This window comes from Salvelinus alpinus, chromosome 36, assembly GCF_045679555.1.
Source record: "Salvelinus alpinus chromosome 36, SLU_Salpinus.1, whole genome shotgun sequence".
NCBI lineage: Eukaryota > Metazoa > Chordata > Actinopteri > Salmoniformes > Salmonidae > Salvelinus > Salvelinus alpinus.
The window spans coordinates 4,081,583-4,225,525 of NC_092121.1; the positions used below are offsets into that span (position 1 = coordinate 4,081,583).

Sequence of the window (143,943 nt, forward strand, 5' to 3'; positions counted from 1 at the left end):
GGTAGGTCCTACTCTGTCTGGGGTGGAAAGGTAGTCCTACTCTGTCTGGGGCGGAAAGGTAGGCCTACTCTGTCTGGGGTGGAAAGGTAGGTCTACTCTGTCTGGGTGGAAAGGTAGGCCTACTCTGTCTGGGGTGGAAAGGTAGGTCCTACTGTGTCTGGGGTGGAAAGGTAGGTCTACTCTGTCTGGGGTGGAAAGGTAGGCCTACTCTGTCTGGGGTGGAAAGGTAGATCCTACCCTGTCTGGGGTGGAAAGGTAGGGGCCTACCCTGTCTGGGGTGGAAAGGTAGGCCTACTCTGTCTGGGGTGGAAGGTTAGCCTACTCTGTCTGGGGTGGAAAGGTAGGCCTCCTCTGTCTGGGGCGGAAAGGTAGGCCTCCTCTGTCTGGGGCGGAAAGGTAGGCCTCCTCTGTCTGGGGCGGAAAGGTAGGCCTCCTCTGTCTGGGGCGGAAAGGTAGGCCTACTCTGTCTGGGGTGGAAAGGTAGGTCTACTCTGTCTGGGTGGAAAGGTAGGCCTACTCTGTCTGGGGTGGAAAGGTAGGCCTACTGTGTCTGGGGTGGAAAGGTAGGTCTACTCTGTCTGGGGTGGAATGGTAGGCCTACTCTGTCTGGGGTGGAAAGGTAGGTCCTACCCTGTCTGGGGTGGAAAGGTAGGCCTACTCTGTCTGGGGTGGAAAGGTAGGCCTACTCTGTCTGGGGTGGAAAGGTAGGTCCTACTCTGTCTGGGGTGGAAAGGTAGGTCCTACTCTGTCTGGGGTGGAAAGGTAGGTCCTACTCTGTCTGGGGTGGAAAGGTAGGTCCTACTGTGTCTGGGGTGGAAAGGTAGGCCTACTGTGTCTGGGGTGGAAAGGTAGGTCTACTCTGTCTGGGGTGGAATGGTAGGCCTACTCTGTCTGGGGTGGAATGGTAGGCCTACTGTGTCTGGGGTGGAAAGGTAGGCCTACTCTGTCTGGGGTGGAATGGTAGGCCTACTGTGTCTGGGGTGGAAAGGTAGGCCTACTCTGTCTGGGGTGGAATGGTAGGCCTACTGTGTCTGGGGTGGAAAGGTATAGGCGTAACTTTTTAAAGTTCCATGCTCATATTCCTAATGACGTCTCAGATTAAATTATTTGCAAACAGTGACAGTTTTGTCGCAAATAAAACACACTGATTTGGCGTTGGAGAAATATGATACAATGAACATATAGGCCTTATCCCTCTAATTTGTGTGGTCTTAAAAAAAGATTCCGCTAATATGTTAAATAACGTATAATTGCATGAAATGTTTATAAAATGCCCTTTTTTCTTGTACCTGCAAATACGATTAGCGATACTTTAAAGGAGATCTTTCCAGCCCTACTCGTGCAAACCCTTCCTGCGAACCCTTCCTGCGTTGCCATGTAATGCTTACAGGACAAATAACAGTTTGTAAAACTGCATATCTAAGGCTCTGGTCTGTCCAAGAAGTGAAGGTAAATGGTAGTAGACATGTTCTCTTTGATTTAATTATTATTTTGGGTATAGGGGAATAAAAAAGAAATGGAAGTGTTCAGGGAGGGTTTAGGTCAAATATATTTTGCTGAAGGGTGGGCCATCCGTTTTCATTTCAGAGAGGTCCTATTTTCTCTATGTAACTCTTATTATCTCCCTTATGACATTTTCATCCATGACATTTTTCTGCTCATTTTTAGACAAACTTCAGAACCCTGTACCTTCACAGGGAAAGTGTACTTGCAGCATATCCTTGTGATCATCAAAGGTAGATCTTTACTGCACCGACCATTTGTCTCTAGCACAAAAGTCAAGGTTGAAGGTCAAGGTCCAGGTCAAATTGACTTCAGGTCAGTGTTGCTCAGCCTCCACTCCTGTGCAGAAAGCCATGAGGTTCTAGGACAAACCGTTAAAAAAAGTTGTTTAAACCATTTGCTGGTTCGAATACCTGTGCCAACAAGGTGAAAAATCTGTTGATGTGCCCTCGAGCAAGGCAGTTAACCCTCATTTTCTCCAGGGGTGCCGTACTAGTATGGCTGACCCTGTCAAACTCCTTCCACAGAGGGCTGAGTATCTGTGGGCTTTCCCTCCTCATCTCCTGTAGTTGATTGATGAAATAAGGTCACTAATTAGTAAGGAACCCCCCTCACCTGGTTGTCTATGTCTTAATTAAAAAGAAAAACCAAAAACCTGCGGACACTAAGCCCTCCATCACAGGAGGTTGGTGGCACCTTAATTGGGGAGGACGGGCTTGAATGGTTTCCATGTGGTTCCACATGGTTTCCATGTGTTTGATTCCATCCCATTAACTCTGTTCCCGCCATTATTATGAGCCATCTTCCCCTCAGCAGCCTCCACTGCCCTCCATGTAATTAGTTTAACACCCCTGCTGTAAAACAACACATTTCACTACAATAAAACCTTTTTTCCCCCAAATACTTTCTCAACTTTGTATTTGTCGTCAACTTCGTTCTGAAGTATCAGTAACCACAGTCAGACAGATACACTAAACTATGTTTAGCGGAGATCTTCTGTGAATAAAGTGGCTAAAAAGCATCTGACGGTGCACTTCGGCTGCTCTACTAGGGGTCTTTTTTATCCGTCTTTTGTCATAGAGGGAGGTCCTATTACAAATGCCTCGTTTGCCTGCCTCATTGGAGAACAACCCTTTCCACTGTGCCAAACCCAGTGTGGCACTAAGTAATAGAAGAAAACATAATCACCCCCAAGGGTAAATGTTTTTTTTAGCTGAATCATTGAAGCATCCTAATCCCAGGTTATCTAGGTTAAACAGCTGGGTGGTCTAGGGAGGGGTTTGACAGACGTCTCAGGGTGTGTGTCTATGGTGTCTCACTGTATTGTGTCTCACTGGGGCAAGGTGAAGCCCCTGTTCTGACTGAATATTTCTTTGTGGAAAGACTGATTCAGAATGGCTAAGAACAGCCGGCCAAATATACCTGGCAACAGTACAACAATAACCTCCAAGCTCCGCCATACCACAGCTATCCTCTATTAGTCAGACAATATCACAAGAAAAGAGAAAAAATGGAATGAGGGCTGGAGAGAGAAAGGAGAGGGGACTGGATTGTACACTTTAAAATAAAAAGTGATAGTTAGTACCAAAAATGTGTTTTAGCATTTTGTCCCTGTAGGGGAACACTTTTTTGGGCTGTGAATAACTTTTTTTTTTAATCGGTTCTTTGAATAACCCTTTGTATAAATGTTTTTATGGTTCTTGATTACACTGTTCCAACCAGAGGGTTCTTCATTTCATTGTAAAAATATCCCCAGCTACTGGTTGCAGTGAAAACACGGTAAATCTATTAAAGGTTACTGTATTTCTAGAGCTGGATTAAGGTATTATTGATGTAAGGGACAGTATGTTGCTGTACTCTGATCACTTACAGTGCAATCGAAATGTATTCAGACCCCTTGACTTTTTCCACATTTTGTTACTTTACAGTTTTATTCTAAAATGGATTAAATTGTTTTTCCCCCCTAATCAATCTACACACAATATCTCATAATGACAAAGCAAAAACTGGTTGTTAGAAATGAAAACCTGCTTCAGAAATATTAGCAAATGTATAAAATAAAAAAAACAGAAATTCCTTATTTACAAAAGTATTCAGACCCATTGCAATGACACTTGAAATTGAGCTCAGGTGCATCCTGTTTCCATTGATCCTGGGGCGGCACGTAGCCTCGTGGTTAGAGGGTTGGGCCAGTAACCGAAAGGTTGCTGGATCGAATCCCCGAGTTGACAAAGTAAAAATCTGTCGTTCTGCCCCTGAACAAGGCAGTTCCCCGGTAATTGTAAATAAGAATTTGTTCTTAACTGACTTGCCTAGTTAAATAAAGGATAAAATAAAATAAATCCTCCTTGAGATGTTTCTACACCTGTAGTAGATTCAATTGATTGGACATGATTTGGAAAGGCACAAACCTGTCTAAGTGCAAAAACCAAGCCATGAGGTCGAAATAATTGTCCGTAGAGCTCTGAGACAGGCTTGAGTCAACGCACAGATCTGGGGAAGGGCACCAAAACATTTCTGCAGCATTGAAGGTCCCCAAGGACAGGGTTGCCTCCATCATTCTTAAATGGAAGAAGTTTGGAACCACCAAGACTCTTCCTAGAGATGGCCGTCTGGCCAAACTGAGCAATTGGGGTAGAAGGGCCTTGGTCAGGGAGGTCACTCTGACAGAGCTCCACCTAAAGGACTCTGACCATGAGAAACAAAATTCTCTGGTCTGATTAAACCAAGATTGAACTCTTTGGCCTGAATGCCAAGCGTCATGTCTGGAGGAAACCTGGCACCATCCCTACGGTGAAGCATGGTGGTGGCAGCATCATGCTGTGGGGATGTTTTTCAGCAGCAGGGACTGGGAGACTAGTCAGGATCGAGGGAAAGATGAACGGAGCAAAGTACAATGAGATCCTTGATAAAAACCTGCTCCAGAGCGCCCAGGACCTTAGACTGGGGTGAAGGTTCGTTGTCCTTCCAACAGGACAACGACCCTAAGCACAGAGCCAAGACAACGCAGGAGTACTTTTACAAGGATTGTAGAACTAACAGTGTTAAGAGGTGCTCAACCTTTGACAACATAACCATCAACCACTTAAACTGGTACAAGACTTTCATTGACTTTTGGCACAAATACACAGAATTCTGTACTTTCACTGAAACCAGCAGCTTGTAGTTTACCGTAAAAATACAGGAACTTTGTATTTTGTTGTATTTCAAGGCATAAAGGACAACATGGTGGAGAGGGAAAGAACTGGAGGGGTCTTCACAACCATCACAACAGTAAAGAACCCTTCCTGACATGCCCAAAAAAAGATTCTACATATCAACCTTAACCCTGACAAAGAACCCCTTAAGAACCTTTTATGTGTAGGAGAGCGAGAGGAGGAGCAGTGGGAGCAGAGAGTGAGAGTGAGAGAGAGGAGGAGCGGTAAGGGCAGAGAGAGAGAGGAGGAGCGGTAAGGGCAGAGAGAGAGAGAGAGAGAGAGGAAGAGCGGTAAGGGCAGAGAGAGAGAGGAGGAGCGGTGAGAGCAGAGAGAGAGAGAGGAGGAGCGGTGAGAGCAGAGAGAGAGAGAGACAGGAGGAGCGGTGAGAGCAGAGAGAGAGAGAGGAGGAGCAGTGGGAGCAGAGAGTGAGAGTAAGAGAGAGGAGGAGCGGTAAGGGCAGAGAGAGAGAGGAGGAGCGGTAAGGGCAGAGAGAGAGAGAGAGAGGAAGAGCGGTAAGGGCAGAGAGAGAGAGGAGGAGCGGTGAGAGCAGAGAGAGAGAGAGGAGGAGCGGTGAGAGCAGAGAGAGAGAGAGACAGGAGGAGTGGTGAGAGCAGAGAGACAGAGACAGGAGGAGCGGTGAGAGCAGAGAGAGAGACAGTAGGAGCGGTGAGAGCAGAGAGAGAGAGAGACAGGAGGAGCGGTGAGAGCAGAGAGAGAGAGAGGAGGAGCGGTGAGAGCAGAGAGAGAGACAGTAGGAGCGGTGAGAGCAGAGAGAGAAAGAGACAGGAGGAGCGGTGAGAGCAGAGAGAGAGAGGAGTAGCGGTGAGAGCAGAGAGAGAGAGAGGAGGAGTGGTGAGAGCAGAGAGAGAGAGAGGAGGAGCGGTGAGAGCAGAGAGAAAGAGGAAGAGCAGTGAGAGCATTAAAAAAAGAGAGAGGAGGAGCGGTGAGAGCAGCGAGAAAAAAGAGGTAGTCTGGCAGGACTGGCTACTGTTTAACACTATCATCCAACATCCCACCATTATTCTCAGTTACACACTAAACAAAGAGGGAAAGGAAAAGAGGAAAGAATTGAGAGAGCAAATTAGATTTTTTTGTACACCCATTCCTCCAGAAAGTCTCTCTTTCTGAAACAGAATACTGAGCAAAACATGATTAGTTAGTTAGTTAGTTAGATAGTTAGAGAGAGAGAGAGAGAGAGAGAGAGAGAGAGAGAGAGAGAGAGAGAGAGAGAGAGAGAGAGAGAGAGAGAGAGAGAGAGAGAGAGAGAGAGAGAGAGAGAGAGAGAGAGAGAGAGAGAGAGAGAGAGAGAGAGAGAGAGAGAGAGAGAGAGAGAGAGAGAGAGAGAGAGAGAGAGAGAGAGAGAGAGAGAGAGAGAGAGAGAGAGAGAGAGAGAGAGGTGGTTAGAGCATTGATAAAAAAGAGAGAGGAGGAGCAGTGTGAGCGGTGAAAAGACAACTGGCCACCTTTCTAAAGAAACCTTCACCATCTCATTACCATTCTATTAAACACACACTTTCATAAAATAGTCTGACAGGCAATGGAGAGTGGGAGAGAAATGTCGAGAAAGAGGTAGTCTGGCAGGACTGGCTACTGTTTAACACTATCATCCAACATCCCACCATTATTCTCAGTTACACACTAAACAAAGAGGGAAAGGAAAAGAGGAAAGAATTGAGAGAGCAAATTAGATTTTTTTGTACACCCATTCCTCCAGAAAGTCTCTCTTTCTGAAACAGAATACTGAGCAAAACATGAGTAGTTAGTTAGTTAGTTAGTTAGAGAGAGAGAGAGAGAGAGAGAGAGAGAGAGAGAGAGAGAGAGAGAGAGAGAGAGAGAGAGAGAGAGAGAGAGAGAGAGAGAGAGAGAGAGAGAGAGAGAGAGAGAGAGAGAGAGAGAGAGAGAGAGAGAGAGAGAGAGGTGGTTAGAGCATTGATAAAAAAGAGAGAGGAGGAGCAGTGTGAGCGGTGAAAAGACAACTGGCCACCTTTCTAAAGAAACCTTCACCATCTCATTACCATTCTATTAAACACACACTTTCATAAAATAGTCTGACAGGCAATGGAGAGTGGGAGAGAAATGTCGAGAAAGAGGTAGTCTGGCAGGACTGGCTACTGTTTAACAATATCATCCAACATCCCACCATCATTCTCAGTTACACACTAAACAAAGAGGGAAAGGAAAGGAGGAATGAATTGAGAGAGCACATTATTTTATTTTTTTACACCCACTCCTCCAGAAAGTCTCTCTTTCTGAAACAGAATACTGAGCAAAACATGATTAGTTTAACAGAGAGAGAGAGAGAATCTCGGAGAATAAGCTTTGACTATGTACAGACTCAGTGAGCATAGCCTTGCTATTGAGAAAGGCCGCCGTAGGCAGGCATGGCTCTCAAGAGAAGACAGGCTATGTGCACACTGCCCACAAAATGAGGTGGAAACTGAGCTGCACTTCCTAACCTCCTGCCCAATGTATGACCATATTAGAGAGACATATTTCCCTCAGATTACACAGATCCACAAAGAATTTGAAAACAAATCCAATTTTGATAAACTCCCATATCTACTGGGAGAAATTCCACAGTGTGCCATCACAGCAGCAAGATTTGTGACCTGTTGCCACAAGAAAAGGGCAACCAGTGAAGAACAAACACCATTGTAAATACAACCCATATTTATGCTTATTTATTTTAACTTGTGTGCTTTAACCATTTGTACATTGTTACAACACTGTATATATATAATATAACATTTGTAATGTCTTTATTGTTTTGAAACTTCTGTATGTGTAATGTTTACTGTTAATTTGTATTGTTTATTTCACTTTTGTATAATATCTACCTCACTTGCTTTGGCAATGTTAACACATGTTTCCCATGCCAATAAAGCCCCTTGAATTGAATTTAATTGAATTGAGAGAGATGACTGGTTTAATACAAATTGTAAAATGATAAGGAAAAAACTTCAAACCAAAAGCACAGAGACCCAAATAATGGTGAATTACACCTTAATTACTTTGAGACTTTAAAGCTATAAACGTACACTCAGGGGCCTCCCGAGTGACGCAGCGGTCTAAGGCACTGCATCACTACAGACCCGGGTTCGATCCCAGGGTCGTGTTTCGGAGGACGCATGGCTCTCGACCTTCGCCTCGCCTCTCGAGTCCGTAGGGGAGTCGCAGCGATGGGACAAGACTGTACCTACCAATTGGATATCTCGAAATAGGGGTAATGTTTTTTTAAAGAACATACAAATAAGCACAGTACAACAGCAAGCAGCTGACACTAATTGAGGAGTCCATAAACACAAACAACTTCTAGCAAAATTAGAAAAACCTAAAAAAAAAAAAAAATATTGTGATACAAAATTGTGACATATTGACAACCCATTTTAAAACACTCTACAACACCGTTCAAATGGATGCAAATGCAGAATAATGGCAAATTCATGAGAAGTTGAACGGATTCTAAAAAAGCTATAAAAAGACAGTCAAAATCCATTGTACTCCCGAATGACTGATCAGGAGCTCTATAAGAACCTTCAGGCACTCAAATTTAAAAAAGCATGCGGTATTGATGGCATCCTAAACGAGATGCTCGTATTCACTAGTGCAACATTTGAAATGGCTATATTAAAACTGTTTAAATTGATACTGAGTGTAGTTTATTTCCCTGAACATCTGGAATCAATGTTTAAGGACAGAGACACATTTTACCCGAACAATTACAGAGGCATTTGTGTGAACAGTAACCCGGGGAAGGTTTTCTTTAGTATTATAAATGTAAGACTTCTAAACTTCCTTACCCTTGTGTAGTCTTAACATTCTGTATACTCCCCTTTGGTAAAAAATGACCCGCCTTCACGAAACCCATAAAATAAAGCAGCTTCATTTCATTTTAAACCCCCAAAAAGAAGCAACCTGTCGTTCATCACAAACTTTGTGAATATCTGGGTTTTCCCTCTTCACAACGCAGAAAGACTGCATTTAATCAGTGGACACCACTCGTTTTTATGACAACACACCTGTCATATTTATTTTTCTTTACTAAAGTAGAGGTTTATTCGTATTATTATTGTTGCTAAAGCTACTTTATAGGTGTAAACCTACATTTTTTTTGCAAGAGATAGCACTTGTATAGTCCAAGAAAGTAGCAGAAATGTGCAGAAAGTTGTTTTGCATTGAAGAGAAATAGTAACAGTCTTGAACATTTTGGGCAACGTAGTGATATACAAAATACTAGTCTTCTCCCATTTTTTTTTAACCATTGCCCCCACCCACAAGTGTATAAACAACAACAATACATAATCATTAAATAAGATAATAGAAACAAAACAAAAATGTGAATCAAATCAAATCAACGTTTACTTGTCACGTGCGCCGAATACAACAGGTGTAGACCTTACAGTGAAATGCAGGCTTACAGGCTCTAACCAGTAGTGCAAAAAAGGTATTAGAAAATCATAAATCAACATAAATCAATCAACTCTAATTAGCACATGTAGGACAGTATGCAAGTGTGTGTGCATGGACTTTGCAGATGTATTTCTCACATGTGCAGCACGTAGTATTTGTTTTTACAGTCCTTCTTTGGGGGGGGGGGGGGCAGAATTGACATCTCCTTCTCTTGCCTGCCCCAGCTGCAGCCTCAGGTGGATCAGGACAAGATTCAGCCCCCTGAACAGCTTTCGCAAGCGTTGCAGAGGCTGCTGTGCGTGGGAGGCTCTCCCTTCTTTGAATGTGTGAGGTTACAAGTGCCTTTCCCAGCTGCTCCAGGAACACCCTCCTCTTGTTCCGCTTATCAGGCATCCAGGTAGGGTTGATCTTGTTTCATATCACAAAGGCATTGTATGAGGCCACATCAATGATGTTATGGAAGATGACCAGGGGCCAGCGGGCAGTCATTCTCCTGCAGCTTCCAATCACCTTGTCCAGGTTGTCCACGCCTCGTTTGTTGTGGTTGTAGTCCAGGATGATGGCTGGCTTCCTGTCCTTATGATCGCTGATCTCTGCCGTTTTGTGCAGTGTGCTCAGGAGGACCACATTCTTGTTCCTCTTTGGGAGATAAGAAACTAGAGTGGTGGTGGGGATGAAGGCAAACTTTGATGAGAAGGCCTCTCTCCCCCTTGTTGCGAGGAGTGCAGGGAGCTCAGGCTTGTTCTTTCTAACTGTGCCAACCATGGTGATCTTCCTCTTCAAGAGCTGCTGGCTGAGTTCAATCAGTAGCACATATAATCTACATTTCTCATTGTGTGTGTGTGTGTGTGTGTGTGTGTGTGTGTGTGTGTGTGTGTGTGTGTGTGTGTGTGTGTGTGTGTGTGTGTGTGTGTGTGTATGTATGTATGTATGTATGTATGTATGTATGTATGTATATGTATGTATATATATATATGTATGTATATATATATATATATATATATATATATATATATATATATATACCAGGGCAAAAACAATATTTGTACCCTGGTGGTGTACAGCTTTCATTGAAATATGAACAAAGGCAACGTTTCACTTTTACTAATGTTGGGGTCACTCTAGGAAAAGTCTTAAAATTTTGGGGTTTTCTCTGCAGTTAAACATAGTGGCGGGTATTATTATATTTTTAACCCATAAGACAAAACAAGGGTTAATAAGCACAATGTCTTGAGTAAAAGCCAAATTGGGTTTATACCACAACGTCACACGACCGATCATATTTACACCATACACACCCTGATAGATAACATGTCCACCAAAATAATACCAAAATGTACACTTACTTTATCGACTTCCAAAAAGTATTTGATTGTATTTGGCATACAGGACTCTTCTACAAAGTTAATTAAAGTGATGTCGGGGGTAAAACATATGACATAATTAAATCAATGTACACTGGCAATACGTGCAGCATCAAAATTTGCAAGGAAATAACATCATTCTTTAACAAGGGACAGGGCCTTCGCCAGGGTTGCAATCTGAGCCCTACACTCTTAAATATTTCCATAAATTAATTGGCCACTAATCTAGAAAAATCCTCAGCCCCTGGTGTTAGTCTCCACAATTCAGAGGTTAAATGCCTGCTCTTCGCAGATGACCTGTGCCTGCTGTCACCCACAGCACATGGCCTACAGCAGAGCCTGGACCTTCTAGAACAGTACTGCCAGACCTTGGCCTTGTCAGTAAACCCCAAAAATATTTTAAAGAATATGATTTTCCGGAGGAGATCAAGATCTCAGGGAATTAAACCAAAATTCTCAATTGATACAAAATATATAGAGTACTGCACACAAGAGCGTCGTTACGGGGGGAAAACATTAATGATTCATGGGGCCCTCGCCTGGTAGGGGCCCCTAAATGTTTCGAAAAACATTTGTTTATCATTTAAAAAATGATAGAAAAAAAAATCTGTGATGAAAATTAAAACGTACAACCATAATCAGATCAGGCATCGAAAACTCCAACTAATTAGCTATTATTTAGATTCTAACTGTATTCCCCAATTTTTGTGGGATATTTGTTAGCGGGCTAGACTAAAATTAAAACCTAACATGTAGCCTAACTACCTATACTGTAGATGCTACTACTACTACTGCTGTAGGCAAAGATCCCAACGTGTGTCTAGTACATGAAGCGGACCTTGGAGGTGAGGCAGTTGTTTTACAGCAGCAGCTGCATAACTAGACCATTTTTTAATTGTAAAGAAAGGCACATGATGATTTAGACACACTTAAATACATTTTCTATTTGATATGTATACCATTAAAACGTTTTTTTCTTTCCGTAGTAGATGTTTAGTATGGTAACCTTTTGTAGGAGCGAACATTAAACCTAAAATCCCCTTGTTTACTCGCTTCCTAGTGCCTAGAGATCCCTAGGTTGACAGAATCTCAGCAGAAAGCTGTCAGACAGACTCTGATGCAGAGGAGAGAGGAGAGCAGGGAGGAGGAAGAGGAGTTGAAGAGTAGCAGCTGTGCCAGTGAAGGAGTGACAGAAGAGATTGAACAAGCCAGTAATGAGGGAAAGGAAGAGTATGGACAGATTTGAAGTGAGGAAGATGAGATTTTAGGTGATCCAGCACTGTGGCCAGAGAAGGCAATCTTCCTGCTCACTTTCTGGGTAAACGTTTTGCAGTGTATTGAGAATAGAAGCCTAATTCTTCAGTCAGGAAATATTTCTCTGGACACTGCAGCAGCTCACATTAAGGCACGACAGGAATAAATGAAATGGGTGTTACTATTCAGTTTCACAGTGAACAGAGGAGCCGCCAGAAAAAAAGAAAACGTTTCCCGGATGAGACTGAAGATGACATAGCAGATGAACAGAAGTCAGACACTGGATTTCGCAAAACACAGTGTTTTATGTGGCTCTGGATAGTGTAATCAGTCATTTGGACAAGAGGTTCCACACGATTGCAGCTACATGCGAGGAGTTTCCACCAATACTTACATTTAGGAAAATGACTGAAAACCAAATTCGTGTATCTTGCCACAAATTGAGAAACAAGTACTCCAAGGATCTCACAGATGGATTTGAAAATGTGCGACATCTAAAGCCGATATATGGTGCCACTTTTTCAGATGGTCTTTCTCCTGTAGAGATCCTAAATGCCATCCACAAGATGCAGCTACAGAGCATTTTTGGAGAGGTGTCCATTGCACTGCGAATCTTCTGTACAATGCCTGTAACAGTTGCTGGAGGTGAACGTGCCTTCAGTAAGCTGACACTTATAAAGAACTATCTAAGATCGACAGTGTGCCAAGACGGGTTGAACAGCCTTGCCATCCTTTCAATTGAAAACCAGTTAGCTAGAAAATTAGACTTTGAAAGACATTATAAATTAGTTTGCTCACAAGAAGGCTCGACGCTGGGCTCTTGGTGCAGTGTAACCTCTGAGTTTTGTTTATCCAAGCCTGTCCAGGGATGGGCAAAATACTGTTTCAGAGTATTTTCTGCTATTGTTTATCTCCTGTTGAACGTACTCAGGAATGTCCACATGATGTCTTGACACTACAGTTGCAGTTTCACAGATGCTTGTTCTCTGTAGGTGCCACATATATGCCTGCAGTCAGGAACACTTTTTATTTGGGTATGTTATTCAGGCATATATTTATGAATTGCGCATAGGGCAGAAGGGGTTAGCCTTGTTTATAAGAGTTGGTAATACATGATTTAATCTGAAACATGGATCATTGGTAGTTTCTTCATAAAACTGACTACAATACCGTATGTTAAAAAACCAAGTCACCAATTGTGTAGTTGTTGATATTAAAGCATCATAAAAATCTCATGACAAAGACAGCTTTTGTTATTAACATTAGGAACCAAAAATGTTTGCAATACTGTTAATATAGGCAAAGGATGAAGTTGGAAACTAGAATCTGCACAATTGTAGTATAGAGCAGCAGAAGCTTATAGTTAGTACATTTAGTAACACATAGGGTTCAGTACATTATTTTAATCTGAAACATTCTATTTTAGGGGCACGATAGTTTTTATTTTCATGGGGCCCCAAATTTCTGGCAACGCCCCCGACTGCACACACTACAATTACTTAGGTTTATAAATAAGTTGAACTGGACACCTTTAATGAGGCAGTAAATGAACTGAGAGAGAAAGCACGCCATTAAAAAACGAATGAAAATTGAAATACCTATTAAAAAAATCGGATAAAACAAATTTTATGTGTCATTGAACCAATTGCACTTTGTGGCAGCGAGGTGTGGGGGTCCACTTGCAAAACTAAATTTCACCCAAGGGACAAACACTGCATTGAAACACTGCATGCAGAGTTCTGTAAGATTCTCCTACTGTACATGTCCAGAGGAAAACTACAAACAATGCATGCAGGGCAGAATTAGGCCAATATACACTAATAATAAAAACTAAAAAACAAGAAATTAGGTTTTGGAAACAACTAAAATACAGTGATCCCCTCTCATATCATTACCAAACACTGCAATGCCAAGAGCTGAGCAAAGAAAAGTGACCCCTCATCCAGCTGGTCCTGGGGCTGAGTTCACAAACCTGTTCTACCAACACACTGAAGCCTCAGGACCAGAGCATCCAATCAATCAGAATAAACCAAATTACACAGTGAAAACAAAACTACATTACTTATTGGGAAGCACAAGCACAAAGTAAAATTCAGTGCTATCTGGCCCGAAATCAACAGTACACCGTGGCAAACTATTTGACCGTGGTTGCTGATCAAAACCTTAGAAAAACCTTGACAAAGTACTGGCCTTGCCATTGAGAAGGGTAGACACAGGAAAATCTGGCTTCCTGTAGGGGAAAGGCTGTGCAACCACTCTACCACAGTAGAACCTGAGAAAGAGCTGCATTTCCTAATAAAATGTCAAAAATATGAAACAATTAGAAAGTGTCATTTCCCCAAATTCAAAACCCTTATTCAAGGTTACAAAGACCTCTCTGATGAGAATAGGCATCCGTCCTGTCGGGGGAGGACACAGATAGCTCTGGCAGCGCACTACATTGCTGCCTGCCATAAGATGAGGGACAGTCAATATTGACTATTATTATTTTCATGATGTTAATATTGTAAATCTCCAAAGTAAGCTTTGGCAATATGTACATTGTTACGTCATGCCAATAAAGCAAATGGAATTGAATTGAAAATTGAGGGAGAGAGACTGACTGACTGACTAATGCAATGAAACAGGAAATGATCACCTCATATTAGCCAATGAGTCTTCCTTCCACCATGTCTGTCTAGCCTGAGAATGCCAGGCTTGTGATCAGGACCTCATGCTGGAAAGACATGTCCGGTTGGTGCTGTGGGACAAGCTGTGAGAGCCAGCCAATAGGAGAAGAGCTGACTGAAGCCCTTCCAGGGAAAACAAAGGGGCCTGCTCTGCAACCCTAGAACAATATACACTTAATCACAAGCAGACATCCTTAAAACACGCGCACACACTCACAGTCAACAGGGGAGACTGTCAACACAAGAGACAAGGTAAATAGCACAGATGAGTATTTTCAATAGTCATACACACTCCAGATATTGATCTCAAATTGTTCTGAATGAAGATAAGCCCAGACTCAGGCTTTCCACTTGGACAACTATGTGAGTGTGTGTGGAAGGACAAATGGGGAATACAAGTGATAGCAGAGAGGGAAGAGAAGGGATTCCAAAAAGGCGGAGGCATGAATTCAAAGACGTCAGCTAGAGGGAATGGTAAAGTGCTCCAGGTATGAGTGTTACCTGCACCCCCTGCCATGTTGTTACCTATACAGTATATCTCCTCTAGATAGTCGTCTACAAAGGCAAGAGGCTGTGACCTTCAGCCAGCAAAGGCTGTACCTCATAGCAGTCTGTCAGCCCACCTACTCCGCCTCACTCTTCTCTCCGAACGTTATTCAACTTTTCCTACAGTATATCAATGGTAGGAATAGGAGATTGAAGGAGCAACAGCTCACTGTGGAATGCAAAGGATATCACAATGATGATCTCATGATTTATGATACAGATAATGTGGCATTTTTCTATCCCTGAAAGGCCACTCTGTGCTCATTTCACACATTTTCTATATTGTACCAAAAGATCAACTGAAATCAGTGAGTAATCTTACTCCTTACTATATCTCTATCGACATAGCACCTTTTTTTTTTCTCTAAGAGTGTATCTAAAACCCAAAAGGTTTCTTCAGCTGTCCCCATAGGATACGCCTTTGAATAACCCTTTTGGGTTCCATGTAGAACCCTTTCCACAGATGGTTCTACCTGGAACCAGAAAGGGTTCTACCTGGAACCAAATAGGGTTCTCCTATGGGAACAGCCAAAAAACACTTTTGGAACCCTTTTTTTCTAAGAGTGGACTAACATCTAGAACACAGTAATAGCCGAGCATAAACTGGACACACAATCAATTTAAGATGACAAGACTAGCCATTCTAGTGCTTCCACGTTTCCCTATCACAGCAGTAGATTATATTACATTAGAAGTATCGTCTCCCCCTAGAAGGGCCTCCGTCTCTCCCTTCTCATCTGGGCTTGCTGGAGCATGTGGCATTATTTACGTGTATAGCAGTCCGGGCTGCTCAGCCAGTATTACAAACAGCTGAGCCCAATGGTAGTACGCTTCATTGCGAGTGCAGGGAGAGCCAGTCCCCTTGGTCTGACTGCCCACTGCAGCTATGGAGAACTCCTCTGGACTACAGACAGTAAAGAGAGCCATATTGAAACCAGGAGGAGTCAGTCCACTTCGGGAGGACGTCAGAGCTTTCTTCTAAACAACGCTGTCGTGTTGCCTCTCTTGTTGGGGGCAGAGTTGGTGGTGAAAAAGAGGCAGAATAGAGAGACAGGGAGTGAGTGAGTGAGTGTGTACTGTAGGGGAGGGGGGACAGTAAATAGATCTGAACAGCCAGTCTGGTTCTACTTCCTCTAGAGTAGAGAGCTCGGCTCAGTGTCTGTGTAACTCTAAGTCATTCAACCTTTACACAATAGTAACTAAATCAAATCAAATTGTATTACTCACATGCATTTATTTATAAAGCCCTTCTTACATCAGCTGATGTCACAAAGTGCTGTACAGAAACCCAGCCTAAAACCCCAAACAGCAAGCAATGCAGGTGTAGAAGCACGGTGGCTAGGAAAAACTCCCTAGAAAGGCCAGAACCTAGAAAGAAACCTAGAAAGGAACCAGGCTATGAGGAGTGGCCAGTCCTCTTCTGGCTGTGCCGGGTGGAGATTATAACAGAACATAGCCAAGATGTTCAAATGTTCATAGATGAGCAGTAGGGTCAAATAATAATAAGCACAGTGGTTGTAGAGGGTGCAACAGGTCAGCACCTCAGGAGTAAATGTCAGTTGGCTTTTCATAGCCGATCATTCAGAGTATCTCTACCGCTCCTGATGTCTCTAGAGAGTTGAAAACAGCAGGTCTGGGACAGGTAGCACGTCCGGTGAACAGGTCAGGGTTCCATAGCCACAGGCAGAACAGTTGAAACTGGAGCAGCAGCACAACCAGGTGGACTGGGAGCAGCAAGCAGTCATCAGGCCAGGTAGTCCTGAGGCATGGTCCTAGGGCTCAGGTCCTCCGAGAGAGAGAAAGAAAGAAAGAAAGAGAGAAAGAGAAAAAGAGAGAGAGAATTAGAAAGAGAGAGAGAATTAGAGAGAGCATATTTAAATTCACACAGGACACCGGATAAGACAGGAGAAATACTCCAGATATAACAGACTGACCCTAGCCCACCGACACATTAACTATTGCAGCATAAATACTGGAGGCTGAGACAGGAGGGGTCGGGAGACACTGTGGCCCCGTCCGACGATATCACCGGACAGGGCCAAACAGGCAGGATATAACCCCACCCACTTTGCCAACACTACTAGAGGGATATCTCCAACCACCAACTTACCATCCTGAGACAAGGCCGAGTATAGCCCACGAAGATCTCCCCCACGGCACAACCCACTATGCATAAATAATAACAGGGAGTAGCAGCTGCGTAAAAGAGGGGGGGTGGCAATGCAAATAGTCTGGGTAGCCATTTGACTAGATGTTCAGGAGTATTATGGCTTGGGGGTAGAAGCTGTTTAGAAGCCTCTTGGACCTAGACTTGGTGATCCGGTACCACTTGCCGTGTGGTAGCAGAGAGAACAGTCTATGACTAGGGTGGCTGGAGAATTTTGACAATTTTATGGGCCTTCCTCTGACACCGCCTGGTATAGAGGTCCTGGATGGCAGGAAGCTTGGCCCCAGTGATGTACTAGGCCGTTCGCACTACCCTCTGTAGTACCTTGCGGTCGGAGGCAGAGCAGTTGCCATACCAGGAAGTGATGCAACCAGTCAGGATGCTCTCGATGGTGCAGCTGTAGAACTTTTTGAGGATCTGAGGAGAGATGCCAAATCTTTTCAGTCTCCTGAGGGGGAATAGTTTTTGTCTTTCCTGCTTTATGACTGTCATGATGTGCTTGGACCATGTTAGTTTGTTGGTGCTGTGGACACCAAGGAACTTGAAGCTCTCAACTTGCTCCATTGCAGCCCCGTTGATGAGAATGGGGGTGTGCTCGGTCCTCCTTTTCCTGTAGTCCACAATCATCTCCTTTGTCTTGATCACATTGAGGGAGAGGTTGTTGTCCTGGCACCACACGACCACGTCTATGACCCTCTCCCTATATGCTGTCTTGTTGTTGTCGGTGATCAGGCCTACAACTGTTGTGTCATCTGCAAATTTAATGATGGTGTTGGAGTCGTGTCTGGCCGTGCAGTCATGAGTGAACAGGGAGTACAGGAGGGGGCTGAGCACGCACCCATGAGGGGCCCCTGTGTTGAGGATCAGCGTGGTGGATGTGTTGTTACCTTCCCTTACCACCTGGGGGCGGGCCGTCAGGAAGTCCAGGATCCATTTGCAGCGGGAGGTGTTTAGTCCCAGGGTCCTTAGTTTATTGATGAGCTTTGAGGGCACTATGGTGTTGAACGCTGAGCTGTAGTCAATGAATAACATTTTCATGTAGGTGTTCCTTTTGTCCAGGTAGGAAAGGGCAGTGTGGAGTGAAATAGAGACTGCATCATCTGTGGATCTGTTGGGGCGGTATGCAAATTAGAGTGGGTCTAGGGTTTCTGGGATGATGGTGTTGACATGAGCCATGACCAGCCTTTCAAAGCACTTCATGGTTACAGACGTGAGTGCTACGGGTCGGTAGTCATTTAGGCGGGTTACCTTAGTGTTGTTGGGCACAGGCACTATGGTTGTCTGCTTAAAAACATGTTGGTATTACAGACTCGGACAGGGAGAGGTTAAAAATGTCAGTGAAGACACTTGCCAGTTGGTCAGTGCATGCTCACAGTACACGGCCTGGTAACCCGTCTGTCCCTGCGACCTTGTGAATGTTGACCTGTCTAAAGGTCTTACTCACATCGGCTGCGGAGAGCGTGATCACACAGTTTTTCGGTACAGCTGGTGCTCTCATGCATGTTTCAGTGTTATTTGCCTCGAAGCGAGCATAGATGTAGTTTAGCTCGTCCGGTAGGCTCGTGTCACTGGGCAGCCCTCGGCTGTGCTTCCCTTTGTAGTCTGCAATGGTTTGCAAGCCATGCCACATCCGACGAGCGTCAGAGCCGGTGTAGTACGACTTGATCTTAGTCCTGTATTGACGCTTTGCCTGTTTGATGGTTCGTCGGAGGGCATAGCGGGATTTCTTATAAGCTTCCGGGTTAGAGTCCCGCTCCTTGAAAGCGGCAGCTCTAGCCTTTAGCTCAGTGCGGATGCTGCCTGTAAACCATGGCTTCTGGTTGGGGTATGTACATACGGTGACTGTGGGGACAACGTCATCGATGCACTTATTCATGAAGCCAATGACTGATGTGGTGTACTCCTCAATGCCATCGGAAGAATCCCGGAACATATTCCAGTCTGTGCTAGCAGTCCTGTAGCTTAGCATCTGCTTCATCTGACCACTTTTTATTGATCTAGTCACTGGTGCTTCCTGCTTTAATTTTTGCTTGTAAGCAGGAATCAGGAAGATGGAATTATGGTCAGATTTGCCAAATGGAGGGGGAGGGAGAGCTTTATATGCATCTCTGTGTGTGGAGTATAGGTGGCCCAGAGTTATTTTCCCTCTGGTTGCAAATTTAACATGCTGATAGAAATTTGGTAAAACAGATTTAAGTTTCCCTGCATTTAAGTCCCCGACCACTAGGAGCACCGCCTCTGGATGAGCGTTTTTCTGTTTGCTTATGGCGGAATACAGCTCATTGAGTGTGGTCTTAGTGATAGCATCGGTCCGCGGTGGTATGTAGACAGCTATGAAAAATACAGATGAAAACTCTCTAGGTAGATAGTGTGGTCTACAGCTTATCATGAGATACTCTACCTCAGGCAAGCAAAACCTCAAGACTTCCTTAGATATCGTGCACCAGCTGTTGTTTACATATATGCATAGTCCGCCACCCCTTGTCTTACCAGACGCCGCTGTTCAATCCTGCCGATACAGCGTATAACCAGCCAGCTGTATGTTGATAATGTCGTCGTTCAGCCACGACTCTGTGAAGCATAAGATAATACAGTTTTTTTTTTTCAATTTAAAGTTTTATTAAGTTTTCAAACAACCAACCAAACACATTCCACATTCACAGATGTGACAGACTTAAAAAAAAAAATAATAATAATAATAAAAAATAAAAAAATGTTATATATATATATATACATATATACATACCTACATATACATACATACACACATACACACAAATAATAATTATAACAAAATTTAAAATGTAGAACTTGCAGCAGCACTATCAAGGTTCTTATTTGCTATTTCCAGCCTTAGCTGAGATGACGAGCCAATGATTAGTTTTTAGATTTTACAGCACCTTACACAACACGCATCTGCTCACCTCCCCGATCCCCCCATTCACTCTGTCCAATTTGAGATATAGTGGAGTAGTGGAGACCAGAGTCTATCAAACTTGGGCTGTCTCTTGTGGAGGTCATAAGTGAGCTTTTCAAGAGGGAGAAAGTCAACAATCTGGTCAATCCACATTTTAAATGTAGGAGAGGTACTAGAGGCCCACAATAGAAGGATACATTTCTTAGCAAAGTATGTAATGGTCATGAGCAAATTTTCTCTGTCAGGATCAAGAACAAAGTCCTGCTGGGCATTAAGAAGATAGAGACATGGGGTCATATCAAACTGTACATCTAGTATTTTCTGTGCAGCAGTATGTATAGATTGCCAAAATCTGGCAATCTCTCTACAGCTCCAAAATACATGCATATAGGTTCCACTTTCAGAGGTACATCTTTTACAGTTAGGAGAAATGTCTGTTTTCATTTTATGGAGTCTCAAGGGAGTGTAATAAAATTTGTAAAAAAAATTGTAATTCGATTCTTTCATTTTTACATTAGTAGAGGAGCAGTATACCCTGTCGCAAACCTCCGCCCATAACTCATCACTGATAGTCAGACCAAGGTCCTTTTCCCAGATTATTTTCAAAGGAGTAAAGGAGGAGCCTCCTTTCTCAGAAAGGAGTCTATAGATATAGGATATTTTGCCTTTAATGGATTGTGCTGTGACAAGAAGGGTTTCAACTTCGTTCAACTGAGTTCTAAACCTCCTCTTGGAAGTAAATGAGGAGATGACATGTCTAATTTGAAGATATTTTTAAAAAATGGGATCTTGGCACATTGAATTCACTGCAGAGCTCTTGAAAGGATTTCAGTGTAGTGGTCTTCTGATGAAATAGGTCTGAAAAGGTCCTGATTCCTAGAGTATGCCAAAGATTAAAGTTGGCATCCCTCAGGGCTTTTGGCAAGTCTGGGTTGCCTACTATAGGCGAGTGAGAGCATATTTGGGAGGAGATGCCCAGGTATTTCTTACAGTCCCTCCACGCTAGTAGGGTGCTGTAAATCACAAATGTTTTGGCTATGTTGCCCACTTCACTAAAGTTATTAATGAATATAGTTGAGCTTAGTGGCAATGAACCACAGGATTGGGCTTCTATCTGGATCCACGTTGACTCTTGTCTGTTTGTGATCCATGTTAGCATGTTGCGGATTTGGGCAGACCAGTAGTACAATTGAAGGGAGGGAAGGGCAAGACCGCCCTTAGATTCAGGTTTCGATAGAGTGGAGAGCTTGATCCTAGGTTTTTTATTGCCCCATATAAATTTGGTGATGCTTTGGTTAATTGTTTTGAAAAAGGAAGCTGGGAGATAGCATGGGAGCATCTGAAATAAATAGTTCAGTCTAGGGAGGATGTTCATACGGATTACATTAATTCTTCCTACTAAGCTAATTGGGAGGGAGATCCAGGTTTGGAGGTTGTTTTTGATTCGATCCAGGAGTGGAAGATAATTCTCCTTGAAAAGCCTATTCAGATCTGGTGTTATGAATATCCCAAGGTATTGAAACCCCTGTGTCTTCCATTGGAATGGGCATAGTGTCTTCATAGAACTGGTGAGTGTAATATTGAGAGGGCAGACAGTGGATTTGTTAAAATTTATCTTATAACCTGAAAACGTGCCATACTGAGCAATTGTGTCTAAAATGGGAGGAAGGGATTTCTCAGGGTTGGATATGTAGAGCAAGACATCATCCGCGTAAAGCGAAATCTTGTGCTGCAGGCCGCCTGCAGGAACACCTGTAATACTTGAATTGCTCCTTATCAACTCTGCCAGAGGCTCCGCCCCCAACAAGTAGAGCAGGGGGGATAGCGAGCACCCTTGTCTTGTGCCCCGTCCCAAAGGGAGATAATACAGTTTTTAATGTCCCGTTGGTAGTTTAATCTTACTCGTAGGTTGTCGATTTTATTTTCCAATGATTGCACGTTAGTTAGTAGAACGGAAGGCTTCGATCGCCTACAAATTCTCAGAAAGCAGCCCGACCTTCTCCTCTTTTTCTCCGTCGTCTCTTCACGCAAATGACGGGGATTTGGGCCTGTTCCCTGGAAAGCAGTATGTCTTTCACGTCGGGCTCGTCGGACTCGTTAAAGGGAAAAAAAAGCTTCTGCCAGTTTGTGGTGAATAATCGCTGTTCTGATGTCCAGAAGCTCTTTTCGGTCATAAGAGACGGTAGCAGCAACATTATGTACAAAACAAGTTACAAACAATGCAAAAAAAACGATGGCCTAATTCTCTCTCATTAGTTCACACTGTGTCCTAACACATTGTCATAACATAGAACCATAATATACAGTACTTTCAGTGTTCAGTTATGGTAATAACACCTCCATAATCATTTCAGTAGTCAAACATTTCCACCACAATCTTCATCACCCACTCAAACAATTGAACTAATGCAGGTTTCTTCAAGGCACACTCAATGATAGATATGGTTATCAGGGAAGCTCACCTTTACAACTCTAAGGAAAGTCCACGTGTGAGTTGAACCTGAGCCCTTGTCTCTCTCCGGGCTGGGGTTGGGTTGATTGGCCTTCGGCTGACATCTTGGCAGCTACGCTGCAGCTGGGAGTCTTGTCAGAGCAGAGCCAGAGTCAGGCCAGCCAGAGGAGCCCAGAGCTCACCTTGGAAAGACTGACAAAGACCCCCTCTTCCTCCTGCCGCTCTCCCAGGCTCACATGTCAGTCTGAGCAAACCTAGGTTGTGTTCAGTAGAAGGAAAGGTTTTGAAACACACTGCAACGGGGAGGTATTTGATCGTGTCCAGTAAGAAATGTATGATTTTGTTTCACACCTTGAGTCAAAAAGAAAGCCAGGTAGGAGTCAAACTCCAGCGTCGTATTGGTCCGAAAAGGAGTAGGATACAAATACTAACCCTAAACCTAGTCTTGGCATAACCTTAATCTTGGCATAACCCTAACCCTAGCCTTATGTTCAACCTTGGCTCAACCCTTACCCTAAACCCCTCCAAATAGGGCTACCCCACCTTTGAATTCCTAGTTCAACCATGGGTGTGTCCTACTGAACATGGCTATGTATATTTCCAGAATCACAAATACTAAACAAATTCCTGTTATCAACCTATCCATGGCAGTATTCTTCTGTCTCCTCAACGCTACTCTGCACATTAATCAACATTTGTCAAGAACACACTAGTGATATTACTGTAACATTTTCACTCTTTCAACATCCAACATTTCCCTCAGAGGAGAAAGCTTCTCTGAATCACAGCAGTCTGTCTGTGAGCGTAATAATGGGATAATGTCTTTATACTATGTATAGCCAGCCAGGGCTAAGTGAGGACAGGGTAATTGTACGTTTGTGTGTGTGTGTGTGTGTGTGTGTGTGTGTGTGTGTGTGTGTGTGTGTGTGTGTGTGTGTGTGTGTGTGTGTGTGTGTGTGTGTGTGTGTGTGTGTGTGTGTGTGTGTGTGTGTGTGTGTGTGTGTGTGTGTGTGTGTGTGTGTGTGTGTGTGTGTGTGTGTGTGTGTGTGTGTGTGTGTGTGTTGGTTGGTTGTCTGGGCACAATGCTAGTTCCAGTATAATTGACTGCTCTCACTGCCAGTGTTGGTTAGTCCGCTTACACCCACACACCGTGATTCACCGGCCATGCTCTCTATTCTGTGACTGGCTGGAGTTCCCTAGGGAGAGGTCGGCTGCTCACTGACTACAAGGGATCATACAGTCATGCACACTGTATGTCATACACGTGTGTGTGCGTCCGAGCCCACATTATTATTTACAGTATTTATGATAAATATATCTCACTGCTCATCCTGCTTCTGCAAACAATTCCACTATGATACTTGCCCATGTGACTTAGGGAATAATGCCGACCAGTTTGAGTTGATAGCTCACCTTGGATAAATAAAAGGGAATGGATTAATAAACTCCTCCAGAAAAAGAGCAACTGTTTAAAAGTTCTGTTCAGGAACAGCGAAACATCCTTTTTAAATCCATCATCTCTGCCATCTTAAAGGGTGGGAAACCATTCATGTTGCCATTGTGGGAAAAGTACACACAATAAACTATTTTTGACCCGTTATTATGTCTGCCTCTGGGCCTTTAGATACATGTCCTGCCTTCTTTACTCCTTGGCACGTCATCTACTCACTTCAAAGACTATAGCGGTCTACCAAGGTTTCTTCTCCGGAAGGAACAATGGGCTTTGTAAAAATACTGACGGCACAGGCACATCACATGGGATCCACACCATATGAAATGTTTACACCTATGTCAATGATGTGAATTTTCTGTCATGATATCTTGCAGACCAGCGGCCAAGAGTGCAAAGGACGCCGAACAAAGTAAGCCATTTTACAGTAAGCCATCAGCAGATAGAGATTGAGCACACAAGACAGAGAGAGAGAGATGGAGAGTAACGGAAAGAGAGGAGGAGTAGGTGAGCTGCCGCTAGACTATACTACCTCTGACTCCCCAACCCGTTTCTCACAAAGAGGGCTTTATTCTCACTCTGGGCCCAGTCAATCTGTTCCGTGTTTCCTTAGGAAATGTCCACTTAGTCCTGGGAAGTCAGTGGCTTCCCACTGCACCTTTGATTCAGGCCTTGTCCAAATAGTTGCCAGGGCGATTACACGGGTCAGGGTGACCCGGGGGACGCTGGTAAATAAACACGCAGGGGCGAAGACAAAATTCTAATGAGGAAGCCTTCAGACACCTCCAAAGATAACCTGTTTTCATGTCCAAGTGTTAGCCTTGTAACCGCTCACTTTCGCCACTTTACATTTCCCATCTTTCATTAAGAGGCCTACTGTACCTAATGCTGTGAACTTGAGAGGTAAAAACGATATTTCTATAGGGTTGTATGAGGGCATTAGCCAGTAGCCACCTACTTGGTGAATATTGATTGGCCATTCCATAGTCTTATCATATAATGACAACAGAGCTTGTTACAGAACATGAGACAGAGTGTCGGCAGATGGTCTGGCGGAGTGTGTGTGTGTGTGTGTGTGTTTGTCCTTTTACCTCGCAGCGTAGCAGAAGGCATCAGCTCACTCGGCATCAAATCCTGTTTTGTGCACAAAATGCAGATGCATTATGTAGGTCGACGTACCTGTAGAATAAAGATAATACAGAATTGTTTTGGAGGAATTACACTCTTACAATACATCTCTACTTCAATCCTAGCTACAGAGCTAAGGAGACACAGAGACACTCATAAACAGATCTGTCATTCCATTGCCGCCACTAACACAGAACACATAACACAGAAGACACCCATTTTTTTCCGTCAATATTTTTGCCAAGACGAATCTAAGGCTGCAGGCAAGCACGCGCTTGACTCATTTTGTTTTCTCCTTGACAACTTGAAGCTCTTCAGTTACAATAGCTAACGGATTGTAACCCGTGTGATATCACCAGGGAAGAGGAGGAGAGATGAACCTGCTGTGTGAACAGTATGCCAATGTGTCCATACGTGTTGAAAGTATGAATGTTGATACATGACCACAGTATATATTACTCATCTATTTAGACAGGGGTGTCCCATTGAGACCAAGGTCTCTTTTACAAGGGAGCCCTGCATGACAAAGCCAAACACAATCAAGGCAGGAGCATAAGACACAAAAAGAACATTAAAAAAAGCACAATCATACAAAAATACACATACATATTTCAAACCCTTAAACCGCTGTGTGTGTCAGGTTCTACAGTGCATACCCATAGGGTTTGCCCTGGAGCCTGTGCTGTGGCAGGAAATGTATGAAGGGGGATTGAAGAGTATCCTACTGTGAGACCACTCCGTGACACCATATGTGCATGAGCTAAAGCAAAGATTATCACTTTTTTTCTGGGAGCCCTCAGCAGATTCATGCTTTAGATCCCGCTCCAAGTCCACTTTACACATAATATAGGATCAACTGATGCTTAGTGCCCGCTAAACACTTCACCTAATTGTTCCCTTGTAACTTCCTTCTTGGGAGGAACTGGTGTCAGCAACTCTATACAATTCATTTTCTGTGATGTAGGCCACTTGATGTGGCTATGAAAGTTATGATACAAGCTGCAACAGGGGCTTGTTGTTTCTTGTTCACATGCATTCAATTGCACTTCCATTGTGTCCTCTAGTGAGGTCTCAGAAGATACCCTCTCAGCATTTGCTTCGCATTATTTTCCTCTATGTCCCAAATGGCACCCTATTCCCTATGTAGCCCAACACTTGTGACCAGAGACCTCAAAAGTAGTGCAGTATAAAGGGAATAGGGTGCCATTTGGGATGCAAGCCCTGTCTACCAGCCCAGCTTTGGAAAGACTAAACAGGGGGGATGTCTCTGCAAGCTATGAGGCTGTTTGACCAGCTTGACCTGCAGAGGGAGCTCCAGACCTGTTAGTCACCACCATCACTGCCCAGACAACCGTCCAACACACACACACGCACACACGCGCGCGCATGCACGCACGCACGCACGCACACACACACACACACACACACACACACACACACACACACACACACACACACACACACACACACACACACACACACACACACACACACACACACACACACACACACACACACACACACACACACAGCAACGTACAATTACCCTGTCCTCACTTAGCCCTGGCTGGCTATACATAGTATAAAGACATTATCCCATTATTACGCTCACAGACAGACTGCTGTGATTCAGAGAAGCTTTCTCCTCTGAGGGAAATGTTGGATGTTGAAAGAGTGAAAATGTTACAGGAATAACACTAGTGTGTTTTTGACAAATGTTGATTACTGTAGCAGTGTTGTGAATGAAGGTTCAAGGAGGTTGTCTCTCCCAGTCACAGGTCTGCCACATACACAGATCTGCAGTTCCCATGCAGTAGGATAGAAAGTGTTTCCAGAGCAGCCACAAGCCAACAGACACACATGCACACACGCTCGCTCGCTCATATGCCTGCTCACATACACCCATGCACCAATCACTTACGCACGCACGCACGCTCACACACACAACATACACGATTTCAAAATCTCTGGGATAAAATAATAAAAGCATCAAAAACTGATGTAGTTCATATGAGAGGCTTTCAGAAATCATGTTAGATTATGTCCCTAATATTTGCATTTTTCCATTTTAAGCAATCTGGAACCATACAGCACCAATAGAGTCCGTCATGGCTGGAAGCTTACCATTGAAAATGTGGTCAACAGTACCACCTAGTGTTGGTTCCATGTAACGTCAAGTGGAGCCAGACGTTCCGTTCACGTGGGTGTTCTTGAAAAAACAGGTCGCGAGGTGGCACGATTCCCACTTTACAAACAACTGCATATGTTCCTTAGTCATCCTATTTCAATGGGAGCTTCAGACACAAACGACAAACAAACGTGCCGTTAGGCTGACCGCAATGGAAAATCATGTTCCTACAGCAATGAGCGCTGATGAATTGTACACTTACATTTTGGTCACTTAGCAGATACTCTTACCCACAGCGATTTACAGTCAGCGCATGCAACCAAGGTAGGTAAAACATCTGCATGTCATGGTTAATATTCAAATGAAGACAGGGACAAAGGGATGATTCGACACACTTTTTCTCGGGAACGTTTGCATGTGGGAAGGGTAGTACAGTATTTACTGTGAGAGTGAGGGGGAGAGGGTTGATCCTGTCCACGATTAGATTAGGGGCTGATTAGGAATCAAGGAATGAATTAATCAGATCAGATTAAGTGGTTTAGTACGACCAATAGAGCAGATGCCTTCTAGTCTCTCAATATTAACGTTGAACACTCGTTAAATCCTGGGGACTATGTTCAAAGATACGTATGGGCAAGAAAGCATGATAGAGAGGGAGCGCGAGAGAGACACGCCCATACAAAACCATGTGCACACGTCGCGCACGCACACACACACACAAACACACACACACAAAAACACAAACGCAGACACCCACTACTGACCTGCCCGCACGGCCACATTCCATAGCTTATCTCGCTGTATCTATGCAATGCGGTTCCATGTATACGGCATGATCTCATTGTATCTATAGACACTGAGTATACAAAACATTAAGAATACCTGCTCTTTCCATGACATAGACTGACCAGGCGAATCCAGGTCAAAGCTATGCTCCCTTTATTGATGTCACTTGTTAAATCCACTTCAATCGGTGTAGATGAAATGGAGGAGACAGGTTAAAGAAGGATTTTTAAGCCTCGAGACAATTGAGACATGGATTGTGTATGTGTGCCATTCAGAGACTGAATGGTCAAGACAAAATATTTAAGTACCTTTGAATGGGGTATGGTAGTAGGTACCAGGCGCATCGGTTTGTGTCAAGAACTGGAACGCTGCTGGGTTTTTCTGCGTTCAACAGTTTCCCGTGTGTATCAAGAACGATCCACCCCCCCCCAAAGGACACCCAGACAACTTGCCACAACTGTGGGAAGCATTGGAGTCAACATGGGCCAGCATCCCTGTGGAACGCTTTCGACACCTTGTAAAGTCCATGCCCTGACGAATTGAGGTTGTTCAGAGGGCAAAATGGGGGTGCAACTCAATATTAGGAAGGTGTTCCTAATGTTTGATGCACCTTCAGAAAGTATTCACACCCCTTGACTTTATCCACATTTTGTTGTGTTACAGCCTAAATATAAAATGGATTAAATGTAGATTTTTTTGTCACTGGCCTACACACTAATACCCTATAATGTCAACATGGAATTCTGTTTTTTTTCTTTATTTTTACAAATTTGTTGAAAAGCTGAAATGTCTTGAGTCAATAAGCATTCAATCAGTGGAGGCTCCTCACAGGAGGAAGGGGAGGACCATCCTCCTCAGTGAAATTTCATAAAAATAGTGAAACATTAAAAATGTTTTCCTTTTTAGATAAAACTTTACTAAATATCCTCTGGCTACATTGTCTTCAATACAAAACCTAGGAGGCTGGTAGGCCTCACCCCCTTCCATAAACATACATGGTAATTATGACCACTTCCGGAGGACGTCCTCCAACCAACCAAAGCTTTTGCTGTATGACCTGACGTGTTGTCCATCCAATCATAGATGTAGGATCAGAGAATTAACCTAGTGTGTTGTATTGGGATTGTGCCACAGAGCATTATGGGGGTTCTATGTGTTGAAGAACCCCTTTCATTCTCTGGGATACACGGAAAAAGTGCAAATTAAAAGCGAGGGTCGACCTCTGCCTGAGATCAGTTTCATGAAGAAGGATGAAAAAGTGAGAGCGTTCAATACCAACTGGTATCAAATGTATAGCTGGTTAACAGGGAGCCAATCATCAAGCCGCCTGTAATTGCACGATACGATGCTTTACATGCCGAACATCTTTTCTGGGATGTTCGAAAACAATTCAGAATGATTTGATAGCTTCCATCACATCATCGATTAAACGTTGGATTAGAGAGGTTGACGCAGCACACAAAGTAAGCTTTGCACGTTCCTCCGGTATTTATTTAGCAACGACGATAACACGTAATCACCCGGACAGACACAAGCAAAAACTCATGACATAAATGTTGCAGCAGCCGAGCCTACACCAAAACATTAGAGATCTGACATGCTGTATATGGGATGAAAACGAGACAATTTTCCCGTCTGATCAACTGTAGGCTACTAATAAGAGCAGCTGCATACAGCCTATGAGCATCTGGTCAGGGTAAACTAATTGGTAACATTATGTATTTATAGTCCATTTGTGTGTCAGGAGAAAATGTGAATGTGATCAAATGTAGAATATATGCCACATTTGGCTGGCTAGGCTGCCTATACGTTTCTAAACCAAAATGATTACCTGGAATTAATCAATCAAAATAATAGTGATGGCAGATGTGAGTCCTTTTTTTTTTTTTACAAGGCCTACAGTTGCATAGACCTGCATGATGCAAACATGCATAAAGCAAGCTCAGCCCTGTGAGTTCTATTGTTCGTCAGTTGTAGTCTACTGTACCTGCTATTTGTACTTACAGCTAAGTCCCCTCCTGTTCCCTGATTAAGAGGTTATGACTACTCCGCTCCACTACCTTTGTCAACTTTCTCCTGATATGAACTGAAGCCATGACGTCTCATGTGCCCGCTCATCCACTGGCACATTGAATGTTTCCCTTCCAAGCACTGTGAGTGCCCCTATCAATTTTCTCTCATTACTGTATGTAGAGTCAATCACATACACAAACACATTATTACACATCAACGACTTTTACTCCTTGCTTGGACTAACTCATTCTTAGCTCTTTTGTCTAACTATGTCGTGTGTTGTGTTGTTGTTTTTTGTCTTCCCAGTCAAATCCTGTCCTGCACTGGTCAAGCTTCTGAACGTCTCAACTCCTGCCTCATACCCTCATCCAATCACTGCTGTGGTCCCTTTCCAACACTGTGTATTTAGCCCTCTCCTTCCCCTTCCCCATAATATTGTACTATACATGTCTTTACTAAATGCTTCAGGTTAAAACAATTAGTCTTTGATGATTTTTGAAAGACAGCGGCACCTGAGACAGCGTTTTCCACCACCATCAACAAAACACCAAATTGAGGAATTTATTGTGGACGAGTGGTGTCACATCCCTCTGATAGAGGGAGGGTGGCCCAACACCCTATTAATTAAGACACTTTATGTTGGTGTTTATTTTTTACCTGTATATATTTCCTTTCTCTAATCACCATGACTATTATTCATTTTTTTTTTACTGTTATTGTTGTCACTATCTCACTTTGATTTAGCAACAGTAGTTTTGCCATTCATGCAGAACGAGAGAGAGAGACCACTTATTTGGATAGTCCCAAGTAGATGGTTTGTGGTTAACTTCCAACAACAATGACTTTCAACAACATTTCAACTAACTATATACTAACCTTAACCCTTACCCTAACCTCAACCCTTACCCTTATTCTAACCCTAACCTCAGCAAGCTGCTGCACATCAAGAGATAGTTTGTCGACAGTTTGCCCATCTGTATGGGACTATTCAAATAAAGTCTGACCGAAAAATAAATGTGAGTTTGAATTCTTACAATTCATCGTTCTAGTTCAATGGGACTGTATCCGTTCACAGTGACATATACCATACATCAGCCCACCTTCTGATTAAAATGCTGATTTCTAAAACATACATTACAACTTGATTGAATCAAGGGATACGTGCAGCATGAGACGATCCATGTTCATATGAGGTGCAAAACACAGAGAGAAGTAACAGAGAGAACCAAGAGACGTCAAAGAAACTGCTGTCCTGGATACACTTTATTTACAAGCCAAACAAAACCAGGTCAGTAGTGGGTGCACTTGGAACATGCCGGAGCCTGTTTGGAAGCTCTAGAACCGCCAGAGATAACTGACAGGTGAGGAGGCTAGGGTAGGGTCATAGATCGTCAAAGAGAAAGGAAGGACACCATCGTAACCAAGTGATCCCTCCTATCCCCTGAACCGTCCCCGGATAAATCTCCTCCTCAGCTCCAAGTGACCTGAGGTGACCTTTGTGTAGCCCAGTCAGTGTGCAAAGTTGTGTTGTCCAAAACGGTCTAACCTAGTGGAAGTCTCTAGTGCTGTAGTCACATGGGAACACATGGCTAACTTAATGCAGCTATGTACCACTCTTTACAGTGCTGAAAAGGCTGAAACTGACAAATAAATCTGATGTTTTTCCCTGTGTCCCACCTGGGGCTGTTTGTCCCCAGGCGAGCTAGGTGATCATGCAGCCTCCCTTCTCAGGCTTGTAGGGGTTCTTATCATCTGGTACTCCTGTTATCAGGAGGTCGGTGCCCGACGCAGCCTCACACCACTCCATGATGTCCTTGGATGTCTTGGACACCTAAGAGAAACAGAGAGGGGTCAATAGAAGTTTGGATTCTTTCAATGCAGCATTCTAATTCAGTTGAATGGGACTGTATCAGTTTGCAGGGATGCCTTTGTAATACTCTCATATAGCTTCTCTATATGGACCCTTTGAAGGTACTTACAGGCTCCCTGGGTGTTGAGACCTCTTTCTTCAGCTGTTCCAGCTCCATCTTAAGGATGTCAATGTCTGACATATCCCGAGCCATCTTTCCCTGAGAAGGAAGGAGGGGAGAGGACCCATGAGAGAGGGCACACAAAATAAACGACAAACATTCCCCACGCTATAACAAGTACCTCTTATCTTGTTGCTTGTCAATATTGATCACAATTCATCCAAATCCACGTGAGGCTCTTTGGGATTTGTGAATGAATTCACTAATTGAACAGGTTGGCATGCTCGTTTGAAATTCTTATATCTGTCTTCAACAAAGCGATTTAATGGGTAAGCCCATGAACCCGGGTCTTAATCTTCACCTTTCAAATCCATGTAATTCCTCTTTCTTAGGAATCTCATGCTGGGATGACCGGTCCAAGGCACCCTGGCCTGTTTTCTATTGCATGTGTGGTCAAATAAACCTATGATGTCACAACAAGCTAAAGAAGGTTGCAGAACAGGATTATCCAATAAGAACGCACCCTATACATTGTCTAACTTTGTGTGGCTAGTTGCCAGGAATTCTACTCTAATAGCCAGGAATTCTACTCGAATTCTACTCTATCTTGTTTTTAAGTAGAGTTGATCTCTATGGGAGTGCACTGACACAGTAAAAGATATCTTAGGTCAGGGATGGGCAATTTTGATGGGGTAGGCGCCACAAAAAAATGTGAACTGATGGTTCACAGTGGCTTGCTGGTCTCTTGACAGTGGGTCTCTTGACAGCAGAGACACATTTTTTAGAGTTGTAGAGTTAATTTCCTGCAATTCTAAACATTTTGCCATGGGGAGGTGAGAATACACCGACTTGAGTTCTAAAATATATACAGTATATATTATATTTTTGGGGGGAGGGAAATTCATCCGCTGGCCTACAAAAGGGGAGCCTTAGATATCTGACTGTATGAACAAACCAATGAACTTTTGATATATCTGTAGTCCTTGTTGACTCTTCCCTATCCTGAAAGAATCTATCATACAACTGAACTTTTGAAAGACGTGAAGCCTATGTGGTTGGTGTTCTTTGTCGGGTCCTACTTCAATCCTACCCTCTACCAACACACTGTGCCAACATAATCAGGCAACCAACCAAACCTAAAACGAGCAATTCCATGTCACATGAACAATTACAGCAGGTAAGGGAGCCACTGTGACAGTGGGTGGTGCAGACAACAGCTTTATTACATTGTGACTTCTAGCCACGCTGAGCAAACACACACTGCATTCATCCATTCATTTCTGTCCCAAACAAGGCCATTGTTTGGGACGGAAATAGAAGAGTACAGACAGAAATTCAGTCCCCCCCAAAAACAAAAAGACCTCAGACATAACTCAATCTAAAAAAAAAAAGAGACCTCCGAGTTATGTCTAACAACAGTGAAAACAACTCGAAGCGCGTCAATTATACAAATAATTGATTGTATTAGAAATGTGATACTACATAGAATGTAGTAGTATGGCTTGTTGATTCCGGTCAATTTAAAAAATCCATCCCTCAATAAAAAATCTAAAATCCGTTCTAAATGCATACTATTTAATTCAATGAATTGCTCAGATGAGCTAGAATCTCCCTGAACACTGGTCCAGGCTAATGGCCAAGACCGTAGTTAGTCGCTACATCTTCTCCTCAGGCCGACACTCACCTATTGGTTGTGGGGACAGTCGATGAAGGGAAATTGTAGTCTCTCGCCCTCTATGGAACCGCTGCGATCGGGTTGTCTCCCTCCTGAGTCCAACTGGCTTACCCTGTCCCTCACCTCTCCTCTTCAGGGCGTTCTCCAGATGGCACGATGCCAGATTGGGAGGAGACTATTGCACAACTCCCCCCCCCCCCCCGTTCCTAATCAGATTAGTCTATAATAATTAGCTGCGCCAAATGTCAACCTCAAATCACATATGACCTTTGAGTGTCACAGGAGGACAGAGAGAGAGTATCAGCTTCAGACAAATGCTCACAATGCCAATCCTGACCTCTATCACGGGGTTTCAAAGTTTAAACTGGCCCCAGATCTGTGCTTGTTGTGAGAAACTTCCACTTTCACCTGGGTCACTCTCAGAGGTCAAAAACGGGAAGGAAAAAAGTTTGAAATGGAACACGAATATGATCATTCTAATTGACCAGGAAATCATTTTAAAACAGACTGGCCCGCTTATAGACCTTCATTCACACACTGTCTCAGCGCCAAACTCAGGCCCCCAATTCAGTCAACTGATTTGGAAAGGAAAACTGCACTGCACTGGGTTCACTCAGAATGTTAACTCTGTATTGTAAGGACAGGTGAGGATTGTGATGGATTTCATTGGGGGGGTTAGAGTTAAGATAAAATTAGAGAAGGGATGATAATAAGTACATGCACAGTATAAGACCTATTGGCGAAAAGCTTAAATTCTTGTTCATCTAACTGCACTGTCCAATTTACAGTAGCTATTACAGTGAAAGAATACCAGGCTATTGTTCGAGGAGAGTGCACAATTTTGAACATGAAAAGTTATTAATAAACAAATACACAGTCGTGATACAACATTTTGAACCGGAATGCAATGGTTCATTGGATCAGTCTAAAACGGTGCGCATACACTGCTGCCATCTAGTGGCCAAAATCAAAATTGCACCTGGGCTAGAATAATACATTATGGCGGCAGGTAGTTACTAGCGTAGTAACTGAAAGGTTGCAAGATCGAATCCCCGAGCTGACAAGGTAAAAAAATATGTCATTCTGCCCCTGAACAAGGCAGTTAACCCACTGTTCCTTCATTGAAAATAAGAATTTGTTCTTAACTGACTTGCCTAGTTTAATAAAGGTAAAATACAATTTAAAAAATAATACATTATGGCCTTTCTCTTGCAGTTCAAAGATGACGGTTGGTTTTTTCTTTGTCTTAGCTTTGACCAGATCAGATTATCTTTGACCAGATCTATTGTGTTATATTCTCCAGAGGGTGGTGCGGTTTGTACAACGTGGTCTGCACAACACATCACTGGGGGCAAACTACCTGCCCTCCATGACACCTACAGCACCCGATGTCACAGGAAGACCAAAAAGATCATCAAGGACAACAACCACCCGAGCCACTGCCTGTTCACACTGCTATCATCCAGAAGGCGAGGTCAGTACAGGTGCATCAAAGCTTGTACCGAGAGATTGAGAAACAGCTTCTATCTCAAGGCCATCAGACTGCTAACTCAGAGAATGGATCACTAGTCACTTTAAACAATGCCACTCTAAATAATGCCACTTTTATAATGTCTTCATATCTTACATTACTCATATCACATGTATATACTGTATTGAGACCCAATCACTGGACACATTAATAAATGGATCACCAGTCACTGTAAACAATGACACTTTAAATATTGCCACTATTTGTTAGATATTACTGCGCTGCTGCAACTAGAAGCACAAGCATTGCACTACACTCGCATTAACCTCTGCTAACCATGTGTATGTGACCAATACAATTTGATTTGATTTGATTCCTTTCACATTTCCACAAACTTCAAAGTGTTACCTTTCAAATGGTATCAAGAATATGCATATCTTTGGGTATGTCATTTTAGGCGAAAATTGGGGGGGAAAAGGGGCGGATCCTTAAGGGCAAGCCCCATTCAAACCTTTCTAGATCCTTCTGGACTTCACTTGCACGAACAATTCCAATCCCTCATCCCTGTTTTTCCACTTAACAGTGACCTTCCTGGTTGTCTGCTTCTGTCCCATCTGAACCTGAGGCCTGGCACATTTGGTATCTGGCCCCATGTCACCTCTTATTAAAGGAGCAATCTGGTACAGATACAGATGTAGGATCTTAATTTGATCAGTCTTTTGTTGTTGAGAATTTTCCCACACAGCCGGTATATGCAAACTTATAGTGTATTCAATGTTTAAAAAGGCTTCTAAAGTTTTGTAATTTTCACTTTAAAATGTCAGACTTGATTTGCCCTAATGAAAAGTGTATCAACCCCTCTTATGTTCCTGCTGTAGCAAACTGGCTCAAATTAAGATCCTCCATCTGTAGGGCTGGAGAAATTAAACACTGTCATATGTATAGGCGGTCAGTTCTTGCATCCATAGCCTATCTATGAGATCAAAATGATAGTTTTAACCATGTTTTGAACCGTTACACTGATGGTTTGCAATCACATTATTTACAAATAATTTAGTTCAACAATCTAATATTTTGGATTGTGATGGAGAAAGACCACTGAACTCATTTCATGAGGCATTTATTATTGATATTCTTCAAAAATCAATGGCTATATTTCATCAATCCAAAATGATGTATCAATCCCAGATTGTCCCTTTAAAGGACACATCCTGAATGACCAACCCCTTTAGCCCAAAGACAAATTGCTTCCTGAGTCAAATCCTCCCAATCCCATTTCAGAGTCTTGTCTGTCTTAATCCATTAGATTAATGACTGAACCCTGCAACTTATTTGTGTATGTGTGGGAGAGGGGGGTAATCTAAAATAGAATATTGTGTGACCACTGTGTTACAATGCACATTGCAGCTGACACACACACACAAAAATACACTGGACCCACACATACACACACACAGTTTAATTTTTGTGAAATGTCAGGACTTTTAACCTAACCCTAACCTTACTATTCCCAAACTGGGGTGCAATGCCATCGGTGGTATGCCAAATAAAAATGTGATTCAAATTTTCAAACAGTTTCACTGCCAAAAAGAAAATGAAACCATCTAGTGTTCAGTGAAATAACAACACAATGTCAAATACAGGTAGCCTAGTCAAATAATTAACATCCAATCACATTAACCATTACTCTCTTGCGGGAATTCCACTAATGGTCCGTATGTAGCCAAGCGTAGCTGCTGCTCATTCCGTTTGCTCGAAAATTGATAAATGGTTAAAAAAAAGTAAGACCCTCGTCCATAGAGACACATACCAGCTCTACTGGTAGTACTGTAATAAGAAGGGGCTAGAAGCGTCTTACATGGTGAGCTACCAAGTGGCTCGGACAGGCAAGTCCCATACTATTGTGGAGGACTTAATTCTTCCTGCTGCCGCGGATATGGCTGGGAATATGCTGTGGGATAAGACCAAAAAAACTATACAGACAATGCCTTCATCAAACAACACTGTTTCACAGCGCATCAGAGACATGGTAGGAGATGTTTTGAAACAATTACTGCTTTGCAAGCAGTTGCTCCAGACGCCACTTGGGTACGTTGCAGCATCCACCGAGAGGCTCTTGCTGCCAAGGGACTACCTGACAGCTTGAAATAGCCACAATTTGTAAGTCGCTCTGGATAAGAGCGTCTGCTAATTGACTTAAATGTATATGTAAATACGTTTTGGACACTACAGTGAAAATGGTTAACTTTGCATTATGCAATGATATGGTCAGCGACCATGTAACACTTTTACAACATACAGAATTGCGCTGGTCATCAAGTGGCAAACTATTGACACATTTTTTTATTGAGAGACGAGCTTAAAGTTTTCACTTGTCTGAACGCTTGCATGATGACGAGTTTTTCACATGACTGGCCTGTCTGGTTGATGTTTCTTCTCGCCTGAATGATCTGAATCTAGGATTACAGGGACTCTCCGCAACTATATTCAACGTGTGGGACAAAATTGAGGCTATGATTAAGAGGTTGGAGCTCTTCTCTGTCTGCATTAACAAGGACAACACACGTCTTTCATTCATTGTGTGCAAATGAACTCAAGCTTATGGACAATGTCAAATGTGATATAGTGAAGCACCTGAGTGAGCTGGGTGCGCAATTACGCAGGTACTTTCTCGAAACGGACGATACAAAATAGTGGATTTGTTATCCCTTTCATACCCTGCCTCCAGTCCTTTTACCGATATCTGAAAAAGAGAGCCTCATCGAAATTGCAACAAGCGGATCTGTGAAAATGTAATTTAATTAGAAGCCACTGCCAGATTTCCGGATAGGGCTGCGCTCAGAGTAATTGCGCTGTTAAGACACTGATGCTCTTTGCATCCACGTACCTATGTGAGAGTGGATTCTCGGCCCTCACTAGTATGAATACAGACACAGACTGTGTGTGGAAAAGGATTTCAGACTGAGACTCTCTCCATTACAACCCAACATTGCAGAGTTATGTGCATCCTTTCAAGCACACCCTTCTCATTAACCTGTTTTGAGTTATTCACCATTTTTGATGAACAAATAAGGTTTTACATGTAAGATAGCTAAATAAAGAGCAAAATTATTGATAATTATGATATTATTATTTGTGCCTTGGTCCTCTAACCAAGCCGGGTTGTGACAACAACTCACACTCATTCTTATGTTTAATAAATGTATCGTATAGTGTGCGTGTAGCAGGCTTACAATGATGGCAAAAAACAACATTTGAGAGTGCGCTGACCCTGGTGTTAGAGGGGGTACGCAGCTGGTGGTTGAATGTTTGAAGGGGTACGGGACTATAAAAAGTTTGGGAACCACTACCTTAACCTAACCCTTACCCTAACCTTAACCTGTGTGGGTCTTGGTTGCATGGGGAGGTGTCAGGTTAAAAGCTGTGGGTTTACAAGCAGAGGAAAATACTTCTTTCTAAGAAGAAATACATTTAAAAACAGTCTTTACACCTAAAATAATAATTATACATAAACATTTATTTTGTTTTAAATTGTAGTTTTATATAATAATAGTAATATGTATGATTTATACAAAGGTTTATTAAAAAAACATTAGGGTTATAGTTTAATATTGCATGGTAAACTTAATTTAATAAAAATTATTTTATTATGTATGCATTTCTGTACTAGTTTTTGAAGAAAAGAAAATGTTTGAAAGAAAATCTAATTAATTAAATAGTTCTTCCTCTGGACCTCTGTCTCTCCCCCCTATGGGTGTGTGTGTGTGTGTGTGTGTGTGTGTGTGTGTGTGTGTGTGTGTGTGTGTGTGTGTGTGTGTGTGTGTGTGTGTGTGTGTATGTGGCTTGTAACCTGACACCTCCTCATGCAACACACACACACACACACACACACACACACACACACACACACACACACACACACACACACACACACACACACACACACACACACACACACACACACACACACACACAGAGAACCAAGCCTTCTCGGAAAGGGGTTTGGTTGTCCTTCTCTCGGACTTGAGTGTAAGGCTCTGATTGTCCACAAGAGGTCAAGATGTCCTTCTTCTTAGTTGCCCGTGGCTTCAATGACATGTCATGTAGTCTGGAGCAGAACTAAAAGGTGGTGTTCCCTCCCACTCGTTTTGGAAGAGTGGTCCTCTGAAGACAGGCTAATCAGACGTGTGGATGATCCCCAGTGGGATGATGAGAGCAGCTTGGTAGACGATGGTCTGAAGAGAGGAATAGGACGGTCCTACTTGAATTCACTTGTCCTCGATACCGTACTTAGGACAGCTAATCAGCTGTAGCGGTGATTGTCCGAGGTGAGATTCTCGCCTCTTCCTCCTCGTGTTGGTCTTCAGGATGCGAACCATGATGGACATGAGCTGCAGCTCTTTGTCTCTCTGGTCTAAAGGAAGGTGAGTTTCTTTCTTCACCTCGTGTGTGGAGGTGTCAAAACCCCAACACCAGTTCTATCTTCCCCTCTGCGGGTGGGAGAAGGGCTGGTTATTGTCTGCAATTGCCAAGCTCATCTGACCCATTGTGATACTCACCGGACAGTCATGACATGTGTTAGATTGTGTCCATCTGTGTTAACTTCATGTAATCGATTCACTCACTCACTCACTCTCTCTCACTCTCACGCTATATAAAAGACAAATGACATGACATTGACTCCTGAGTGTTGAACTTTTGCCCACTCTATAGCCACCCTGGTTATTATCTGACCCTTCTGGTCATCTATGAACGTTGGAACATCATGAATAAAAAAACAAGGGGCACATGTACTCTTAATGCACTCAGCACAGCCCTGGGAGCATGGTTCCGCTCTAGTTTTAATCCTAGGTTTATGACTTCTAGGGAGCGTTTCCTAGATGCTGTGCTTCGACATATGCATTGATTGGTCTTAGATTTTTAGACTGGGTATCTGTAAAACAATTTGTGACAACTGCTGATGCAAAAATAGTTTTTAAGAAATAAATTTGGTTGATTGACAGATTTAAATTATTATAAAATAATATCACAATATTATTATAATCATTCTTATTATTATGTTACAGGTGAGACATACCCAAAAATGTGAAGTATCAAATCAACAGAAAAAGTATTGAATCAACAATGACATAATATGCAATTAACTATTTACTTTTTTTTCATTTGTAAATCATTATTATAACAACTATGAAACCTAGAGTTCAGTTTATATAACAATGGGGTGAATGAAAAAGGTTGTATATGTATTAGGTTGATAGCTTACATGTAAAAAACAACTCAACGCGTAACTAAATCCACATTTGTATTTGTATTATAACCCCTGAAAAACATGTCTACAACTCACAAGTACTACTAAAAATGTGTAACAAATTGAAAGACATAATAATATATATGTACCACATCTCAACATTCACAAGAGACATATTCTAAACTTTTAAACAAAATTGTAAAATTCTTTACACATACTTACTGTCACGCTCTGACCTTAGTTATCTATCTTTTCTGTATTATTTTGGTCAGGTCAGGGTGTGACGAGGGTGGGTATGCTTGTTTGTTTTGTCTAGGGTTTTTGTATGTCTAGGGGTGTTTGTTAGTCTAGGCATATTGTAGGTCTATGGTGGCCTGAATTGGTTCCCAAAAAAAGACAGCTTTTTTTTCTGATTGGGGATCCTATTTAGGTTGCCATTTGCCATTTTGGTTTCGTGGGTTCTTGTCTATGTGTAGTTGCATGTCAGCACTCGTGTTATATAGCTTCACGGTCGTTTTGTTACTTTGTTAGTTTGTTTAGTGTTTTTTCTTCATTAAAAGAAGAATGTATTCATATCACGCGGCGCCTTGGTCTCCTCAATACGACGAACGTGACACTTACGCTACTTTCACATAACAAAATGCAATGTCAGTGTCAGCGTATGCGTCCTTAGATGATGTGGGGAATGTGTTATAGTGTGCACATGTTCCCCTTGTAGATATTCCTTAACATCTTAGATACTAGTACAATAGTAGTACGTAACAGTGTAATAGTACAGTACTACAGTACGGACCTGTCTTGACAGTCTCGTTTGAAACTTTAAAGCTTCTTGTTTATTGTCAGAACGAGCCTCGATATGTGTAGTACTGTATATAAAACATCAGTGACTCCTTGATTCACCAGAGGTTCTTGTTCTCTCCAGTTTAACATGAACAATATTTCCCTCCCCTCTAAAAACATACTTTTGGATTATAAACATGTAAATAAAACTAAAATAGCCAATGTATCTTGTCATATACATCATAACCCAAGGGAGGTCGAAATTGTTGTTTAAATGTTGCATATACATTTTTAAGTACATAGGCATTGCGTTATATGTTAGAATGTCTAATAAACAACTATATTCCCTAGAAAGGAGAAATTCGTGAACCTTCCCTATATTTATCCCTAAACTACCAACAATAACTTTTGTCTATTGTTTTTCTCAATGACCTTACTGCCAATATGAAAGTTTTATACCTAGCTAAATACAATGTTGGAGCCAGTTTTCATATCTTTGGATAGGCAAACAATTATTAGTGTCACGCCCTGATCTGTTTGACCTGTCCTTGTGATTGTCTCCACTCCCTTCCAGGTGTCGCCCATCTTCCCCATTATCCCCTGTGTATTTATACCTGTGTTCTCTGTTTATCTGTTGCCAGTTCGTCTCATTTGTCAAGTCAACCAGCGTTTTTCTCAGCTCCTACTTTCCCCCAGTCTCTCTTTTTCTCCCCCTCCTGGTTTTGACCCTTGCCTGTCCGGACTCTGAGCCCGCCTGCCTGACCTGACCCTGACTGCCGTCCTGTACCGTTGCCTCTACTCTGGATTACTGACCTCTGCCTGACCGGACCCTGAGCCTGCCTGCTGTCCTGTACCTTTGCCCCACTACTCTGGATTATTGACCCCTGCCTGCCTTGACCTGTCGTTTGCCTGCCCCTGTAGATGTAATAAACATTGTTACTTCAGCAGAGTCTGCACTTGGGTCTTACCTGAAACGTTATTATAAGATTATATTTCTCATGAAGAATAATGTTGTTTTAATTCTATAAGGGTCACGCCTTGCTTTGGTCATGTGTTCTCTTATGGGTCAATGATTTTAATTACAACATAGCAATTATGTTCTCGCCTCAATTACTTAGAAGTGCATGTGGTCCCACCCCTCCCATGTGTGCCCAGGTGCATAAGTCCATGTAGTCAGGATGTAAGGCTTACTAGTTATGGCAAATGTTAGGAAGACCTGGTTGTTGTAAAAAAAAATATAGAACAAAAATAATAGCAAATCTTTACTTTGACCACATTTTTTCATATACTTTTTATTTGGGTCTTTTTCATTTACCACGTTGATCGTCTCCAGCCAATGGAAGCTCAGTGCATGTACCAATAAAAATAATGCAAGTCAAACCATTGATGGATGGTGATGAAAGTAATGACATTGCCAGTAGTCATGTTAAGGTTTTCAATGTTTTATTGGTGGAGTTTATTGATTTGCATGTGACTGTGACTGTGCATTATATGATGCCTGAATAGGAATAGGTTCAAGCCTACTGGTATTCCTGATCAATTCTTGATTCAAAAAGACACACCACTGTTTTGGGGTTAATTCCACATCTGCTAGCATTGCTTGGTAGTGTGTTAGCATGGTATGAGACAACATAAATAATACAATTTAAGTAAAATAAAAATAAACAGTATTATCCTAAATTGAGATGTGCATAAAAATTGTGTTCTCACAACAAAATCTTTTAGAATGTACCTGTTTTCAGTAGAGAACTTTTTGTGTTTTGTCTTATTGGTTGTTCTTTAGTAAATAAGAAACTCAACAGTGTGTTAGTCCGAGAAACATTAATTAGACAGTTGTTTTATGTTTGTGAAACCTTGAAATGTACACAATGAGAAGTGTAACAACATTTTTGAATGGGTAATTGTATCAAATATATATCATTGTATGTTTGAATTAGTGCTCATATAAACTGTTTTCATTACTGTCCTGTAAACCAATTCTTGTAAGTTGGAGCTACTGTACATGATTGTCTGGGGCTGCTGTACAGAGAAATCATAGAGCATCTATTTATTTATTTTTATATATCACTGGTCAGCTTCTCCAAGCTCATATAGTCTTTTTGGGGGTTTATCCATAAGGCCCGGGTTTGAGCACTTGACAAGACGTTGACATTTATGGGTATGTCTCACCTGTAACATAATATTAATGTTATATTATTTTATTATAGTACACATCTGTCAATCAACCAAATGTATTTCTTAAAACCCCTTTTTGCATCAGCAGTTGTCACAAAGTGTTATAAAGATAACCAGTCTATAACCAGAGTCGGGACTCTGACTCTCTATTGGTTACACTGACTTTTGGCCTCCTCCTATTCTAACCACCTCCACCAGCTTTGTATTTATGTTACCTGATGAAATGGCTGTACAATATGATCTTGTTGCCATCTAATGCTCTCCCCGTCCTCTGCCGTGCCTTGATTGTATTACCGCTGATGATATCTGTAAATGTGCACGTACACCCTGTCCCATCTACTGTTGATAGCCCCAATTCTGACTTGCGCTCGGATATCTACTTCTCTGATTTCTGCTCTCGTAAAAGCCTGGGTTTTCTGCACGTTAACAGTAGAAGCGTATTACCTAAAATGGTTCAATTGAAAGTGTGGGTTCACAACTCTAATCCAGATGTGTTGATCATTACTGAGACGTGGTTAAGGAAGAATGTTTTGAATACTGATGTTACCCTTTCTGGTTATAACCTTTATCGGCAAGACAGATCTTCCAAAGTTGGGGGAGTGGCCATCCTTACCAAGGTTCACCTTCAGTGCTCGGGTTGTCTCCAAGTCTGTCCCCAAACGATTTGATTTGCTGGTTTTAAGCATTAAACTTTCAAATAGCCCTTTGTTGACTGTTGCTGATTGCTATCGTCCTCCATCAGCACCGGCCTGTACCCTACCTGCCCTAAGCTCTCTCCTGGCCCCTTGCACTATGCCTGAATTTGTCCTGCCAAGTGACCTAAACTGGGACATGCTTAAACCACCTGAAAGGCTACTCTCCTCGATGTTATCCTCACAAATAATCCTGATAGGTATCAGTCTGGTGTGTCCTGTAATGACCTTAGTGATCACTGTTTTACAGCCTGTGTTCGTAATAGCTGCTCAGTGAAACGACCGGTCCTGATTTGTCATAGACGCTTGCTAAAAATACTTTAATGAGCAAGCCTTCCTTCATGAACTGGCCTCTTCTGTAAAATAGTATAGAATCAGCTTGATCCCCTCTGTCAAAGACACTTGGACCTTCTTTTTTATATTTTCAGTGGTATTGTGAACAAACATGACCCCATAAAGAAAATAGGAATTTAAAAAACAGGTTCAGCCCTGGTTCGAATGTGATCTTGCAGAGTTACTCCACCTCAATAATTGCATTTGGTGAAAGGCTCGGCTGACTTGGTGAAATACCAAGTCAGCTGATTTGGTGAAATACTCAGGCTGACTGGCTCTCGTTCAGGCAAATGAGATATAAGGCTATCCGGAAGGCCAAAGTTAGTTAGCAGTTCTCTCTTTGTGGGTATAACACCAAGAAGTTCTGGAAAATAAACCCTCCTCACATCTGCCCATATCCCTTAATGTTGATACTGACTAGAAGCACATGGCTGAGCTCTTTAATCACCACTTCATTAAGTCAGGATTCCTATTTGACTCAGCCATGCCTCTTTGCCCGTCCAACATTTCCTAATCTCCCACCACTTCTAATGCGATTAGCCAGATGCTTCTCCCTCTTTTTCCCCTGCAGGCAGTCACTGAGTCCGAGGTGATAAAGGAGCTCCTGAAACTTGACCCCAAAAAACATCTGGGTCAGATGGTTTAGACCGTTTCTTCTTTAAGGTTGCTGCCCCTATCATCGCCAACCTTATCTCAGAAATGTTTAACCTGTCTCTCCATTATGGGGAGTATCCCATTGCTTGGAAGGCAGCCACAGTTCGTCCTTTTTTAAACTGTTATAAGCCTATATCTATTTTGCCCTGTTTACCAAAATGGTTGGAAAAACTTTTCAATAATCAACTGACTGGCTTTCTTGATCTCTATAGTATTCTCTCTGGTACGCAATCTGGTTTCCGCTCAGGTTATGGATGTGTCACTGCAACCGTAAAAGGTCATCAACGATGTCACCATTGCCCTTGATTCTAAGCAATGTTCTGCTGCTATTTCTATCGACTTGGCCAAAGCTTTAGACATGGTAGACCATTCCATTTTTGTGGGCCGGCTAAGGAGCATTGATGTCTCTGAGGGGTCTTTGTCCTGATTTGCTAACTACCTATCTCAAAGACTGCAGTGTATAAAGTCAGAACATCTGCTGTCTCAGCCACTGCCTGTCACCAAGGGAATACCCCAAGGGTCAATCCTAGGCCCCACGCTCTTCTCAATTTACATCAACAACATAGCTAAGAAGGAAGTTCTCTTAGCCATTTATATGCAAATACAGTCTTATACTCAGCTGGCACCTCCTCGGATTTTGTGTTAAACACTCTACAACAAGCTTTCTCTACCCTTAACCTTGTTCTGAACACCACAAAACAAAAGGTAATGTGGTTTGGTAAGAATGACCCTCTCCCCACAGGTGTGATCAGTACCTCTGAGGGTTTAGAGCTTGAGGTAGTCACCTCATATAAGTACTTGTGAGAATGGCTAGATGGTACACTGTCCTTCTCTCAGCACATATCAAAGCTGCAGGCTAAAGTTAAATCTAGACTTGGTTTCCTCTATCGTAAACGCTCCTCTTTCACCCCAGCTGCCAAACTAACCCTGATTCAGATGACCATCTTACCCATGCCAGATTACGGAGACATAATTCATAGAGTGGCAGGTAAGGGTGCCTGCCACACACACACACACACACACACACCTTTGGGGGCGGTGGAGAGATAGAGGTCCAGAGGAAGAGCTATTTAATCCCTGGGCATGTTCGATCTGACATAGAGCAAGTCTTATCTTAAGCCATTCTCTCATGCGAAACACAGGAGGAAAAACTCCAGTTTGTTGGCTAAAAAAGGGTGTTGAGGCAGCTGTGTGTGAAAATCTTCACTGATGAATCTTTCGGTTGGAAAATGTAACCCATATGGCCTTCACTCATATCAAATCACACCATTAAAACAATCCGGTGCATCACAAAGAATGGCATCGATGGTTTTGTCATCGTGGCCCAAACATGAAGGTCACAATACACCAAGAATTTCTGTCGTTTCTCTCTCTCGAGGTTTCTTGTCGCTCGTAGTGTTCACAGGACAAGTCTAACACTTACTTCTACTCAGGCAGACCTACCTAGAAATGACTTTTTCCACTCTACAAAGGGTCACAAGCTCACTACGGAGCAGCTCCATAAGTTCACTACAAAAATTCCCAACTGTTTCAAATGGTCAAACACATTTTCTTTAAGTTCAACAAGGTCACTTCACCACACATCAATCACCAGTCCATTACTTTTGATTTCAAACATGTGCTTTACTTCAGACAGGTCAATTTACACAATTTACACAAGCACACCCGAAATAGCGAGAACATCTGGGCAGGATATCCTTAAAAATGGCATAAACACAGGACACAGAAATAACTCATAAATCACTTTTTGACCGCAACCGTCTACTATACTCTTTATCACTCGTGAGCACAGAACTCAGTAGAGCAGAAAGTACCTAGAGCGACAGTTCAGACCGTTTTAAATGTGACTCTGTAAAACCTTTATTTTTTTTCACAAACAGTCAACAAAAAGATACTGGTGTCGTCACCTCGTACTCATTTGCTTCCTGTACATTTTTTGAAGAGAACTGCACCACTACAGACGGGATGCCGCGATTACACATTTGGAATAGTGCACCTCACTATTGCACCACTATTTTCACCGTTTAATTCTTTGTAAACTATCCATAACAGATACATTTCAGGTGGTTCTTGAAGAAGTGGTGGGCTAGTTTCTCTTCCACATCTCTTGATTGTTGATGTCGGAACGACGAGTACTTTGCGTTTTCAATTTTGGGTTGGTGGCCGACGCCGACATGACTACAGCTGGCAACCAGCAAACTGCCCAACCCATCCATGAAGAACTCTGAAACGGACGTGTGGACAGGGAAAATGGAATGGAGAAAAGATGAATTACCAAAGACAGCAGTGCCTTAAGCGTAAGAACAGCAACTTGGGTTAAAAAAAAAGCAACATGTTCATAATCATCTATAGAAACAATTGACTTTTCCCAAACTTACCACACGTAACCCAACACTGAAACGGAACATCACTCTCGAATTTGTCCATCTGTCTTTCTTATTGACACAGCTTTCCAGATTTCCTATTGACATGGTTTACAGACTTGCTGCAATCTGTCGATGTGCCGTTGAGCAAGGCACTTAACCTAATTGTTCCAGCAAGTCACTCTGGTTAGAGTGTCTGCTAAATTACTCAGATGTAAATGTAAAATGTGTGCAACGGTTTTTAACGGGGATTTAACGGCCGCCTTAGCATAGGATAAACTTTAATGACACTGGTGGGAAAATTGTCTTAGACACACAGTACTGCTATAAACAATACCAACAGACTGAAAAATACACACTCAACATTATACGATACCGCCGCCACACACAGTGCACGTCTCATATTGTATATCTACATACAGATGAAGTAGGAAGTTTACATACACTTAGGTTGGAGTCATTAAAACTATTTTTTCAACCACTCCAAAAATTTCATGTTCAAACTATAGTTTTGGCAAGTCGATTAGGACATCTACTTTGTGCATGACAAGTCATATTTCCAACAATTGTTTACAGACAGATTATTTCACTTATAATTAACTGTATCTCAATTCCAGTGGGTCAGAAGTTTACATGAACTAAGTTGACTGTGCCTTTAAACAGCTTGGTAAATTCCAGAAAATGCTGTCATGGCTTTAGAAGCTTCTGACACAGTGCCTCTTTGCTTGACATCATGGGAAAGTCAAGAAATCAGCCAAGACCTCAGAAACAAATCATTGTAGACCTCCACAAGTCTGGTTCATCTTTGGGAGCAATTTCCAAACGCCTGAAGGTACCACATTCATCTGGTCAAACAATAGTACGCAAGTATAAACACCATGGGACCACGCAGCCATCATACCGCTCAGGAAGGAGACGCGTTCGGTCTCCTAGAGATGAACATACTTTGGTGCGAAAAGTGCAAATCAATCCCAGAACAACAGCAAAGGACCTTGTGAAGATGCTGGAAGAAACAGGTAGAAAAGTATCTATATCCACAGTAAAACGAGTCCTATATCGAAGAAGCCACTGCTCCAAAACCACCATAAAAAGCCAGACTACGGTTTGCAACTGCACATGGGGAGAAATGTCCTCTGGTCTGATGAAACAAAAATAGAACTGTTTGGCCATAAAGACCATCGTTATGATGGGAGGAAAAAGGGTGATGCTTGCAAGCCGAAGAACACCATCCCAACCGTGAAGCACGGGGGTGACAGCATCATGTTGTGGGGGTGCTTTGCTGCAGGAGGGACTGGTGCACTTCACAAAATAGATGGCATCATGAGGTAGGAAAATTATGTGGATATATTGATGCAACATCTCAAGACATCAGTCATAAAGTTAAAGCTTGGTCGCAAATGGGTCTTCCAAATGGACAATGACCCTAAGCATACTTCCAAAGTTGTGGCAAAATTGCTTAAGGACAACAATGTAAAGGTATTGGAGGGGCCATCAAAGCCCTGACCTCAAATTCAATAGAACATTTGTGGGCAGAACTGAAAAAGCGTGTGCGAGCAAGGAGGCCTACAAACCTGACTCAGTTACACGAGCTCTATCAGGAGGAATGGGCCAAAATTCACCCAACTTGTGGGAAGCTTGTGGAAGTTAAGTTAAACAATTTAAAAGCAATGCTACCAAATACTAATTGAGTGTATGTAAACTTCTGACCCACTGGGAATGTGACACACATTCTTAAAATAAAGTGGTGATCCTAACTGACCGAAGACAGGGAATTTTTACTAGGATTAAATGTAAAGAATTGTGAAAAACTGAGTTTAAATGTATTTGGGTAAGGTGTGTGTAAATTTCCGACTTTAACTGTACATAACACATACTGGCCAAGTCTCCCTCCTAAAATAATCAAGAAGCTAAACAAATAACATATACTGCTCAAAAAAATAAAGGGAACACTAAAATAACATCCTAGATCTGAATGAATGAAATATTCTTATTAAATACTTTTCTTTACATAGTTGAATGTGCTGACAACAAAATCACACACAAATTATCAATGGAAATCAAATTTATCAACCCATGGAGGTCTGGATTTGGAGTCACACTCAAAATTAAAGTGGAAAACCACACTACAGGCTGATCCAACTTTGATGTAATGTCCTTAAAACAAGTCAAAATGAGGCTCAGTAGTGTGTGTGGCCTCCACGTGCCTGTATGACCTCCCTACAACGCCTGGGCATGCTCCTGATGAGGTGGCGGATGGTCTCCTGAGGGATCTCCTTCCAGACCTGGACTAAAGCATCCGCCAACTCCTGGACAGTCTGTGGTGCAACATGGCGTTGGTGGATGGAGCGAGACATGATGTCCCAGATGTGCTCAATTGGATTCAGGTCTGGGGAACGGGCGGCCCAGTCCATAGCATCAATGCCTTCCTCTTGCAGGAACTGCTGACACACTCCAGCCACATGAGGTCTAGCATTGTCTTGCATTAGGAGGAACCCAGGGCCAACCGCACCAGCATATGGTCTCACAAGGGGTCTGAGGATCTCATCTCGGTACCTAATGGCAGTCAGGCTACCTCTGGCGAGCACATGGAGGGCTGTGCGGCCCCCCAAAGAAATGCCACCCCACACCATGACTGACCCACCGCCAAACCGGTCATGCTGGAGGATGTTGCAGGCAGCAGAACGTTCTCCACGGCGTCTCCAGACTCTGTCACGTCTGTCACATGTGCTCAGTGTGAACCTGCTTTCATCTGTGAAGAGCACAGGCCGCCAGTGGCGAATTTGCCAATCGGTGTTGGTGTTCTCTGGCAAATGCCAAACGTCCTGCACGGTGTTGGGCTGTAAGCACAACCCCCACCTGTGGACGTCGGGCCCTCATACCACCCTCATGGAGTCTGTTTCTGACCGGTTGAGCAGACACATGCACATTTGTGGCCTGCTGGAGGTCATTTTGCAGGGCTCTGGCAGTGCTCCTCCTTGCACAAAGGCGGAGGTAGTGGTACTGCTGCTGGGTTGTTGCCCTCCTACGGCCTCCTCCACGTCTCCTGATGTACTGGCCTGTCTCCTGGTAGCGCCTCCATGCTCTGGACACTACGCTGACAGACACAGCAAACCTTCTTGCCACAGTTCGCATTGATGTGCCATCCTGGATGAGCTGCACTACCTGAGCCACTTGTGTGGGTTGTAGACTCCGTTTCATGCTACCACTAGAGTGAAAGCACCGCCAGCATTCAAAAGTGACCAAAACATCAGCCAGGAAGCATAGGAACTGAGAAGTGGTCTGTGGTCACCACCTGCAGAACCACTCCTTTATTGGGGGTGTCTTGCTAATTGCCTATAATTTCCACCTGTTGTCTATTCCATTTGCACAACAGCATGTGAAATGTATTGTCAATCAGTGTTGCTTCCTAAGTGGACAGTTTGATTTCACAGAAGTGTGATTGACTTGGAGTTACATTGTGTTGTTTAAGTGTTCCCTTTATTTTTTTTAGCAGTGTATATACAGTACCAGTAAAAGGTTTGGACACACCTACTCATTCAAGTTTTATTTTCTACATTGTAGAATAATAGCTAAGATATCAAAACTATGAAATAACACATATGGAATCATGTAGTAACCAAAAAGGTGCTAAACAAATAAAAATATATTTTTCAAAGCAGCCACCCTTTGCCTTGATGACAGCTTGCACACTCTTGGCATTCTCTCAACCAGCTTCACCTGGAATGCCTGTCCAACAGTCTTGAAGGAGTTCCCACATATGGTGTGCACTTTTTGGCTGCTTTTCCTTCACTCTGCGGTCCAACTCATCGCTCGTGTTTCTTGGTCCCACATCTTCTTCTAATTGGTGTCCTTTAGTAGTGGTTTCTTTGCAGCAATTCGACCATGAAGGCCTGATTCACACAGTCTCCTCTGAACAGTTGATGTTGAGATGTGTCTGTTATTTGAACTCTGAAGCATTTATTTGGGCTGCAATTTCTAAGGCTGGTATCTGAAATTAAATTATTCTCTGCAGCAGAGGTAACTCTGGGTCTTCCTTTCCTGTGGCGGTCCTCCTGAGAGCCAGTGTTGTCATAGTGCTTGATGGTTTTTGCGACTGCACTTGAAGAACCTTCAAAGTTCTTGACATTTTCCAGATTGACTGACATTCATATCTTAAAGTAATGATGCACTGCCATTTCTCTTTGCTTATTTGAGCTGTTCTTGGTCTTTTACCAAATAGGGTTATCTTCTGTATACCAACCCTACCATGTCACAACACAACTGATTGACTCAAACGCATTAAGAAGGAGAGAAATTCGGACTACAAAGGGACATCGACGAGGCTGTAGAGGAGCGGGTCGAGAGCTTCAAGTTCCTTGGTGTCCACATCACCAACGAACTATCATGGTCCAACCACACCAAGACAGTTGTGAAGAGGGCACGACAACACCTTTTCCCCCTCAGGAGACTGAAAAGATTTGTCATGGGTCCCCAGATCCTCAAACAGTTCTACATCTGCACCATCGAGAGCATCCTGACCGGTTACATCACCGCCTGGTATGGCAACTGCCCGGTATCTGACTGTAAGGTGCTACAGAGGGTAGTGTGTATGACCCATACATAACTGGGGCCAAGCTTCCTGCTATCCGAGACCTACAGTGGGGAGAACAAGTATTTGATACACTGCCAGTTTTGCAGGTTTTCCTACTTTCAGAGCAGGTAGAGGTCTGTAATTATCATAGGTACACTTCAACTGTGAGAGACGGAATCTAAAACAAAAATCCAGAAAATCACATTGTATGATTTTTAAGTAATTAATTTGCATTTTATTGCATGACATAAGTATTTGATCACCTACCAACGAGTAAGAATTCCGGCTCTCACAGACCTGTTAGTTTTTCTTTAAGAAGCCCTCCTGTTCTCCACTCATTACCTGTATTAACTGCACCTGTTTGAACTCGTTACCTGTATAAAAGACAGCTGTCGACACACTCAATCAAACAGACTCCAACCTCTCCACAATGGCCAAGACCAGAGAGCTGTGTAAGGACATCAGGGGTAAAGTTGTAGACCTGCACAAGGCTGGGATGGGCTTCAGGACAATAGGCAAGCAGCTTGGTGAGAAGGCAACAGCTGTTGGCGCAATTATTACAAAATGGAAGAAGTTCAAGATGACTGTCAATCACCCTCGGTCTGGGGCTCCATGCAAGATCTCACCTCTTGGGGTATCAATGATCATGCGGAAGGTGAGCAGGACCTGGTCAATGACCTTAAGAAAGCTGGGACCACAGTCTCAAAGAAAACCATTAGTAACACACTACGCCGTCATGGATTAAAATCCCCCTGCGCATGTCCAGGCCCGTCTGAAGTTTGCCAATGACCATCTGGATGATCCAGAGGAGGAATGGGAGAAGGTCACGTGGTCTGATGAGACAAAAATAGAGCTTTTTGGTCTAAACTGGATGTGAGGAAACATCATTCTTTGGGGATGCTTTTCTGCAAAGGGGACAGGACGACTGCACAGTATTGAGGGGAGGATGGATGGGGCTTGGCGAGATCTTGGCCAACAACCTCCTCTCAGTAAGAGCATTGAAGATGGGTCGTGGCTGGGTCTTCCAGCATGACAACGACCCGAAACGCACAGCCAGGGCAACTAAGGAGTGGCTCCGTAAGAAGCATCTCAAGGTCCTGGAGTGGCCTAGCCAGTCTCCAGACCTGAACCCAATAGAAAATCTTTGGAGGGAGCTGAAAGTCCGTATTGCCCAGCGACAGCCCCGAAACCTGGAGGATCTGGAGAAGGTCTGTATGGAGGAGTGGGCCAAAATCCCTGCTGCAGTGTGTGCAAACCTGGTCAAGAACTACAGGAAACATTTGATCTCTGTAATTGCAAACAAAGGTTTCTGTACCAAATATTAAGTTCTGCTTTTCTGATGTATCAAATACTTATGTCATGCAATAAAATGCAAATTAATTACTTAAAAATCATACAATGTGATTTCCTGGATTTTTGTTTTAGATTCCGTCTCTCACAGTTGAAGTGTACCTATGATAAAAATGACAGACCTCTACATGCTTTGTAAGTAGGAAAACCTGCCAAATCAGCAGTGTATCAAATACTTGTTCTCCCCACTGTATATACTAGGCGGTGTCAGAGGAAAGGCCCAAAAATTGTCAAAGACTCCAGTCACCCAAGTCATAGACTGTTCTCTCTGTTACCGCCGGGCAAGCTGTACCGGAGCGCCATGTCTATGACCAAAAGGCTCCTGAACAGCTTGTACCCCCAAGCCTTAAATCTGCTGAACAATTAATCAAATATTTTCTTAACTCTTCTTGAACTGCATTGTTGGTTAAGGGCTTGTAAGTAAGCATTTCATGTACTCTGCGCATGTGACAAATAAAGTTTGATTTGATTTCTAAAAATTAACTTTTAATTAACAAAGCACACCTGTTAATTGAAATGCATTCGAAGGAATCTGGTTGAGAATGCCAAGAGTGTGCAAAGCTGTCAATGCAAAGGATGGCTACTTTGAAGAATATAAAATACATTTTGATTTATTTAACACTTTTTGGGTTATTTCACTGTTTTGATATCGTCACTATTATTGTACATTGTAGAAAATAGTAAAAATAAAGAAAAACCCTGGAATGAGTAGGTGTGTCCAACCTTCCGACTGGTACTGTATGTATATAAAATAAAAGTATCCCACCAAATAGAGATCTTCAGACCTCAGCGAGACTTCCTGGATAAATAAAGGTTAAATATATATAAATAAATAAAAATTCAAGCCAACCTGAATGCGCCACTCTCTTCAGCCGGGGGTCAAAGCCCACTTTGCGCACTGCGTCGGTGCGACCAAGGAATAAGTTGACCACCCCGCTGGTGAAGGAGCATTTAGGGAAGCCTGGAACAGGTTGGTATTTCACTGCACCCTTTCTGTTCAGACAACCACCGTCCTCCCCATTACCCTCCTCGTACACCAGAGAGAAGTAGAACTGGCCGTGGCCCGCCACAGAGCCCCCCACCTGATCACAGGAGGCAGAGAACAGAGCAGGTCCACATGTAGTAATAATTATTATTATTTTTATAATTTGTAAAGCACATCTCAGACCCAATGTGTAGAATTTTTTTAAATAAAAACAATCCAAAACACAGAACATAGCACTCCCCCCCCCCAAGAGTGTATCTAGATCCTAAAAGAGTTATTCTGCTGTACCCATAGGAGAACCCTTTGATTAACTATTTTTAGTTACAGGGAGAACCCGTTTCGTTTCCATGTAGAAACCGTTCTATGGAGGATTCTACATGGAACCCAAAAGGGTTCTACCTGTAACCAAAAACAGTTCTACCTCGAACCAAATTGGGTTATCCTATTAGGACAGCTGAAGAACCATTTTGGAACCCTTTTTTCCCCAAGAGTGTGGAACACAGACAACAAGCAAAGCTATATTCATGTGTTGTCAGATCCAGAGGGCATGAAAATAGAATTAGCAGAGGTCCTTGAAAGCTTTTCTGAACAGCAGGGTATTGACCTGTGCCTTAAACGAGGACAGAGACTCTGCAGCCCTGACAGTGTATGGAAGTACGTCCTACAGCCGCAGAGCCGCTCAACTGAAAGCCCTGTCACATAGTTATTAGTCTGCTGAAGGGAGATGGACCTGGAGGAGTGAAATGTGCATGTGGGGCAGGAGGGTAGAGGTCAGACAGGTACTTGGATCCAAAGTTGTGGATAGCTTAGTCGGTCTGAAGCAGGATTTTGTTTTCTTCACACCGTCAATATTGTGACGAGAAAGTGTTGATTTGGAGTTGTTTTACCACTGAATTCCAGCCCCAGTCTAAGCAAAACAGGTAATACTTGTTCTAGCCTGGTGACATATCGGGGGGGGGAAATCAGGCTACAGTTACTCTGCTCACCACGTCTAGTTCTGGTGTGGCCTCCATCACCTCCACCAGATTCTCGATCTTGGTTTCGTCTGTGAACAGGAAGTCGTCGTCGACCCAGAGGAAGTATTTGGTAGTAACCTGAGAAACAGCCAGGTTCCTGCCAGCAAACCAGCCCTTTGGGAAGGAACATGTCCTCAAAATTACTTTGTAATCTGTGATGAAAGTATCCTATAAAAAGAGTGGTAAACTTGTTAACAGCAGAATGTGTTCCCGACTCAACAGTTCATTATCAAAAGTCTTTGGGTGCAGGGTTCGAAAGGCATACAGATGTAGGATCTTAATTTCACCAGCACTGTCATCGCAAAATAGTCCTGCAGCAAAGGGATTTGAACATTTAGTACATCATGTTGCTTGATCGGTGATTAGGGTGTTAGCTGGCTAAAATTACACTACATAAGTGCAATACTGTTAATATAACCATGTGTTAGTACAGGTTCAGTGAATTTATGTAAATCCCAAAGCTCATCTGTATTTTCTTACGGTGTGTGAAAATTCACAGCAACAGTGATCAAATTAGGATCCTACACCTGTATAACATAGAAAAGGAAACCCTGCACCAACTGAAATAGAATGTTCTTTAGATCTGCCGACAACCTTCTCTAGCGGTAGGAGAACAATTGGCATGCACCTATTATTTCTAGCTTATGCCACATTGTCATACTGCTTTTCTTCATATTGAACATTTCTTATGTACATGATAAACAAAACACTTTTAAACAATTCCATAACAGCTTCACAATGGTTGGCATGATTATACACCGAGTGTACAACACAGTAAGGACACCTGCACTTTCCATGACAGAGATTGACCAGGTGAAAGCTATGATCCCTTATTGATGTCACTTGTTAAATCCACTTCAAATCAGTGAGTATGTTTACATGCACGCTAATAATTGGATATTAAACTGATTATGGTCGTAGGCAGATTATGCTATAGTCATGTAAAATAGTCACCTTACTCTGTTTATCTTAAATCGGCGTCAGGTCAAAATCTAAGTAAGCATACGCCGATTAAAACACCTGGTTTTCGGAGCAATCTTTCAAATGATTAGGACATGTAAACACCTTATATCAGCGTACCAGAGGTACTGGATCTGCGCATGTGATACCACCAGCCGAGCGAGCCTCCCTCTGTAGCGCGAGTGAAGTGTGTTCGGAACAATGGATGGCTCTTAGAAGTAGTTCGCATACAAACTTTATACGTCCGAACTCAGAATAAAACACGCTTCCCAAAAATAGCATGCGCGCTGTGGTAGAATGTTTAGTTTGATTGACGTTTGTCTGCATTTATCAAAGTAGCATTAGGTAGCCTGATTTCAGGTGTGTCCATGGAAACAGGATTGTTATGGAAATCGTTCTTCTTGCAAAGCACGCGAATGTCTTGATCAAACTATTATATTAATTAAGGGGGGAGTGGAACTCAATATTAGGAAGGTGTTCTTTATGTTTTGTACACTAAGTGTCAGTGGAGGCTGGTGGGAGGAGCTATAGAAGGATGGGCTCATTGTAATAGCTAGAATTGGACTAATTAATTTAATTCCAGCCATTACAATGAGCCTGTCCTGCTATAGCTCCCCCCACTGCTCCGTGTATATTGACAGTCAAAATAAAATCTGATTTTGATATGGTTAGATTGGTGAAAGCAATTTACATTACTGGAGTTAGCGTAATATTTTTTTTAATACCACACAAAATGCCCGAAATGACAAGCTACCCTGACAAACAGTGGTTTTTATCTATCTTGTTACAGAATAGCTTGAACAATTGTAGCACAAAAACTACAACCAGTTTCTATGTTGATAAGAAAAGATGTCAAATGACTTGAAAATGGCAAAAGCGTAACAATTTGTATTTGCATCAGTAAGTGACTAAACGCATCATACAAATATTGATCAGTAAAAAAATATCTGCATTTCTTCAATTGCGGTTTTGTCACAGTACCTTCTGTCTCCTGCGTGGCTGGTGAGCATTGTGAAGGGAAACAGTCTTACCTCTCGGGAACGGGGTGATAATTAAAGTTGGAACGAACGTTAGAGCGCAATGTGGAGGAAGAAAAACAAAACCACTTAACTGCTGATTGCGGACATTTCATCTACAATCTGAGCCAGATTGACAGCGCTCTGACCCAATGAGAATGGGGAAGCAATCATATTTCAGGGGGGGGGGGGTCCCACCCCTGCTACCCACATGTCCACATCGTAACCGTTTGCATCTACACATGGTAGTAAAATGTCTCTTAACCTTCCACTGTGCCTCCCTCTATTCAAAATATGACAGATATTCTTTCTAAATAATATTTATTTTAAGACTTATTGGATGCCATAAGTCAATGGCATCACCTGTCAATGATTTTAGAGGGCGGGATAATGATGTTTAAATGGTTTCACTGTCCAGATCCATCTACACTTGTAAGATATCCAGACAGAATGCTCGTCTTCCTCGGGAGATGGTCATAAACATCTGATAACAATTAGATCACATTGAGTCTTTTAATGGTCTACACCCGTCTAAAAATGTGGGCACAAACATCTGATAACAATTAGATCACATTGAGTCTTTTAATGGTCTACACCCGTCTAAAAATGTGGGCACAATAAGAAGGTGGACAAGATCAGGACAAAGGACACGTTAGAGCCAGGTAGGCTGTGTTTACACCGGCTGCCCAATTGTAATATTTTTTCCACTCATTGGTCTTTTGACCAATCACATTAGATCTTTTCACATTAGCTCTTTTTCAGAGCTGATATGATTGGCCAAAAGACCAATTAGTGAGGGGTGGAAAAAAATTCAGAATTGGGCTGCCATTTCAACAAGCCTTTTGTTTCAACAATAGCCACCATGAATGAGAAAAACGTATGTGACGTCATCTAAATAAACGTGCATGCTTACAAAGGCTGTTGCCTAAACCTGCTCATTTGTCTGACTGCTGCTGAAAATGACAATTCAAACTTCAAGGCTTTGGTGGTTGCCTGCGTTCTTCTCAAATTTATTTTTATTCAATTCTAGTGTGGCCGACTGGAGTTTGTTACAGATGTAGGATCTTAATTTGATTACTCATTTGTTGTTGAGAATTTTCCTGCACAGCTAACGTTTGTAATTTGCACTTCAAAACTTGCCCCAATGGAAAAAAATGCATCAACCCCTACAAAAATATCCATTAATTATAATCCACATTTCCTGTTGCTGCACGATTATTTTCCTGCTGTAGCAAACTGGCTCAAATTAAGATCCTATATCTGTAAGTGTAAGTCTATGGCAGGTTGCCCTTATTGCACTGATCTGCTCCTGGAGACAAATACATACACCTGGGTTAATTAATAACTGACAATAACATTTCAATAAAATGTTATTTCTATTCCTTTCAACTCAGAAATTCAATCACACATGCTCAACATGTATTTTATGTCTATCATCAATTCACGTTGAATGTCCACTTTGAGGTTTTCAATTTGACCAAAACCAGCTTGTACCTGTGCTGGGGGCATGATGTACTGCTCAATGTTGGAGCCGTTCACTTTCTGTGGCTCCAGGCTGTCGTCGGCGATGATGATTTTGATGTCCTTGTAATAGGTCCTTATGCTACTGATGAGGACCTGCAGCTCGGTGTATCTCAGAAACGTCTTGGTGACGATGGTCACCCGGGAGTTGATATCTGCAATGAGAGAATCTCTGGTTTAATGCAGCGACATCCAAGATCCTACTGCAATTGGAGGTGGACGTGTCTGTTTGATTTGTATAATGAAAAAAATATAAACGTAACATGTAAAGTGTCGGTCCCATGTTTCATGAGCTGAAATAAAAGATCCCAGAAGTTTTCCATCCACACAAAAGCTTTACATCCCTGTTATTGCACAAATTTGTTTACATCCCTGTTATTGAGCATTTCTCCTTTGCCAAGATAATCCATCCACCTGACAGGTGTGGTATATCAAGAAGCTGATTAAACAGCATGATCATTACACAGTGCACACATTACCTTGTGCTGGGGACAACAAAAGGCCACTAAAAATTTGCAGTTTTGTCACACATCACAATGCCACAGATGTCTCAAGTTGAGGGAGCGTACAATCGGCATACTGACCACAGGAATGTCCACCAGAGCTGTTGCCAGATAATTGAATGTTCATTTCTCTACCATAAGCCGCCTCTGTCATTCTACAGAATTTGGCAGTACATCCAACCGGCCTCACAACAGCAGACCACATGTAACCATGCCAGCCCAGGATCTCCACATCTGGCTTCTTCACCTGCAGGATCGTCTGAGACCAGCCACCCAGACAGCTGATGAAACGGTGGGTTTGCACAACCGAAGAATTTCTGCACAAACTGTCAGAAACCGCGTCAGGGAAGCTCATCTGCATGCTGGCTGTCCTCACCAGCGTCTCGACCTGACTGCAGTTTGTCGTCGTCACCAACTTCTGTGGGCAAATGCTCACCTTCCATGGCCACTGGCATGCTGGAGAAGTATGCTCTTCATGGATTAATCCTGGTTTCAACTGTACTGGGCAGACAGCATTGTGTGGATGAGCGGTTTGTTGATGTCAACGTTGTGAACAAAGTGCCACATGGTGGCGGCGGGGTTATGGTATGGGCAGGCATAGGCTACGAACACAATTGCATTTTATCGATAGCAATTTTAAATTGACAGATACTGTGACAAGATCCTGAGGCCCATTGTCGTGCCACTTACCGCCATCACCTCATGTTTGATAATGTACAGCCCCATGTCATGACGTTGGGTTGGGGGTAGGTTTATGACAGTCATAAATACCTCTTTCCCCCCTTTTTCTCTCTCCCTACTATAACTGATGTGACATAAGAAAACCCCTTGGTTAACATAGAGATTCTGGGTAACATCAGAAGTGGGGGGAAATGAACTATATTCTGGTAATCCGACCAACTGAACATATGCGGTGGTACTTAAGGTATATTATGTCAGTTCGGTTGCCCTCTGACACATTCTCATCAATGATAGAATGACATAAACTCTACTGTGGAAAGTCTAAACGTCAGAGGTATCGGATTCACATGGAATTGTTGTTTAATTCAAATGTTTGAATATGAAATTATTTGTGAAGAGATGAAATTTAATTTTAGCTTCCAAATGAGAGATTTGTGCTTTCATAAGTTTTCCTCTGCTCACAGTGGCATGCCCCTGTGAAGAGGCATGGGTTATAAACTTTTCAGACACACCCCTCTCCCTCCACCATTGACAAGAATATAACTTTCTGTTCCGGGTACACTAGGATGACGGTCCGGTGTCAGAATGGTTCAGATAATAACTACAGAACTAAGCCAACAGCAGCATGGACTTTGATTGTGAATGGTATGAACTTTGAACTCGTATTCACTACAGAAGTGATATCTCCTAGCCGTTGAGTTTGCAACAGCTAAACGCAGGTTAGGAAGGACAGTCCGAGTATCCCGTCCACTACACACAACGTTACTCCAACGTATCCAGTGACTGCCAGAGACATTCTCCAAAGGACAGAGGACTTGGGTTGGCGATACAGTCTTCCATCTACCACCAACCTACTGAAGCGCAGCTCAGAGTAAATATTTATTGCGTTTTCCTTTTCAAATGGGCGGTAATTTAGAATGCACAAGATACTGTATTTACGATAGCACAGCTTCGGCCCTGTTCCCGTCTCCCGCTCTTTCACTAAGACTCAGCCCCTTCCCTTTGTGTAACAAGCTGTCATATCTATTCCGCCCGCTAGGGACGTTTCCTTTATGACGAGTTTGTAATCAAGTTATGATTTAATTGTGTATGTGTGATTTCTGTGTGATTAGTTAGGTATTTAGTAAATAAATAATTAAACCCAATTTTGTATTGTTGATTCAACTTGTTAGCCAGGATTCTTGCAGATAATCAAGGATTTACAACTTTCAGATGAGACTGAATAAAATGACGATTAATGTGACTTATGCATGTAAAATATTCCTAAATCTTTAAGAGTTTATTCGAAAGATAACAGCTCTATAAATATTATTTCGTGGTGTCCCTCTCTAGTTAATTATATTTACATGATTAGTTCAATCAGGTAATATTAATTACGGAGAAATTATTTTATAGAATAGCATGTCATAGCAATTAATCTGGCAAAGTCAAAGACACGACACCCATGTCACAAGGATTATAAAGCACAGCCCCATGGTCGCAAGGATCTGTACACAATTCCTGGAAGCTGAAAATGCTCCAGTTCTTCCACGGCCGGAATACTCACCATATATCACCCATTGAGCATATTTGGGATGCTCTGGATCGACGTGTACGACAGCGTGTTCTCGTTCCCGCCAATATCCAGCAACTTCGCACAGCCGTTGATGAGGAGTGGGACAGCATTTCACACGCCACAATGAACCACTCTATGCAAAGTAGATGTGTGACGCTGCATGATGCAAATGGTGGTCAAATCAGATACTGACTGGTTTACTGATACACGCCCCTAATTTTTTATTTTAATTAAGGTATCTCTGACCAACAATGCATATCTGTATTCTCAGTCATGTGAAATCCCGTATTAGGTGTCCTTTTAAGGTTTTATACACAATGTTTGCTAGTGGTAGGCACCAATATTGATAGTTCAATAAGATATTGATATATATATAGAACAGGGCTCCGGGCAGCCGAGCGGAAATGGAGGAAAACTCGCCTCCCTGCGGACCTGGCATCCTTTCACTCCCTCCTCTCTACATTCTCATCTTCTGTCTCTGCTGCTAAAGCCAATTTCTACCACTCTAAATTCCAAGCATCTGCCTCTAACCCTAGGAAGCTCTTTGCCACCTTCTCCTCCCTCCTGAATCCTCCTCCCCCCTCCTCCCTCTCTGCTGATGACTTCGTCAACCATTTTGAAAAGAAGGTCGACGACATCCGATCCTCGTTTGCTAAGTCAAACGACACCGCTGGTTCTGCTCACACTGCCCTACCCTGTGCTTTGTCCTCTTTCTCCCCTCTCTCCAGATGAATCTCGCGTCTTGTGACGGCCGGCCACCCAACAACCTGCCCGCTTGACCCTATCCCCTCCTCTCTTCTCCAGACCATTTCCGGAGACCTTCTCCCTTACCTCACCTCGCTCATCAACTCATCATTGACCGCTGGCTACGTCCCTTCCGTCTTCAAGAGAGCGAGAGTTGCACCCCTTCTGAAAAAACCTACACTCGATCCCTCCGATGTCAACAACTACAGACCAGTATCCCTTCTTTCTTTTCTCTCCAAAACTCTTGAACGTGCCGTCCTTGGCCAGCTCTCCTGCTATCTCTCTCAGAATGACCTTCTTGATCCAAAACAGTCAGGTTTCAAGACTAGTCATTCAACTGAGACTGCTCTTCTCTGTGTCACGGAGGCGCTCCGCACTGCTAAAGCTAACTCTCTCTCCTCTGCTCTCATCCTTCTAGACCTATCGGCTGCCTTTGATACTGTGAACCATCAGATCCTCCTCTCCACCCTCTCCGAGCTGGGCATCTCCGGCGCGGCCCACGCTTGGATTGCGTCCTACCTGACAGGTCGCTCCTACCAGGTGGCGTGGCGAGAATCTGTCTCCGCACCACGTGCTCTCACCACTGGTGTCCCCCAGGGCTCTGTTCTAGGCCCTCTCCTATTCTCGCTATACACCAAGTCACTTGGCTCTGTCATATCCTCACATGGTCTCTCCTATCATTGCTATGCAGACGACACACAATTAATCTTCTCCTTTCCCCCCTCTGATAACCAGGTGGTGAATCGCATCTCTGCATGTCTGGCAGACATATCAGTGTGGATGACGGATCACCACCTCAAGCTGAACCTCGGCAAGACGGAGCTGCTCTTCCTCCCGGGGAAGGACTGCCCGTTCCATGATCTCGCCATCACGGTTGACAACTCCATTGTGTCCTCCTCCCAGAGTGCTAAGAACCTTGGCGTGATCCTGGACAACACCCTGTCGTTCTCAACTAACATCAAGGCGGTGACCCGTTCCTGTAGGTTCATGCTCTACAACATTCGCAGAGCACGACCCTGCCTCACGCAGGAAGCGGCGCAGGTCCTAATCCAGGCACTTGTCATCTCCCGTCTGGATTACTGCAACTCGCTGTTGGCTGGGCTCCCTGCCTGTGCCATTAAACCCCTACAACTCATCCAGAACGCCGCAGCCCGTCTGGTGTTCAACTTTCCCAAGTTCTCTCACGTCACCCCGCTCCTCCGCTCTCTCCACTGGCTTCCAGTTGAAGCTCGCATCCGCTACAAGACCATGGTGCTTGCCTACGGAGCTGTGAGGGGAACGGCACCTCCGTACCTTCAGGCTCTGATCAGGCCCTACACCCAAACAAGGGCACTGCGTTCATCCACCTCTGGCCTGCTCGCCTCCCTACCTCTGAGGAAGTACAGTTCCCGCTCAGCCCAGTCAAAACTGTTCGCTGCTCTGGCACCCCAATGGTGGAACAAACTCCCTCACGACGCCAGGTCAGCGGAGTCAATCACCACCTTCCGGAGACACCTGAAACCCCACCTCTTTAAGGAATACCTAGGATAGGATAAAGTAATCCTTCTAACCCCCCCCCCCCTTAAAAGAGTTAGATGCACTATTGTAAAGTGGTTGTTCCACTGGATATCATAAGGTGAATGCACCAATTTGTAAGTCGCTCTGGATAAGAGCGTCTGCTAAATGACTTAAATGTAAATGTAAATATTGATAACTTTCATATTGGTTTATTCTCCCTGTTAACCTACACTATTATGTAAAAAAAAAAGGCATACATGACTGTTCCTGCATGCACAAAACCCTCTTACTGACCTTACAGGCTGTCACATTAGGAAAGTCTGTTTAATAATGTGTTACCAGACAACCGGCAGAGGAAGTTGAAATTAATTTTGATTTAACATCTGGCTTCCCACAGACTGTTATGGTGGTGGATCTGTGATATTATGGGGATTTTTTTGTTGCTTCCACTGGTCCAGGGGCCCTTATGGTCAACGGCATCATGAACTTCACCAAATACCAGGATGAAGGATATCAAGGATCTGTAAAGATTCTGTATGAAGGAATGGTCTAAGATCCCTCCCAATGTCTTATCCAAACTCACAAAGCATTTTAGAAAAAGTCTGTCATTATTCTCACAAGGGGAGGGTGCTCGAGTGTTGAAAACAATCATTTTTTGACCCCTATCTTTTTTACTTCTTAAATCTATTTCTGAGTAATTGTATTACTATAAAATAACATAATTTCTCTCTTTTCTTGTATACAATATACAGCAACTCAGTGTTTTTTATTTTATAGTCTTTTTAGCTCTCTCAATACACCAACATTGCTGATAGCAGTTCGGTGATGGCAGGTTGAAGTTGGTAAGACTACAGAGTTTGGACTCATGATGAAGATGCTTAAAGCTCCACTGTTCAGGAATGGAGGAAGTAGGGTTATGGAATGTTGAATTTGGCAGGCTGACAGCATGTTTGCTCAGCTTTCATATTTTCATCATATGAGGGGTGATGTCATAATTCTCCCTGATGACCTAATCTTGGTACCTGCCGATAGCCATAAGTTCTGCAGTTTAAAGACGCCGCCGTTTGCACATACCTGTAGAAGCTTCATGACCAAAAACAACGAATTAACAATCACATTATCTTTAGTCTACCCTTTATGTCTATCCCCACCACTCTGATTCCGAGTCTTGATCCTCCCCCTATGGTTGATTCATTATCCCCAATTTCACTTTCAGATACTGGCTACATTACAAGGGAATAAAGGGGGATCTCACCGTTTCCTATGTCATATAAAACGGGCATTGATGTCTGCTGGATGACAATGGGGAAGACAGCCTCATGGTGTTCAAACGTGAAGTGAGCTGGTGAAAGAGCAGGGAAGGGTGGTGTCATATGATGGTCTCAGATCATGTGGAGAGGAAGACATGGGTATGGTAGGAAAGCTGGATCGATGGCCTTACCCAAGTCTCCAGTCCTCATCCGGTACACAGTGCTGGTGTAGGTAATTCGTCCCAGAAGATTGTTCAGGTCAGATAGGCTGGTAGACTGGACAGTGATCTCTTTCTCTACCTGTCCCTCTTTGTCCCCCTCTCCAAGGGCCTTGATGGCCAGGACACCACTGGACACACTCAGAGTCACCTGCAGGTACATAACGCCATAGCGTTTTCATAGACTCGGGTCAAAGGTTGAGCAGATGGACCATTTCCCACTTCTATGGAACTTATGTGATTGTACAGTTGTTGAATCAATGTGGTTCCCGTTAGCATCTGCATACTTCGTTCTCTAATCAATTAAGTTCCTCAGGGGTGTATTAAAATTAAGTAGCTGTTAAAAGTTAGATTGAAGCAGAAAAACACTGAATTGAGATTTAGCGTTTAAATGTACAGTTCAAAAATGATTTGTATCTTTTGGAGCATAAAACGTGTTAGCATTACAGTCATTGTAGACAAATGTGAAAAATAGGTGGAAGATTTGTTCTACATGGTAAAACTTTAATTTGAACATGTGCCTTTAATATTTGCGAAACGGTCTGTGAATAGGCAGTTAGCTAGGAAAACATTTGAAAAAAACCTTGTCAATCCTGTTCATTTCAATGCGGTCTCAAAAAGACATACCATAACCGAGGAATGAACCAGTGGGAAAAAAACTATTTGCTGCTTACTTCAAGGAAAGGAAGAGAGTGAGAACCGGTGTGATGGTACTGATGATTTGTTTACATAGCAGGTTAGGATCATTAACGCGGCAGGTTAGGTGAATTAACGTGGCAGGTTAGGAGAACTAACGACGCAGTTTATGTGAATAAACGGAGCAAGTTAGGAGAATGGCTTAGGGTTTGCTACAATGCTACAGTTGACATGCGTCCACTAAATGAAGCTGTTGTTACTCCATCTAGTCAAAACGGTAAAAGCATAAACAAACCATCTGTGGGACAAATCATAAGTATCATAACACTGGGACGAAAGTAACATGCCCATTTTCTCAGATAACTCAGAAGCTAGAATGATGTAGGGAAGTCAGCACGACCATCGGACCCAGAAATGTTTTTAGGTTGTAGAGTTGTGCTTACATATGTACTTTTCTTAACCCATCTAGTGACTAAACGACAGCATAGCTTTTAAGTATCATGTTAGCTAGTCTTCGGTGAGACAAAATTTCAACTGATGACCTGGAATAAAATAAACACATGTTTAAGCACTGGCCATTGCCTCTTCTTAATCATATTTCTATCTAAATGTTTAAAAATGATATGACATCTTTAAAATAATGCCTTAATTGACTTGATTAGCTTCTCACAATATGCTTTTATCGACAGGTTAGAGGTTAAAAAAGATTATTATATAGCTATGATTCTGGGCATCAATTATCTCACGCCATGGAAATGTGATAAGCATGATGAGTTTGCCATTTGTGTAGAGAATATAAATGTTTATTCCATTACGTCACGAGGAGTACGCATGACAAAGCCAAGTGGTGCACGTCTGATTTGTTGGGCTGAACATGAATAGTCATTTAACATTTCCATTAAAGAAAACTTTGGTTAATATAGCTATTATGTGTTCATTTTAGTCCGATAAATAGGCTAAATAAGTCAAAAATAGTGGTTGTGTGACTTTGCGATGTTGACGCATGGTTAATTTGAATGAATTTCGAACCGATATACTTATTTATTGAATCGAGACAAAGAAACTATGGCTGATAGTACCTTTGTAATGCTCCTTACTTTCAACAAACCAGAAAAAATGTAAATAAGACATATTGTGCACTTTTGGCCAGCTGTTAATTTTGCGCCAAGCTTGTTTTAGTTTAGACCTGCCTGGCAGGTACAAAAGTAGTGTTAGTTTCGTTCTCGGTCTTTGTATTTTAAAATACTGTATCCTAGACATTTAATTACAGTTTATAATGGTATAGGACATATATACTGTAAGTTGTTTATCATAAAATATGTTTTTTTTCTAGCACTATCGATCTCTGAGTAAATAGGAAAAAACGAAGAAAAAAAGTGTTACTTTCATCCCGGTTCTCCCCTACATGAAGTAAAAGCTAAGCAGAAAATGGTAGGCATGACACCTGATGTAAAGAACCACCACCAAAAAGAGCAGGTAACTCTTAACAGTAAGGGTAAAATTGACTTTGTTTGTACACTGGCTTTAGCCATAACATACACTGCATACGTTAAGTCAATAAATATCCTGACTGTAAAGTCTATACCAAAGATTCCAATCAAACACCAACAAATAGTTGTTCATTACAACACAAGACCCATAAACCCATGATCAATTCAAAGCGTTTCGAACAAACCGTGTAACTTTGTCTTTTTGCTGCATGGAGAGCTAAACCTGAAATTATATTTTTATAAGCACAATTTAAACATCGAGTTACTAATCTATTGTGTAACTGCTTTGCAGAGAACATACTGTATACAGGTAGTCTTTATTGATGATGGACGGTACATAAACAAAATGGTTATTGCATAGGCTACCTGGTATCAATGTCTTCTGAAGAGGGGCAACAGTGAACCCCTGGATTGGATACTGAAGAGGGGAGTTGGGTGGAGCAAAAAGAAGCCTGTTCAGACTGGAGCTTGTCCTAGGTGATTATCAAATGGGAAATATTAATGTTTCGAGTACAGCACGTACAGTAGGCCGTGGGCATATCTAAGACATACCAATCAATTTAGTGAGTATTCTTCCATTTTTGAAATGGAAGAATATCATGCCCAGAAATGACCTGCTTGCCAGTGTAACGGAATTACAATAAACTAACCACAGTTGGCTTGAAATGTTAAATGGGTGACGGTTGCGAAGCACAGGTCTCGTGTTCGAGCCAGGTATGAGCCGAATCGGGTTACTCGCTAAGCAAGCTACGTGATTTCCGTAACACCAGGTTACATTTGTAATATTTTCACCCACCTGATATGATGCTTCCTGTACTCCTCAGCTCTTCGTTTGACTATGTCATCATACCGGTCTTTTGGAAGGTGATCTTTCAGTACCAACACTCCGCTTCCCTGACAGGTGCAATTGGGTTGTCTGAGACTGGTGGATGGTACGGCTCTATTGATTCGCAGGGACAAATAGATCACAATCTGCAAGAACTGGAAAGGTTCCATTGCTGAAGATAGAGGCCCAATGTACAATTTTAAAACTGGTAAAGTACTTTATTGATTTTCGCGATGGCAGAACCGTCATAAAAATAAAAAAAAGTGTGTTTTCAGGCTTTAACATAACCGGTGAAAGTCTTCCAACTAAAAGTTCAAACAAACAGTTACTGATAAAGAAAATGTACCTTGTTTGCTGAGGAACTAATTGATATGCGTCTTCTTCTGTTGTGCTATGGTGGTATATGAAGGAGTACATCACTGCTGCTGACAGACAGAAAATAGCTAGGACAAGTACCTGCTTGCACCTACCCATCTCTAGAAGACTGCCCATCTGTTAGAAGACAAGAGCATCACATTTTGACCAAGGAAGCAATGTAAAATCTTGAAGGGGCTACCCACTGGGAACAAACTGGTTGAATCAACGTTATCGCCATCATATATATATAATGTTCAAAGTCATCAATCTAAATAAAGGAATTTTGTGGATTTCTTAACCTAAATCCAATGACATGGTTCCACGTTTTGTTGATTTCACTTTTAAATTGTTTAGTTGACAACTCAATCAAATGTACATCAAAACTAGACTTAAAACTGACGTCTGTGGCCCGTGGGTAATATGCTTTCGTCACTCAAAATTACAGCTCTGCTACTAACACTTCACAGGGCAGCTTTTTATTTTATTTTTTGCCAAAAGTTTCAATCACATTTCCAAACAGTTTTTATACAAATTTTTATGCAAATAAAGTCATACCATATATAGAAAAAAGTAATGACAGCTGTGAGAAAAACAGGAAGTTGCGATACAATTGTATAAATTAATTATGCAAGAAATGGCGGTGGAAACGTCTTTATGCGGAAATATTGATATAATAACCAATTTATCGAAAGTAATCTTGGAGTCACGCGAGGATATGGTGTGTTCCCGAGTCCCACAACGACTCGGGAAACCAGGCAGTTTATTAGGACACAGATTAAATAGATTATTAACTTCACAGGGCACTGAAAGTGCACAGAGATGAGCTTGATGCTCCTTTCCAATAAATATTGAGGGTCTTATTCTGGTGACAAGATGATCGATGCTTGACTGCCGTTCAGTGCTTAATTTGAGCCGGATACACCTCTCAGTTTTGGACTGTTTCGTTCCGGAACCTATTTGCCAGGATCCGGTACCTCTCGTGACATGAATAATAATTTCCACTGTTTGCAATGTAAACATTTTAATAAAAGCGATCAAAATGTATTTCAGTTGCCTACTCTGTAATTATCCTGCCACCTAAAAAAAAATAACGTGCTCGAATGTGAAAACGTAGATTTTCAGCCCGCGCCTGATAACTATCTCTCACAGAACCAGAATTTCTATGATCTTTCCTTCTCTCTGCCCTGAGACATGAGCCTGCAACTACCATCTCTCCAGAGTTGTACTTCATCATGTATTTCATTAGAGAATCATAGCCATGGGAAGTACATTGAAATACATTTGCCTGTAATTTAGCCACAGAGGATCAATAGATCACAAAAGAAATCATGTATAGCCCAGCTGTGGGTTGTGTGTAAACCCAATCACAATGCATTGCTTACAGTCGGGAACGCATGGCAAATCGGTCAGTGAACAGCATGCGGCCAAAACAGCCCTTTCGCAATATTTCAAATGCAATTGTGCGATAGCGTAACTGATTGAAATGCTAGTAGTGCGTACCCGCTAACTAGCTAGCCATTTCACATCCGTTACATATACTGTTACAATAGCACAGGTTGGAAAGCAAATGGCTCCTGCTGGAACAAAGGCTTTTCATTATTTATCTTGAGAGAGATAGACTTTTGGCAGGAGCCCATCGGCTATCGTCAGTGAGTGAGATGCACATCATTTGGGTGAGTCGTCGAACCTGAAAAGCTGTTTGATGACTATCTTTTCCTCCTCATATCAAATCAAATGTTATTGGTCACATCCACATATTTTGCAGATGTTATTGCAGACACATTAGTATACATACATACAATAAGACAATGATAACATATGCTAGGGGCCACAACAGATTACAGATTGAAGACCTTAAAAGATGCACACGTATTGACTGTTTTAACAGCTTTCTTATTGGACGAATGTAGAATGGTCTTAATGTACTGCTCGAATTCCTTATAGAAAACATTAGAGTTATCAAGAATATTAACAATTATAAATATCTTGCGGTAATGCCAAAATAAATGCAAAATTGTTTCTGGATGCTCAACACAATGTGTTAATGTTAAATGTCTTTTTTGAGTTTCTTCAGGTAATGATTCGCAAGGTAATACTTATCGATCATTCTGAGAGACCTATTTGACCTTGTTAACAAGCAGGTTCTTGTGTGGTAATAACCATACTTTTTCCCAACAGATATTATTGACAAATGTATTCTAGTAAGTTGTGACATAAGGAATATATACAGTATCCCTTTGAAATAAAGCACGTGTAGATCGGTTGTTCTGAGGAAGTGATGAGAAACATATTTTTCCTATTGTAGAGTCAACTCGATTAATGCGAGGTTAGCTCAAGAAGGTGAGGTCTGGTTACACCTCTTTAACAACATGAGAGTTCCAGATGGAATAGCATCAGACTATGGCGAACTCCAGGTGTGAGTTATATTGTAACGAGATAAACATTCCTCATAATTGAGTAACAATCCTTCTGCATTAAAAAGTTGACTCACCAGGAGGATATGAAAAAAAAAAAAAAGACTTGTTTCTATACAAAATATCCTTACTGTTCCAAATTAAATACCTATGCGGGGGGAATTACACAAAAAATATATATTTTAGTGACCACGCTAAGAATACTTGCCTATGAAAAGCAGATAATTTTGCAGGAATCTTATCAATTTTATAGTTACAAAGTAACAAAATTGAAGCCGATATTATTTTTATTTGTCAAACGGCAGCAAAGGATCGATCATAATTTCACCAGAATAAGACCCCCGATATTTATTGGAGTATAAAACTCCATCACAACATTTTCACCACCCTGTGAAGTTCATAACATATTTTAGCCTAATAAACTGCATGCTTTCCTGAGTCATAGTAGGAGGTACAACACCATCGCGTGACTCCATGTTTAATATGCTGGTTATTATATCAATATTTGCTGCATAAAGCCATTTCACCGATATTACGCGCAAAATTACCGACACAAAAGATCCCACCTTGTCTAGTGCATTTTATTTTGTCGACATTTCAAAAGTTTACCGACAAATTTGCCCTGTCATAAAAAAAAAATGACATGATACACGTCTCTCTGCCCTAACAATGAGTCATTGTCAGCAAAGCAGCACAACAGCTGTCTAGCTCCCGCCTATACTTTATTGAGCTTGGTGCATAGGTCATTACTGTAATCCGTTTTTGAATATTCGATAAGGTTGTTGACGTCACCCACCTGTATTCAATGGAGAGATGCTATTGTAACCCTTGTTATTTGGGTGCTTTTAGGTACAGTCCATATCCTTCCGCCCCTCTACGTCCTCTGATATTAATGTACCTAGACTATTCAAATGAGATGTGTACGTGTTTTAGGAATGCTGCTGAGACACGTAGTCGCATCCTTGCTCATCGTACATTACTTCAAAAACGTCACATAGGTAAGCAATACTTATGTGAGCTGTTTTATATTGATTTAAGTACTTAATATAACGTAGTTCCATGTGTAATGGTGTTAAAGTGATTAGTGAAAATATGTTAGTATTTACAGAGCATTCGGAAAGTATTCAGACCTCTTGACTTTTTCCACATTTTGTTAAGTTACAGCCTTATTCAAAAATGTATTCAATTGTTTTTTCCCCTCATCAATCTACACACAATACCCCATAGTGACAAAGCAAACAGTTTTTTAGATTTTATTTTTTTAGCAAATTTATGAAAATAATAAATGGAAATATCACATTTAGATAAGTATTCAGACCCTTTACTCAGTACTTTGTTAAATCACCGTTGGCAGCGATTACAGCCTTGAGTCTTCTTGGGTATGACGCTACAAGCTTGGCACACCTGTATTTGGGGAGTTTCTCCCATTTTTCTCCGCAGATCCTCTCAAGCTCTGTAAGGTTGGATGGGGAGTGTCGCTGCACAGCTATTTTCAGGTCTCTCCAGAGATCTTAGGTTTGGTTCAAGTCCGGGCTCTGGCTGGGCCACTCAAGGACATTCAGAGACTTATCCCGAAGCCACTCCTGCTCTGTCTTGGATGTGTGCTTAGGGTCGTTGTCCTGTTGGAAGGTGAACCTTCGCCCCAGTCTGAGGTCCTGAGCGCTCTGGAGCAGGTTTTCAACAAGGATCGCTCTGAACTTTGCTCCATTCATCTTTCCCTCAATCCTGACTAGTCTTCATGTCCCGGCCACTTAAACATCCCCACAGCATGATGCTCCCACCACCATGCTTCGTCGTAGGGATGGTCCCAGGTTTCCTCCATACGTGACACTTGGCATTCAGGCCAAAGAGTTCAATCTTGGTTTCATCAGACCAGAGAATCTTGTTTGATATTTTATTAGGATCCCCATTAGCTGTTGCAAAAGCAGCAGCTACTCTTTCTGGGGTCCACACAAAACATGACATAATACAAAACATTAGTAGACAACAGCAGCTCAAGGACAGAACGACAAACATTTTTTTTTAAAGGCACATGTATCCTACATATACACAAACTATCTAGGTAAAATAAGGGAGAGGCATTGTGCCGTGAGGTGTTGCTTTATTTGCTTTTTGAAACCAGGTTGGCTGTTAATTTGAGCAATATGAGATGGAACGGAGTTCTATGCAATAATGGCTCTATATAATACTGTACACTTTCGTGAATTTATTCTGGATTTGGGGACTGTGAAAAGACCCCTGGTGCCATGTCTGATGGGGTAAGAGTGTGTGTGTCAGAGTTGTGTGTAAATTGACTATGTAAACAATTTGGGATTTTCATCAGATTAATGTTTCTTATAAAAAGAAGTGATGCAGTCAGTCTCTCCTCTTAAAAATACTATGCATGCCAGTCTATTGAAGAGCAAGATGTGCCGCTCTGTTCTGGGCCAGCTGCAGCTTAACTACGTCCTTCCTTGCAGCACTGGACAAGAATCAAGATTAGACAAAACTAGAGCCTGCAGAACTTGCTTTTTGGAGTGTGGTGTCAAAAAAGCAGAGCATCTCTTTATTACAGACAGACCTCTCCCCATCTTTACATCCATTGAATCTATCTGTTTTGAACATGGCATTACCTTAGATTGTAAACTGTCATGTCATTTAGTCTCCTCAACTTGTTCAACAGCCACACCATTCATTACCAGATTCAGCTGAGGTCAGGAGCATAGGAAATGATTTGTACCAAATACAATGCTCTTAGTTTTAGAGATGTTCAGGACCCGTTTATGACTGGCCACCCATTCCAAAACAGACTTCAACTCTTTGTTAAGTGTTTCAGTGACTTCATTAGCTTTGGTTGCTGTTGCGTATATGGTTAAATCATCAGCATACATGGACACATGCTTTGTTTAAAGCCAGTGGCAGGTCATTGTCAAAAATAGAAAAGAGTAGATGGCCTAGAGAGCTGCCCTGAGGTACACCATACTTTACATATTTGACATTAAATCAATTCAAAGTTTATTTGTCACGTGCGCCGAATACAACAGGTGTAGACCTTGAAGTGAAATGCTTACTTACAGGCTCTAACCAATAGTGCAAAAAAGGTATTAGGTGAACAATAGGTAGGTAAAGAAATAAAACAACAGTAAAAAGACAGGCTATATACAGTAGTGAGGCTACATACAGACACCGGTTAGTCAGGCTGATTGAGGTAGCATGTACATGTAGATATGGTTAAAGTGACTATGCATATATGATGAACAGAGAGTAGCAGTGGCGTAAAAGAGGGGTTGGCGGGTGGGACACAATGCAGATAGCCCGGTTAGCCAATGTGCGGGAGCACTGGTTGGTCGGCCCAATTGATGTAGTATGTACATGAATGTATAGTTAAAGTGACTATGCATATATGATCAACAGAGAGTAGCAGCAGTGTAAAAAGAGGGGTTGGGGGGGGCACACAATACAAATAGTCCGGGTAGCCATTTGATTACCTGTTCAGGAGTCTTGTGGCTTGGGTGTAAAAACTGTTGAGAAGCCTTTTTGTCCTAGACTTGGCACGCCGGTACCGCTTGCCATGCGGTAGTAGAGAGAACAGTCTTTGACTGGGGTGGCTGGGGTCTTTGACAATTTTTAGGGCCTTCCTCTGACACCGCCTGGTGTAGAGGTCCTGGATGGCAGGCAGCTTAGCCCCAGTGATATACTGGGTCGTACGCACTACCCTCTGTAGTGCCTTGCGGTCAGAGGCCGAGCAATTGCAGTACCAGGCAGTGATGCAACCAGTCAGGATGCTCTTGATGTTGCAGCTGTAGAATCTTTTGAAGATCTCAGAACCCATGCCAAATCTTTTTAGGTTTCCTGAGGGGGAATAGGCTTTGTCGTGCCCTCTTCACGACTGTCTTGGTGTGTTTGGACCATTCTAGTTTGTTGTTGATGTGGACACCAAGAAACTTGACGCTCTCAACCTGCTCCACTACAGCCCCGTCGATGAGAATGGGGGCGTGCTCGGTCCTCCTTTTCCTGTAGTCCACAATCTTCTCCTTGGTCTTGGTTACGTTGAGGAATAGGTTTTTATTCTGGCACCACCCGGCCAGGTCTCTGACCTCCTTCCTATAGGCTGTCTCGTCGTTGTCGGTGATCAGGCCTACCACTGTTGTGTCGTCTGCAAAATTAATGATGGTGTTGGAGTCGTGCCTGGCCATGCAGTCGCGGGTGAACAGGGAGTACAGGAGGGGACTGAGCATTAGAGAAGCTTCCATTAAAGAACACCTTTGAGTTCTATTAGATAGACAGCTCTGAATCCACGATATGGGAACAAGATTACCCACATGTATCGATCACATTTTTACTAATACTGTAGAACTTTTCTTCTAAAGCTGTATCCGTACCAATTGGATGCAGTGATCACAATATAGTGGCTATATCCAGGAAAGCCAAAGTTCCAAAAGCTGGGCCTAAAATATTGTATAAGAGATCCACACCCTGGTACCTCCCATTACACAAACGTTCTATGGAATGCGGGCTCCGAGAGAGGACAAGACCATCATAAATCGATAGAGTTCAATCTCAGAAGCTCCTCTCAGTTCACACAGACACAATAGAGTTCTAAGAAGCCTATTCCACTGGTTCTCAATCCTGGTCCTGGGGACCCAAAAGGTTGCACATTTTTAGTTTTTGCCCTAGCACTACACAGCTGATTCAAATGATCATCTCATCAAAAGGCTTTGATGATTTGAATCAGGGGTCTAGTGCAAAAACAAAAAATGTGCAACCTTTTGGGTCCCCAGGACCAGGATTGAGAACCACTACATTCTGTTGCATAAAATAACCATTTGATGTAACAATATTACAACAATCTTGTAATTTCCCCACCATATGTCAAATTTTTTTGTTGGTCTTATGTGATTAATAAGGAGCATCCAGACGCTGCACTTGAATTTATGAAATGGCTTCTTCCAATTATTGATAAACATGCACCTGTTAAGAAACTGACTGTTAGAACTGTTAAGGCTCCATGGATTGATGAGGAATTGAAAAACTGTATGGTTGAAAGAGATATTGCAAAAAGAGTGGATAATAAGTCTGGCTGCACATCTGACTGGCTGCAAATGTGGCTAAACTCAACAACAAAAAGAAGAAACTGTATTATGAAGCCAAGATCAAATGATATAAAGAATGATGGAAAAAAAACATTGGAGTACTTTAAATGAAATTATGGGCAGAAAGACAAATTCTACTCCATATTTCATCGAATCATCACAAAACTATTTGATTTTGCCAATTATTTTAATGGTTACTTCATTGGCAAAGTGGGTAAACTTAGGCAGGAAATGCCAACAACAAACAGTGAGCCATCGTATTCATGCATTAAAAAAAACTAAGAAAGAAAGAAAAGCATTGCAACTTTAAACTTTGTAAAGTTAGTGTGGGAGAGGTGGAAAATGTATTGTTATCAATCAATAATGACAAACCTCCTGGCATTGACAACTTGGATGGAAAACTACTGAGGATGGTAGCTGACTATAGCCACTCCTATTTGTCATATCTTTAATCTGAGCCTAGAGGAAAGTATTTCACCTCAGGCCTAGAAGGAAGTGATGGGGTCATGATTGGGGTCATGATAGGGGCTGCACCAAATGTTTAATGTATTATAATATGTTGTATTAATAGAAGGGGAGGGGCTATGGGACCCCCCCTCTACATTTATATGGTCCTAGACTACAGATTAACTATATATATATATATATATATATATATATATTCATTGTAAGGTTTTAGAATTGTTCCACAGTCTTTAAGTCTGTGCCTCTTATAAAGAAATGTGGGGTCTGTGAGAAAGCATTTCAATGATAAACAAAAAGCTCTGCAGGGGAGTAGAATAGATAAGAGGCTAGTCAGACATACCTCTATAAATCAACTTGAGGGAGTGGCGTTTACTCCTGAGGCCTTAGAAAACACTGGAACTATTGTATTTCTTGCAAGTTTGTATAGCTGTGTATGCATGGGCTTGGTCTGAGGAGTAGCAGGTAATGACATCACAGGGGGTTGACTACAAGCATGATACAAGCAACTTGGACTTTTCCTATGGGGCAGAACTCAGAAGAGACATCGGTTGTATGTGTGATCTTTGACTTCTGTATTTTGATTTATAAGTGCACGTCGAGTGTTCCTTATTTGTTAAGTAATAAAACGGAGCACAGAATAACAGAGCCAACAGAAGCCAAAGTAATTCCCCTACGCAGGAGTCGTAAAGCGCCCTTTAATGGTTCTAACAGCATACCTATAAGCTTGCTGCCAGCTCTTAGCAAACTGTTGGGAGAAAAAAATGGTGGTTCACCAAACACAAAGCTATTTCTCTGTAAACAAATTAACAACAGACGTTCAGCATGCTTATAGAGAAGGGTACTCAACATGTACTGCACTGACACAAATGACTGATGATTGGTTGTGTTAGGTTCTTATTTTTCCAGAATAAATGACCCACAGACACTAGGGAAGCTTAACCAAGTTTAATTCTTCCCAAGGTTCTGTACAGCTGTATTCAGACAGCAAAACATTTCTCACATCACAGTTTATATACATCCTACTTAAGACACTCCTCCTTTCCAATCCTTACATCTTATTGCTCCACGGGAAGCTAATAAAGAGGGTAACAGGATAACACACCTTTATCACTGCCTTAAAATAATCTGTCCTCACCTCCTGACCTCAACCAGTCTTTCATCTAATCGACAGATGTCCATCTATCTCACCCGTTTCACACGTTGCTCTCCTCTCACCCCCCCCGAACACATTCCGAAGCCATCTGTCTTTCAGAGAACCATTAACTTCTGACATAGGAAATGAGACTGTGTTCTATGTCAATGATCAAAGCTTAGCCGATTCCAACAGTTGAAAGACATTGATAAGATTGTGGGATCTGTACTGCAAGATTTCAGTGCAGCCTTTGATATTATTGATCATAACCTGTTGCAAAAAAAACGCATTTGTTTTATGGCTTTTCAACCTCTACCATATCGTGGATTCAGAGCTATCTAATAGAGCTCAAAGGTTTTCTTTAATAAGAAGCTTTTTTAATGTCAAACATGTAAAGTATGCTGTACCAATGACCTGCCACTGGCATTAAACAAAGCATGTGTGTCCATGTATGCTGATGATTCAACCAGATACACATCAGCAACCACAGCTAATGAAGTCACTGAAACCCTTAACAAAGAGTTGCAATCTGTTTTGGAATGGGTGGCCAGTCATAAACTGGTCCTGAACATCTCTAAAACTAAGTTCATTGTATTTGGTACAAATCATTCTCTAAGTTCTAGACCTCGGCTGGATCTGGTAATTAATGGTCTGGCTGTTGAACAAGTTGAGGAGACTAAATTACTAGGCGTTACCCTAGACTGTAAACTGTCATGGTTTATAGGTTTATAGATTAATTGATTGTAAAGATGGGGAGTGTTACAAAACCTCCAGGGCGCCCTATTGTAGCGGGCATTGATGCAGTAACGGCCCCTCTATCGACTTTTGTTGACTTTTTTATTAGACCACTCGCAGAACAGCTCCCCTCCTTTGTAAAGGACACCAGCAGTATGATCTCTATCATTGAATCTCTTGATCCTCTCCCTGAGAATACTTTGTTAGTTACTTTTGATGTGGAGTCGTTATACACAAATATTCCACACGAGGGCGGTATTGAAGCTATGGAACATTTCCTTCTGCAACGTGACCCTAATGAACTACCTTCCAGTGCCTGCATTATAACATTCGCTGAAATAGTACTCACACACAACTACTTCGTGTTTCTAAATGATTTCTTTATTCAGATGAAGAGTACCTCTATGGGATCCCCCATGGCTCCTAACTATGCTAATTTGTATGTGGTTACGTGGAGAAACAGTCTGTTTTCAATCCTCTCAAATGTTTTCTTGCCTATCATTATTTGGAAACGGTATATTGATGATATTTTTGTTCTATGGAGGGGTGATGCAAAACAGCTCCAGGCATTCCATACTTTTCTTAACTCCTGTTCTGAACATTTGAGCTTTACTATGCAATCTGATACACGTCAAATCAGTTTTCTTGATCTTCTGATCTTGTGTGAAGATAATGTTCTATACACTGATCTTTACAGGAAACCTACTGATCGTAACAGTTTGTTGAGGGCTGATAGTTGTCACCCACTTCCCTTGAAAAACAGTTTGCCCTACAGCCAATTCTGTCAAATCAAAATAATTTAAAAAAAACAATGAGATTGACAGAAATATGGCTGAAACGCAAAGAAAATTCAAGTAGAGGGGGTACAAAAATGGTCAGATAAATACTGCCATTGAGAAAATTCTAAACAAAACGAGACATAACCTTTTTCAAGGTGAGTCTAGCAAAAAAATAAGCATTCTTGCGTTCTAACTACCCGCTATTCAAAGTGCTCTGAACAAATTAAGGGTATCGTTCAAACATTGGCACATTCAAAGATCCGATGATAGTATCGATAATGTGTTTTCGGACCTTCCCTTGGTCGTATTCTCGCAGGGCAGACACCTCAGAGATCAATTGGTAAACTCTGATTTACCACCAAGATATCCCTGCACAACGTCTATTTCCGCCCCTACTGGATGGAAACTACAAGTGTAATGGCTGTGCTCAATGCAATGGCACTTAAAAATGTAGATCCCTCAAACGGGGAAACAGATCCCAATCAAAGGTGTTATCACCTGCTCCACTTAGACAGTTATTTATCTTATAGCTTGTCCTTGTGGTAAAAGTGATCTGGGTAAAACAAAGCGCGAATTAAAAGTACGTATCTCGGAGCATCATTAGGTGCAAAACCTCGACTTACCCAGTTGCGACCCACTTTTTGGAAGCAAACCACTCGATTTCGTCTCTACGTTATATTGGCATCGAACATGTCACCCTCCCTAGGAGGGGGTGACCTCGACAATTTATTGTTAAAACGAGAGGCTGCCTGGATCTTTATTTTAAAGACACTTGCTCCCTTCGGTCTCAACGTAGAATTTGATCTGAAGCCATTCTTGTGATTCTTGTGATTTTGCTATTGTAAATGTTAGTAGGCTTATGTAGCCAAATTGGGGCGTGTATAATTTGTGGAACGTTCCAACAGGAATCCGTTCCAAAAACTTAGTAAATATCAAGTTTGCCAACAAACAACGCATACAGTCGTATAACGGTAGAATGAGATACCGGGTAGAGAGTGAGCTATGTAATTACGTTTTTCACTCACCACGTTTATTCGGAAAAATGTCTCTTCGTTCCGGTAGCCTCAACCATTGGTTCGTTGGTTTAGTTATTATTTCCGGTGTTCCTGCATTCGCAGGTGAACTCTGTTGCGCCCCAATTAGGGAATCGCTATGGTTGAAATGTAACTAATGACCGCCAGCCCCAATATTTTATTAGCTAGGTGGCTTGTACACAATTGTTACCGATGATACTGTATACACCAGCCTACTCGTACTACAGAAACATACATTGTATTTTGCCAAGTTCTCTCTGTGTTAATCCTGTTTCCCAAATATAGCAGGTAACTTGTCTGTGTCGATGTTGTTGAGTTCATCATGCCTAGTTAAATAAAGATTAAATAAATTAGAACATTTAAAATATATCCTTTGACCTATCAGGTAACCTCAAGATGCTTGATTCACTACAGCTGCATTTGAAGAACTTTCCAGTCATTTTTTGCTTTACATTCCGAATTTTGAACGTCTGTTTATTGAACATATACACTGCTCAAAAAAATAAAGGGAACACTTAAACAACACAATGTAACTCCAAGTCAATCACACTTCTGTGAAATCAAACTGTCCATTTAGGAAGCAACACTGATTGACAATAAATTTCACATGCTGTTGTGCAAATGGAATAGACAAAAGGTGGAAATTATAGGCAATTAGCAAGACACCCCCAATAAAGGAGTGGTTCTGCAGGTGGTGACCACAGACCACTTCTCAGTTCCTATGCTTCCTGGCTGATGTTTTGGTCACTTTTGAATGCTGGCGGTGCTTTCACTCTAGTGGTAGCATGAGACGGAGTCTACAACCCACACAAGTGGCTCAGGTAGTGCCTTTTGGGGGCCCTAACTGAGATTTTGTTAGGGTGCCCCCCCACCTCGCTGGCAAAACATTTTACACCCCCCCCCCCCCTGACGGTGGAGCGAAATAGACATTTATAATCATGCAATTAGACTCATTTTTGGCATGGAGCAGTATTGCAGGGAATTTCCTGCAATTCTACACATTTTGCCAAGACTTACGTTTGTTAACCATATCTGAGTGAGAGTGACTTAACAAAATCGGTATTGGGGCATTATTACTAGAAGTTTAGACAACTGGCTAGACTAATTTACCAATCTAAACGTTTGTAGCTGACATGTGACTCAGTAACTTACACAACTTGTTCTGATATTTATTATACATTTTTAAGATTGTGTTTTCTATTGTTAGGTATTACTGCATTGTGGGAGCTACAAACACACATTTTTGTTAGGTATTACTGTGTATTTGATAACCAGCTGCTGATTCATAACCAAATCTCAATTTCACCTTGTGTATTTTACTATTCTAATACAATAGTAAGTGATAGAATTCTTTAATAAATAAATCCTAATAATAATGGTAGGTGGCCCCCTAGCTACTGCTTATGTAGCTTATACCTGCAGGCCACTGGTTATGAATGATAGCGTAATTCCATCCTCCCTGGAAGTAATCATTGCTTAGACATGATTTGGCAAGTCATGTATTTAGAAATTATCACTGATTAGAGGGGGGGATATGGTTTTATTTTTTCAAAGAATAGAATTCACTTTAAATCCATTTCCTTGACCTTCAATGTCAACCTCTGCATGCAGATTTTAATTCAAAATGATGTAATTTATGTAGAATGTAACAGGTCTCAATTTCATTCTGAATGTACCCCAGTCTGGCTTGGTAAACTATTTGAGGCACTAGGGGATATTTTTCCATATAACATTCCATATAGTTAACTGTCTTAAACTTGTCCTAGGTGTAATCTCAATACTTATACCAATGTAATTTTCCTTGTCAGAATGCCAAAGAGAAAGAGGGGCCAAACTTTTGATGACATTGCCTCAGTTGTTGAAAGGCTAGGCAGCGAGCTACCATCAGGAAAATTGATTATTTTCTGTGATAGACCTTTCCAGTTCAATGACTAACACCCTCAGCTATCGCCGTCAACTCTACGACGTGTGGAGTAAGGGAAGGATGGCCAATGCACAACCCGTCTCCCAGATTGCCCCATCACAAACCCCAGGTCCCCCAATCACTACCCCAGCAAGTATACACCACGCGGCAGCTGCCTTTAACACCAGCACAAGCAGCTGAAATGATTGAAACGGTTGATCCCGCTAAGGTATCCCACCTTCCACCCAAAGCCTGGAGACATTTTTCTGTTTGCAGGTAGTTCCTTGTCATGTGAGCACTGGAAGGCGGACCAAAAAAGATGGATTCAGAAGGGATCCCACAGCCTTCCTCGCCGTTCACCAAAACTAAGGGTGCGGTACTATGCAGGGAAGGAAGCACCGGGGCTCCAAAAAGGGAGTATGAGTTGCTTCACCAGCCTGATACTCCTGTGCCAATTCACTATTTTGGTGAGGAGGCACACTCCAATGTCTCCCACGGCAACAGCCAACAGCAGCAAGCAAGGGATTTCATCCGATCGGCTACCTCAAATTATAGATGAAATGTCCCGGCGAAAGACTGAAACACCTGGCAAAGTATACTCAGACATGACCAATAACCCACCACCACCCCCAAATGCTTCATTCATGCCAGTTTACCAACCTCGCAACTTGGCACAGGTGAAGAACACAATTCGTCGAGCAAGTGAAGTCATTGTTTTGGACCGGGACGAGTTGGTGGCAACACATGATGGGTGACATTCTCCCCGGATTTGTCACCCATATGGAGACTTGACCTGCAGCCCTTCTGGTGGTGGCAGCACCAGAAATGGTTGAAGAGGCCAAGGCAGTTATTAAAAGCAAACACCAAGGGGCGCACATTTTTCACTATGACACCACGTTTGACACTCAGCAATTTATGTTTCACCCCTTGTTTTCCGTCATGTTGCGTTTCAAGAGGCACCTGTCCTTCCCCTTGCATTCCTCATTCACACCACCCGGCACATGGAAAATCACAAACAGTTCTTTCGCACCATCCTTTCATTCCTTCCCCAACTATCAACAGCAATCTTCTGCACAGACCCGGGAAGCGGCTTTTGAGGGAGCAATCCAGTCTGTGCTGCCGCAAGCCAGGACTATCAATTTCTGGAGCCACATCTCCAACAATGTGAAGCGCAAGGTGGGGTCAGAGGGTGCCGAAGCTGTGGCCGATTACCAGCAGGCCATCAAAGAGCTCTTGGCCACGAAATCAAGGAGTGACTACAAATGAACACTGGAGAGTGTGTGCCTTCAATGGAGCCCTGATTTCATGGCTTATTTCCATCCGTCACTCTGACACCATGGACAAGAGCGCACAATATGTGCTCAACAGCTTGGGCATCCAGTCAGATGGAATTACCAACAACTGCTCAGCGCTTCAATGCTGTCCTCAAGGCATTGGCAGGATGGAAGAAGGTCAGAGTAGATACATTGGTTGGATGGAAGAAGGTCAGAGTAGATAAATTGGTTTATCTACTCTACCAACTCCAAACCAATGCCTCGAGGGAAGTGCTGCGGGGCTACTGTAACCTAGGGAATTTCCACCTGACCCCTGAGTGCCATGAGCAATTTTCCAGGCAAATGCCCACCACCAGTTTCCCCTACTACATGTCAGAGGGAGACATGGTGTCTTTTGCTGAAGGCATCCAGTCCTGTGTGGCACAAGAAGAGGTTGTCATGGCAGTAACTGGAGCTGAGGCCTTGGTCAGGATGATTGTGGCAAAAGTGACGAATCCTCCTGCTTCCAAGCACCAAATTGTTCCTCTACCAGGGCTTCTCGGACAAGCAGCATGTCGTTACTCTGTTGCCAACGGAGACGTGCTCCTGCTCTGCTTCTGACAGGCCCAGAGGTGTGTCCACCGACTGGCAGCTGTACTGGCCATTGGCGGAAGTGTGGACAGTCCTATGCCAATAAAGCTGAGGACAAGGCATCTGGCCGCAAAACGCTCTGGCCATAAGTGTGCCACCAAGGAGCATGTCCAGACGGGCGCCAAATACCAGGAAGAACAATCAACCTTTCATCAACAGGTCGGTCTTTTGTGTTGTTATTTAGTTACATGTCTTATTTAGTTACATGTCTTATTTGGGTATGTTAAAATGATAACCATTTTACTAAGCCATGTGGTCCCCAATGAGTTTTATTTATATCCGTGAACACAAAATGCTGATCTGTCCTGAACTGTCACCATTTATTCAATAGGGTGACCTGTCTCTGTCTGACAAACACCCCAGCAGGGATGAAGAATTGGAGAATAGAGTAAGTGGAATGTGACTGTTTTGGTTACATTCTACATGTTTTCCTACTGCATGTTGATCACATCTGTACAGTCAGGCAGTTTTTTTTAGGCCCAAAATCTGTTTGTATATGTGAAGCAACTGTGGGCAATGTCGTCGGATGGAGTGGACAGGGCAACCGCAAGAATTTTGTTGGAAGGATCCGTTGCCATCCTGCACCTCCATGACTTCCTTACGTTGAAGCCCAATGACTGGCTAAGCGGGGAGGTATGTTAAGGTCCCCCACATGTTATGGTTGAATTGTATGAAATTTCCATGCGTGCAGTTGGTATAAAGTACAATTAGAGTTGTTGCTTGGGCTGACTGTATTGCCTGGGCATCATGTCAACTTTGACCAACCATATGCCATTCTGCTTTAGGTAATTGACTTCTACCTCCAACTGAAGAGGATTGACCTTCAAGTGGAGGGGGGGATGTTTTTATTGTGGATCACTTTGTGGCAGGGATGATCCTGCATGGGGATAAGGTGGCGATGCGCAAGAACACCTTGTCAAAGGTAAAGGCATGTCCGCAGAGTTGCTTTTGTGTCATGTTTCTAAATAAGAGGCTGGAGGGGTCAATGTAGGGAGAGCTGGCACCTGCCTGACAAAAGATGTCCTGCCACACCGTATAAATGTACCTTCACTTCCTGTAGACCAGTCTGGAGCAGCACAGTTGCTTGATTGGAGTTTGCAATGTGGGAAACTACCACTGGATACTCTTGGTAAGGTCCACAAGAATGACCATTTTAGTGAGAGATTAGACAGTACTATTCTTGAATATGTTATGTTTGAGGCCATTTTGATAAACTGACTTGAAATTACCGCTTGTGTTTAGTAGGTCAATCGCAGGACCCACTCTGCCATTGTCCTGGACCCTACTGGTTCCCCTAACGCGGAGAGCCATATGAGCGAGAACCTGGTGAAGCACATCAGGTGTGGGGTACATCCAGTGGTGTAAAAATACTTAAGTAGTTTTTTGGGGTATCTGTACTTTACATTACTATATATTTTTTGGGACCACTTTTACTTTAATACATTCCTAAAGATATGTCGTTTTTACTCCATACATTTTCCCTGACACCGAAACTACTCGTTACATTTTGAATGCTTAGCAGGACAGAAAAATGGTCCCATTCTCAGGCACTTATCAAAAACATACTGCCTCTGATCAGGCGGACTCACTACACACATGCTTAGTTTGTAAATTATGTCCGAGTGTTGGCGTGTGTTTCTTGCTCTGTAAATTTTAAAAAACTAGAAAATCTTGCCTTCTGGTTTGCCTACATAAGGAAATCGCAATGATTTATCCTTGAACTTTCACGTTTGTTTTTAAGTATATTTTACCAATAAAATTTGCCTTTGATACTTAAGTATATTTAAAACCAAACACTTTTAGACAAGTAGTATTTTACTGGGTGACTTTCACTTTTACTTAAGTCATTTTCTATGACGGTATCTTTTACTTTTACTCAAATATGACAATTGGATACTGTGGTGGAAATTCTAACTGCTATCAAATGAGGAGAGACACACTTATCACAAGTCTGAGTTATAGTTGATACTCAACTAGTCTAAAGAAGGCCAGTTTTATTCCTTCTTTAAATCAGGACAACAGTTTTCAGATGTGCTAACATAATTCCAAAAGGGTTTTCTAATGATCAATTACCCTTTTAAAATGATAAACTTGGATTAGCTAACACAACGTGCCATTGGAACACAGGTCGTGATGGTTGCTGATAATGACACTATTTACGCCTACGTAGATATTCCATAATAAATCTGATGTTTCCAGCAACAAAAGTAATTTATAACATTAGCAATGTCTACACTGTGTTTCTGATCAATTTGATGTTATTTTAATGGACAAAAAACACTTTCTTTAAAAAACAAGCACTTTTCTAAGTCACCCCAAACTTTTGAACGGTAGTGTAAATCTTTATTCAAATAACTTAGACAAGGGAGCTTGTCGCCATACCCACAAGGTGGATATCGTGAGAACCAACTGAGTGGAGTTATATAATAACCCAGAAGCAATCTCAGCATAGGTCAGGATAGGTGCAACCTCAGATGACGTACAATGGTTCCAAACACTAACCCCACACATCCTGTGCCAGACCTTAGGCCCCAAATACCAATAACTTGTTTTGTTCTGTTACTTAGTTCACACCTTGAACTAGGGGAGAGAAAACAATCTCCCCCTAGGAGGAGGTGACTGACTCACACACTGTGGAGACACGTGATTGGTTCCCCGTTACTTAGTCCATCCCTTTACATGGTTTGCAAAATTATTATTATTTTTTTTCACCTTTTATTTAACCAGGTAGGCTAGTTGAGAACAAGTTCTCATTTGCAACTGCGACCTGGCCAAGATAAAGCAAAGCAGTATAATACAGTAGAAAAAGTCTATATACAGCATGTACAAATGAGGTAGGATAAGGGAGGTAAGGCAATAAATATGCCATGCTGGTGAAGTAATTACAATATAGCAATTAAACACTGGAATGGTAGATGTGCAGAAGATGAATGTGCAAGTAGAGATACTGGGGTGCAAAGGAGCAAGATAAATAAATAAATACAGTATGGGATGAGGTAGTTGGATGGGCTATTTACAGATGGGCTATGTACAGGTGCAGTGACAGCTGGTGCTTAAAGCTAGTGAGGGAGATGAGTCTCCAGCTTCAGTGATTTTTGCAGTTCGTTCCAGTCATTGGCAGCAGAGAACTGGAAGGAAAGGTGGCCAAAGGAATAATTGGCTTTGGGAGTGACCAGTGAGATATACCTGCTGGAGCGTGTGCTACGGGTGGGTGCTGCTATGGTGACCAGTGAACTGAGATAAGGCGGGGCTTTACCTAGCAGAGACTTGTAGATGACCTGGAGCCAGTGGGTTTGGCGACGAGTATGAAGCGAGGGCCAGCCAACGAGGGTGTACAGGTCGCAGTGGTGGGTAGTATATGGGGCTTTGATGATAAAACGGACGGCACTGTGATAGACTGCATCCAGTTTGCTGAGTAGAGTGTTGGAGGCTATTTTATAGATGACATCGCCAAAGTCGAGGATCGGTAGGATGGTCAGTTTTACGAGGGTATGTATGGCAGCATGAGTGAAGGATGCAATAAAGACAGTTCACATATGAAAGCAATGTTTCCTTCTTACCTCCTTTGCCATATTCCTTGCTGATATTCTGCATAGCAACGGGGACATGTGAGACAAGCCTGACTTCTCCCCTCTCTGGGCCCCAGGTGACTGAGGCCCATATGATGGAGGCAGTGCAACTGCCAACACCATTCGGAAAGGAGATATTCTAATGACGAGTTCAACAGTTCAATTATATAAGCATGTTCTGCAGATGAGACATCTTAATTATCTGTTACTTAGCTAATTCTGATTTCTCCACCCCAGTACTTTTCCACCACTGAGTACATCTATTGTATGGTCAGGCAAAAATATTGTTTGACCATTTTTCCAATATCTGGCATACAAGTTAAGTTGACCTGTCAAAGTTGAGACTTTTACATTTATGGTCCGGTTACATATTGACTTAATTAGCCTGTGTTCATGTTATGAATGTTGTATGCTATGAAGAGAATTATAAAGCATTATTGATTTATGTTCAGGCATGCTGTTTTCAATCATGAGCAGCCATTCATGTGTTATGCAGGTGTACGAATATTGTTGGAAGTTTAACAGTGAGGAGAGAATGTCATGGCCTATGTACAAACAATTAATGTGTCCCTCCCCAAACAGATACTGGTTTGAGGAACGAACCCGCAGAACTGGGACAGAATCTGTTTTCAGCAATGTTCCCTGGCAGGCGACAACAATACCGCACACCAAGCAAAGAGACGGCTACAATGGTGGAGTTGATGTGCTGCTGGTGAGGTCATATGCTAAATAGTTCCCAGGATAATTCAGTAGGCAAATCTGTTACTTAGAAATCTGTGCGTAACCCTTAAAGGTAGCCCACCCAAAAGTGGGTCAAAAGCAAATGCACCCAATGTTTACATGAAGAGATCTTTGAGAGTTTAGCCAAAGTCATTCCATTGAAAGGATTAGATTAGCATAACAAATGAGTATACATTTCACACCTGTCATGTGCACGCCTAAGAAAATGGTCGGAAACGGGAAGGGACCCATGTGTTCAAGAAGAAACCATTTTTTTCTGTTGCTAACCGATGTGCTATGGTGTCCACGAATTAATATGACCCAGGTCAATATGGAACTTGGTTGCTATGTAAAAAACTCTAAATTTAAATGTTGGTGTAATATCATCAAATCAGTGGAGCTTCCTTGTTTTCATGATTACAGCCAAGCAACAAAGGTTTTCCAAAGTGTAAGATTATCACAATGAATCAGATGATTATTGTTAGGATGACAAGGCAGTTGGAGGCCTGCTTTCACACGATCTTATATTTCCCAATGGCCCTATAGATGGTAGACATATTTATCCCATTGTCTGTCCTTTATGTACTACCTAGATGGCCAGAGAGTTAATGCAGAGGGAGAAGGCACTAAGTGACCCAACTGTCTCAATGCATGTTAACATCAGTGATGCCAGAATGGTGGCCAAAGAGATCCTGGACAAAGGTGAGATTGTAAAAAAGTGATAGACAATCTGACAATGTAAAGCTGAGAACTTGTAGCCTGGTCTACATCATACACTGCTCCTTGTGTCATTACTGTGTGATGGGAAATAAGGTGATACAGCCCAGCAGCCAAGCCCAAGTCACTGTTGCTTTATCTCATTTACTGTTGCTACATTATCCTGGCCCCACTTTAATAGACTATTAATAATGTTCGATAGCACTGTTGTTTTACCTGATATGTTTGAGCTTGGCAACATTTTGTTGTAGTATTAGCCTACATGGATGTCAAAGTAGCTGACTGACTACATTATAACTCCTAAGTAGCCTATAACCTAACCTCCCCATGTTTGATTGTAGGGAGGTTGTCATTTTCTTTTAATTATTAATTTGGTTGTTGGTAAACAAAGACCCCACTGCTGTAATGGGGTGAGTGGCTGGTTGCCGGGAAGTCAGGCACAGGAGAGCAGAGATGGGTGATAACTACCCTTGGCCAAGGAGACGGCCCAGCCCATGGTGTAGCACGTCTTCCGGATCCATGGACTGCCCTTGGACCTGGTCTCCGACCGGGGGCCTCAGTTCTCATCCAGGGTCTGGAAGGCATTCTGCGCCCTCATTGGATCGTCAGCCAACCTGTCCTCTGGGTTCCACCACCAGTCCACTGGCAAGTTGGTGCGAGCAAACCAGGATCTGGAGACTACTCTGCGCTGCCTGGTCTCCAATCCCACCACCTGTAGCCAGCAGCTGGTGTGGGTCGAGTACGCCCTCAACACCCTACCCTGCTCTGCCATGGGCCCATCTCCGCTCGAGTGTTCCCTGGGGTATCAGCCTCCGCTCTTCCCCGAGCAGGAGAGCCCGTCTTACCTGGAGGAGAGCCCGATTGGCCCTCCTCAATACCGCCTCAAGGTATCGAAGACAAGGGGATCGCTATCGGACCCCAGCTCCCCAGTATCGGCTAGGGCAGAAGGTATGGCTGTCTACCCGGGATCTGCCACTCCGGGTGGATCTCGCAAACTCTTTCCCCAGGGTTATTGGCCCATTTCCCATCTCCAAGAATAGTCGGCCCTCTGCTGTTCATCTTCAGTTGCTCCGTACTCTTCGCATACATCCCACCTTTAATGTGTCCAGAGTTAAACCCATGTTTCACAGCTCTTTGTCTCCTGTTTCTGACTTCTGCCTACCCAGAACCTGAGCCTGCCTGCCGTCTGGTACCGTTGCCACACCTCTGGTTACTGACCCCTGCCTGCCTTGTACTGTCAAATCAAATTTTATTAGTCACATGCAACAGGTACCTTACAGTGAAATGCTTACTTACGAGCCCCTAACCAACTGTGCAGTTGGATTAAGAATAAGAGATAATTACTTGTTACTTTTAAAGAGCACCTTTAAAAAAATAACAATATATACAGGGGGGTGCCAGTACAGAGTGAATGTGCGGGGGCAGTTGGATTAAGAATAAGAGATAATTACTTGTTACTTTTAAAGAGCACCTTTAAAAAAATAACAATATATACAGGGGGGTGCCAGTACAGAGTGAATGTGCGGGGGCAGTTGGATTAAGAATAAGAGATAATTACTTGTTACTTTTAAAGAGCACCTTTAAAAAAATAACAATATATACAGGGGGGTGCCAGTACAGAGTGAATGTGCGGGGGCACCGGTTAGTTGAGGTAGTATGTACATGTAGGTAGAGTCAACTAAAGTTACTATTGCTTTCCCCGTTTGAGTATTAAACTATTGTTTCTTCGACGTGGTCTGGGTCTTACCTTCATACCTGATAATTATGGTAAGATTTGCCAAGTGTAGGGTGAGGGAGAGCTTTGTACTCGTCTCTCTGTGTGTGGAGTAAAGGTGGTCTCGAATTTGTTTCTCTCTGGTTGTGCATTTAACATGCTGATAGAAATGAGGTAAAAATAAAAATTAAAAAGACAGGTGCCTTTGTTGCAACCAATTAAATTACTTCCTACAGTACTTTTGCTACATCTCCCTTAAATTAAAAGGAAAAGGTAATGTGTGAAAAGGTTAAGTTAACAGAAAAATTGAAAAAATATCAAAGGCATGTTGGATTTTTTAAAACAATTTTTACTCCGTACTTTGTAAATTATATACTTAACCTTTGTAGGTATTTTTTAAATATAGTAATTAAAGTAACAGTACCCCAATAATGGCATAATATTGCAATACTGAACTGTATAGATGGGTTATGGTTGAGCTGGCATAAGCGAATGGTAGTGGATTTCAGTGAACCTTTTTTTTTTTTCGTTTTCAGTTTGACTGAAATTTACCTCCAGGTTCATAATTTGGAATTTAAAAAACTACCTATTCTTATGATTGTGTTTGAGTGACAATTGGCAGGAAGCCGACATAGGAAAATACCTACTGTACCTTTCTGCAACTTCTACAGAGAACATTAACCATTATATTGATGAAAAAGGAATTTTGGACACAAAGTTGGTGTTTACCATCAGTGGCATTAAAAGGCCTTAATTACCATAATGGTATAAAGATATTGACTCCTGATTAATCTAATGTATTGGAAGACTGTACTAACTGTATTAGTCTCAACCTACCATTTCTGAATTTAACTATAAGGTTTAAAAAATTTGGTACAAGGTGACTTATCAATATTTACTGTGCGTCAGAAAGTATTCAGACCCCTTGACTTGTTTGACATTTTGTTACGTTACAGCCTTCTACAATTGATTGCATTGGTTCTCTCTCATCAATCTACACACAATAGCGAACAATGTCAAAGCAAAAGCAGGTTTAGTATAAGAGCACAAGGCGAGACCCAGATGCAGACGCGGGAGGCAGATGGTTAGAGTCTTGATATTTATTAAACAATCCAAAAGGGCTAGGCAAGAGAATGGTCGCGGAAAGGCAAAATGTCAACCAGTTCAGAGTCCAGGAGGTACAGAGCGGCAGGCAGGCTCGAGGTCAGGCAGGCAGGTACGGAGTCCAGAAAACAGGCAAGGGTAAAAAAAAAAGCGTGAGGACTAGAAAATTAGAATAGAAGCAGGAGTAAGGGAAAACACTGGTTGCCTTGAAAAGCATACAAGACGAACTGGCACAGAGAGATAGGGATATATACACTAGGGATAATAAGCGACACCTGGAGGCAATCACAAGAAAGGTGAACCAGACCAGGGCGTGACATTTAGAAATGATTTCCAATTTATTAAATCAAAATTTGATTAAATTTACATGGGTATCATTCAGACCCTTTACTCAGTACTTTGTTGAAATACCTTTGGCAGTGATTACAGCCTTGGGTCTGATGCTACAAGCTTGCCACATCTGTATTTGGGGAGTTATTCCCATTCTTCTCTGTAGATCCTCTCAAGCTCTGTCAAATTCGATGGAGAGCGCTGCTGCACAGCTATTTTCAGGTCTCTCCAGAGATGTTCGATTGGGTTCAAGTCAGGGTTCTGGCTGGCCACCTCAAGGAAATTCAGAGACTTGTCCTGAAGCGTCAATACAGGACTAAGATTAAATCCTACTACACCAGCCCTGATGCTTGGAAAATATTCATGACTACAAAGGGATACCCAGCCACGAGCTGCCCAGTGACGAGAGCCTACCAGATGAGCTAGAAGCCTTTTATGCTCGCTTCGAGCAAAGCAACACTGAAGCATGCACGAGAGCACCAGCTGTTCAGGACGAATGTGGGATCACCCTCTCCACAGCCGATGTGCGCAAGACATTTACACAGGTAAACATCCCCAAAGCCACGGGGCCAGACTGATTACCAGGCAAGTGTATTCACTGCCATTTTCAACCTCTCCCTGACCGAGTCTGTAATACCTACATGTTTCAAACAGATCACCATAGTCCCTGTGCCCAGGAAAGCAAAGGTCACCTGCCTTAATGATTAGCGCCCCGTAGCACTCACATTGGTAGCCATGAAGTCCTTTGAAAGGCTGGTAATGGCTCACATCAAGCAATCACGCCGGAAACCCTAGAACCACTCCAATTGGCATACTACCCCAACAGATCCACAGATGATGCAATCTCTATTGCACTCCACACTACCCTCTCACACCTGGACAAAAGGATCACCTCTGAGAATGCTGTTCATTGACTACAGCTCAGCATTCAACACCATAGTGCCAACAAAGCTGATCACTAAGCAAAGGACCCTGGTACTAAACACCTCTCCCTGCTGCTGGATCCTGGACTTCCTGACGGGCAGCCCCCAGTTGGTAAGGGTAGGCAACAACACATCTGCCACGCTGATCGTCAACACTAGGGCCACTCGAGGGGACTAAGCACGCACCCCTCGGTACTCCCCGTTCACCTACGACTGCATGGCAAAGCACAACTCCAACACCATCATTAAGTGTGCTGATGACACAACACCGACAACGATGAGACAGCCTATAGGGAGGAGGTAAGAGACCTGGCAGTGTGCTGCAAGGACAACAACCCCTTCCTCAACGTGAGCAAGACAAAAGGAGCTGATCGTGGACTACAGGAAAAGGAGGGCAGAACAGGACCCCATTAACATGGACAGGCCTGAAGTGGAGAAGTTGAGAGTTTCAAGTTCCTTGGAGTCCACATCCCCAACAAACTATCATAATCAAAACACACCAACAGTTGTGAAGAGGGCATGATAACACATTTTTCCTCTCAGGAAACTGAAAACATGGGTCTCCAGATCCTCAGTTATACCGCTGCACCATCAAGAGCATCCTGACCGGTTGCATCACCTCCTGGTATGGAAACTGCTCGGCATCCGACCGTAAGGCGCATCTTCAGACACAGTGTCTCCCGACCACTCCTGTCTCAGCCCCCAGTATTTACGTTGCAATAGTTTGTGTAGGGGGGGGGGTTAGGGTCAGTCAGTTATACCTGGAGTATTCATCCTGTCTTATCCGGTGTCCCGTGCGAATTTAAGTATGCTCCATCTAATTCACTCTCTCCCTTCTATCCCGGAGGACTTGAGCCCTGGGACCACACCTCAGGACTACCTGGCCTGATCACTCGTTGCTGTCCCCAGTCCACCTGGTCATGCTGCTGCTCCAGTTTCAACTGTTCTGCCTGCGGCTACGGAACCCTGACCTGTTCAGCGGGCGTGCTACCTTGTCCCTGACCTGACATTTACTCCTGAGATGCTGACCTGTTGCACGCTCTTGAACCACTGTGATTATTATTATTATTATTATTATTTGAGCCTGCTGGTGATCTATGAACATTTGCCCATGTACTGTTATAATCTCCACCCGGCACAGCCAGAAGAGGACTGGATACTCCTCAGAGCTTGGTTCCTCTAGGTTTCTTCCTAGGTTCCTGCCTTTCTAGAGTTTCCTAGCCACCGTGCTTCTGCATTGCTTGCCGTTTTGGGGTTTTAGGCTGGGTTTCTGTATAGCACTTTGTGACATCGGCTGATGTTGAAAGGGCTTTATGAATAAAATTTGATTGAGTATGGCCGAGTACATCACTGGGTAGAAGCTTCCTGCCATCCAGGATCTACTGTATATACTAGGCGGTGTCAGAGGAAGGGGGGAAAAAATGGTCAAAGACTCCAGTCACATTGTAAAGTATGTCATTTCAATAGTGTTGTGATATCAGATTATGTCATGGAGTAACAAACTATCATTTGGATTTGATATACAAGCCTTCTCTGCAAATTGCTACTTTTACCTGGGGGCATGCTTTGTAGACCATTCAAAGGCATTTTGATACCTGGTCCCCATGAAAAAACCCACATGTTATGACAGTAGTAGGCAAATGAAGGGAAAAGGTACAATAATAAGATGGTATAACATTTCTAGGGTCTATTTGCTGGAATTTGGAAACACGTCCCTTTCGAATTTCATCCCCCATTCCTAAACACATCCATCCTATAGTGTAGGTTTTGAAGATTCATAATCTATGCTTGTAATCGTCAGAAGATTGAGGAACGGTTGATAGATTCAAGAAGTACAAGCCAGCACACCATTCCCCAACCTCTAAAATGTTGTCTTTAATGTGTGCATTTTCAAGTACCCCTCAACATCTTGACTGTGTCTGTCCGCTAGAATAGTGCTTCCTCCCCAAACCAGAGTTTGACAGTTCAAATCCCAGAGGAGAAACAAGCTAACTTGGAGGTGTGTAGGGGGACAGGGGCTAGTTCCCATCAAATAGCAAGAATTAGGTGACAACTTGTATAGAGTGTCCTTTCAATGGAGTTGTGATAACATTATGCCGTGGAGTAACAACACAACCATTCTATGCAAGAGACAACTTTTACCTGGTGGCATGCTTTGTAGACCATTCAAAAGGTGTTCCTAATCTTGGCCCCCCTGAAGAAAACCACATGTTAAGATCGTTTAGAAATAGTTGTAGTAGTTATGGTGGTGAATTCCCAAAGGAGAGGTTGTGAGTTAAGATCCTTGCAAGAGCATGCCAACTTGCTTTTGTTGCCGTGACAGAACAATGCTGAGGTGGGGTTCCGGAAGGACATTAGACCGCAAGGGAAATTGGATTATAAAATATTAGGTTACAGCAACTGGTGTTGAGTAGGAGTGCTGATCTACGACCAACCCACCCGATTCAGAATGAGCTAGGCAAAGCTGATCGTACAACAGTACTCCTCTAAGCATTTATGAAATGTTGCAGGCTAAGAATGCTGAACTGGAATCAGTCCCCCCCACCAAAGTAATGTTATTCATTCTACTCAGAAATGCTAAACAGATCCTAGTTCAGCACTCCTACTTCAAGCCAAAAAGTGAATGTTGGGTCTTGGGTGCTAAAGGTCTGGAACAGTGGTTGAAAAAGTACCCAATTGTCATACTTGAGTAAAAGTAAAGAAATGTTAATAGAGAAAGTCTCAAGTAAAAGTCACCCAGTAAAATACTAAGTAAACGTCACTGCTAAAATATACTTAAGTATCAGTGGTAAAAGTATAAATGATTTGACCTTCCATATATTAAGCAAACCAGACGGCACGAGTCTCTTGTTATTTTATTTAAGAAATAACCAGGGGAACACTCCAACACTCAGACATCATTTACAAACGACGCATGTGTTTAGTGAGTCCGCTAGATCAGAGGCAGTAGGGATGACCAGGGACGTTCTCTTGATAAGTGTGTGAATTGACCATTTTCCTGTCCGGCTTAGCATTCGGAACGCAACAAGTACTTTTGGGTGCCAGGGAAACTGTATCGAGTAACAAATACATTATTTTCTTTTGAAATGTAGTATAGTAAAATTAAAAGTTGTAAAGAAACAGAAATTTTAAAAGTACAGATACAAAATAACCTAGATAAAAATGGAATGTAGTGGAGTACTTTAAATACATTTTTGTTAAGTAATTTACACCACTGGACTTGAAAGGAACACCTCAATTACCTCGACTAACCGGTACCCCATGTATATAGCCTCGCTATTTTTATTTTATGGCTGCTCTTTCATTATTTGTTACTTTTATTTTACATACCACATTTTTCTTTAAAATAAATTGTTGGTTAAGGGCTTGTAAGTCAGCATTTCACTGTAAGGGCTACACATGTAGTCTTCACAACATGAAAACATGTGAACCTGGTGTGACATTTTTGAAACTGTGCTGACACCTAGTGGACAGCAAGAGGAACTACATCACACTATAACCTTAAAACAAATGGGATGCTTCACATACGTCGCTCTTTTGACACTAATATATATGTCCAATAAACAGACGTTCAAAAGTCGGAATCTAAAGTAAAAACGACTGGAAAGTTCTTCAAAAGCAGCTGTATTGAATCAAGCATCTTTAGGTTACCTGAAATAGGTCAAAGGATATATTTTAAAATGTTCTAATTTATTTAACTAGGCAAGTTGAACTCAACATCGACAGACAAGTTAGCTGATATATTTGGGAAACAGGATTAACACAGAGAAACATTGTATTTTGCCAAGTTATGTTTCTGTAGTACGAGTAGGCTGGTGTACACCGTATCATCGGTAACAATTGTGTACAAGCCACCTAACTAATAAAATACTGGGGCTGGCGGTCATTAGTTACATTACAACCATAGCGATTCCCTAATTGAGAAGCAACAGAGTTCACCGGCGAATGCAGGAACACCGGAAATAATAACTAAACCAACTAACGAGGAATGGTGGAGGCTACCGGAACGAAGAGGGACATTTTTCCGAATAAACGTGGTGAGTGAAAAACGTAATTACATAGCTCACTCTCGACCCGGTATCGCATTCTACCGTTATACGACTTTTTATGCATTGTTTGTTGGCAACCTTGATATTTACGAAGTTTTTGGAACGGATTCCTGTTGGAACGTTCCACAAATTATACCCACCCGCCAAATTGCATCTATGATCGTACGCTATCCATTTGTTTTTTTGTATGCTATTTTAATATGATAAATAACCAATGAAATCAGGCCGCACCCGGCCATGATTACAGGCACCTGTGTGCAGTGTTGCCAATTTAGCGACTGTCGCTATATTTAGCGAGTATTCAGACCCCTCAAGCGACAAATTTTCTAAAAAGCGACTAACGACAAATCTAGCGACTTTTTCCGGTGTTATTGGAGACTGGTGTGAAAGCACTCTTCTCAACGAGCAGCGGGTGTTGCACCCCCGTTCCAAAGCACTTTACAGGCGGCCCAGTCCTCGCGCTGCAGTCAGAGCAGGAGATGTTCACCTCTCCGTGTCCAGACTGCAAATGAATCATGCATGCGGGAAGCCGCCGCTGGCTGATCCCGCCCTGACTTACATTTAAGAAAAACTATTAACCTGAATTAGGGCCAGACTAGTTACCATAGTTCTCACATTGCCATTGACAGTTTTTTCTATTGTCTCTTTTTGGTCCATTTAGATTGTATACGTAAAAAAAATGTATGGTTAAGAATGTTCATCTTTTACCATAGTGACTTGTTATATGCTCCTACGTGGACCATGAGGTTAAAAACCAAACCAAATAAGAAATCTAAACTAAATAAACTAAGTAAGTCCGCCAGTGTCTATTTTGGGTAACTTTTGCCGGTCCCAAGCCCAGATAAGAGGGTTGGAATAGTGACCCCAAAAAAGACAGGACAGAACAAAGTTCATTTGTAGTTCTAAACATATTTAGGGTGTTTTTTTACTCACTTTTTGTCTCTCCCACGACATTATTCTTCTCTCCTACAGCGTCCATCACAATTACATGCACATTGCCACTTATGCGAATAAGGCGATGACGTCATTTAGCGACTTTTAGGACAGCCAATAGCTACTTTCCTTACCTGCTAAATTGGCTAGGTTTCACCAACAAGCTTTAAATGGCCTGGAAAATATGTTTCCTGCACAATTTTTCCCCACATATAGCTCTTTTGTGGACTAATTCAGACATAACTGTAAGGAATAAGTCATTGTTCTACCCCAGCTGGCATGAGGAATATTGACTTTGTTCTTGATGTTTTCGACAACAAGGGTAATATTCTCACATATGAACAATTTATAACATTGAAAGAGTTTCCAATACCTTTCAGATAGTTTATGTGATCAAAGCTGTTCAGTGGTCTAACTACACTAATGAAAACTCATCTTAGTTTTGGTAATGATCACAAAGTTGATCCAGAACTCAGATTGGAAGGTGTGGGCTTACTTGAGATCTTGTTGTAATAAATATATAAGACAAATTCTTCATTCACAAAACCAACTTACACCAGAGGAGAGTTTTCCAGAACATGCTTATTCCTGACATTGTCTGGAAAAATGCATGGTTAAGGCCTTACAAATATTGTATACCAAACAAAGTTAAGGAAGTGCACTTCAAAATTTGACATAAGTTAAATCCATGTAATTCTATGATGTCCAAATTTGTGGCTATTGATGATATCTGCATTTTCTGTGGAAAAGAAGGTGAGAATCTGTGTCATTTGTTCTTTGAATGTAAATTTGTGTCCATTTTGGGAAAACCTTCCAAATAGTTATTTACCATTATGAACACGACCTATGTTTTTGACATGAAAGATATAATATGTTACTATTGCAATGATGGATGGAAATTACAAGTGTAATGCCTGTGCTCAATGCAATGGCACTTATAAATGTAGATCCTTCAAACACCCACAAACAGGGAAACAGATCCCAATCAAAGGTGTTATCACGTGTAAAACAAAGCGCCAATTAAAAGTACGTATCTCAGAGCATCGTAGCAAAACTTGACTTACCCAGTTGCGGCCCACTTTTTGGAAGCAAACCACTCGATTTCGTCTTTGCGTTATATTGGCATCGAACATGTCACCCTCCCTTGGAGAGGGGTTGACCTTGATAATATATTGTTAAAACGAGAGGCTGCCTGGATCTTTAATTTAGGCTGCCTGGATCTTTAATTTAAAGACCCTTGCTCCCTTCGGTCTCAACGTAGACTTTGATCTGGAGCCATTCTTGTGATTATTGTGACTTTGCTATTGTAATTGTTTGTAAGCTTGTGTAGTCTAAAATGAATCTATGATTGTATGCTATCCATTCGTTTTTTTGAATGCTGTTCTTTGTATGCCATTTTAATATTTGATAATTAACCAATGATATTAGGCCATGATTGGCCATGATTACTTGGCCATGATTACAGACACCTGTGTCTTTTGACACTATATAAACGAGTCATACCGCAGTGTCTGATTACACCCTGATGAAGACAGCTTGGCTGTCGAAACGTTGGACATTACATTTTTGCATCTGAGCTCCTAGTGTGCGGCTCTTCTTTATTTTCAACTATTGCAATGATAACAAGACCACTGAAATAAATGATTGTGAATGTTTTTATTCTTGTTGCCAAATACTTCATACACAAACAAAAATTATATACCAAAATTACACTTTTGATTGAATTTAACTATTTTATTAAAACATGAACTCTAGTAAACAACAAGAATAACATCTTCCTAAATCATTACAATAAGATTTTTCAGAGTGATTACAATTGCACTAGAATTGTTTATTTTTTTACATATTTTTTGTTTGTTCCAGTATTTTCTCATTAATACCTGCGTTCTGTTTTAATGTAATGTTCTTATGTAAGAATGTAAATTGTTGATCTGTATTTTGAATTTAAAAAATAAAATAAATAAAAATAAAAAATAAATAAAAATGAATCTGCCAAATGTATTTTTTTTGAAAAAAAAAAAAAAAAAGCTACTTTCCTTACTGAGGAGTTGGCAACACTGCCTGTGTGTGTCTTTTGGCACTATTTAAATTAGTCATCCCGCAGTGTTTGTCATTATACCCTGATGAAGACAGCTTGTCTGTCGAAACGTATATATATTTTTGCATCTGAGCTCCTAGATTGTGCGGCTCTTTTAATTGTTTTAAGTGTTCCACTCCGCTAGCCAGCACCTCGCCTAAATTGGTGTGCGTTTCTTTCGCTTCCAGAAAGACAAATTCAACTCCATATTTCATCGAATCAGATGGCTTATTCATCACAAAACTATATGATTTTGCCAATTCTTTTAACGGTTTCTTCATTGGCAAAGTGAGAAAACTTAGGCAGGAAATGCCAACAACGAACAGTGAGCCATCGTATTCATGCATTAAAAAAAAAACTAATAACGATAGAAAAGCATTGTAACTTTAAACTTTGTAAAGTTAGTGTGGGAGAGGTGGAAAATGTATTGTTATCGATCAATAATGACAAACCTCCTGGCATTGACAACATAGATGGAAAACTGGTGAGGATGGTAGCTGACTCTATAGCCACTCCTATTTGTCATATCTTTAATCTGAGCCTAGAGGAAAGTATTTCGCCTCAGGCCTGGAAGGAAGCCAAAGTAATTCCGCTACCCAAGAGTTGTAAAGCGGCTTTTACTGGTTCCAACAGCATATTTATAAGCTTGCTTCCAGCTCTTAGCAAACTGTTGGAAAAAATGTTTTTTTCACCAAATTCAATGCTATTTCTCTGTAAACAAATTAACAACAGCATGCTTATAGAGAAAGGGCACTCAACATGTACTGCACCAGCCCAGCCTCACATTCAATTCGCGCATATATGTACAAAATGTATTTCAGCAGATTTCGTGCGTTTTTGTGTGGTTCAATTCGTTGGAAATACACGAATTTATGTGCTACTTAATTTGTGCGAAAAGATATGAATTTAACCAGTAGGCGACAAACCAGCCTTTGCAACAACCAAAGACGCGATCGCCTGTATTTATTTATTTAACGTTATGAATATATAGATATTTTGTATTTTTTTAATCCCTATTAAAACATGGTGGTTGTATGCCTATATGTACTGTTTTCGATTTTTCTGAACAGACTTTTCAGTATAGAATGAATGTAAGCAATGCATGATGGCTAATGGTGTTTCATTCGGTTGTAGTTCCATGTATTTCTTAAAAAACAAACGTGTAAACCATTTTTATTGACTAGAATGTAACTGAAAATGCAATGGCAGCCTTGCCATTGTCCATCAATACCAAAACTTTTTTTTTTCGTAGAACATTTGGGGAAACGTATGCAGTCATTGTAGTCTTACATTTTGTTGGTCAACCAAAATTACCAAAACGTTAACCCGTAATAAGGCTAGGGTGGCTGAGTGTAAATACATGGCTCTGAGTGTAAGTACCTTTTCACTATAAACTTTCTTGTGTTAAAATTACCGTCAGTGCTTAATAGCTAGAAAGCTTTCGTATTTCCACTTGGCTGCACCTACGGTTATGAGAACGATAAATCAAGTGCAATACCTGCGTCGACCTGTGACGACCGGCATAACACCGGAAAGCTTCTAGCCTACCGGAAAGTTACAAGAAGAACAAGAATAGTTACCTCATCCGGTCATGTGACACTTGTTATTTATACATTTTTCGCTCACACCAGATGTCTGGACCCTGGACAGATAACAGGTAGGTCGCCAGTTCATCCCTTGTTTTCAGAAATATGCATACACATTTGCTTTGTGTTTGTTAAAATGTTTGCTTTAAAAAACGTGTTAAACCAGTAAGGAAGGTTACGTAACTAAGGTGAAAAAAGAAAGTTGCATACACAACATAGAATGTGTTGATATTTTTGTTGCATTACTTGCGTATATCTGGATATCATTCTCACTTATTATTTTAACCACCTATACATTAGGCTATATATTCCCCTTTTTCCTCTTTGCATCTTCAAAGAAATACACATTGCCACTTAATCTGTATTCATCTTGTGACTTCTCCTTGGAAGAAGGAGAGAGGGACCCTAGGAGGGACGTAAAGGAGTTGATGAAATCCTGTTAAGACAGACAATCAGGTGAGAGGAGGTCCTAACTAGTCAATGATCTAAATTGATCAAAACCTGTAGACACTGTAGCCTTTAAGGACTGAAATTGCACACATGCCATAGAACAACATGAACAGGGAAGTGACAGACTAATAGTGCATTGTTGGTAAAGGGTGACAGACTGACTGATCTGCAAGCAATAATATATATGTATTTGTTATGCAAAGTGATTTGTAGATCAGTCAGTCTGTGTGGAGGAGGATGAAGACCTTTAGTGACGTGCAGGACATAGTAAAACACACACGCTATCAATGACATGCAGCTTTTCTCATAGACGGGGGAGGTTACTATGTGAAGGAATGTGTTAGGATTGGAAGTTCTCTCTTTATGTTTCTTTTGAGATGGTATGGCCTCTGAGGACCCCCAAGACCAACTGGATGAGGCTATTAAAAAGGCAGAACGCCTTGCTGAGGAGCTCAACCAAGAGAAGGACCCACAAGCCCAACTGGACGAGGCCATTAAAGAGGCAAAAAGACTGGCTGAGGAGCTCAACCCAGAGAAGGACCCACAAGCCCAACTGGATGAGGCTATTAAAAAGGCAGAACGCCTTGCTGAGGAGCTCAACCAAGAGAAGGACCCACAAGCCCAACTGGACGAGGCCATTAACGAGGCAAAAAGACTGGCTGAGGAGCTCAACCCAGAGAAGGACCCACAAGCCCAACTGGACGAGGCCATTAACGAGGCAAAAAGACTGGCTGAGGAGCTCAACCCAGAACGGGTAATGTAACAAATCGTACATTACCGGTAATGTAACCCCTACAGCTCTCATACGTGCATAAATATTCCCAACACAACCCCAGCACCACAGCGTTATGATTATCATTGCTTTTTGTTTGTCAAAGTAGACTCTGTGATATGACCTGAACACGGGCATCAATGATTTGCTAAATGACTTAAATGTAAATATTGCCCATTGAGCATGAGGCACAAGGGTGCACTTGTTAGCATCCTTGTGAACTTCTACACGTTAACTGTGTGAGTGAGCCAGAACATGGGTCTACTGCAGGTGCCTTTCCTCAGCTGACAAATCACTTCACCTTATGTGAAAATAAAATTCTTGCTTGTCCTCCATATGTGCACAAGCAAGCCATGCTTGTGGGAGACTTTTATTAGTGGGCCAGCCATGATCATTGAAATGCACTTTTTAGGAAAATAGGAAGAAAAAGACAAACAAGCCTCCAGGGATTAGGTTCAGATGGAGACAAAGGGATGAGAGAGGACAGATTGTTCCTCAAACCAGGAAGGCAACTACATCCACTTCTGTTGGTAAGTTTCATCCCGTCTAGGTGTTTCATTTTATTGGTCCCTGATCTGACTTTTTCCTTTCAAACATACTGTATCATAGCATATCAAACGTTTGTTGCCGTGCCATAGGCCGGTCTAGTACCATCTACCCACAGCACATAATACATTACATGCAGGTCTGATCCCATCTTTCCCTGTCTAACTGTTGTCTGTCTCTGATGAAAATACATATTTAATGAAAGGAGAGTCAGAATTCCAGCAAATCTTTTGAATAAAAAAACTTTTTATTACCATTTTTTTCAGCTCCAAAGGCCAGTACATTAAGAGCCAGACTAGTGCAACATTTTGGGCCAGTCACTGAGGAAGAATCAGGTATTGATGAGCGATTGAATATATTAATCTATACAATTCCTTGTTATTCAGTGGCCTTGTAATTAATTTATTGTATTTTTATTAAATCTGTAATTGGTAGTTGAAACAATAACAAAGCACACTCCCCTCCCGTTTTGGTTAAAAGCTGAGTGATGGGGTTGGCAAAATGTAACCACTTTCAATTTATTGACAGAACTATTTTTGCAATAACTTACCATCAATGTTATTAAAATAGCTTTAACCATAAATCTTTAATATAAATCCAAAAATGTCTTTATCAACTTCTGAATGCCCCTTTAAGTCTAATCATTTTTTTCATATCTTATTTTAGAGACGAGGACCAGTGGATTGGAATCCACTCCAGTTTAAACATTGATGAAGAAATAAGTAAATTGTTTTACTTTCAAAATTGGGGTCATCTTGGTGTTACTGAATTATACTGCTCTACATCTTTATTTTGACAGTGATACAACATTTTTAAATGTCTCAAGTCTCCAGAATTTCAGATCAAATGTTTGATACGAGGTTACAGTACAGAATGTCACCTTTTATTTCAGGGTATTTTCAGACTTTTCTGATTTACCGTTTCGAAATGAAAGCACTTTATATGTCTAGTTGCAAGTTTTATTAGTCATATGTACAGGATACTGATGGTAACACGATCCAACGAAATGCTTACTTGCAGGTAGCTTCTCGACAAAGCAAATGAAAATGCTGGAGTGTAGAGACAAATTCAACATTTTAGCATCACTGTCCAAATACTTCTGTTGGGGAGTGCAATAACAACATCCTGGCAGACCTTTTTCCTGCACATTTCCTTTAATATGAAGCAATCTGCCATTCCACATTATGGAATTAGTCTTACTTGAATTCATTCAAATCCACTATTGGTATGTTAACAGTGTCGTTCCTTTTGTAACCACCGTCTAATTGTGGAAACTGGAAGCATTTGCCTTTGAGGAGAGTTTACTCTGTAGTCAAAATACACTGAGTGTACAAAATACTCCTAATAATGAGTTGCACTCCCTTTAGCCCTCAGAACAGCCTCAATTCGTCAGGGCATGGACTCTACAAGGTGTCGAAAGCATTCCACAGGGATGCTTGCCCATGTTGACTCAAATGTTTCCCACAGTTGTGTCAATTTGGCTGGATGTCCTTTGGGTGGTGGACCATTCTTGATACACACGACTAAATGTGGATCGTGAAAAACACAGCAGCGTTGCAGTTCTTGACACAAACCGTTGGACCTGGCACCTACTACCATACCCCTTTCAAAGGCACTTAAATATTTTGTCTTGTCCATTTCCCCTCTGAATGGCACATATACACAATCTATGTCTCAATTGTCTCAAGGCTTAAACATCCTCCTTTAAATGGCCATACCCGAGCGTCAAACCGAAAACTGCACATTACTAGTGTCTCCCCCGCGTTCAAACCGCCATAAAAAAAAAATCAAATGAAACGCAGGCTAACGTGATCATTGACAGCTGCCTTTGAAGGACACAAATAAAAAATGCTTTCTGCTACTAAGATCAGTGAAATGTAGGCTAAACTGACAATGGAGTGATGAGCAGAAATCTCAACTAGCAATCAAGTCGCAGCAATGAAGAATCGAGTGTGCGCGCATTCACGAGAAGTGGGGATTCTGGCAGGGGGGAGATTTTCGGCACAATAGGCAAGGAGTCGTATAACAGTTAATACTAAAGCGAATTGATTAGGTTATACTAATGTTAACTCATCTGATGTAATTATTTGATCAGATAAGTTGGCTAATGTTGCTCAACATTTCTCTGGCTAGCTAACGGAGAATTCGATCCAGTTATGTTAACAATACTTGTTCCACCACACTTTCCAAATGCCAGTAGTTTTTCGGTTACAGCACATGAAATATGCTTCATCACCTACCGTTAACTCTTCGTTATCGTTCCGGCAGTGTTGCCAACTCCTCAGTAAGGAAAGTAGCTATTGGCTGTCCTAAAAGTCACTAAATTATGTCATCACCCAATTTGCATAATTGGCCATGTGCATGTAATTGTGATGGACGCTGTAGGAGAGAAGAATAACGTCGTGGGAGAGACAAAGTGAGTAAAAAACACCCTAAATATGTTTAGAACTACAAATGAACTTGTCTGTCGATTCTTTTATTTTATTTATGTTACAATTCCAACTCGGACCGGCGAAAGTGACCCAAAAGAGGGTCACTGGCGGAGTAATTTGGTTTGGTTTTTAACCTTATGGTCCACTTAAGAGCCTACAAGTCACAGTAAAACATGAACATTTTTAATCATAGCATTTTTTTGTATACAATCTAAATGGACCAAAAAGAGAAAATAGAAAACTGTCAATGGCAATGTGAGATATCTATGGTGACTAGTCTGGCCCTAATTCAGGTAAAAAAATATAAACTGTAATGACCTGACTAGATCATAAATGAACAATTGTCCAGACAGAGGCTTGAGTTTGCGAATTGACGGTTTATTAAACCAACTTTACACAGGCTACTGTTTGGCCGTAGACCACGCCAAATAAATGACAGATAACCCACAAGCCAATCGTGACCTTCTCTTGTGAAGCCCAGACGTAAAGAGAGAGAACAAAGGCTAAACCTGGTCTTAACTTCCAATGCTCCACGCCACTCCTCCAAGATGCCCGGCATCAGAACATTCCAGGCATTCCCGTGATTGGCAGATAGCAGGTTGATTGACATGTCGGACCCCGCGAACACTGGGTACTGGTCAGTACAACACAACCACCTACTAGCCTAACACAACACACAGCTGTCTGTGCGGGTCACTACAATACTTTTTATGTAAGCCAGGGCGGGTTCAGCCAGCTGCGGCTTCCCGCATGCGCGATTCATTTGCAGTCGGGACACGGAACACGGAGGGGTGAACATCTCCTGCTCTGACTGCAGCTGGGAGGGACTGCTGCACAAGGACTGGGCCGCCTGTGAGTGCTTTGGGACGGGGGTGGGGCCCACCGCAGCACCCGCTGCTCGTTGAGAAGAGTAAGAACACGTGCTTTCACGTCGGTCTCCAAAAGTATCCGATAACACCAGAAAGTCATAAAATTTGTTGCTAGTCGCTTTTTTGAAAATGTGTAAGAGGGGTCTGAATACTGGACGCGCTGCTGTAACTGAAAAGCTGCCTTTCCAGAGCGAGCACTGATGCTGTAACTAGTAAATTGGTTGTCTCTTCAAACTTTTCTCATCGGATCTCCACGAATCACGTAGAATCATCCTATTTTGGATTCAAAATGGCAAATTTCACCGAAAGGTGACTAGTTTGCATCCCTGTCCATTGGATTGTTGCAGTGAATATAAGGCATTCATGGAATCCCAGACAAAATCCACAGTAAGTTTGTGTGTCAAAATGTAAACTTTAATTCCATGTAAAATGACACGGATATAATTTTTATACATTTCAACTATTGTTCAAAATATACATGTTGTAAACCTCCAGAATGTATTAAGTCAATTACTGTTTTTTGTCCCCCAGATGACTAAAATCATACCCATTTTAAGTCAGCTAATTGGCAATCTTTTGTGCATTTAACAGTGGAGGTCAGCCATGTAAAAGGCTAGCTGCATTTTTTATATTACCTTGGTCCTTGAATGGACTACCGTAACTCCAAAACCAGCATTGAGTCCATTTGAAATTCTTGTTAAGATTCAAGTTAAAAAATAAAAATAAATCACATACAAATTGAAACTTCACATTTGTTGTAGAGTTAAGACAAAAGTGTAAAAAAAAAAAAGATGCTGTCATTGACCACTGTGGTTAATCCAGCATGAAAGTGACCAGATGCTGGATATACACTGAAGAAATACCCTTTGAAATGTAAACATTGGCACAAGTCTCTTAAAGCACCATCTTAATGTTTGTATTTGAAACATATTTCTGAAATGTAAAAAAATAAACTCCCAAGATGAAAAAGGGAAGCCACTCTAAACTCCAGAATACATTAATCTCTCATCATGCATTTCTTAAATTTAGGTTTTGCTTCAGGGCTTTCTAAGGGCCAAATCATAACTTGAGATCTGCCTTCAACACTCATATCCCCCAATGACATCAATGCAAGGTGCACATAGTGAGTTATGGGCATGTACCTCAATTTGGGATTTGGCCCAGCACAGTAGTGAAATCAACTACAATCCAGACAAAATGTACAACCTTTTCCACCAAACAAACCTTCAGCAGCCAGAGTGCTGAAGGCAGGCTTACTGCAATTCTGCCAGATCCAAATATAACCACCGCAGTCTAACCCAATATGCTCTCTGGCACTCAAAACAAACAATGACCTACTGCTCCAAGCCACCAAGCAATACCACACCAAACTTACCACAAAACAGTTTGTCAATGGGAGGAACTGCATATTTTAGCATGGTGTTCTGCAACCATTTATTTAGGCTTGGAGGAGGAATGTTGGGAGAGTTCATTCAGGATCCTGGGGGTGGCTGCTGGGGGGGCTCCCCCCATTATCGGACCGTGGAAGGAGTCTGGAACGCGTTTGGCATACTCTACGAGCTGGTACGACTCCCTGATGTCTGAGAGGCCGAACCAAAAGACAATCCAGCTGCCGTTGACAAAGCTTCCGTCGCAATGCTTGAAGTACCTGAGGATAGGTGGAAAAAAGGAAGGAAAAATCAATTCTAAAAAGAGACAACCCTGTACACAGCAGTGAGTCTTGGTGTTGGTTCAGGCAGGGACAACTAGTACCCAAAACATCTACATTAGAAAGACAAAGCTTGACTTTTATTTTTAATTCATAGTAAAACAAAAAAAAGATTTTTTTTGTCGTGAAACACTTTACATGAATTGCCCCGCAGAAAATCTCCTAGATACTCTCAACTTGACTGATACTTCAGCCATTATGTCAGGCCAAAACAGCCATAAGTCATGTTTCTTGTGTCCATTGTTATGTTCTTCTCACCAGGGGTTGATGCGGTTGGTGGCGCGGGACCTCCAGAAGAGCTTGCCCAGGTCCTGCCTGATGCACTCCCACAGGATCTGGCTGGTGCCCTCGCCCTGCTTGCTGCTGCTCACCACAAACTTGTCCAGATAGGGCGTATCGCTGCTCAGAGGCTCCCTGGTGATGATGGCTGCTGCACTGTACCTGCAGGTGATAGAACATTCCATGTTGTGGTTTCTTTGAGACGCAGGCTAGGTTCCCGTTCTTTTACCTACCCTTCTCCAGTAGCGTGAACTCGTCCTCATTCATTGAAAATCAATGGGTTGGTGTAAGCATGGCTGGAGGGAGTTTCCTTCCACCACCATATTCCTCACATTTTTTTTGTTAATCTATGAGAGCGGATTGTACACGTTTACACATCTGGAGAAGGGTGGAGAATCGGAATGTAGCCACAGATCAGGAAAAGACATAGAAAGGAAAAAAGGATGCCACACAGGAAAACGTGTGTGTGTGTGTGTGGGTGGCTACCCTTCAGAGAGGTAGATGGAGTGGAGGCGTCCTTTGAGTGACTCAATGTAATCCTCCCTCAGGTTCTTTTCGAAAGACTTGTTTATCAGGGCCAGTAGGCGGTCTAGGTCTATGTCATCCAGAGTGCTGTACCTAGCCAAACAAAAGGAGAGTGAGAGATGGTAGTTGCACACAGTAGTTGTGATTAACTTTGCATCACTTTTGACACCTGACAAGCTCAACTATCTGTGACAAGACCCTTGGGATGACAGGCACACAATCACCCGTCTCAAAGTCAGAATTAATTCAAGACAATTGGCTGACGGGAAAAAGTCACCTTTCCCCATGCCTAATTGCACACATGCAGGGCACAAAAGACTCAAGTCAGAATTGATCTAATCAAACACTATAAATCTGTAGTTGATCTTTTTCTTCCTGCGCAAGTCTTAACTTGCTAATTCTACATTTAGTTAAGGAGGTGTGGTTGTTGGAGCAGTATTTGTTCCAATGTCCTTGTTTCACATCAGATAGCACAACGGCCATCTGCACGGGCTCGTCATGAGGGAGTACTTTGTGCACAGCTTGTGTGCGATTAGAAGTGTTAAATACCACCTGTGATGTGTGAACAGACACTTGTCTCCCTAGACTTGTTGTTCCAGAGCTATCACTGTGACAGGTGAAATTGTTATGGTGCCGATACGAAAGGCTTAATGAGGAAACTAAGCGATATAACGTCAGAAATAAATGGCATGAGCAAGTAGCCTAACTGTTCCTAAATTTCACACACAAATCTTGCACTGACGTCAATGGAAGATTTTTTCGTAATAGTCAGGTTAAACATGCATGACTCAAGTTAGGACGCTCCGCTCAGTGAACAACACATCCAAGTTGAAAGCAAAATTGCAAGCTAACAGAAGAGTATGATAGAGAACTTACATATTTAGCTGGTTTATTTGATATTAATGGTTAACAATTCATATTTAACTAATAGTAACACTTTCCTGTTAGTGTGTTGTCTTTTCATGGGCTCCACTAGTTCCCTGCAGCTAATCTGGACGTATGGTCACTAGAGACGGCTTGAGCTGACAAATGAGTTAAAGACCCCTTTACATAGACAAGATGTGGTGGGTGTAACAGAGATAGCCAGGAGGAGTTTAGAACAATTCCTCATTGTCTCTAAATCATCCTTGCACCTGGGAAATAAGCCAGGGAGTGGTTAAGACAACAACCCAAGTGCAGATAACAACCGGATGAACCCAGAGTAGCTTATGATGCTCCTTGGTCTGCATGAGAGGGGATTGAACCAACCATGGCTGAGCATTGTTAGTGTCAGCTATATATAGTACTCTGCATTTGTGTAAAGGTTAGGTTACTCGGTCAACCAGCCTCATTGCAATAATTAAATCGATATTAAATAAAGACGATTGTTCGAAGAAATGACCAAATCTCTCAGTACTGAAGTTCCACAACAAGAGACTGAAATACTCACTTGTGAATAGGGTCTCCATTCTTGAACAGAGTACCAGAACCTATGAAAACAGAAGGGGTGAAAATGAGCAATTGTGTACACAAAGCATGTCAAATCAGGAAGCACACATATCACAATACAATGTTGAGGGCAAGGTGAACTAGCTTGGAAAGTGAATTACCCAAGGACTGTTGAGTCTGTCATTTCCTTGTGTCAGTACTTTGAGTGTACAGAATGGGATAAATCTAACCAGTTAGGTCAGTGAAGGATTAATTACCTGTCGTGTAGACTTTGCATGCAGTGACTCACATTACATATCGGTGCTGTATGATAAAGAAATGGAGCCACCCAGATCAATGAGTGCATCTTCAAAACCTCTGCTCTGCTAAGGTCACTTCTCAAAATACACATCCTAGGACCTTAACATGACCCGTGGTTGGATTTCAGGTGTCACTGATACACATAGATGCCATGCACAACATGAGCCACGTGCATGGACATAGTCTACTACAGTGGAGGCTGCTGAGGGGAGGACGGCTCATAATAATGGCCGGAACGGAGCGAATGGCATTAAACTATGCATTTGATACTATTCCTCTCATTCTGCTCCAGCCATTACCGCGTTTCCGTCCTCCCCAATTAAGGTGCCACCAACCTCCTGTGGTCCACTACACCTCGAGGGCCAGAGTGTCTGCTGGGGTCTGTTCTTTACTTCAATTCAGCGAGTGATTAAGAACTGGGACACCGGGAGCCGTATGAAGTGTTTCGGAGCATAATGAATACGATTATATGGACAGGAAGGACCTGATCCTAGATCAGCACTCCTACTCTGAGATGTTTGATACATAAAAAGGTCCTGGGAGATAAAAGGGAGAGAGCAGAAACTGACTCCAGAGGACTGAAGTTGCAGAATGCCTATGCCTGCCTTAAGGGGCCCCAAACTCTGCTCAGCAACATGAGAGGTGAGCCCCACGTGCCATCAACAGCAGCGACAGGTGCAGTGTGAGTGAGAGCATCGGTTAGTCAGGAGAGGAGAGGGGGGGGATCACACACATACATACAGGTCTCCCTCACCCTTGTGGCTGAACAGCTCTGTGAGCAGTGTGCTGGCAGAGGTGATAACTGCAGAGGACTCGCAGGGAAGCTGGTTCAGGAGCTGGGCGATGGTGCCCACCCTCCGACGCTCGGCCAAGCTCAGCCACGGCGCCCCCGACAGGCTGGGAAGATCACCGGGCAGAGACACTAAATCCAGCACCTGATATGTGGACAGGAGAGTGGGACAGAAACACATCAAGGTGAACAACCTTGATAAGGAAGTAAATGAATAACAAATAATACTTGTGATATACAGGTAACTGACAATATAAAGGGAACACTTGAGTAAATGAAGGTTCTGGTGGCTCGGTTAAGGAGTGGGGTGCATTTTCCTGGCATGGTTTAGGTCCACTCATCCCCTTAGAGGGTAAGGTAAACACCAATAAATACACAGCCAGCCCTTCTGAGTGATCACCTTCAGCCTATGGTGAAGCACTTCTATCCAGATGGGAGTGGCCTCTTCCAGGATGACAATGCCCCCATCCACAGAGCACATGTGGTCACTGAATGGTTTGATGAGCATGAAAACGATGTAAACCATATGCCATGGCCGTCTCAGTCAGCAGATCTCAACCCAATTGAACACTTATGGGAGATTCTGGAGCGGCACCTGAGACAGTGTTTTCCACCACCAACAAAACACCAAATTATGGATTTCTCATGTATCCCTCCAACAGAGTTCCAGACACTTGTACAATCTATGCCAAGGCGCATTGAAGATGTTCTGGTGTTCGTGATGGCCCAATGTCTTATTAAGACACTATGTTGGTGTTTCCTTTATTTTGGCAGTTCCCTGTAGTCCTATACTGGAGAGCAGGCAGGTGTTAGGCCTCTTCTTTGATTGGGAGTAAATAGCCTACTGCTTCTAATGTATAGGAAATGTACGGACTTATCTGCTGTGAAAAGTCTGATGGGCCTACCTTCAAAGAGCAAAGAAGACAGCGACAAGCTCCTTAACTACATAATGTAGGTCAAGTACTCGGAATGCACGTGCACTGAGAAAATACTTAACCTCTAGCAATCTGCCACCCAAATAACCCCAAATCAACCCACCTTGTGACTCTGATTGCGGAGGCCTCCCCAGCTGTTGAGGAACATGACTTTGAGTGGCTGCAGGACTTTGGAGATGGCGGCCGTGACATCCACCGAGTCCAGGGCCACCGAGCGGCCCGTGGTGTCCCGCCCCACAGGGCACACTAGGGGGATGGCCCCGCAGTTCAGGCTCCACTGGAGTAGGCCTTTGTCCACTGCAATGGAAGACCCTGCACTGACAACACATAGGGCTGTTATTCCTCTTAAAAAGAACTCAAAACAAACTAGTAATATCGTAATGCAAAGGAGGATAGGGTAAGTGTGGTAGGGGAGACCTGCTTCCTTGGGGTGGATCCTGCACCAGCAGCAAGGCCTCTGCACTGAAGAAAGGTATGACACTGGCTGAGTGGTGCTGTAGGACCTCTGTTAGGGTCTGGCACCGCTGAACGATATCAGCTCTGGAGTTGGAAGTAAACCCGTCTGGGGCGTCGTCATCCTCAGGCCGTGACAGTCCCATCACCACCACTGGCTTCATGTCCATTCGCTGCAGGAACGAGAGCCCAAACGCCAGACTCTGCAGCATCTCTCGGCTCTCGAATACAGATTTGTCCACCTGACATGAAGATAGATTTCAAATGACAGTGAACAAGTGCTAAATATCAATAATTTATCAAAACTCATAAGGGGCCAACCATGACGAGTTTCTTCTTCTTTCGGATTGGCTGATCGCATCCAACTTTTAAGCGCATACACCGCCACCTACTGTATTGGTGTGTGAGGCCAGTCACAGCCCATCTACATTACATTATTGATACGGTAATAATAAAATATGGGAAAAGGTAAATCTTTGCAATCCCAAGTACCTCCCTGCCGCCTCAATCTTTATTTTCTGTGAATCCCAATCCATTTCTGCAGTACAATTGACAACCGTGGCTATGAATGCTAAGAAACCCACCTTACTGAAACACATTATTCCCATTCCTCTCTATTGGTCTCTGCTTACTCACAAGAATCCTCTCAGGATCCCTCACCCTGTAACCATCTTCCTCTACTACTTCTGCATACCACACTTTCTGTACTACTATGACCATGGCAACCTCAAGAACCTCTCACGGGATACCTTACACTTCCTAACTTGACCTTATCTGGCAAAGACTGCATCAAAACTCAGCAAGACTGAGTCTTCTCTGTTTCCCCACGCTCTCCTCTGGATCTGCGTCGCACCAAACGGCTGGCATCGCAGACAACAGGAATCTTCCATTTCAACTGATCCCCCTTAACACTTAATGCCTCCCCGTTATCACTCCTTTCAACGGCACCCTGCTCTGGAGAGCAAAGCAAGTCACATTTCTTGTCCCTAATCGCGTGATCCGGAGCACCCGCTCCCTGAAGAAACACAAATCACCACTAGTCCACTCAGTTAATCTCAGCAACTCAACAGTCCCCAACCTCTTCTCCACCCAACCTGACACCACATATGGATCAGCCAAAATGCAATGATCCATTCTCTCCACAAATCTCACTCCCACTGGGCCAGAATCATCCTTTTCATCCTCGGGATGACGCACAAACTCTGCAGTCCTCACTGCAGGTACTACATCCATACTCTCGTCAGGTTCCATCTCTGAGCTACTAGAGCACGTATCCCTCTTTTCGCACTTGACACCAACCTCTCTCACCACACTGCTTCCCTCTACACTCAGCTCCTTCTTGGTGGTCATCACTGCACCTGCCACCACAATTAATTCACCCTCACTCCCTTCATGTTCACTTTCTTTCTCTAGCAAAACTTGTGCGATCCTCAATTCTATATTCCCTCAAAACAATCCAATTTCCTCCTGATCCGCTATCTTCTCCAGATCTTCCAGAAGGCTTGTGCAATCCCCCCACTCCATATTTACCCAGAATATGCTCCACTTTCTTAATTTGTCTGCCATCCTCCCACGGAAGGATTACCAAGCGTTTGCTTGTCTTTTATTAAATATTAATAATAATAATAATCCGGCTCTCGAACTACCCAAAACCTTCCATGATGAGAGCTACTGGGCGTGTAGCAGGGCCGGACTGCTCATTAGGCAGGATAAGGCGGCAGATTAACTATGGCGGCATTTTCTGATCCTAACTGACCAAGATGCACCTCCAACAACACATAAAACATTACATAATTCTGCCCAAAAACAATGACAATTTCTCTCAAGTGGCATATGGGCTTTTTAGGTGAGCGCTGATGCCACCCTGTGATAAGCAGTGCCTACTTTGTCAAAGGCAGGGACGCAAAATATTTATCTTGTCCATTCCCAGTGCACCTCTCCAGGGTGCTGTTGGACATTGCTGCAGCGCACCAACATTCTGTCCCTAAAAATGATCTAACACAAATCATGTAACAGATATAGCCTGTGGTAGAAAGAGTATGTGGCCTTTTCTGTAGCCTACAGGCTGGAGATAAATAATGTATGGCAATGTAATGAGATGGAAACTTTTTACATCATCCAGGTTTCTCCGATCAAATAGCCCAACCTAAATGGTACCCATTCAAAAATAAAATGCTCTGACATGTTAAACATATCCTAAAAACAGGACAGGTCAAAGTAAAATGGACACTATGGAATCAACAATCAAATGGTTTCATAAAGCCCTTTTAACATCAGCAGATGTCACAAAGTGCTATACAGAAACCCAGCCTAAAACCTCAAACAGCAAGCAATGCAGATGTAGAAGTATGGAGGCTAGGAAAAACTCCCAGCTACTCACAACTGCTATCCAGGAGTTGCATCCAGTGGGCTAAATTGTCATGATCAGTGGCTTCAAGTTTGTAGCCTTACATTTTTTTACAAGCTGATCATAGTGAAAAATAAAATTATTCTGCATTTCCCGCTGTGTAAACACATTGCAAATAGGCTCAGAATAACTCCTCCTGATAAATTTGGGTAGCTGATATAAATGACATATTTTAAACTTTCATTCAGAACCGAAAATGAACCTGATTTCAACATCTGGAAAACACATTTTAGACATAATTTTGATTATTGGGACTATTCTAGTAGAGGAGTCAATTTGATTATTATTGGCAGAATGTCCAGTACCCGCTCTGATGCGCAGTCTTATTCCAGATATACTCTAACACACTTGAATCAGTAATCATGGTCCTGATGTGTGGCTGATTAGAATAAGGTGTTCAAGCAGGGCTAGAACAAAAGCCTGCAGGCAGCACACCCAGCACTTCAGGAGGGTTGGCCACGCCTGCTCTAAAAGTGGCTGACTGGTGAACCTATCCTGTTCTTGATCTACAGTCACCTCACAATGTCAAGAATTAGATGCAAGCGATACACTCCTCCTGCCCATAAAGCTATGCAGCTCCAGCGATTTTTGTTAGCGACTATTGTTTCTTAGGGTTGTGTAGCACATGAGCATTGCGCAGAACATTAAACATAGGATATGATATTTGCCTATGAGCCACACGCTACTAGTAACAGTTAGCTATAGCATAATTAGAATAGGCAATTGGATAGGTTATGAGCTATTTAGCCAAGCTTATTGGACTGATACCAGGCAGTAACTAGCTATAAAGATTATCTGACAGTTGTACACATCAATTATTAGTTCGCTTCAATCACTTGGTAACGAACGAGCTATTCCGTTTGACAGTTCATTTCATTCATTCATTCATTCATTGTTCCCCTATAATTTTTTTGCAAGTTACGCTGTCATTAGCCTAGCTTGTTAGCCACTTACCTCGAGCACTGCAAATGCTGGCGCTTGTGCCAAACTGGCTCTCTGAAATTGGGTCAACCAGTACCGAGCTTCTCGAGGGTCTCCACCAATTTCATTGAGAAACGCTTTCACATCCCGATAAATTAATGTGCGGTTTGACAGAACGTGGCGGTCAGAGGCTGAGAAAGAGTTAGGGAACTCTTGCTGGGCCAACGCCGGGGTTTTGCCTCCCTGGCCGGCCGCCTTTGAACTCGCCAAGCGTCGCTGAAGTTTTAACATTCGCTGGTGACATGTGCTCGGGACAAGCCCCGGTGAGGGGTTCGTCAAGTATTTACCAGCCATTACCATGACTCTACAACTGGAGGTACCACTGTTAACTTTAGCCATGTTTGCTGGCTAATACAGGTCGTTTAACTAGCTAAGTAACTTAACTGCTTCTACACTCCAACACGCCTAAAAAATATTACTGACAGACAGGTTTCAGGCAGAGGGAATTAACTAGTGTAGACGACAGAAGGAGGGTACTCAAAAGGCGTGGTTACTCTCGTCAATGTGGTTGCCATAGACACCACTCAGATTCATAAAATGAGGGTCCATTCTAGTTTATCACCCCAACTCCAGTTGTAACGGTGATTCACCGAGGTAAAGTACGTTTTATATCAGACATTCAACGTTAGCCTATTTAAACGTTGACAATGTCCATGCCCCTCTGATCACTACGAAGAATATATATATATATTTTTTGACTGGGGTGAATGTGCGATCTTTTTTTTATTTATTTTTTATGTATTTTATTCATAATAAAAAAATCAACTTACATTGCTACATCAAACATGTCTAGCAAGCCAAAGAGAGGTATTAACAATGCTCAAACATACAAAAAATATAAAAATACAAAAAATACAAAAAATAAACAATTTAAGTGCAATTAAATTCACTCTGAAAATATCTTATTATAATGATTCATGCAGGTGTTATTCTTGTTATTCACTAGGGTTAGTGTTTTAATAATGTAACGACCCTGGGTTTATAAGCGCGGAAATCGACTCTGCCGCTGGAGCATGCTTTTGCGGCACAGTCGATAGCGCGCCGGACTTCGGGCTAGAAGGTCGAGGGTTCGAGACCTGCTCCCTGCCTGTTTCATTACATTGGTGTCGGAAGTGATCGGACCTCGCATCCACGACAGTGCGTGTGCTTGGCCGGTGAGCGCGTTCCTGTAAGACGTAGAGTCGCAAGCTAGCGCGAGGACGCGCTCTTTGAAAGGAGGGAGTAGTGTAACGACCCTGGGTTTATAAGCGCGGAAATCGACTCTGCCGCTGGAGCATGCTTTTGCGGCACAGTCGATAGCGCGCCACGCGGAAATCGACTCTGCCGCTGGAGCATGCTTTTGCGGCACAGTCGATAGCGCGCCGGACTTCGGGCTAGAAGGTCGAGGGTTCGAGACCTGCTCCCTGCCTGTTTCATTACAATAAGATCATTAAATTCAATCAGAAAAATTGGTAATTTTGGTATAGAATTTTGGAATTTTTGTTTGTGTATAAAGTATTTGGCAACAAGAATTTAAAAAATAACAATCATTTCAGTGGTTTTGTTATCATTGCAATAGTAACATATTATATATTTTATGTTAAAATTATAGGCAGTGTTCATAATGGTAAATAAGTACTTTGCAAGTTTTTCCCAAAATTCTGACACAAATTTACATTCAAAGAACAAGTGAATGTGCGATTTCTAGGGTCCTTGAGTTTCCCAGTGACGTGGTTAATTCCATCAATTAAATTGTTTATATTTTGTATTTTAAAACAATTATAACCTTTTAACTGAAGTTCATCCTAATTTATTTAATATGTACTGTAGCCTAATAAACTGCATGGTTTCCCGAGTCGTAGTGGGAAGACAACACAACATATCTTCGCGTGACTCCAAGTTTACGTCGATATGATGGCTACTATATCAATGTTTGCGCATAAAGGCGTTTCCACCGCAATTGTTTCGCATAATTAATTTTACGACACAAAAAAAATCCCACCCTGTCGAAAGAACAAATTGTCAGTCTGCATTCATCAAATTGTACCGGCATGTCCTATTTTCATCAGCCCAGTCGTGACTTTTTTCAGTCATCAGGTAATTAATCCGCATGAAGTGGTTGGATGGAAACCTCGTTATTTAAACATCAAAACAATTGCACATTATTCTAAAAACATCTGGCCTACTTCTACAACCTTTGATTTGCATAAAAAGTGAAGTATTCATTTTAAAGAAATAATTGATCACAAATTGCATTTAAATCTCTTATCTGCTATAACTTAAAAGAGTTAGATGCACTATTGTAAAGTGGTTGTTCCACTGGATATCATAAGGTGAATGCACCAATTTGTAAGTCGCTCTGGATAAGAGCGTCTGCTAAATGACTTAAATGTAAATGTAAATAACTTTTCCATGGATTATCAGAGAAACATCAAACTAAATCCATATGATTAAAACCAGACACTCAATGGAACTGACCCAAGCCATCACCATCATACAAATTTCGGCTGTACAAATGGTGCTACAGAATTACCTGCCGATGACTCTTGGCACACCATCTCACAGCCCTCTCTCAGAGACAAACTCTGTAGATTGTTTGCTAGGGACCAGGTGCCTTATTAACAGACCTTGGGGTCAGCCAATCAAGGGCAGTCATCTTGGGTTCCAGATCCCCAATTCCTTTCCGTCGTCTCCAAGCAGTTGCAGAGACCTACATCTCTGCCCTACCCAACACAACTGGTGTCATTCAGATACAGTGCCTTTCACATTTTGTTGTGTTACAACGTTTTTCCCAATAAATGACTGGGAGTTTATATATGGACTGTGCGACTCTCTTTATTTTATAGCTTATAGTTTATTCGCCGTTAGTCAGCACCTCTACATAAAATATTGTTTTCTGGGTGTGTGCCAGCTCATGTTCTTTATTTACAAAGTTGGATTGAAATAGATTTAATTGTAATAGAAATCACATAATGCGTTATATAGACTCACTCTGTGTGAAATAATAGTGGTTGACATGATTTTTGAATATCTACAACTTCCTCTTTCCCCCATACATACAACATCTGTAAGGTCCGTCAGTCAAGTACTGGAATTCAAGCACAGATTTAACTACAAAGACCAGGGAGGGCCTTTGCTGCCTACATACAGACTTGAAATTATTGGCCACTTTAATAAATGGATAACTAGGCACTTTAATAATGGCACTTTAATAATGTTTACATATCTTGCATTACTCATCTCATATGTATATACTGTGTTTTAGGTAGTTGTCGTGGAATTGTTAGATTACATGTTAGATATTGCTGCATTGTCGGAAACAAGAGGCACAAGCATTTCGCTACAGTCGCAATAACATCTGCTAACTATGTGTATGTGACCAATAAAATTTGATTTGATTTTTACAGTGCATTCGGAAAGCATTCAGACCCCTTCCCTTTTCCCACATTTTGTTAAGTTACAGGCTTATTCTAAAATGGATACAATTATCGTTTCCCCGCATCAATCTACACACAGTACCCCATAATGACAAAGCAAAAACACGTCTTTAGATTATTATTATTATTATTTTTAAATACCTTATATACGTATATATATTTTAAAAAATCTAAATACCTGCTTTTGCTTAGTCATTATGGGGTATTGTGTGTAGATTGACGAGGGGGGGGAAACAATTTAATACATTTTAGAATAAGGCTGTAAGGTAACAAAATGTGTAAAAAGTCAAGGGGTCTGAATACTTTCCGAATGCACTGTATATCAATATTTACGCATAAAGGCGTTTCCACCGCCGTTAACTGCATAATTAATTTTACCGACACAAAAATATCCTACCATGTTGAACGAACAAATTATCTGTTGGCATGTCAAAAATTACACCGAAACTTCCTGTTTCCATCACAGCAGTTGTGATTTAATAACAAATATATGATATGACTTTACTTGCATAAAAACTGTGTTTGGAAACGTCTGATTGAAATTTAAAGGCAATGTTCCCCGTTAGTGGAGACTGCATTCACGGTAAATGCTGTAGATTTTGACTCAATTGGACATTACCTTTACATTTCTAGCGCGCTGTCTGTAACGCTTCAGCAATACATATTGAATTGTGCACTTAAACTAATTGGAAAAATAATTATTTTATTTTATAAAACGAATTTACTGAGTTCCAAATTGCACCTCATAGCCCCTAATGTTTGCTAGCACCTCTGCCCTACACTTAGACTGCCATGCAGATCTGAAAAGGGTTGAATAGGTTGAAGGAATATGGTAATAGAAAAGGAATAATATTTTATTGATCCATAATCCTTGCAGTCCACAGAAATACATCTTCTGCTTTGATCCCAACTAACCCGAAAGACACAAGCACACAGGTTGGAGAGTTAGGTCGTTTTCCCATATTGGATAGGCCTACATTTAACCAATCCTCTACCTACATATTGATTTGCAACGTGTGTATCCCTTTCCTCATACAGTACCTGAATCACTGCATCTAGCCCACAGCTGTTATTTTGGTTTGATGGAGATATCCAAAATCAGGAGTTTGCCTTTCTGTCCCAACCTGTTTGACAAGCATGATAATAAGGTATGAATGACTATGATTTTGTTATACTCTTTGGTGTGGTGAGGGGAAAGGCTCGTGTACTACAGTAGGCCTAGCACCAAAACATCACTGCAAGGGGCATTACTTTCTTAAATGGTTTCTTTTTAAAATTGTATGCACTCAATTTAGTTCTGAAAGATTAGATGCTATTCATCATCAAAATGAATCCCTTTACAGGGGATCTGTCACGATCGTCGTAAGAAGCGGACCAAAGCGCAGCGTGGTTTGAATACATTCTTCTATCTTTTAATGAAGAACACTTAAACAAACTTACAAAACAAAATGAATAAGACGAACGTGACCGCTATATAAACAATGTGCTAACATGCAACATAACATAGACAATAACCCACAACACAAAACAGGCTACCTAAATATTGTTCCCAATCAGAGACAACGCAAAACACCTGTCTCTGATTGAGAACCATATCAGGCCAAACACATAGAAATATACAAACCGGACATACAACATAGAATGCCCACACAGATCACACCCTGACCAACCAAAACATAAAACATACAAAGCAAACTATGGTCAGGGCGTGACAGGATCCTATATATTTGAAAAATAAGCTGTCCTGAGTCTTGCACATATAGGTCAATGCAATGGTCTCTAAGCCACAGGGCAGCACATGGCCAGCACATGGTTGATCAAATATGAATGAAACAAAGGTAGGCATCTTGAAATAGGCGTGTGGTTTCAAAAGTATAGGCTATATGCAAGGCTGGCTAACCTGATTGAGTGAATTAATTTATAGAAATAATATGTTATGCCATAAAACTATTACAATATTGGTAGGCTCTATGGTTAGGCTAGCTACTGGTGATAAATAACTAGGTGCATTGTGGATGTTCTTTTTTTACTTGGACAAGTGCTCTGCTGCAACCAGTGATAACGATGACGTCAGAGGCCACCTGCACCTGACATGGCATTTCCATTGTTTTGATTGAATTCAATTGATCTCTTCACCAGATCTACAGATGTAGGATCTTAAATTGAGCCAGTGTGCTCCAGCAGGAAAATCATCCTGCAGCTACAGGAAATTTGAATTATTATGTGAATTATAATTAATGGACATTTTTGTAAGGGTTGATAAAAAAAATTATATGGGAATATCAAGTCAGAAATGTTAAAGTGGAAATTACAAACTTCAGAAGCCTTTTTAAAACTTAAATACACTACAAGTATTAAATGTCCTGCGTTGCAGCAAAGTTCTCCTGCAACGGGGTGATCAAATTAAGACCCTACATTTGTAAGTATTCTGAAAAAATGCTATATGAATGCAAATGTTATGTTTTTCTTCATCAGGCAATGGAAAATGATCCATGAAATCATGGAAGAAAGACCCTGTAGGTTAATCTGTCAGCGTTTAATTCATTGATAAGACAACTCTGACAGAGCATTGGATGTAGGAGTTAAATAGTAGACCAATGTTACTTTGTTCATTATATAAAACATTTGACATCACAACTTCGAAAAACATATTATGCACTATTTTTGTTTAACGCAGATGACCAGAGTGCAGTTTGGCAGACTCTGCCAAAGAGAAATGGTTTCTGTGATAGGATTACACATTCTCCTGCCAGCCCTTGCACACGTTCTTCAGCTTGACCGAAACTTTGAGGAACAGGAGGCTGCTTTTTAGCAGAAGAGGGTGGGCTTGATGCAGAACTTCAACCACCTGTCCAGGGAGATGTGAAAGGGTGGCACCGATGCACACTGCTTATAGGTCCCACAAACCCACTTCCATACCTTTATCAAATCAAATCAAATGTATTTATATAGCCCTTCTTACATCAGCTGATATCTCAAAGTGCTGTACAGAAACCCAGCCTAAAACCCCAAACAGCAAGCAATGCAGGTGTAGAATGCAGGTGTAAAACCTAGGAAGAAACCTAGAGAAGAACCAGGCCACAGTCCTCTTCTGGCTGTGCCGGGTGGAGATTATAACAGAACATGGCCAAGATGTTCAAATGTTCATAAATGACCAGCATGGTCAAATAATAATAATCACAGTAGTTGTCGAGGGTGCAGCAAGTCAGCACCTCAGGAGTAAATGTCAGTTGGCTTTTCATAGCCGATCATTAAGAGTATCTCTACCGCTCCTGCGGTCTCTAGAGAGTTGAAAACAGCAGGTCTGGGGCAGGTAGCACGTCCGGTGACCAGGTCAGGGTTCCATAGCCGCAGGCAGAACAGTTGAAACTGGAGCAGCAGCACGGCCAGGTGGCCTGGGGACAGCAAGGAGTCATCATGCCAGGTAGTCCTGAGGCATAGTCCTAGGGCTCAGGTCCTCCGAGAGAGAGAAAGAAAGAGAGAATTAGAGAGAGCATACTTAAATTCACACAGGACACCGGATAAGACAGGAGAAGTACTCCAGATATAACAAACTGACCCTAGCCCCCCGACACATAAACTAATGCAGCATAAATACTGGAGGCTGAGACAGGAGGGGTCAGGAGACACTGTGGCACCATCCGATGATACCCCCGGACAGGGCCAAACAGGAAGGATATAACCCCACCCACTTTGCCAAAGCACAGCCCCACACCACTAGAGGGATATCTTCAACCACCAACTTACCATCCTGAGACAAGGCCGAGTATAGCCCACAAATATCTCCGCCACGGCACAACCCAAGGGGGGGGCGCCAACCCAGACAGGAAGATCACGTCAGTGACTCAACCCACTCAAGTGACGCACCCCTCCTAGGGACGGCATGAAAGAGCACCAGTAAGCCAGTGACTCAGCCCCTGTAATAGGGTTAGAGGCAGAGAATCCCAGTGGAGAGAGGGGAACCGGCCAGGCAGAGACAGCAAGGGCGGTTCGTTGCTCCAGAGCCTTTTCGTTCACCTTCACACTCCTGGGCCAGACTACACTCAATCATATGACCCACTGAAGAGATGAGTCTTCAGTAAAGACTTAAAAGTTGAGACCGAGTCTGCGTCTCTCACATGGGTAGGCAGACCATTCCATAAAAATGGAGATCTATAGGAGAAAGCCCTGCCTCCAGCTGTTTGCTTAGAAATTCTAGGGACAATTAGGAGGCCTGCGTCTTGTGACCGCAGCGTACGTGTAGGTATGTACGGCAGGACCAAATCGGAAAGATAGGTAGGAGCAAGCCCATGTAATGCTTTGTAGGTTAGCAGTAAAACCTTGAAATCAGCCCTTACCTTAACAGGAAGCCAGTGTAGGGAGGCTAGCACTGGAGTAATATGATAAAATGTTGGGGTTCTAGTCAGGATTCTAGCAGCCGTATTTAGCACTAACTGAAGTTTATTTAGTGCTTTATCCGGTTAGCCGGAAAGTAGAGCATTGCAGTAGTCTAACCTAGAAGTAACAAAAGCATGGATACATTTTTCTGCATCATTTTTGGACAGAAAGTTTCTGATTTTTGCAATGTTACGTAGATGGAAAAAAGCTGTCCTTGAAACAGTCTTGATATGTTCGTCAAAAGAGAGATCAGGGTCCAGACTAACGCCGAGGTCCTTCACAGTTTTAATTGAGACGACTTTACAACCATCAAGATTAATTGTCAGATTCAACAGAAGATCTCTTTGTTTCTTGGGACCTAGAACAAGCATCTCTGTTTTGTCCGAGTTTAAAAGTAGAACGTTTTCAGCCATCCACTTCCTTATGTCTGAATCACAGGCTTCTAGCGAGGGCAATTTTGGGGCTTCACCATGTTTCATTGAAATGTACAGCTGTGTGTCATCTGCATAGCAGTGAAAGTTAACATTATGTTTTCGAATGACATCCTCAAGAGGTAAAATATATAGTGAAAACAGTAGTGGTCCTAAAACGGAACCTTGAGGAACACCGAAATGTACAGTTGATTTGTCAGAGGACAAACCATTCACAGAGACAAACTGATATCTTTCCGACAGATAAGATCTAAACCAGGCCAGAACTTGTCCGTGTAGACCAATTTGGGTTTCCAATCTCTCCAAAAGAATGTGGTGATCGATGGTATCAAAGGCAGCACTAAGGTCTAGGAGCACGAGGACAGATGCAGAGCCTCGGTCTGACGCCATTAAAAGGTAATTTACCACCTTCACAAGTGCACTCAGTGCTATGATGGGGTCTAAAACCAGACTGAAGCATTTCGTATACATTGTTTGTCTTCAGGAAGGCAGTGAGTTGCTGCGCAACAGCTTTTTCAATTTCTTTTGAGAGGAATGGAAGATTCGATATAGGCCGATAGTTTTTTTTATTTTCTGGGTCAAGGTTTGGCTTTTTCAAGAGAGGCTTTATTACTGCCGCTTTTAGTGAGTTTGGTACACATCCGGTGGATGTACAGTGGTTACTGTATTTACTGTATGACTTGTGTATGTCTATCTCACACATTCTTATCACTTATAATCACATTTCTTAACATACGTTTTTAATTAAATGTACTGATGAGCCCAAGTTTTCAACTGTGTAAAATGTTTTTTACAAATCATCTTAAATCACATACAAATACTCACTGTATACAAATTCTAAGGGAAAGAAAACGGTCCTCATTTAAATTATTATTACGTCCAGAAAAGGAGATGGTAACCAGAAATATTAACACTGTTTGGAAATTATAATTCATTGTAAAATGAGAGAATTAATCAAAGATCAATGCTTTAAAGTTCCTAGGCCTCGTTGAAAAGGGCACATGAAGGAGAGGCTCCCATCACTGAGCCCCTAAAATACATATTTGGGTCACAGAGGACACAACTTTGCAGTCACTGGGTGACTTGTAGCTCACCTGAATTGACCAGAGCTCTCGTGGGGGAGGCTGTGCATCAACTTAACTCTTCCCTCTCAGTAGTAGTCTCCAATTCACCTTCAGGGAATTCTTCCCCACTGATGAATGATGGCCAGTATGCCATGGAGGTTGCTGAGAAGATGATGCGTGGGATCTCTGACACGATGCAGGAGATTGAAGAGGCAGTGCCAAAAGGCAAGATCACTCCATGTGAATCCGATCCAGACATTGAGTCATTCCTTGGATCAATGACAGGTAAGGTGCTGGCAGTCATTGTTGACACAATGGGAGGATGCAGCAACACATCTGGAAACAGACAGGGGGCAAGAACTTGCATAAAAAGTCTGCATTTTGTCATCACCAAAGGATCTGGAAGACACATCTGCAGCAGAAAACACCAGCAATAATGTAGGCCCTGACTCTACGGTGCACCAAAACATTACAATACTCTAGCTCTCCTCATTCCTTTCAGACGTCAAGTGCTCTTACTAGCCTAACAAATGTGCGTGACTCTGCGGCTTCCCCATCAGTCCTCACCTCTCTGCAGCGTGTTCATTCTATAGCCATTGTGATTATACAGGATTTTGTAGATGATATGGAGTCTTTAACAGAATCCATTCAATGCACTTCAGAGGTCAATGCAAAGCCACTCAATGGCCCCCAACCTGGTCTGAAGTCTTTTAGGAAAAATACATTCTCGGAAGTTTGTCTCCAGTTGAAGGCTGACATTGTTTCTTTTAAGTCAGCTTCTCTTATCTCATGGTAAAGTTGTGAGCAAATCTGTCATCTCTGAACAGCCACAGGATCATTTGCAATCTGCTGAAATGGTTGCTCCATCCATCCATGATCTACCAGAACCTAGCCAGAATGAGGCCCAGTTGTCAGAGGTAGCCCAGTGGAGGATGTAGAGATTGACGCCTGCACCAAGGAAGTTCTCAGCATGATTCTGACTTCCAATGAATCTGAAGACCAGGAGGAAGAATGCTTCCCTGTCGAGATGCATCATCAGTCCCCAGTGCTATCCAGTATCAGGATAGTTTCATCTCCCAACTGGATGACTTCACTACTTTTCACTTTCTGTTTGTGAGATATCATCCGATGTGAGTCCACAGGAAAGCGCAACCAGCACCAAAGCCCTTAAATCTTCATTGGGTCTTCCAATCCCAAGCATCAGGAAACGATCCAGTATTCTTGGGCGGTATACCGTATACTGGGGTATTTGAAATAGTTATGGGATGGTTTTTCAATACCGTTGAAACTATTTCTTTGAAGTTTTTACATAAATGTTTATATTGGTAGCTACTTTTTAAAGGTGCAATATGCAGAAATCGCTCCTCCATTTCCTGGTTGCAAAGCATTTGAATAGTTAGCCTAATTTCAGTTTATGCGACAAAAGAAGCAAGTATAGGGTCGAGAATCATTGTACCATCAAAACCGCTGTGAAATATAGATTCCATAACCGAAAATATTGTATTTTCAGCTGTTTGAAGCTCGTGTACAAAACCGAAAGTAAAAGACGCAAAAACTAAACTTAAGAATGGGAGGCATAGAAATATTGAACATAGAACAGATCTACAGCTTCTTAGACTTGCTTTCAATGAGAATGACAGATCTATAACTCACATTTCTATGTGACTTTGGTCAGATCGCTCAAAAAGTTACATATTGCAGCTTTAAGTAAATACCTGCAGTCAACTTGTGCAATAGGTTAGGAGATAAAGCAGATATAGTTCTTAATATCACCTGTCACATTATTTTACATTATGAAGCTTACGGTAGTTCCCCAGAACAGTTGAGTCAGTCATGTGTTTGTTTGTAAATAGCACATCAGAAGAAAGTGGGAGTAGTCTAGTCCAGCTGTGTATTGACAGGGGTCGCATTTTATATTGAAAGTCAACTGTATTTTTTTGCTTCAACAGAGTGATCAGGGATGTGCAACTTTAGTTTTCCATCACAGAAAATACATTAGTGCAACACATTCAGCATAAAATAGCTTAATTTTCATCAGATGACAACAGCAGTGCAATGCTTTTTGGCTGGCAGCCATACAAGTAAATGAGCATACAATGAAAAAGCAAGGTATGTTTTGCAAAAACGATGCATGGCCATAAAATTTCTAATGTTTTTTCATAGAAAGAATGTAGCCATCTATATTTCCTAATGTTTGGCTTAAAACCTTTTCTCAATAGGGGGGCGCTGTTTTCACTTTGGAAAAAATCATGCCCAAATTAAACTGCCTCGTACTCAATTCTAGATCGTACAATATGCATATTATTATTACTATTGGATAGAAAACACTCTCAAGTTTCTAAAACTGTTTGAATTATATCTGTGAGTAAAACAGAACTCATTTTGCAGCAAACTTCCAGATAGGAAGTGAAAAATCTGAAAACGATGCTCTGTTCCAGGGCCTGCCTATTCAATTGCCGAATTTCTATGGATTTGCATGCACTGCATACGCCTTCCACTAGATGTCAACAGGCAGTGGAAGGTGGAATGGGGTGTCTAGCTTGATCTGAGGTCGAACAAGAGCTCTTGGAATGACGTGACCAGTATTTCCTTTCTCTACCTAGGCGCGGGAAGGACATCAGCATTGGCTTCTGAAAAGCGTTCGGTATAGACGGTGGATGTCTCCGGCTCTGATTTTATTTGATATATGTGTTAAAAACATCATAAAGTAGTTTTTTTAAACCGAGTTGTATCAGTTTATTCAACGTTTATTGCGAGTTTTGGAATTTTCCTTTCTATGCGTCAGGAGAATTTGGGCATGGTCGCGCCACATGGCTAGCTAAGGTTGCTAATTCGAACAGGAGAAGAGGACATTCTAAAACCAAACAACGATTTATTCTGGACAAAGGACTCCTTGTACAAGATTCTGATGGAAGCTCAGCAAAAGTAGGAACCATTTATGATGTTATTTCGTATTTTTGTGTGAAATGTGTAGTCCTATTCTCCGCCCTTTTAGCGGGCGCTGTCTCGCAATAACGCAAGCTGTATGTCGTACTAAAATTATTTTAAAAAATCTAACACAGCGGTTGCATTAAGAACTAGTGTATCTTTCATTTGCTGTACAACATGTATTTTTTAGTAAAGTTTATGATGAGTTCTTTGATTAGATTAGGTGACTGTCCAAAATATCTCCGGAGAATTTTGTGCATTTTGGCTACGTATTCACATTGTAAAACCACAATTTGTACCTCTAAATATGCACATTTTCGAACAAAACATATATGTATTGTGTAACATGATGTTATAGGACTGTCATCTGATGAAGTTTGTCAAGGTTAGTGAATAATTTTATATCTTTTGCTGGTTTTTGCGATCGCTACCTTTTGCTGCTGATAAATGTGTTTGTGTGTTTGGCTATTGTGGTAAGCTAATATAATGCTATATTGTGTTTTCGCTGTAAAACACTTCAAAAATCGGAAATATTGGCTGGATTCACAAGATGTTTATCTTTCATTTGCTGTACACCATGTCTTTTTCATAAATGTTTTATGATGAGTATTTATGTATTTCACGTTGCTCTCTGTAATTATTCTGGCTGCTTCGGTGCTATTTGTGATTGTAGCTGCAATGTAAAACTATGATTTATACCTCAAATATGCACATTTTTCGAACAAAACATAAATAGCATTGTGTAACATGTTATAAGACTGTCATCTGATGAAGTTGTTTCTTGGTTAGTGACTAATTATATCTCTATTTGGTCGGTTTTGTGATAGCTACCTATGCGGTAAAAAAATGGTGAAAATATGCGGTTGAGTCTTTTGCTATTGTGGTTAGCTAATAGAAATACATATTGTGTTTTCGCTGTAAAACATTTTAAAAATCGGAAATGATGGCTGGATTCACAAGATGTGTATCTTTCATTTGCTGTATTGGACTTGTGATTTCATGATATTTACATGCTAGTATTTACTTGTGGCGCTATGCTAGGCTATGCTAGTCAGCTTTTTACTGATGAGGATGCTCCCGGATCCGGGATGGTGATGAAGTAGAAGTTAAAGTTAATCTTGCATTTTCCTGGAGAAAATTGGGCTACACCGAAAAGTACCAGAGAAAAGTAGCTACACATCAGTCAGAGCACTGTCTGCTGATAGAATGCTCTTTCTTGAATGCAACTGAAGCACAAAATTTGTCTGATGCCGAGCAGAAATTACAATAACAAGCATTTTAGATCTGCGTTTACAAATCAACAAAATATTTCTTATGCATTTGTAAAAAAAATCTCGGTGTTAGCTTTCTGCCGGGTTTGAGAAATCTGTACAGTTGCCATCTTGATTTCCTTGTGTTTTTTCTCCTCTATGTTCTCGACCTGTCTGCTTCCTCCTCCCCTCTTCTCAGAGAAAAGCAGGCAGGCCCCTTGCCCTAGTGACTCCAGACTCCACACAGACACAGCGTGTACACATGCTGTTCTAGAGTCAGCACTGTTCTTCTTTCAGACAAGCATGCGTCAAAACTTTGTACATTTTCACAATGTCCCTCATTCACATGCACTTGTAAATGTCCAAACTCACAGAAATAGCATTCGGTAGATTCTACCTATACAGTGGGGAGAACAAGTATTTGATACACTGCCGATTTTGCAGATTTTCCTACTTAAAAAGCATGTAGAGGTCTGTAATTTTTATCATAGGTACACTTCAACTGTGAGAGACGGAATCTAAAACAAAAATCCCGAAAATCACATTGTATGATTTTTAAGTAATTAATTTGCATTTTATTGCATGACATAAGTATTTGATACATCAGAAAAGCAGAACTTAATATTTGGTACAGAATCGTTTGTTTGCAATTACAGAGATCATACGTTTCCTGTAGTTCTTGACCAGGTTTGCACACACTGCAGCAGGGATTTTGGCCCACTCCTCCATACAGACCTTCTCCAGATCCTTCAGGTTTCGGGGCTGTCGCTGGGCAATACGGACTTTCAGCTCCCTCCAAAGATTTTCTATTGGGTTCATGTCTGGAGACTGGCTAGGCCACTCCAGGACCTTGAGATACTTCTTACGGAGCCACTCCTTAGTTGCCCTGGCTGTGTGTTTCGGGTCGTTGTCATACTGGAAGACCCAGCCACGACCCATCATCAATGCTCTTACTGAGGGAAGGAGGTTGTTGGCTAAGATCTCGCAATACATGGCCCCATCCATCCTCCCCTCAATACGGTGCAGTCGTCCTGTCCCCTTTGCAGAAAAGCATCCCCAAAGAATGATGTTTCCACCTCCATGCTTCACGGTTGGGATGGTGTTCTTGGGGTTGTACTCATCCTTCTTCTTCCTCCAAACACGGCGAGTGGAGTTTAGACCAAAAAGCTCTATTTTTGAATCATCAGACCACATGACCTTCTCCCATTCCTCCTCTGGATCATCCAGATGGTCATTGGCAAACTTCAGACGGGCCTGGACATGCGCCTGCTTGAGCAGGGGGACCTTGTGTGCGCTGCAGGATTTTAATCCATGACGGCGTAGTGTGTTACTAATGGTTTTCTTTGAGACTGTGGTCCCAGCTCTCTTCAGGTCATTGACCAGGTCCTGCCGTGTAGTTCTGGGCTGATCCCTCACCTTCCTCATGATCATTGATGCCCCACGAGGTGAGATCTTGCATGGAGCCCCAGACCGAGGGTGATTGACCATCATCTTGAACTTCTTCTATTTTCTTCTATTTTCTAATAATTGCGCCAACAGTTGTTGCCTTCTCACCAAGCTGCTTGCCTATTGTCCTGTAGCCCATCCCAGCCTTGTGCAGGTCTACAATTTTATCCCTGATGTCCTTACACAGCTCTCTGGTCTTGGCCATTGTGGAGAGGTTGGAGTCTGTTTGATTGAGTGTGTGGACAGGTGTCTTTTTATACAGGTAACGAGTTCAAACAGGTGCAGTTAATACAGGTAATGAGTGGAGAACAGGAGGGCTTCTTAAAGAAAAACTAACAGGTCTGTGAGAGCCGGAATTCTTACTGGTTGGTAGGTGATCAAATACTTATGTCATGCAATAAAATGCAAATTAATTACTTAAAAATCATACAATGTGATTTTCTGGATTTTTGTTTTAGATTCCGTCTCTCACAGTTGAAGTGTACCTATGATAAAAATTACAGACCTCTACATGCTTTGTAAGTAGGAAAACCTGCAAAATCGGCAGTGTATCAAATACTTGTTCTCCCCACTGTATATGTATAACTTTATGAGTTGGGTTGCCTGTCTTTCGCAATTTATTTATTTTTGTTTGCGCTCGATAGCATATTTAGCTAGCCTCATCCATCAAAACATGTTATTACTTGCGCTAATTGTGTTAGCGTTCTGGTAGTAGACGCCCAATGGGATTTTCTTTTTTTGGCGCCCCCTTGTGTACTTAGCCGGTAATGCCGTAAAGCTCGGGATGAGAGAAGGACGGAATGATGATATGAACATTTGCATATCGCCCAACCGTACTATCCAGTCAGAGAGTCCAGACAAAAGCTCTGGGGGGAGTTTGCGAGGTACTCCTAAGATCTGAGAAAAGTTTAGATCTTGCAAAACCCTCTCAGAACTCAGAGCCCTGCAGCAAAGCCGCTAGCCAGACCAAGATGCCCACCATGGTAAAAGACACTGTCTGTGTGTTTTCTGTGAATGTTGATTCAGAGGCATCTAAAATCATTCACACCATAGGTGGCGGATGTGGATAACATCGTACAGCCCATTGAAGCTGGTGATAACATGAAGTAGGCTGATATAGATCGGCCAGTAAGCACACAGAGATGCACATCCTCCAATGGATCTGAAATTAGTAACTTGCAAAGTGTACATCGTATCAAGAAACAGAAAATATTGTGGAACAACATGTCGAATGTGGAACAACATGCAGAGCAACCTTGCAGTTTTTTTCAGCAATGGGGTCAACCACCATTGGAAAGGATTCAGCTTAATTTTCAGACCAAGAAGCTCTTCAGTTCAGCTCTGAGGACATTGAGGACCTCCACAGAAGTCAGAGTGACTCTCAGGTAAGCCAGAGTGACCTTGACACCAGTACCAAGGAAGTCCTTGGTGAGATCCTGACCACTTTCAATGCCAAAGTGGCAAAAGCTCAGTCCTTGACCTATTGGAACAAGATCTCCTGACAAGTCCCTTGCAGCTTGTCTGTTCGTGGACTGTGTAAAAACACATCTGGATGCTTTTTCAATCTCAAGTCCCCCCATACCCTCTGAATTTATGCTATCCAGCTATCTTTGAATTAAGTTAATACATTTGTAAAAGAAATACATTTAAAAAACATAACTATGTTTGTAGTTATAGGTAATCAGATCGTGACTACACTAGTGGATCACTAGTCACTTTTATAATGCTACTTTAATAATGCCACTTTAATAATGTTTACATATCTTGCATTACTCATCTCATATGTATATACCGTACTGTATACCATCTATTGCATCTTGCCTATGCCGCTCTGTCATTGCTCATCTATATATTTATATGTACAGTCGTGGCCAAAAGTTTTGAGAATGACACAAATTGCAACGCAAACTCCATAGCCTTTCAAAATGGATTTACAATTGTTCCAATGCACCGCACGCAAACACACACACTAAATAATTATTATGTGAAATATTATTACACACATATATACTGAGTGTACAAAACATTAAGAACACCTACTTATTCCATGACATAGACTGACCAGGTGAATCCAGGTGAAAGCTATGATCCCTTATTGATGTCACTTGTTAAATCCACTGCAATCAGTGTAGATGAAGGGGAGGAGACAGGTTAAAGAAGGATTTTTAAGCCTCAATACAATTGAGACCACTGCACTGAGGCTAGGAAACACTGTCACCCCCGATAAATCCACGATAATCTAGAATTTCAATAAGCATTTCTCTACGGCTGGCCATGCTTTCCTCCTGGCTACCCCAACCCCGGCCAACAGCGCCGCACCCCCCACAGCTACTTGCCCAAGCCTTCCCAGCTTCTCCTTCACCCAAATCTAGATAGCAGATGTTCTGAAAGAGCTGCAAAACCTGGACTCGTACAAATCAGCTGGGCTAGACCCTCTGGACCCTCTCTTTCTAAAATGATCTGCCACCATTTTTGCAACCCCTATTACTAGTCTGTTCAACCTCTCTTTCGTATCGTCTGAGATTCCTAAAGATTGGAAAGCTGCCGCGGTCATCCCCCTCTTCAAAGGGGGAGACACTCTAGATGCAAACTGTTACAGACCTATATCCATCCTGCCCTGCCTTTCTAAAGTCTTCGAAAGCCAAGTCAACAAACAGATCACTGACCATTTCGAATCCCACCGTACCTTCTCCGCTGTGCAATCCGGTTTCCGAGCTGGTCATGGGTGCACCTCATCCACGCTGAAGATATTAAACGATATCATAATCGCCATCAATAAAGGACAGTACTGTGCAGCCGTCTTCATCGACCTGGCCAAGGCTTTCGACTCTGTCAATCACCGTATTCTTATCGGCAGACTCAACAGCCTTGGTTTCTCAAATGACTGCCTCGCCTGGTTCACCAACTACTTCTCAGATAGAGTTCAGTGTGTCAAACTCTTAAACTCTAGTAAAACTAAATGCATGCTCTTCAACCGATCGCTGCCTGCACCTGACTAGCATCACTACTCTGAACGGTTCTGCCATAGAATATGTGGACAACTACAAATACCTAGGCTAGACTGTAAACTCTCCTTCCAGACTCACATTAAGCATCTCCAATCCAAAATTAAATCTAGAATCTGCTTCCTATTTTGAAACAAAGCCTCCTTCACTCACGCTGCCAAACATACCCTGGTAAAACTGACTATCCTACCGATCCTCGACTTTGGCAATGTCATTTACAAAATAGCCTCCAACACTCTACTCAGCGAACTGGATGCAGTCTATCACAGTGCCATCCATTTGTCACCAAAGCCCCATATACCACCCACAACTGCAACCTGTATGCTCTCGTCGGCTGGCCCTTGCTACATATTCGTCGCCAGACCCACTGGCTCCAGGTCATCTATAAGTCTTTGCTAGGTAAAGCTCCGCCTTATCTCAGCTCACTGGTCACCATAACAACACCCACTCGTAGCACGCGCTCCAGCAGGTATATCTCACTGGTCATCCCCAAAGCCAACACCCACTTTGGCCGCCTTATCTTCCAGTTCTCTGCTGCCAATGACTGGAACAAATTGTAAAAATCGCTGAAGCTGGAGACTTATATCTCCCTCACTAACTTTAAGCATCAGCTATCTGAGCAGCTTACCAATCGCTGCAGCTGTACATAGCCCATCTGTAAATAGCCCACCCAACTACCTACCTCATCCCCATATTGTTTTTATTTACTTTTTTGCTCTTTTGCACACCAGTATTTCTACTTGCACATCATCATCTGCACATCTATCACTTCAGTGTTAATTTGCTAAACTGTAATTTCTTTGCTACTGTCATGACTGTCCTGATCAGGTCAGGTTACAGGAGACCCCAACCCTACAGATTGTCTCTCAACCCCAACAGAGGAGGAGAGATCTAGGGGTCTGAAGATGTGGGGGTTTTATGACCCCTCACACCCATGGTAATTCTGAGGCCACGGACAACATTCCTTTGTCCCTCTCACTATGGAGAACCAGCCTCAGAACTGTAAACATGCAATAAAGGGACTTTGGAACAATGGTTTCGGTCAACTACAATGGTGGTCATGACGATAGATGGAATATGAAAATGTATGTCATTTTTGTTTTGTTATTAAAGGTTAATAGATGACTTATTATGAAAACATTGTAACGTTAAGAGTTTTCTTCGTTTAAGCTTGATGTTTATACATTGTATGTTGTGTGGAAAATGTCCAAATCAAAGAGAATGTTTCGGTAAAGATGAAATGTGAAGTTAGTTGTCTACAATTGGATTCCAGTAAAATCTATACCTTGCCCCGTAAACTTGGTACGCCCAGAGAATTGCCCTGAAGGCGGTTACGCCCACTTCTGACCCGAGGGTATAAAACCTGTGAGTGTAGAATTAACAGATTAGACTAAGTGACCCAAGCTGCAGCCAAAGGTCTAAAAGGTCAACGAACCCAAAACGCAACAAGTTTGAAGACAAATAAATATTTTTCTACCCAAGCTACGGATGAGTAGCGGTGTCTAAGCGGGTGAATTCAAGCCGAACCACCTAGCCTCCACTCCCCATCGAATCGTGGTTACTACACTCTTTCATCTTTACGCTGTGAGCTCTGAGCTACAGAGCTATCTGTCCTCCGAAGACCCCTTCCAGAGCAAGGACAAGAAAACAGGCCAGTAAGCCAAAGGACACGGACATCGTGAGGACACCTAGAGAGGTGCGCAGGAGAAGTGCGTCATTGAGCAGCTTGAACGGTCCACGCGGGAAAATCCACGGAGACCTTCCACAAGTAATTACATCATTATATTCTGACTCATAACAGCGGCAGTTTGGGGCAAGGATAGGGTTAGAATGAGCATAGCTGACAATTTCACCCAAATGTATATTCCTCTCGTGTACTTTCTCTCTTTCTCTCTCTTTTAAATCCTCATTTTGGGTAACACGCGCCCTAGTGTGTTGGCCCGTTATACTAAGTTCTAATCAATAGCCTAGAATGTGTTTTTGTGTATGTGTATCTTTTATCATCATTTTAGCTTTTTAGTAAATAAACATTCAACTAAGATTGGTGTGGTGCGAATTCATTAGTGAGACCCGGGTCCGTGCAGAATCCCGGGCTATACGACGTTCAGAACGAGATTGTTAGAGGCAACTGGTTAATTAGCGGCTGTGGTAAAATCGATAGTCTGATATTCTTTGAGTTAATTTGGGAAATAGAAACTCAATAAAAACTAGTTTTCCCATGGTGCCCCAGGTTAATGAGTTAATAATTGCTTGATTCAGTTAATCACGTAATTAGAAACTTGTAATCATTCGATGAGCAACAGTCATCACATTAGCTAATACAACGTCACGACACTACTATGGCCTATTTATTGCCTTACTTCCTTACGCCATTTGCACACACTGTATATAGATTTTTTCTATTGTGTTATTGACTGTTCTTTTGTTTATCCTAACTCTGTGTAACTCTGTGTTGTTGTTTGTGTCGCACTGCTTTGCTTTATCTTGGCCAGGTCGCAGTTGTAAATGAGAACTTGTTCGGAACTGGCCTACCTGGTTAAATAAAGGTGAAATATATATATATATTTTTTTAAAGACACAGATTGTGTATGTGTGCCATTCAGAAGCTGAATGGGCAAGACAAAAGATTGAAGTGCCTTTGAACGGGATATGGTAGTAGGTGCCATGCGCCACGGTTTGTGTCAGAACTGCAACGCTGCTGGGTTTTTCATGCTCAACAGTTTCCTTTGTGTATCAAGAATGGTCCACCACTCAGAGAACATCCAGCCAACTTGACACAACTGTGGGAAGCATTGGAGTCAACATGAGCCAGCATCCCTGTGGAATGCTTTCGACACCTTGTAGAGTCCACGCCCTGACGATTTGAGGCTGTTCTGAAGGCAAAAGGGGGGAAGGTGTTCCTAATGTTTGGTATATTCAGTGTATATAATAAATTAGGTTCTAATGAAATGTCCATATCAAGAGTTGAAAAGACTGGAAAATGCAGTTCAAAACGTCATAAAAGTGCCTCATCAAAACAAAATTCGAGCTTGATGAATCAAATGCTCCAAAGAGATGTTGTATATTCTCATGTTCATTCAACAGTAGCATAAGCCGCAAATTGCAAAGGAAAATGCATTTAGGCCAACCTTTACTTGTAAATGAAGTCCATTCATCTGTCCTTCAGGGTGAACCTCTCGGTGACAACGTTGTAGAAGTCTTCATTATTCCTTTTGAGTTTGAAAAGTCTGTCTCGATTGACATGAGGGGCAAGGATGACAAAATAATCAAACCTGGCTTTCATTTGAACACTGAGGTTGTCCAAAATGTTGAAAAACATTCCTCTCATTGGCTGTCTCCCTCGGGTTACTCTGTCTGACAGTCCAAGTGTGGTCCATTTCTCCTCAAACCGATCATAGAAAGTGTCAAAGTCTTGTCTCAGGCCGTTATTGTGTTGCTGATACGTACACAGAGGAACCCCATGTCCATTATTTTATTCTGGAGAACACGAAAGGGTACATCATTTTCTCTGAAAATCTCCCCATAGACCATCAGCAGAAAGCCGGTCGAAGGATTTGACAGTCAGGGCCGGTCGAAGGATTTGACAGTCAGGTATCATATCTGGAGGCCATCAGCAGCGTGTCGTTGTCTCTTCCTTTGATGGTCAGGAAGGGCAGGTGTTGGTCTCCCTCTCTGAATTATACCAAGTTTTCCTTGGAAATCCAACTTGGAATATTGTTTGGGGTGCAGTCCATTTGTCAGATTGTTTTTGCTAGCTAGCTAGTTCCCTTCAGTTTAAGGGATATGAGCGCCAAATTATACTGAACAAAAATATAAACACAACCTGCAACATTTTCAAAGATTTTACTGAGTTACAGTTTATATAAGGAAATCAAATAATCTATGGATTCCACATGACTGAGCAGGGGCACAGCCATGGGTGGGGCTGGAAGGGCATAGGCCTATCCACTTGGGAGCCAGGACAATCCACTGGGGAACCATGCCCAGCCAATCAGACAATCCCGAACATGAAGAAGCCAGATGTGGAGTTCCTGGGCTGGCATGGTTACACGTGATCTGAGGTTGTGATGCCGGTTTGACGTTCTGCAAATTCTCTAAAACAACATTGGAGGCGACTTATGGTAGCTAAATGAACATTCAATTATGTGGCAACAGCTCTGGTGGACATTCCTGCATTCAGCATGTCAATTGTATGCTCCCTCAAAAATTGAGGCATCTGTGGCAGTGTGTTGTGTGTCAAAACTACACATTTTAGTGGCCTTTTATTGTCCCCCAGCACAAGGTACACCTGTGTAATGAGCATGCTGTTAAATCAGCTTCTTGATATGCCACACCTATCAGGTGGATGGATTATCTTCGCAAAGGAGAAATGCTCACTAAAAGGGATGTGAACTAATTTATGCACAACATTTGAGAGAAATAAGCTTTTTTGTGATACGGAACATTTCTGGGATCTTTTATTTCAGCTCATGAAGCATGGGACCAACACTTTACATGTTGCGTTTATATTTTTGCTCAGTATTTGTAGACACGTCCAAATCTGCAGAGTTTACCCCAGGCTTACCCACACAACATGTTTAGGCAATACACATGCGCAAAATATGAAAATATGATGCGCAAAATTGTCTCAATGCAACGAATTATGTTAGGCAAAGCAGCAAAGCTTATACGGACCTTGTCCATAGAGAGTGACTGGATTCATAAACGGTCATGTATACCCTGGCGCCTTTCCTGAGGTCTTTGATGCAGTTTTAGCACACTTTTTGATTTTGAGCATAAAAACCACCAGAATCATTGAGAATGTAATTGTATTGTATTAGATTATTATAAGGGTGTGCACTGTCTACCCTGCCTACCCTGACTGCACGTCACTGTGTATATCCAATGCCTCAACATGGATACTCAATATAGTAAATGGAAAAGTCGAAGTGGAAAACTTTGATCGACACAAAATCATGTCCATGTCAATCTCACTGTTCTGTCTTCAGCACCCCGCGTCGTTCCGCCATCTGCCACGTCTCCACTAGAGGAGGATCTTCCATCTACCTCTCAACCACGGAAGAAACCACTCAAATGTTCCCGGCTTTGTGAGGATGTTTTCCGCCATCAACTAAGGCCCGCAGAACACCTTTAAATAGTTCTCCAACAAGACCGTGTAATTCACTTGACTCTTTAACTAAAGGTCCTTTTATTGCATTCCATTTGACTGTGTTTCTTTCTGATATCTTAGGCATGGACTCAACAACATGTCTCTCAAATGTGATAAGTCAACACTCATAAATGCATATAAGAACATTCATGTGGCTTTTGAGCTTGGGAATTACCTTCCCCTAATACCAGTATAACGTCCCCCTAATATCCATACAAGGTCCCCCAATATCACCATAACATCCCCATATCGTCTCCATAACACCCCTCTAATATTCCCATAATGTCCCCATAATATTACCAACCCCTCACTACTGTTTCTTAATATAATGCCTTAGCCATGGCCCCTGGATAGTAATGACAAGTGCCCATCAGAAAATGTTTCTGCAATTATAGATCACAGCCACATGAGGGTGCTACGCCCTCATAATTGCCAGGGTCCATGCATTGCAGGCGAATAGAATATCTACGTTCTTTCACCAGTTGGTGACGGAGGGTCAATGGGAACCTCTATAATACGGTACAAAGTATTGTGAAAGGTGAGGGGTCAACAGCTGTGTTTAGTACTTCCACTTGACTCTTTCCCTCTTACTTTAAAGGTAAGACTAAACATGATTTACTCTTGGCATGACCAGGGATGAGTTGATTAACTTTGAGTAACAACTTGAATAAGAAACGCCTTTGATAATCAATGCTGCCAATACTTATGCTCCGAATTTACTTTTGCAGTCAATTATGTGTAAATCACTAGAAACGTTTCAAAACGTACTTAGTAATAAATTACCCATAGGACCTGATGTCATGTACAATGTACAGTGTGAAGCGTATGTGTTGAAGGTAATGGATTTAATTATGGGTGCCGTTCATACTGCATTCCCATGAATGGTGAAAATGAAATTAAAATCAATCCGGATTTTTATTAGCACCCCAAATCAAGTCAACAGGACTAACTGTTCCCACCTACTAACAACCTGGCCCTGTCTCTCCCTGCAACGTGTTCAAAAGGCAAAGGAACAATTATGCAACGATGTCATATGAAGAGCAGGCCTGTTAGTACATCGTTTTTCCTACCCCTGTTGGCACAAGCACATGACCACATGAATTCCCCCTGGTGGGATAATAAAGTTGACCTGAATCTAAATCTGGTGGGTTTTCTTTGCCTGGCTAACTACGATAGGCTACAAGGCTCACATGCTACTTTTAGCACACAACACAACCTGCACATGACACCACGTGGAGTGATCTGGTCCTGGTGCTCTGTTACAGTGTAGCTGTCGGCACAGTGACAAAGTGACGTGCGTCTTTGAGGTCATCGGTGTCCCAGCCCACTGGATGAAAGGGACACATGCTTTGGGTACACCGTTGGCACACCTCGTGGGGCCTTCCGAAAAATTCCCTTGACAAGTTGGTCGAGCGTTGCAGTAAACACTTGCCAACAAGTCTTATGTAGAGTGGTGGAAATAATCAGGGAACATCTATTTTCACTGCACTATGTCCTCCCAGTAACAATGGAAAGATACCTCATAGAATGTCCCCTTATTGACAGCACAGACCTGGTGGTTTCCAGAGATTTTCTTATGTCGAGAGGCAAGTATGGGACCCAACGCTGTATTCCTGGAAACGCTTTGCTTTTGCTGTCAACCTGTCAAGGAAGTGATATTTATGGCACTGTATCTTTGAATCCACCCTGAGGGTTACTTAAATACTATGATAGTGACTTAACATCAAGCTGGCAGGAATATATACTTTAATAGATACTTTTCCTTTAATTGATATGTAAAACTGTGACAGCCAGTGTAATTAAACTGTTACAGCTGTCCTTTTTGGCACATGTCCCAAAGGGAAGTGTTAGCCTCATTTGGTATGGACAGTCTTTATCTAAAATCGTCACTTTAAAGCTAAATAATAGGCACGTGAGACATGCCATTACACTCAACAGATATCACCAAAGCAGCCCTCCTTTCTTTCACTGAGCTTGCATTGGATAATAATTCAATGTTGTTCTAGTCTAGTGCAAAGATTCCTCCAATCAATCCCTTAATCAAAATGGCCTCTATTACTGTTAGTAGGTCGGAGGACTGCACCTACCAATGAAGCTACACAATCTCTTTACAGACAAAAATGGGATTCATCCTCCCATCTCTGACATAGCTGGTATCTTTTGATAGAGATAAGAAACCCCATCACCCTGAAAAAGGAAAGGTAGATGTATCATTGCAACATAAATTGGCATAACTTTTGAATAACACAATTGTAAAAAGGATTTGAAGGTATATATTCAAGACGTTAAACCTTATAAATCTAATCAGTACATACATAAAATGTTATAAAATATTGAAGTTTAAAGCAATTCCACTGAAGCTTGTGCCTTCTTCGCCACGGTGAAGGGGCTCACAAGTGGAGCAGTGGTCTAAGACACTGCATCTCAGTGCAAGAGGTGTCACTGCAGTACCTGGTTTGAATCCAGGCTGCATCACATCCGGCCGTGATTTATGGTCCCGTGTGGCTCAGTTGGTAGAGCATGGCGCTTGCAACGCCAGGGTTGTGGGTTCATTCCCCACGGGGGGACCAGGATGAATATGTATGAACTTTCCAATTTGTAAGTCGCTCTGGATAAGAGCGTCTGCTAAATGACTTAAATGTAAATGTAAATTTGGAGTCCCATAAGGTGGCACACAATTGGCCCAGCGTCGTCCGTGTTTGGCCGGGGTAGGCCGTCATTGTAAATAAGAATTTGTTCTTAACTGGCTTGCCTAGTTAAATAAAGGTTACATGTAAAAGGTACAGTTTAAACCAAACAACAAGCATGTACAGTTTAAACCCATCTGACTAGGTTTAACTAAGATGGGTTAGCTAGCCCTGCTGTTGGCTTATATATCAACACCAACAGCTTCAAGGAAGTTCATTACCTCCTCAACATGGGAGCCCCACAAGGGTGTGTCCTTACTCCCCTCCTGTAATCCCTGTATACCCACGACTGTGTAGTCTCACACAGTTCCACTCCATCATCAAGTTCACTGACGACAGTAGTAGGCCCGATTACCGACGAGATGGCCTAGAGAGAGGAGGTAGGCACTCTGACTGCGTGGTGCCAGGTAAGCAAGCTCTCCCTCAACGTCAGCAAAACAAATGAGCTGATTGTGGACTTCAGAAGGAACCCGGTTGGGCAATATCCTCATCAAGTGGGCCAGACACCGTGCTGAAAAAGGCACGGCAACGACTCTTCAACCTCAGGAGGCTGAAGAAATTTGGCCTGTTCCCAAGGACCCTCACAGTGTTCTACAGGCGCATACCGGGTTTCCGTACCTGGCTGCATCACGGCAAAAATTGTCAGACTGCTCCCCCCCCCCTCACACTTGCTGCTCCCCATATGGATATCCCCCCACCCACCCACATTTACATTGCCCTCACACTCCAATGGACATTTATCATTGTTACAGCTGTAAATATATATTATATTTTTGTATTATTTTTTCATTCACTTCTCACTTTTCATTCACCCCCCCCGCGCTGCTTCCCCTATGGACGTTCTACACTGCTACAGTTGTACATTTGTATATATAATTGTATTATTTTCCTCTTTTTTTACATGCACTGTTGGAGCTTGGAGCATAAGAATTTTACTGTACTCTGCAATTACATCTGCAACCCTGTGCACGCGACTAATAAACTCATCTAATCTAATCTAATGTGTACACTATGTGTTTTAGTTGTCACATTCAGGTCACTACTCACAAGAAGTTGTGTTTTTTGCAATTTACGGATGGATTTCCCTCGGGTTTTCACCTGCCATATCAGTTCTGTTATACTCACAGACATTATTTTAACAGTTTTGGAACAGAGTGTTTTCTATCCAATGCTACCGAGTATATGAATATCCTAGCTTCTGGGCCTGAGTAACAGGCAGTTTACTTTGGGCAAATCAGTCATCCGAAATTCCGAACAAAAACCAGTCTCCAAAACAGGTTCTGTCACATCCAGGTTACTACTCACAGGAAGTTGTGTTTTTGCAATAATCGGTGTGATGGGCTACTGTAGATAGAAGTCTTGTTGAACTTTGGTTTTAACTAAACAGTGATGCTAGCCCCAATCATGTCCACCACACCCGGTGTATTAAATAGCACGTCTCTTACACATACAGACTTGGTTAGCACCTGGGTACATAGTTAAGCTCCGTGAAGTCAGGGACACAATCATAAACGCTGTTACTGATCTTAAAAACCAGATACTCAAGCAGAGAGAACACAAGTGTATATAAACAACGAGATGCAGTTTGTGATGCATGCCATGGTGTGCTTTACTGTTGAGGAAAAGAGGTCACTG

General features: G+C 42.2%; 4 protein-coding genes and 1 long non-coding RNA gene across 7 annotated transcripts; 2 read left to right on the forward strand and 3 right to left on the reverse strand.

Moving 5' to 3' along the window:
- Nucleotides 1-27,333: 27,333 nt before the first annotated feature.
- Nucleotides 27,334-31,118, forward strand: LOC139564939 (uncharacterized). The gene is made up of 3 exons (XR_011672844.1): nt 27,334-27,509; nt 29,978-30,124; nt 30,291-31,118. It is a non-coding gene; the product is annotated as an uncharacterized lncRNA (long non-coding RNA).
- Nucleotides 31,119-31,229: 111 nt separating this feature from the next.
- On the reverse strand, nt 31,230-33,746 carry gngt2a (guanine nucleotide binding protein (G protein), gamma transducing activity polypeptide 2a). The gene is made up of 3 exons (XM_071385253.1): nt 33,639-33,746; nt 31,964-32,053; nt 31,230-31,815 (listed from the first exon to the last, which is right to left on the reverse strand). Exons 2-3 carry the CDS (start codon nt 32,045-32,047, stop codon nt 31,687-31,689), a joined length of 213 nt encoding a protein of 70 aa, XP_071241354.1. The 5' UTR covers nt 32,048-32,053; nt 33,639-33,746; the 3' UTR covers nt 31,230-31,686.
- A 12,825-nt stretch (nt 33,747-46,571) lies between these two features.
- LOC139565237 (beta-1,4 N-acetylgalactosaminyltransferase 1-like) lies at nt 46,572-98,124 on the reverse strand. Its single transcript, XM_071385408.1, has 11 exons — nt 98,018-98,124; nt 68,510-68,655; nt 68,134-68,277; nt 67,704-67,810; nt 67,523-67,560; nt 65,185-65,362; nt 64,999-65,085; nt 58,737-58,918; nt 55,237-55,380; nt 54,116-54,347; nt 46,572-47,206 (listed from the first exon to the last, which is right to left on the reverse strand). Exons 1-11 carry the CDS (start codon nt 98,036-98,038, stop codon nt 47,022-47,024), a joined length of 1,464 nt encoding a protein of 487 aa, XP_071241509.1. The 5' UTR covers nt 98,039-98,124; the 3' UTR covers nt 46,572-47,021.
- A 3,225-nt stretch (nt 98,125-101,349) lies between these two features.
- LOC139565198 (uncharacterized) lies at nt 101,350-104,192 on the forward strand. 3 transcript variants are annotated; one of them, XM_071385349.1, is made up of 6 exons: nt 101,350-101,751; nt 102,071-102,136; nt 102,508-102,884; nt 103,315-103,432; nt 103,715-103,783; nt 104,115-104,192. In XM_071385349.1, the coding sequence occupies exons 3-6, from the start codon at nt 102,513-102,515 to the stop codon at nt 104,150-104,152; spliced, it is 597 nt and encodes a 198-aa protein (XP_071241450.1). In that variant the 5' UTR covers nt 101,350-101,751; nt 102,071-102,136; nt 102,508-102,512; the 3' UTR covers nt 104,153-104,192. The 3 variants fall into 3 exon arrangements, with proteins under 3 accessions (XP_071241450.1, XP_071241452.1, XP_071241451.1); XM_071385351.1 differs by having other exon boundaries at nt 101,681-101,751; nt 102,074-102,136; XM_071385350.1 differs by lacking the exon at nt 101,350-101,751 and having other exon boundaries at nt 102,017-102,136.
- Nucleotides 104,193-107,141: 2,949 nt separating this feature from the next.
- On the reverse strand, nt 107,142-117,059 carry nags (N-acetylglutamate synthase). Its single transcript, XM_071385070.1, has 8 exons — nt 116,529-117,059; nt 113,132-113,409; nt 112,818-113,031; nt 111,744-111,924; nt 110,691-110,730; nt 109,223-109,354; nt 108,716-108,898; nt 107,142-108,397 (listed from the first exon to the last, which is right to left on the reverse strand). Exons 1-8 carry the CDS (start codon nt 116,892-116,894, stop codon nt 108,184-108,186), a joined length of 1,608 nt encoding a protein of 535 aa, XP_071241171.1. The 5' UTR covers nt 116,895-117,059; the 3' UTR covers nt 107,142-108,183.
- Between the last annotated feature and the right edge of the window lie 26,884 nt (nt 117,060-143,943).

Excerpts from the sequence above, each read along its gene's own strand:
- gngt2a (XM_071385253.1), bottom strand. The coding sequence starts at position 32,047 with ATGGCTCGGGATATGTCAGACATTGACATCCTTAAGATGGAGCTGGAA. Across the intron at positions 31,816-31,963 it reads TCTCAACACCCAGGGAGCCT|GTGTCCAAGACATCCAAGGA; the intron begins GTAAGTACCTTC and ends TGTTTCTCTTAG.
- LOC139565237 (XM_071385408.1), bottom strand. The coding sequence starts at position 98,038 with ATGTCGTGGGAGAGACAAAAA. Across the intron at positions 68,656-98,017 it reads TGTCGTGGGAGAGACAAAAA|ATGGGCAGTCTTCTAGAGAT; the intron begins GTGAGTAAAAAA and ends GTCTTCTAACAG. Across the intron at positions 68,278-68,509 it reads TTAGTTCCTCAGCAAACAAG|AGCCGTACCATCCACCAGTC; the intron begins GTACATTTTCTT and ends GCGAATCAATAG.
- LOC139565198 (XM_071385349.1), top strand. The coding sequence starts at position 102,513 with ATGGCCTCTGAGGACCCCCAAGACCAACTGGATGAGGCTATTAAAAAG. Across the intron at positions 102,885-103,314 it reads AGGAGCTCAACCCAGAACGG|GAAAATAGGAAGAAAAAGAC; the intron begins GTAATGTAACAA and ends TGCACTTTTTAG. Across the intron at positions 103,433-103,714 it reads AACTACATCCACTTCTGTTG|CTCCAAAGGCCAGTACATTA; the intron begins GTAAGTTTCATC and ends CATTTTTTTCAG.
- nags (XM_071385070.1), bottom strand. The coding sequence starts at position 116,894 with ATGGCTAAAGTTAACAGTGGTACCTCCAGTTGTAGAGTCATGGTAATG. Across the intron at positions 113,410-116,528 it reads CAGCATTTGCAGTGCTCGAG|GTGGACAAATCTGTATTCGA; the intron begins GTAAGTGGCTAA and ends TCTTCATGTCAG. Across the intron at positions 110,731-111,743 it reads AGAGCTGTTCAGCCACAAGG|GTTCTGGTACTCTGTTCAAG; the intron begins GTGAGGGAGACC and ends CTGTTTTCATAG.